Source organism: Hyaena hyaena, unplaced genomic scaffold, assembly GCF_003009895.1.
Source record: "Hyaena hyaena isolate Hyena2069 unplaced genomic scaffold, ASM300989v1 scaffold_437, whole genome shotgun sequence".
Classification (NCBI taxonomy): domain Eukaryota; kingdom Metazoa; phylum Chordata; class Mammalia; order Carnivora; family Hyaenidae; genus Hyaena; species Hyaena hyaena.
The window spans coordinates 1,192,030-1,336,208 of NW_024081070.1; the positions used below are offsets into that span (position 1 = coordinate 1,192,030).

The 144,179-nt window shown below is 35.1% G+C and overlaps 1 protein-coding gene across 1 annotated transcript; it reads left to right on the plus strand.

Annotated features, from left to right (window-relative positions):
* Positions 1-18,496: 18,496 nt before the first annotated feature.
* On the plus strand, positions 18,497-117,782 carry PCDH17 (protocadherin 17). Its single transcript, XM_039253051.1, has 4 exons — positions 18,497-21,161; positions 53,103-53,161; positions 53,295-53,467; positions 113,066-117,782. The coding sequence occupies exons 1-4, from the start codon at positions 18,570-18,572 to the stop codon at positions 113,746-113,748; spliced, it is 3,507 nt and encodes a 1,168-aa protein (XP_039108982.1). The 5' UTR covers positions 18,497-18,569; the 3' UTR covers positions 113,749-117,782.
* Positions 117,783-144,179: the final 26,397 nt, after the last annotated feature.

Consider the following 144,179-nt stretch of genomic DNA (forward strand, 5'->3'; position numbering starts at 1 on the left):
ACTGCCTAAATAACACACAGGAACAGACAGAATTTTTTAAATGGTGTAGAGTAACACAGCAAGTAGACAGGGGAACCAGGATTTGAACTGAGGAAATCTGACTTTGTAACCTTCGCTCTGAAATGCAAAGCTCGGCTGTCTTGTCAAATAGTCATGGTTTTACATTATTAATGCAGAGTAAGATAAAACAGATTCAAGGACCATGGATCCTTTGGTCATATGAACTTAGTCGTACTTACAGAATACAGTTTTAACTGCATTGAATAACCCTGTAACCCTGAGAAAGTCATTTGATTTCTCTGTTCCTCAGTTTCCTACTTAAGAAATGAGAAAGATAACTTCTGGCATATGTATTTCAGAAGGTTATTGCATAGAGTAAAATAACTATAAATGTGTTTTGTAAATTCCCAGACAGAAGTTCTAGTTACCGTTGTATTTGTCATTTTCTTCACCTCTAAATATAAATATATAAATAAAAATAAAAACTAGGCCACTGGACCCAGACAATTGCAACTTAACCCCAAATTTCTTTTTTTCTAAGTTTATTTATTTTTAGTAACCTCAACACTCAACATGGGGCTCAAACTCACCACCCCAAGATCAATAGCTGCATACTCTTCCTACTGAGCCAGCCAGTAGGTGCCCCAACTCCAAATTTTTACTGGGAAAAAAGTACTTCATTTTGGCTTTAAGAAGTAAATAAGTGCATTTAAACATATATTTAGGTCAAATTAAACAAACTATTTTTGAACTCTTTGAAATTTTCCTATTTCGTGTCTTTAAACTCAATGAATCAATTTATTTAGTTGAATAAATGTATTGGTGTATAAGTAAAGCATTCAATTTAGGCTGTTTTTCTGACTTATCAAGATATTCGGTCTTACATAGACAAACATTTTACTAAACTAAAACAAGCTTCAAGTACGTACTTTATTTTTAGGAATGTATGCATTTAATGTAAAAATATAAATTGCTAATGAAAAATTATAATTTTTCATTTGTCAGTTTGGCAAGGAAGAAAAATATTTTGTAATATCCACAAATGGGAAAATATGCAGTAATAGACAGTCAATACCTGATAAGGTTATAATTTGGTCCTGCTTTGTTTCTCTTAATTTTTACTTTGACAGTTTCAAAGGTAAAGAGTCATTGCAAGAATAGCACAAAGAGCCACCATGTACCTTCACCCAGGAAGCCCATGGTTCTCAGTAAAGCTCTATGTAGTCAAGGTCCAATCCAGAATTACCATTACACCCCATGTGTTGCTGTCATTCAATTGGGAACAGTCTGTCAGTTTCTTTGATTTTTCCAAATTCAGCATGTTTGTGCATTATATGCCAGTCAGTTTTTAGAATGCCCTTCTGTAAGTTTCTTGCTGCTGTTGCAAATTATTACAGGCTTAGTGGCTTGAAGCAGTATACATTTTACAGTTCTAGAGGTCAGAATAAATGAGTGTCACTGGGTAAAACCAAAGTGCCAACCTGACTGTTGCTTCCTAGAGAGCCAAGGAGAGAGCCTGTTTCCTTTCCTTTTTGCGCTAGAAGCCACTTTCATTCTTTGCCTTGTGTTCCCATTCCTCCATCTTTGAAATCAGCAGCCTTGCACTAAGTCTTCTCATACGGCTACCTCTCTCTTCTGACTCCTTTTTTTTTTCACTTATAATGGACACATGATTATATGGTACCACTGAAATAATCTGGGGTAATCTCTCCATGTCAGTTGATTAACAGGCTTAATTCCATTTGTAAACTTAATTTTCCTTGGCCATGTAACCACACATATCAACAGGTTCTGGGATTAGAATATGGACTTCTTTGAGAGGGATCATTGTTCTGATTACCACAGCCTCTCATTTGGGGTTTTCCTAATGTTTTCTTATGTATTTTCAACAGGAATATCATGGTGCTGTTTCTTTTTATGGCATACCAATAAGTAGCACACAATGTCTATTTGTTCCTTTATTGATGGTCATATTAACATTTGATGATTATACATCAGCCAGGTTTTTCCACTGTAATGTAACTCATTGCCATTTTGCAATTAATACCTATTTTGTGGTGAGATTCTCGAAATTATGTAAATATTCCATCCTCTTCGCTTTGATTCACTACTTTTAGAATCCATTTCTGTGTCTTGAATGAATAATCATTCAGACAATTGCCAAATGATGATCAACACCATCACTTCCTCCACATTTATTATTTGGTTTTCTAAATAACACTTTCCCTTCTCCTTATTTATATATTTGTATCAGTGAGCACTTGTAGTTTCCTATTTTATTCAATCAGTTATAATATACCTCTGTCATTATTTTGATACTCTAATGTGTCAATTTGGCCAGTGGAAACCTTCTTTAGGTTGTCTTTTTTTAATGATATCCCTATTATTTGTTGAGCATCTTTTAACTTTCTTACAAAACAAGATTTTTCAAGCTCATTTTGCTCTTGTCTTTAGCTTAACGCTAGAAGCAGCAATTTCTTCAAGGGTACCTGCTTCCTTAACTGGAGAGTGATATGTGAAATGCAAGTGGGGATGATGTGGGTTCATTGCTACTGGATTGTCACTTGTCCCAGGCACTTTCAGTGGAAACAGGCAGAGAACACATGCATGTAGATGTCTACACACACATCCCCATGTATTTCTTTATCTATGCATGTATGCTGATAACCACAAATATATGCCGGTACTTCCAGTTCCGCTGCTAAACTACAGAGTTGACGCTGCCTCTTCCAACTTCCAAATCGGTGCCTCCCTGGGGGGACTGTGAAATATCGCTCCCATCACGTCAACCCTCTTGAATGTAGCCAATCTCCTATCACTGCCAGGCTGTGACCCCACACAGGGGCCCCCTACACTGACTTAACTCTCCCCTACCCTGGGGGCAGCCTCCCTCATTTGGGTTTGCAAGATGGATTATTGACAGTGAAAGGAAGGAAAAAAGGAGAGCAGAACATAGGTGGAAGAAAGCTGTAAACACTGTTAAAAGGGAAGGTAAAAGAAAGAGGAACAAGAATAGTTAGTCCTGCTTTTGTGAGAGTAATTTGTGACTATGTATTGATTTTCATAAGTTTTTAAAAAATTATGTTTACTTATTTTTGAGTCAGAGAGGAACAGAGCATGATCTGGGAAAAGGGCAGAGAGAGAGGGAGACAGAATCTGAAGCAGGCTGTCGGCACAGAGCCTGATGTGAGGCACGGACCCACAATCAGTGAGGCTATGACATGAGCTGAAGTCAGATGCTCAACCAACTGAGTCACCCAGGTGCCCAGACTTTTATAAGTTTTTACTTGGAAATAATTTCAAACTTATCAAAAAGTTGCAACTATAACAGTAGTACAAAGAACACCTATAAATCCTTTACTAGGTTTACCTTTTATACACACTTTACCACTTTGCTTTCTCGTTCTCTCTCTGTTTTCTATATGGCATGTGTCTATATACATATGCATCTATGTAAGCGCATATGCGTACACATACAGATCTGTCGATACACACACCTTTTTCCAGAATCATTTGAAAGTAAGTTTCATATGTCATGGCCATTTACTACTAAATATTGTTGTGTATATTGCCTTAAAATCAGAGAATTGCCTTGAATAACCTCAGTACAGTTATGCCATTAAAATGTAACATTGATACTTTTTTTTTATTGTTAATCAACTCTGTGTATTTCAATTTTGTCACTTAATCAAATAACGCCCTTTAGAGCATTTTTAAAATTCAGTACAGAATTCTGTCCAGGATCAGGTATTACAATAAATTGTCACGCCTCTTCAGTCTCCTTTAATCTGAAATATTTAATTCCAAAGCCTTCCTTTGTGATGTTGACATTTATGAAGATTACAGTTCCTCTAACTTATTAGTAGAATATATCTATTTGTTACTAAAATATAGAATTCTTTTGACATACCTAATTACTTTCTCATAAGTTAATTTCATGTGAAAGATGATCCCACACATATAGAAAAATAATAATTGTCAATTTCAATATTTTGTAAAAACATCAGAAGTAATCTGTATACTTATTGAAAGGAAATTAGTTACATACATGATTATGTGTCTATACAATAAAATTCTACATGTTTATTCAAAAGCATAATGTTGTGGTACAGAAAGATATGCTTGATTTATCATTATTGAGAAAAAAATAAATTATATAAATGTGTGATTAGTACTCTTATCACCTACATGCTTACTTAAGTGGCATGTAGTATATTGCTGCTTTTATAAATACTATGACTGAACCACATTTTGAAAACATTATATTAATATTACTTTGTACTAAATATTATTTCATATCAAACACAAATTCAGAATAATATTCAAATTATATTTTAATATGAATCCAACTATTTAAACTCTCTCTTATTAAAATATTTTACAATTTTTACTCTTCAGCAAACTTCTGACATTATATATCTATAAGAATTTTAGTAAGATCTAAAATATTATTATACCTTCAAGTGTTTTATTCAGTATAGGACTTCCAATGGCAAATTCTCTTTACATATTCAGTAAAACAGTCTCCAATAGTGTTTTGGAATATGTAAGAATATTATTAATTAATTTAACTGATACTATTTTTTAATATATCTAGTATAAAGCCAAATTACACATTGAAGCTAAATGTATATGCATCAAATAATCTACCTAAATAAAGTGTAGAAGCTATCTATTGAACCAATTTAAAGACATTTAACAGAAAAAGCCCCATGTAGAAATGCCATCCATATAATCAACAAGCATGTCAATTCCACTCCACCCCCCCCCGCCCCCCGAGATCATGCAATAGGCAGCAGAATATTGCTGCTAATTGGTATATGTTTTTCTCCTGGAAGTGAAAATCCTAACCTTTTACTTGACAGATGTTTGGGTAAAATGCCATGTAACATTTTGAGAGCTTATCTGTGCTCTTTACAGTTATGTTTATACTGCCACAGGTTCAAAAGCAAACAAATGAAAAAGTAAACAAAAGTAAAAATATGACCTAGTTAGCTATTTTCAGATAAACATATAAATCAAAAGTAAGTTAATTTAAAAAATGTAACATATTTAGTAGAGTAATCAAATAAAATATCAACCTAGAAAGCACACCTCTATCTCTCAACATTTGGAACATTTGAGAACAAATGACATATTCGATGGTCAAGAAATGAGTAATTATATATACAAAATGTACAATTCCTAAAGTTTCATTATACTCACTTTTTTCATATTGTCGCTACAAAAGGGACTAGTACCATAATAACAGTAAACAGGTTTTTGAAGTTAGCAAAATCATTTACAAATGTCCTCTGGTCCCTATAAATTTGGGAGAGAGGAACATCAAATATTTTTGAGATGATAAAATTTAGTCTCTGGGAGCTTAACCAACTTGCCTACTGGATGAGATGAAACCAAAGTCTTTCGATAACGTTTTCGGCATCATGAATGACATAGGTTACTCTGAACAACCCACCCCTGTCCCATACCAAGACTGTCAGAAAATTTTACATATAATTAAGACTGCTAATGACCCTATGTTCTGTATTTTGTAATATTTTATAAACGTTTTGTTGAATACATTTATTTGTTAATGCTTATGTTGAAAATACTAAGTCCACATAAAGCAATTAGCTTTGTTCTTGTGTCATAAATATCTTAAACTCATCAGGATGAATGATGAATGGATTCAATTGGGAAGAAATGAAGGTGAACGTAAATTTCAATGAGTTAATGCACACTTTCATAAGAAAAATAGCATTTTACTACGATGGCACTAATCTCATTGAATCACTAAAGAAACCTATCAAATACTGGACCTTACATAGACAACAACACTGAAACATAGAAACTTAGTATGCTTTATTTAAAAAGTTAAGTCACATAAAAGAAGTGGGAAATACTAATAAATCTTTCCCTTTTGAAATGTAATGTCAAGGTGTACCAAGTCAAATGGGTTGTTATTTCATTTTCCTATAAATTAATTCCTCTCTTTAGTCTTGTTTGGTTTCCCAACAATGCACTAAAATAAAAAAAGAATGCTAGTCATGGACACACACTAAGGATGCTGTTATTCTACTCGGGGAATAAATTATTTATGATGAATGAAACAATGAAACACAAGAGAAAGTAGTTATAAGCAATCAATTGTTTCTTGTGAAACTTTAGCATTTTAGAAAACTGAGTCATCTCTTTGAAAAAAAAAAAGGACTTTCCTGGTGGGGAGAAGAACAGAAAACAAATCTGGAAATAAATATGGCTTATATGAGGGATCACGAAGTGATTGAAATTAATGTGAGAGGGAGGGGAAATGGCACCATTAATTTACTTATGTATTTTAACATAAATTAGTATGTATTCATAATAGAAAATCTATAAAATTGAAGATAAGAAGTCACCCACCACCCTACCACCTAAATATAAATGCATATGACATAGCCCTACAAATGCTCAATGTTTATATCCCCACTTAGTTTTTACGTACAAATGTGTATACATAAGTTTTAAGAAAATTCTAATAGGATATATACTGCTTTTATTAAATGTTGTTTAATTTCAAATTTTAAATGTGGTTCCATTTTGTTAATTTTTATTTTATTATCATTTGAAGAATGCTGTATTCTATTCTAAAGTATTTATCCACTCCTTGTGTGGTAGGCAAAATACTCCCTCCAAAGATATCTACATCCTAATCCCTGGAAATCTGCAAATATGTTACAGTACATGGAAAGATGGGCTTCGCAGATGTAAATAAGGTTACAGACTTTAATTTAGAGAGATTGTCTCAGTTATCTGAATGGACCCAGTCTAATAACATGAGCTCTTAAAGCCAGGGAATTTTCTCCAGCTGGAGTCAAAGTAGACACAGCAGAAGGGGAAGTCAAAGAGATTCAAAGTTCGAAAAGCAGCTGGCTTTTCTAGTTTGATGATGGAGAGGGCGAATGACAAGGAATGCAGACAGCCTTGTGGAGCTGAGAAAATCTCCTGGCTGACAAGCAGCAAGGAAATGGGGACCTTATTCTTACAATCACACACAACTGAATTTGACCATCAATCCTGGACCATGGACAAATGACTTTCCTGGTCTGCCTTGTTCATTATAATTCCAGAACCTACAATGTATCTCTCATTTGTCAAATCAAGAATGAATGAATTGGGCCCATGGGTGGCTCAGTCTGTTAAGTGTCCAACTATTGATTTTGGCTCAGGTCATGATCTGGAGTTTCGTGAGTTCAAGCCCTGCATCTGGCTCTGCACTGACAGTGCAAAGTCTGCTTGGGATTCTCTCCCTCCTCTCTCTTCCTGCCCTTCCCATGTGCATGCTGTCTCTCTCTCAAAATATATAAAACAAACATTAAAACAAAAAGAATAAATGAATTGTATTTCTGCTTTTGCAGATTGTTAATATCACTTTATATGTTTGTTTTTAAGTTTTGCTTGGTTTGGTCTTTGCTTGGAGATGATTCCATTTTTCTTGATTTGTAGGAGTTAGAAGCTCTGTATTAAGTTTGTAGTATTGTTAGGTGGACAAAGTTGGAAGAGGAATCTATGCACCAAAGAAAGAAATGCACCAAAGTAAGTTACTAAAAATAAAAATAATTCAATAAAATCAGGAAAATTCTATATTGTTCAGCTATCCTATGGAAAGAGAAACAAAATAAGGAGTAGAAACATGCGGAACGGTGGAAATTGCTTACATACACCAGCACCGCTGCTTCTAGGGAGTAGCGTAGAATGAGTTTGTGCAATAAATGAAGTCATGAGGGGAGAAATGTGTATTATTTCTAAAACTCTTATATTGAGCCCCAGTGTTAAAGAGCGTCAGGGGTGCGGTAACACAGTGTTTTTTTTCACCATTTAGCTACAATAATTTGCCTGCGAGGCAAGCTGTCTTGTGGGTCTTCTCATCAGCTCGCTCCCTGAAAACGTCACATGTCCTAGAAATGGTACGAGGCTCACACTACGTTGACCTGGGAGTTTGGAGCATGAGCAGACGGAGTGGGCTGCTTGTGCCCACCTTGCTCTCTCCACCCACAGGATGGAGCCCAGGTGAAGCAGCCCTGGGGAGCATAACTTGGAGGTAATCATCACTAATATTTTCTTCATTTTCCTTGAAGTTCAAAACTTAATTTATGTGTTGCTTTTTACATCTTGTCTGGTAGTCAATGAGTTTTTTAAATTAATAAATCTCAGCCTTTTTTGTTTACCCCAAAACACCTTGCCCTCATATTTTCATGGTAATAGATTTTCCTCATTTTCTCCATTCTGTTTTATTTTCTGTTTTATAATATCTGTGTTCCATTAATGGATGCCTTGCACCTGTCATTGTGTTTATTTTTCTCTGATTTAATTTATCTCCTCATTGGCCCCTTCCTCTGCGTTATAGGAAAATAGCTAAACTTTTACATGTCATTTTCCACAGCTGACACTTTTGGCTTCTTCTCTCTAAGGTACATGAGACTTACATTTTTCCAAGTTTCCTCCTTTTCCTAGAAAAATAGCTCTAGGAAGCTAAAGCTCGAGAAGTTTCCTTCAATCTAGTCCAAAGTCAACTGTATTTCTCAAACACCTTCAGTTTTTCAAATGTCATTATTGCCCTTTCCACAATTTCTGTATTTTCCTTTACTTTTCTAGTGATATTTTCTTTTCTTTTAAGTTTACTTATTTATTTTGAAAGAAAGGGAGAGAGAGAGAGCACTTGTGCACAAATGGGAGAGGGGCAGAGAGAGAGAGAGAGAGAAAGAGAGATTCCCAGGCAGGCTCCGCACAGTCAGTGCAGAGTCAGATGAGGGTTATGACCTGAGCTGAAACCAAGAATCAACGCTTCACTGACTGAGCCACCCAGGTGTCCCTCTATGATATTTTCGATGGCAATTTAGCAAGGTTTGAGGCAAGAGAGAAATTAGTGGCATCTACATAACACCAATTCATTTTGAAGCTTGGATAAGATTTTAGACTATGATTAATCATAAATATTTATGTATGTACATATTGAAAACCAAGTACTTTGGTTTTCTTCCCTTAAATGTTTTTTTTCTTAACATAAACTACTTGGAGTGATACCCTAAGCTACCCAGAGTTCTCAATACTTCTCTAATCAGGAGTCCATGGAGCACTAGGAATTACAGGAGGCTTTTTCTTTTAAAAAATGGATTTTTTAAGTTATTAAAATATATCTCACACAGTGCAGTGCATCACACAAACTCATCTCACCTCTCTTAAAACTTTAGTATCAGGGGTGCCTTCGTGGCTCAGTTGGCTGAGCGTCCAATTATGGCCCAGTTCATGGTCTCGCATTCCTGGGTTCAAGCCCCACATCAGGCTCTGTGTTGCCAGCTCAGAGCCTGGAGTCTGCTTTGAATTCTGTGTCTCCTTCACTCTCTGCCCCTCCCCTGCTTGTGCTCTGTCTCTCAAAAAATAAAACATTACAAGTGTTTAAAAAAATATTCTCAGCAGAACAAAACTGCTTTCTGATAATTTTGCAAAACAGAGTTACGTCAGTGTTTGTACAGAGTACAAAATCAAGTATATGTCATTCCTGAAAGTGTTCATGAACATATTTATACAAACTGAATTTATAGGTCACCATTGAATTTATTGGAAAGGCATTTTGTAGCATTCAGCAAATTCTTGAAAGGATCCTTGTCACAAAAGATTTCATTACCACTGTTCATTATTGATATACCTTCAAAGTATTGTTAATTTATATTTATATAAATGGCTGAGCAGTACAATAAGCTTTAAATGCTTTATTTCTAAGGCTTTTCTCTGATTCTTGCGCCCCAATCAAATCGTTTAGAAGGGGGAAAATAAATCACCCTGACACATCTAATTATTATAGCCAATATATTTCAGAATTTATTTGTGGTTTTCTAAGATGAGCTGGCCAACATTTAAATAACCACACAAGTATCTAAATTCTTTTTGTTTTCATAGTATATCCTTGATTGTCACACAACAGGCTCACCCTACAATAACTAGTTTTGTTGATAAATAAAGATACCTCACTCACTACCAAAGTTGGACTTCAGGTTGTCAATGTTTTAATTTAAAACGTTAGAAATCATTATATTTCTTTTGTATTGGGAATTGGTAAATGACCATGTCCTTTCTTCTGCATATTTTGCTATCCTCTTTTCTAGAAACAGGTGACACTGATGCAGAAACCTGGGGACTCTCTAAGAGTCCAAGGTTAGAAATGAGTTTTCATAGCTCCATGAATCAATTGAGCCATAGTAATTTTAAGGATAATTCAATCCAGTGATACCTTTTATTTAACATTTAACATGACTTTTAAAACACCTCTTGAGTAAAAACAGAAAAAAATTTATTGGGTATGCTATGCACTTGTTTATGTATGTTTTGGGGTAGGGGAGACTAAACAAAGGTGCTTTACCTAAAACAAAGATGTGCTACTTCCCGGGAGATGGATGATAGCTGTTAATAGTGCTTGGTTTTCAACTGAACTGCTCCAAATTTTTAAAAGATAAGAGGAAATAATATGCTAAGCTCACTGAAAAGAGGAATTTACATAAGTAGAACATAATTATCCAAGTAAGACCTTGTCGCTGGGACTTGGGAGGGTTAATGATTATGATGATAATTAAAATGCAGAGGATTTGCAGAGCACTTATTTGCTTTCTGAAGAGCTCAGCGTACTTCCCGTATATTCTTCTCATAGTTCTCTACGTGATAGCTACATAACAGGACATTTAAATATCTCAGAATAATAGACAGAAATGTGTGACCTGTTATAACAATAAGTGATTATAAGCTTTTGGGTTTTGCCTCACCTGAAAGGCAGGACCTCCAGTGACAAAGCTTTTTGAAACATTTCAGGTCATCGTAGCAAAACTGACTCTGAGGAAAGAGTGCCACCTACTGAATCAAATTGCCCAGGTTCCATCCAAGGGCTGGCCTTGCAGCTTTAGAAGTATCCTAACTGGCTTAACTGTAAAAACAAGGGGATGGCTGCACCATGTGCGAAATACTTACTTTCTTTGTTTCTCACTTAAGCCATTTTATTTTAACCATCCAGCATTCACAGATACAAGTTAACTATTTCATTCATAAATTTTTCATTTGTGTTAAAAAGTTGTATCCAGAGATTGAATAAGCCTAACTGTCCTGCGAAGGAAATTTTCAAAACAAATACCTTAATGGCTTTATTGTCGAAATGACCACAAGGGGGAGCTAGCATGTAACGTCTCATGGGGCAGGAGCGTTGTTTCATAATTAATTGAACCATTGTATTTCTGGTTAAGTCGGGAGAGGACATACATATGACATTTGGAATTTACAAACTGAAGATAAGTTTTCTCAGAAGTTCATTTTGCACAATGTAATCCAACTCTCCCTCTTAATTATATGTTAACTAATAACATTAGACATAACATATTCTTGTTTCAATGTGGTCTCTCTCTCTCAAGTACTCTACACACTACACCACAATTTGCTTACACCATACCAAATTTAACCTTACAAGGTTAAATTTAAATGTAAAACTAAGACTAACATTTGTCTTAGTACTTAAAAGGCAACATCCTGAAATATGTGTCATGGTTCAAATATTGATCATTGGTGACTAATTTATTAATATATCCTTCTGACTAACATAGTTAAAAATTTATGTAAAATAAATGAACACCATTTGGAAATTTGGTTCATTTCTTGTGTGAATTTCAAATTAATAAAGTTTTTGTGTTTTTGTAGGGTTAATCCTGTAACTTTGTTTTTGACTTTCAATAGGAACACACTTCATATGTGTGAGAGGAGGGCACATGTATACATATATATTATTATATCATAACAGCATATACCTATAATAAAGAAGAAAAGTAAAATATATTAAATCCTAACACATATACTTCTAATAGTAAGATTTCATAATTTTAATAAAAAATTAGAAAAAATAACATTCAATTTAAAATACTGTCTATTTATGAATATATTTTATATTTTTTCTTATTTGGTTTATAGAAGTTGAGTTCTCCTAAACTTTTTAAATTATAAAACATTTCCCCCAAAGCTTAAACATTGTAGTTAATTCACTATTTCGTTATAATTCACATTTATCATAACAGAGAAAGATATGTTTTAGTGATTATCTGATTGGTGGCATAAATGTGTCACTCCTTAAAAGAGAAAGCTTTGGTTAAAAGTCAGCAATTGGCCAATAGCTGAGTGTAAGAGGTAAAGCCACAAACATCTCTAAGAGACAATGGAAGTTAGGAGAAGCAGCTGTTAAGGAAATACTATTATTCATTTTAGGATTTAAATGTGATATGGAAACTTTTGAAACATATGTAAAACGGTTTAGTCATTAAATTATTTTTCAGGATTTTCTATTAACAAATAAAAATGAAATAATGATAATAATGATGGAGAAGGAAATAATAGAGAGGGAATTCTTCATTCATATAAACAGTGGTTGTGTTGAAAACATCAGCACCAAAATTTCTTTTAAGAACTGTATTTTCTTGAACTCAAGAATACAGCAAACACGACAAGTTTTTGTTGTGAGTTATTGCCTTTATGGCTGCGTGCATAAACTCTCAGAACTATAGCTACAACTAGTAAGTAATGAAATACAAAGAGTCTCTCAGAAACAAAATTAAATAACATAAATGACATGAGATTTCCTTAAAAAGCACCCTTAACACTATTTATTAATAATAATATTAAATTATTGAGTTAAGATAGAAGCATTAATCAGCCTTTATTTGTCTAAAAATAGACCATAATGCCTCTTTGAAGCTATTCTAACATAACAATCTATTTATTTATTTTAAAACTCACTAAGACTAGCATACCTTATTAATGAAATAATTTTATGTTTATAGTATAAGTCTTTCCAAGTACTTTTTCTCAATAAGTGTGCATACATATCATATTTTGATTAAATCAATGAAACCTTTGGATGTTCAATATATGTCTAATAAAGAAGGAATAATACAATTTCGGTTTAAGGTTGAGACTACCATCTGTAACTGTAAATTATGATTGTCAACCTGTCTCTTCTTGAGAAATGTCAGACTGTAGGTACTGTTTGTTATGCATAACACTACATTCTTCTAGACTTCTCAACTGTAGTACATATGCTCATAGCCTACTATGGAATAAAATCCAACAGAATCTTTCAACTATTTAACCACATATGTATAGATTTTCAAAAGGAGCTTAATATAAGCATAGTTAAAAAGAAATACTTAGTAATTATATATCAAACAAAATATTGGGGATAAAAAATAGAACTTATAAGATGGTAAAAAATAGTAGTGATTATAGTTTAAAAATTGTGTCCGGTTAAGGAGAAGCAAAATAATTGAAAATATCAGTTGATTCCTTTTCTTTTAAAAATTGAATTAGGGGGGCGCCTGGGTGGCTTAGTCGGTTAAGCGTCCGACTTTCGCTTAGGTCATGATCTCGCGGTTCGTGGGTTCGAGCCCCGCGTCGGGCTCTGCCAGCTCAGAGCCTGGAGCCTGTTTCAGTCTGTGACTCCCTCTCTCTCTGTCCCTCCCCTGCTCACGCTGTCTCTCTCTCTCCTAGAAATAAATAAAACATAAAAAAAAATTGAATTAGGGATGAGACATAAGGATAAAAATTAATTAGTTTGGGCACATGCCAGTCTTTAATAACTATAACTTAATACTATACTATACAATACTATAACTTAAAACATATATATGATATCTGATAAATTGTCATTTTACTCCCTTTCATAGATGCCCTGTGGCATGGTAGTTCTCTTTCTATACACTAGGGGGAAGTGTGACATAGTTACTCTGGGAGGGTGAAAGGCAAATTGCCTGTGGGAATGTGTTTCCTGTCACTCCTTTCCCCTTAGACACTGTGTTTCTTCCCTCATTTGTGTAACAGCCCATTTAATCAATTAAGGCTAATCAATAAGCCATATTACTCTTTCCCTGAAATGTTTTCATTCTCTTGTTTTTGCCTTTATGTGAACCTCAAGTTGAGATATGTTGTGAATTTCCTTGAGTTAGTATACGATGCAAAATAGCCATGGATTTGTCATATTAAAAATAATGAATAATAACTGAGTGTATAATTACTACTCTTTATTTAATTTAACTGCTGCTTTTAAAGCATCAAAGCCTTAGCTTCCAGGGACAGAGGTACAAAACCCAAAGAGATGTAAAGGTGAGGTTTCACAAAGCAGCATGGTTAGACGTCCACTCAGCAAAACAACCCAGATGTCTACAAAGCTTTAGCTTCCCTAGTGAAGATATATGCACAAACTACCTATTTAGAAAATACAAAGACATTTTGGGATTTGAAGGTCTGGCTGTAAATAGCTCCTTTTTGAATTTTTAAATTGTTAAAGATCATCTCTTAAGGGAGTGGTGAATTTTGGATCCAGAGTAGACTATAAACTCAGACTATAGGTTATTTCATTGAATCCTCCAGGAAATAAATAGCTCCTTTACTTGAATCTTTAAGCAATTATCCCAACAACAATCATCAGAACTTTCTGTAATTGTCTAGATTTGATTTTCTTTGAATCCTGAATGATTCATGTAACAGACTTGTACGTTAGTCATTCACAATTTATAAATGGCAACTTAACTTTAGTATTTATGAATTGCAATCAATACTCTAGCAATCAAAACACTCACCTTTTCTATTTCAATACTTCAATTTTCTTTTTCCTTCTTAACTCTTTCCCAGAACCGCAGGATCACAGGCAAACCAGTCTTCGCTTGAGGATATTTATGTTAACAGTTTGGGAAGAAAAAACCTCTGAGATTGGAACCTGAAGTTGATGAAGTAAATGAATCAGGAGCCTCTGTGTATGGGTGTGTGTGTGTGTGTGTGTGTGTGTGTGATGGTGGTGGTGGTAGTGTTACTTACAAAACATGAATCTTAACAGATCTCCCACTGATCTGTCTTATGGCCCAGATTTTAGGCATAGGAGTTTTGGCAAATGTGGTTATCAACATTTATTTTGTATTGAGATAAAATTCAGATTGCCATATAGAACTTCAACAATAAGATTGAGTAGAGTAACAAAACAGGAAAAGTATGGTGTGGGAAGGGAGATGTCCCCTTTACTTTAAAACTGGACTGAGCTGAGGATGACAGAAAAGGGTAGAGTCCTAAGTATTATTTAGCCAGCCTTAAGCTTTAACAAACTACAAAGCTTGAATTGACAGTGAGCCTTTCTCCTTAAAGGAAAGGAGTTTTTTCCTCTGGGGAGACATGGCCTCTCTTTCACTGGGCTCCTGCTTTTCTTCTGAAACACTTTCATAATCAAGTGACTTTCCTTGCATGGGTGCCTGGGGACAGCTGATTTTTCTCTGAGGATAAAGAAAGTTACATATTGATTGCTGTTGCTCCTCGTGTGTTTGCACCAGCTCATGGAGAAGCAGGGGAGCGAGCGCCCTCGCATTCACACACACTCGCTGAAATACACATCACACAGTCCAGAAACACGCACGAGCGCGCGCACACACACACACACACACACACACACACACAAACGCACACACACACCTCTGCACCGCATTCAGATGGATCCACACGCAGCCAGATCTGTGCGCCTCTTGGCTTTGGTGTGTGTGTGGTACCGGGATGTGTTAGTGTGTGTGGTGTGTGTGTGTGTGTGTGAGTGTGTACAGAAACCCACCAGGAAGACCGCAGCTACCTTATTTTGCAAGCACGCTGCGATTCCGGTTCCTGTGTACATGGAACAAAACAAAAAATTAAATCGGTGTCAAACTTTTTGTTCTTTTAATTCTCCTTTAAAGAAGACGTGGAAGGGCTTCTCCCAGTAGCGAAGGAGCCGGGAGACCCGGCGGCGGGGCCCTGGGCGCCGTTGCCGAGACCCAGCGCTGGGCTCACGTAGCCCAGCTGGTCTCCCATCTAACTGATCTAATCAATGACTCTGAAGAGCTGGGGCTCCTGGCTCCGCCCCCGCCTCTCTCTTCTCCGCCTTCTATTGGGCGTGGGCCGAGGAGGCGGGGCCTTGTTCCTCGCGCCCATTGGCTGGCAGGGAATCAGTATCAATGTTTAAGCGGCGGCGTGAGGTGAATAGAGGCAGTCAGCAAGAGGCGCTGGGGAGAGAGCTGGGACTGCGAGCCCGGCGGCTGCGGCAGCGGCGGAGGGCGGCTGGGGAGACGCCGCTCCAACTGTTGAATTTTCACCTTTCATTCCCTCCGATGCTTTGCTTGCGGAAATGGATTTATTGGCTTTGAAACCCGCACGTCTTTCGCAGGCTATGAGCTGATCCTGACAGGCACCAGATTAAAAGAGACCACCCGTGACAGAAAAGGAGGAAAAAAAAAAAAAAAAAAAAGAGCCCTCCACAACGGACTGCACAATTAACTATGCACACCGGTGCTGGACTTTGTGACTAGAGAACACTGAGAGGAAAATCGTGAACTGTGATGCGGGGCTGAGCTCTGAACAGTCCCTGGAATCCTGATTTTTCTCTCTCTCTCTCCCTTTTTTCCCCCCCAAGACTCTGAAAGATTTGGGAGTTCTTCACGCCCTAGCAAAAGGAAAGGTCCTTTTTTTTTTTTAATATAAATAAATAAATAAATAAATAAATAACACCTAGCAAAACAGACGTCTTGTTTTCCAGAGCCTCGGACCCCGGCAGAAAAGAGGTAGAGTAAAAGTACTGCTGGATTCAGCTACACCTTCCTCCTTCCCTCCCTCTTTTTTCTCTCGCTTTTTTTTTTTTTTTCCTCGTTTCCTCCAAAACGTGGATCTGGCTTTCCTTTCGATAGAGTGAGTCAGAGAAAGCGTGAGGAAGAAGCCGCAACTAATGTCTGTGGAGGGAGGACCAGGAGGCGAGAGTGAATACGATTCGTTCCACTGCTTCTGAGTCATCGGGCAGATCGGAACACCTGCATTTCTGGATGTGTCATTCCCGTGTGCCGAGGCGCCTCGAGAACCCGAGATAATGTGTAGACAGACCCGTGCCTAACATCCCCTCGGAGAGAGGTAGCTCTCGTGGGGGAGGCGGGCGCCCCCCGGGCTGGACCGCCGCGGCCGCAGCTCCTCACCCCTCCCCGCCGTCCTCCAGCCGCCCGGAGAGCCTGTGTGAGAGCGAGACTGCAGAATGCATCACGCCGAACCTTGATGTGTTCCTTCCATCCAGCCCACTCCTACTATTAAAAAAAAAAAAAAAAAATTGACGGGCAGAAAAAAAAAAAACTCGCACTTTATTCGCTTCAAATATTCACCACTTTTATTCCTCGCCAAGGTTTTCCTTTCTAGATGAAGAGGACTGGGAGGCAGGGCTATTGGAAGGAGATGCTGAATAGAAAGAAAAGAGAGGCACTTGACAGCCCAGCCCTGTGAATGCAGAGACTGTTTCCCTTCTAGCGGGAGAGACAGGGAGAGAGTGTGTGTGTGCGAGGACTGGGAGGGTGGCTCCCCCTTCCTTTTTATTCCGCCTCCCCCTCCCCCTTCAGATCTGCACATCCAACCATGAGTTGCCTGTTGATTTCCTTTCGCCTGGGAAGAAAAGCAAACTGGAATTAAACTGCGTCGAGAGAAGTCCTTGCTCTCGGGGAGAGAATGGGATGGTAGCGGCGGCTGCTGGCTCGGCACAGAGAAATCACACAGTGTGTGTTCCGCGGACAGAGGCGGAGAGAGAGCTTCCCTCCCCCCTCCGCCCCCCAATAGACTCACACCGCAAACGCCGATCAGGCTGTGGCTTTCCTGACTTCGGGGGAGAGCCTTTTCCGAGGAAGAGAGGGAGGAGCCTGCTGGAGGGAGGAAACTACAAATCGGGACACTAGTTCTTTGCGCTGCATTTCCTCCCCTCCCTTTGGCTGCTCGGAAAGGAGAGAGAGAGGAAAAAAAAAAAAAAATACGCTTGGCTGGGAGATGCAGTCCGCCGCCGCCTCTGCCTCCGCCAGCAATGCAAGATTAGATCTCTAAATGCAGCAAAACACTGCCTGAAACCCGGACAGCCCGCGAAGGCAGCAGACATTTCACAGGGCTCCAGCGAAGCCTGAAAATATATCCGACGCTCTCTCCGTGGCTCCTCATCCCCACCAGTTTCATCACAGGAGACGAGAAGAAACAAGTAAGGATTTCACTTTCCCATCCGCCTGAAGACACACCTCCCCGCCCCTCCCCCACCCGATGTGCAGAGCGTTCCGGCGGCTCCACGGCGGGAGTGGATTCGCAGCGCCCTAGCGGGAGCCGGGAAACCCCGCGGATTCTCCACCCTCCCTTCCAGACGCGATTTCCTTCCGATCGCCGGCCTCACCGCTCAACTTCTGGTCGCCCCAAGTCCCGGCGGCAGAGACAAAGCTCGGGGCTCGCGCCCCAGCCGCAGGGAGCCGCCGCCGCGCCCCGCGCCCCTGCAGCCCCGCCGCGCCGCCGCCGCCGCTCGCCCAGTGCGGATGCTGTAGATCAACAGGTTCAGGGAACTTGAGCGGAATCGGGAGACCGCCCGGCGCCGCAGCCCCGCAGCGGAGCGAAGGCAGGGCCCGCAGACTTGTGGCTCGTGCCGCGCGCGCACGCGGCGCCGGAGCCCCAGGCTGGCGCGCACCCCTCCGCTCGCCCCTCCAGTCCGCCTGCTCCTGCCCCCACCCTACCGGTCTGGGATGTACCTTTCCATCTGTTGCTGCTTCCTCCTCTGGGCCCCTGCCCTGACGCTCAAAAACCTCAACTACTCGGTGCCGGAGGAGCAAGGGGCCGGCACGGTGATCGGCAACATAGGCAAGGATGCTCGACTGCAGCCAGGGCTGCCGCCCGCGGAGCGCGGCGGCGGCGGCGGCGGCGGCGGCGGCGGCGGGCGAAGCAAGTCGGGGAGCTACCGGGTTCTGGAGAACTCAGCGCCGCACCTGCTGGACGTGGACGCGGACAGCGGGCTCCTCTACACCAAGCAGCGCATCGACCGCGAGTCCCTGTGCCGCCACAACGCCAAGTGCCAGCTGTCCCTCGAGGTGTTCGCCAACGACAAGGAGATCTGCATGATCAAGGTGGAGATCCAGGACATCAACGACAACGCCCCCGCCTTCCCCTCGGACCAGATCGAGATGGACATCTCGGAGAACGCCGCCCCCGGCACCCGCTTCCCCCTCACCAGCGCTCACGACCCCGACGCCGGCGAGAACGGGCTCCGCACCTACCTGCTCACGCGCGACGACCACGGGCTCTTCGCGCTGGACGTCAAGTCCCGCGGCGACGGCACCAAGTTCCCGGAGCTGGTGATCCAGAAGGCGCTGGACCGCGAGCAGCAGAGCCACCACACGCTTGTGCTGACCGCGCTGGACGGCGGCGAGCCGCCGCGCTCCGCCACCGTGCAGATCAACGTGAAGGTGATCGACTCCAACGACAACAGCCCGGTCTTCGAGGCGCCCTCCTACCTGGTGGAGCTGCCGGAGAATGCCCCGCTGGGCACCGTGGTCATCGACCTGAACGCCACCGACGCCGACGAGGGTCCCAACGGCGAAGTGCTCTACTCCTTCAGCAGCTACGTGCCTGACCGCGTGAGAGAGCTTTTCTCCATCGATCCCAAGACCGGCCTGATCCGTGTCAAGGGCAACCTGGACTACGAGGAGAATGGGATGCTGGAGATCGACGTGCAGGCCCGAGACTTGGGGCCCAACCCCATCCCAGCCCACTGCAAGGTCACGGTCAAGCTCATCGACCGCAACGACAACGCGCCGTCCATCGGTTTCGTCTCCGTGCGCCAGGGGGCGCTGAGCGAGGCCGCCCCGCCCGGCACCGTCATCGCCCTGGTGCGGGTCACCGACCGGGACTCGGGCAAGAACGGGCAGCTGCAGTGCAGGGTGCTGGGCGGAGGGGGCACGGGCGGCGGCGGCGGCGGCGGCCTGGGCGGGCCCGGAGGCTCTGTGCCCTTCAAGCTCGAGGAGAACTACGACAACTTCTACACGGTGGTGACCGACCGCCCGCTGGACCGCGAGACACAGGACGAGTACAACGTGACGATCGTGGCGCGGGACGGGGGCTCGCCTCCGCTCAACTCCACCAAGTCGTTCGCTGTCAAGATTCTGGACGAGAACGACAACCCTCCTCGTTTCACCAAGGGGCTCTACGTGCTGCAGGTGCACGAGAACAACATCCCTGGAGAGTACCTGGGCTCGGTGCTCGCGCAGGACCCTGACCTGGGCCAGAACGGCACCGTGTCTTACTCCATCCTGCCCTCGCACATCGGCGACGTGTCCATCTACACGTACGTGTCTGTGAACCCCACCAACGGGGCCATCTACGCCCTGCGCTCTTTTAACTACGAGCAGACCAAGGCTTTTGAGTTCAAGGTGCTTGCTAAGGACTCGGGGGCCCCCGCGCACTTGGAGAGCAACGCAACGGTGAGGGTGACGGTGCTGGACGTGAATGACAACGCGCCGGTGATCGTGCTGCCCACGCTGCAGAACGACACAGCCGAGCTGCAGGTGCCGCGCAACGCCGGCCTGGGCTACCTGGTGAGCACCGTGCGCGCCCTTGACAGCGACTTCGGCGAGAGCGGGCGCCTCACCTACGAGATCGTAGATGGTAATGACGACCACCTGTTTGAAATCGATCCCTCCAGCGGCGAGATCCGCACGCTGCACCCCTTCTGGGAGGACGTGACGCCAGTTGTGGAGCTGGTAGTGAAGGTGACGGACCACGGGAAGCCCACCCTGTCCGCGGTGGCCAAGCTTATCATCCGCTCGGTGAGCGGCTCCTTGCCCGAAGGGGTTCCTCGGGTGAACGGCGAGCAGCACCACTGGGACATGTCGCTGCCGCTCATCGTGACTCTAAGCACTATCTCCATCATTCTCCTAGCGGCCATGATCACCATTGCCGTCAAGTGCAAGCGCGAGAACAAGGAGATTCGCACCTACAACTGCCGCATCGCCGAGTACAGCCACCCGCAGCTGGGCGGGGGCAAGGGCAAGAAGAAAAAGATCAACAAGAAAGATATCATGCTGGTGCAGAGCGAGGTGGAAGAGAGGAATGCCATGAACGTCATGAACGTGGTGAGCAGCCCCTCCCTGGCCACCTCCCCTATGTACTTCGACTACCAGACCCGCCTGCCCCTCAGCTCGCCCCGGTCAGAGGTGATGTATCTCAAACCGGCTTCCAACAACCTGACTGTTCCTCAGGGGCACGCGGGCTGCCACACCAGCTTCACGGGACAAGGCACTAATGCAAGCGAGACCCCCGCCACTCGGATGTCCATAATCCAGGTAAGAGGCTTTTAGCATAACTGGGACTTGACTTTATGGCTGATTTTGGAGCTGTCCTGAAACGTTTCGAACAGGACAAACCACGCTGCCAGCAGCAGTGAGAGGGGAGAGTTTTTTCATGAAGATGCTTTACGCTTTTGCCACTACGTGTACAACATACCCTATACGTAAATCTCAAAGATGTGAATGTCTAACTTTTGTCGTATTTTAAAGTTTATTTTTATACGTTTCAAAATGTTAGCAGTGTTCAATATTTAGAGGTTATTTTTTATTTGTTGGTCTACATGTCTCCCCGTAACAAAAGATTCCTGGGGTAAAAACAAAAAAAAATTGGTTTCATTAAATTTACCTTTTAAATCTATTTAAAAAATCGGATGGCCAACATGAAAGAAATGTATGCTCAAATATTCAGAAGTTAACTTCTTAAAGTACAAAATAGCAACCACTCAGAATTCCAGAGCCTGAATGAATCTAAGTTTTCGCTCCTCCCCCACCAAAAGTCAGTTTTATATTTTAAAAAATGAACATGAATCATATTTATTCCTCAGTGGAAATGGCAGCATAAAGTCTTAGTATACTTTAAACTTATAATATGTGACTTTTGTTCTGAAGCTCTTTCAAAAAATTTGAATAAATGTAGGCTCTGGATCATGACCAGTAACTGTCTATGAAAGGTTTATATTTATTTCACCTGGAGTTTTCCTGATCTAGTTCATTGAGGAAGGAACAGAGTATACCCAGGAGTCACAGACTCACTTTATATGATTGAAAACAAGAGGCAAAGTTGGCATTAAAGGCACCTGATGCACCAAAAATGCATGTAGTTTGCGTACTGTGTATTTTCAGTGTTTTTAAGTGATCTTTAATATATCTTAGATAGTATAATCCAAAGTCACTGATGTATTTTTTAAAAACTCTAAATGACTGACCCATCAGAGACAGATTCTAACAGTAGCAGGTAACTGGACTTTGTCTAACTTCTTTTATCAACTAATAGGCTGTGTCAACAGAAAAAACTTAATTCTTGCTTATTACAAATGCATGTTGCTACAAATTACTCTGGATGGGCACTACTTGAAATTCAAAATTGAGTTTAACTAAAAGTGACACTTTGGGAGGAAGATTAGTTTGGGGCAAATGAAGTTAATTTGTTCATAATTTTATGCTTTGAAAAGCAAACACCCTTTAATGACACTTGACCTAGTAATGTTTTTATTATTAAAATGAATAGTAAAATATCACAACCTTATCCCTTCTAACATGATAAGTGTGATAAATGCCAGAAGTTGGCAAAACATATTTTCTTGTGATAGTTTATATCCTTGTAAAACAGATTCTTGTAATTGATGCTACTGAATACTAAAGTGTCGATTGTAGCATTAAATCCCACGTTTTACAGTGTCTACTATATACCATTAATCATGATTATTTGATGTCTATATAAGACTGAATGAAAAATATCCCCCTTGAAAAATATTGAGGTTTCCATGAAAGTCTCCTGTGACTGTGTAAGACTGTTATTTATAGATAATCTCTTTAGGGAGAAAATTTAAAAAATATATTTATACATCCTCTGCAAACATTTTATATATACACATATATTATATACCTTCTTATATTTTTATCAGTGACATTACAAAATTATCTCAGAGAGTTAATACTCAATCTTCCATTACAAGTGCTGGTAGTTCAGTTCTTATTTAGGTTCCAGTAAAAATGAAGTTGGTACGGTAGAATTATCAGCAAGTTTGATTCCTTGGTCAGATTAGTGAGAAACAAATTTGGATGGAAGTATCCAGAAGGTTTTGAGGAACAGGGGTGCCTATACTGTATTTACATCATGCTGTTCTTTAAGCTGTTCATTGCTCGAGGAATAGATGATGATGGTGATGATGATGATGATGATGATGATGATGATGATGATGATGATAATGATAATTTCTCGTAGCAGTAAAACTTAAGTCAACGCAAATCTCATACATGCAGGAAGAGAGACAGATAATTTCCAAAGAAAACAAAGGGCAAACTTCCTTGCCATTCCCTATTTCTAGAATCTTAATTCATGCCATGAAAACACAGAAAAAGTTTCGATTTTAAGTTCCTGATATTTTTTTTCCAAGATGACTCAATTTTCCATATTGTTTCCACCCTAGAAATATCCTTGATGTAAACTGTAAAACAGGCAGTCTCTCTTTCTCTTTTTTTTCTACTGAGTTTTTACAGTCTTAATAAAGAAAGCTTTGTAAGTTCCTAATATGTTAATTTCCTCCTAAACATATCAGGCTTTTCTCAATGCCTATTATAGAAAAGAGAGTAAATGAGCTATAGTGGCTTTTTCTTTCTTTTTAAACTAGTGTGCTGCAAACATTTTGTGCTGAAGTGACGTGTTTCAGTTGAAGTGTTCAGGTATCCATAATCTTGTTTCAAAGTGCATTTATTAATGTGTGCATTTAACACAGCCTGCTAAGGAAGCACACTACTAAACTCACGTGTATTTCTGAAGGTAGTATTTTAATCCACAGAGTGTACTTGGACTAGCAGCTACTAGGTCTCGTTTACCTTTATTTTCCAGCAAGTGTGTGCTGTTTAGAAGGCACACTGTGCATTTTTATTGATGGAATGAAAGTAGTTTGTAATTGTTTTGAAATACACAGGTAAAGATGGGCGATACAAAATTTAAGAATTTCAGGATGTAAACGATTCATATTACAGATTAAATTAAGGTTTATTTAAGTATCAGATGATACTGTATGAGTCATAGGGTCTAAAATTTTAAGGTTAAGATCTGTAGGTTCTTAGGCATAAGAGTATTTTTACTAAAAATGAATGCAAAACAACCAGGTAAGCTGGTTACACATGTAACCATATGTAGAAACAGTGGTTTGTGAAAAGGGATTTTATGTCAGGGTTTCTCCAAGTTTTTCAGATGAAGTAAAGTCAGTCTGTGAAGTTTTAAATAATAGACTAGAGATTAATAATAATCAATAATGTGAATCATAATACACCATTCTTGTAATGAAATCTTTTATTCATTTTAAAGCTGTAACACTGATTTTGAAAAATAGGAACACATTTTGTGGGAGGTGAGGCAAAGAGATTGTTTACACAAATGTATAAGTGCACTTTTCATAGAGGTAATTTCCATGTGAATTATTTCATAATGTAAATATGAGAATCTAAAATTAAGTAGAGATCATTTCTAATTGTCACGAGTCACTACATATCGAGGCTTATCAAGAATTATTTGTTCAGTCTCAGGGTAACTTTTCAACAGGTGTTTTTAACCAAGGCCTGGTTGAGAAGAGGCTGAGGACTTCTTCACTGTTGGGAGAATTTCCAGTTTTGTTTGAACATCTGTGTTTTCAGATTTTTATGTAGCACTACAGCAAGCATTTAATATGATCTCAAAGAAGAAAATATATTGAGCCAGCAGAATAAGATCCGCAAAACTACATTTTAAAAAATAATACCTTCCCACGTGGTGTTTTACAGTTCATTTTCAAAAGATCCACATTAGGATTGACCTTACGCTCTTTGTGCCAGGAAGAGAAAATCCTTTGGATATATGTGCATGGCCTTTTCAATAAAAAAGAATTAAACACATGGTAAATATAGTCAATCCAAATATATAAAAATGAGATTGCAGCACACAGGAGTAAAGTGGCAAAGCGTAGACAATAAACTCAGTGTTTTAGAATGAAAAGGTGAAAGAAAAAGTATATCTTTACTAGCAACATTATCCATTGTTCGCCATTAGTCTCACTTCTCTCCTACAAGGGGTTCTTGATTACAAGGACTCCAATGAGCTCCCAAGATCATGACCTGAAAACTTCATATTCTGGTATGTTAGTAATTCAGTAACATGAAAAGTGTGAACAATTTCTTTCTTCATTTATAATTCTGAGGATATTTTTCTGCAGTGTTGTTGTAAGATGGCACAGTTTGATTAGTTACATGTATTCGTTTCCATAAACTTAATATACATTTCTATTGATAAGGATAATGGTGGGCTGAATAGGAAGGAGATGTCTGTTTCCTACTGTGTGTCTCCAAGAGTGTCTTGTCCACTTGTCTTTCTTTCTGTAATTTTTAAATGATAGGTTTAATTCCCATTTTAAATTAATACGAGCACACAATCATAAAACATCTTTTCTATGTTACCATATATTAAAAATAGCATAAAATACAAAAATACGTGATTAAGAAAATCAGCCTTCAAGGTGTTTTGAGTTTTTTTGGAAAAGAGTTTAAAATTCAATTTATTATTATAATTTTTAATACATTGTCACTTTTCATCTAAGTTTTGTGTGCACCCATGAAAATCTCAGCTCCAATGTAAATCTGAGTGCTTTTCTTTATTTTATAATAAATGAACACACAACAGTATAACTTTTTTAACTATATGAACTGGGAACCTGATAATCTTATTTTTACTATTGGTTGATAAAGCTGCTCAAGAGTAATAACTTCTTCCATTAATTTTTAGTTTTCTATAAAATTTCCAAAATACCAGCCAGGTAAAATATTTCATCATTTTTACACTGAGATGATTATTCATCAGTCTTTTTAAAATGTAGGAGTAAGATAATTGAGCGTATGAGTGAGTTTATAATTTCACTTAAGTTCTGTGAGTGAGTTTTATAATTTCAATAAATATTATCATATCCAAGCCTACATGGAGGATTTTGGAATTTTGTTCTTGGCATCTTCATATTATTTAAGGCTGTGTGTGATCATGAAAGTTATCAGAGTATAAAAGAGTATGTCTTAAAATTCCAACCTCAGTAGCTTGAACATATATTTTAGTCATGAAAAAAATGTCCATTTTCTAAAACATTATCTATTACCTAGACTATACTGTTCAAGCCACATAAAAAGATTTAAGAAAATAAATCCAAAAATAATTTCCAGAAACTTTTAATAAAGTAGAAGTTATATATTATTCACTTCTTACAGTGCATATAGATGTATATATGAGGTTAAAATAAATTGGTTACCCCTTAAATAATCTCAAATATCTTTATTAAAGGACTAAGAAGTTTGCATATTTTAAAATAAAAAAAATCTAAAAATCTCCAGATAATTATTTAATACTATTTACAAATATAATATTTATGTTTTCTTATGTTTCATTATCACTGTCAGGGTTCAAATTTTTTACTATTAGTACTGCTTGTGTAATACAAAGCAATAGAAATATATCTATAGAAATAAAAGGTATAAATTAAGAAACTATTTTATGTTAAGATTAATAAAGGGTTACATGTACTTATTAAAGTGAAGGTTGGTTCTGCCTATATTTAGGAAAATGTGAACAATAAAACTTCTTGGCAAAATTAAAGTGTGTGTATACATCTATATATTTTCCATATCATGTATATAAATACTCAAGCACAAATATTAGCCCATTTTATATTTTTTTAACTCAAAGGCAGCTCTCCTCTTTTTAAGGACGAGCTCAAACCTTTATTTATTTATTTATTTATTTATTTATTTGAAAATATGTGCAAACTTGATTGTACTGTTTTCAAACTTCAGACATTTTTGAAGTTCATTAGAGCCAGCCATTCTAGAACAGAAGAGAAGCTGAGGAACGACTGGCCTTCCATGGACAATAGGTTGGAGTTTATGTAGACTAAGAGAAAAAAAATCTTCATTTAAGTTTCTGAATCTTTCGGGAGCACAGTGGGATGGCTGGAGGTATTATGGGAATATGCACGGTGAGCTCTGATAGTGAAACTACCACAGGAAAGAAGATGAAGAAACTAGAAATGGGTTCATGCCAGTTAGGAAGTAAAACTTAAATCCCTTATGCTGAGATGTCTTGCAATACACTCAATAGTGGGTAAATTCTTACAAATGCACCTGCTAATTATGATATTAGTCATTGCTTCAGAATGTATTCCCTTCAGTGATACTTCTGTTTAATAAATCCCACAGGGCATTATCTTAAAGTCATATTTTAGTAAAGTCATTAGGGAAGGCTTTTTTTTTTTTTTTTTTTGTACTGAATTCCTTTAACCAATGACTGTATATTTGTTAGAGAATGGCATGAAGTTCCTTTTACCCATCAATCTGAAGATACTGTGACTTCTGCCACCCACCTACAAAACACTTTTAAAGTTCATCAGACCTACACTAATCTATTGTCAACCTATTTTAGTAAAGGAGACATTGACAAGAATTTTCTTCAGTGGCACACAGTATTTTACAGTTAGTCATAGCTTTCACCACTAGCTTTGACAGTGATATATTGCTATCCTTTGGTCTCCTGAAATAAATTATCTATAATAAAGAAGTCCTTAATGACATCAACTTTCCCTGCTGTGACTAAGCAGAAGTATGCTTATGCTTCCTTGCTACTGCAGAAGTAGAAGTTCAATATTTTTAAGGTAAAGGGGGAAAAAAAGACACAAATACAGATACAAAACTGTGACTGTGTGGGTGGTATCTTTCACTTGTATGCACAAAGTTCTTCCAGTGATAGACTGTAAAATTGGTTTCAGATAGTGTTTGAGAGAATCTATTGATATACATGTGACACACTTCTATCTGTTCTGGTCCTAGTGACATTCTGATTACTGGTATTTGTCAGCCTTGCCCTGGATCTATTCCAGGCAGTTTTATTGTAGTGAAATGGCTCTTACAGTTCATTGAGCATCTAGCATAACTGTGCTGAATATGATTGGCACGTTTGCATATATTTATTCAAAAAATAAGGCAGTTAAACAGCATAATTATGGGAAAATGAATCATAACAATAAAAAACCATTTAAGTTAACAAGCTTTGTGATCAAAGGATAAATACAGGTTGGATAAATGAGACTTCAGATGTAACTAATCTACATAAATAGACTTTGGTTTGATTAGAGGAATGGAATATATTAAAATAATTTAATGGTATTAAAATGCATTTTTAGTCATTTTGAAATATTTAAACACTTATGTTCTTTTCTTTATGTTTCTATTCAGTAGTATAGTCCAGAACCATATTTATGTTAGATGCAAAACGGGCAAGGTACAGATAAAAATACTCATGTAAGCCTGTCTGAACAATATTTATTGTTTTTTAAACTTGTAATGGTTTTGATTGATTTTTAAATAGTGGAACACATTAAACGGACTATATAAAGGACAACTTCTTGTTTACTCTCTTTATCAGCTAAAAGCAGCCTTTGTAGAATTTGAAAGTGAGAGCATTGAAACTCTATTTCAAGTTTTCAAAGGTATACCTTTGGAAATGTTTTGTAGATATATACTGTTTTTAAGAGACATTGGTTACATGTTTGTAAATTATATTAATACATAATGTAGATAATGAATTTATATACATCAAAAGTTTTGATGACATATATATGTATATTTTTTACATAACAGATTCAACTTACAATGTGACTATTTTGTAAAGTTTTTATTTATTTATTTTGAGAGAGAGAGAGAGAAAGAAAGAGAGAGAGAGAAAGAGAGAGAACAAGTTGGGGAGGGGTAGAGAGGGAGAGAGATGATCTCAAGCAAGCCCAAAGCTATCAGCATGGAGCCCAACGCTGGGCTTAATATCACAAACGCAGCCATGAGGTAATGACCTGAGCCAAAATCAAGAGTCAGACGCTTAACCCAGGCACCCCTAAAGAAATTCTTTGTAATAAGTATTATTCTTTAGATACATTTTTCTTCAGCTTTGTTTGGCGATGACTTTTAAAAATGTAATTTACACATAAGTCATCAATTGATATACCTCTTTACAGTATTTCTTTCTGAATCTCTAATAATTACTGCTGAGTGATGATTAGATTACAATTATACCTAGACTTTCCATGCCCTCAAATTGAATAAAGTCAAGTTGAAATATCCACATGTTTCCTAAATTCCAAAGCTTGCTTTTATAAAATAGAAATGCAACAGGTATTTTATCGTGGGCAGAAATGGTTACAGTGGTTTAATGTCCTTCTTATTTCTATAGCCCAGTTTTACACTATCAATGTCTTAGGTACATTCTTAAATATTTATTTGCAGTATGAACACTAACATCAGTTTTGAAATGATAGTTTTTACCTTCAAGATATTCTTCGTTTCAATTCACTGGCCCCTGTATAAATGCCTTTGCTTAAAGCCGTTCATTTTATTTTTCACACAGTATATTTTACAAGAATATACTGAGATTGTTTTATGATTGACTATTCAATAGTTTTTTGCTGTTTAACCAGAGCAATTCCATATGCAAAACTGATACTTATACAAAAAATTCACCTATGATTACCATGCAAAGCATTATCTTACCAGAGTGTAAAGTGGCCAGTATGTGCTTCTTGCCAATATCTCCATTTCAGTAGATGGGATGCCAATAAGAAATTAGAATGTTTGAGACATAAAATACTTAAAATCTTAGCAAAATTTACTAAGAGAAAAAAAACATTATCTTTTAGTATTTGGGGGGAAAAGGGAGTTAGCTCCAAAAGGGGATATTTTTCAGTTCAAACCTGATAATTGCTTAATGATACATCTTTATAGAAATATTTGTCATAAAAACTTTCCACACAACCTTAAAAATAATTTGCTTTGATTTCCATGGTTCTGTCAAGAGAAACCAGGATATTGTCTAAATATTGGTGAATTTTATTGTGATTTCAATTCGGGGCACAAAGCCTTGCTTTCTGTTTCAGTTTTGCAGTTTTGCATTTCTTTCAAAATGGTTTATCCCAAATCAACTTATTGCATTAAGAAGGTGAATAACAGGAGTTATAAGTCATGAAAAATAAATGAGAAATCATTTATCTTTATTATCATTAACATAGAATTAAAGATTACATAGGAACTTACCTTTATATAATTTCAAGGCAAGATGCTTGATTACTTTATTTTTATTATTATTTTAAGCTTTGCGTGACTTCCTGCTACATTAATGAATTTTGTTTTGTTTTGTTTTAAGCCAGTGCTAATCTTATTTTAATCTTGGTTGATTAAATCAGACTTTTCTGGTTAAGAAAGTTTGGTGATACACTTGACAATTGACTCTTACAAGGTATTCCTGGTGTGCAATTTTAAATAACGATGATAATATGTTGTTGCTAATGCATGAAGTGGTGTTGAGTAAGATAGAAGATTATTGAGTGTGTATGTGTGGATATGTATGTCAAAAAATAGCAAACATTTTAATACAACACATAGATTGAAATAAAAAGTCTATAGCCTTGCACTTTTAGCATTGGAAGATGCATGATAAAATAGTAATTATTAGCTATGTTTCCAGATCCTGACCTTCTAGGAAAGATACTATTTATCTCTAGGTGATAATAAGCCAGGAAATAAGTGAACTATCCTATTAAACAAATCCCACTCAGAGGAATTTGTAAGGGTTATTGGCAAAAGCCTATTCTACAGCGTGGCCCTGATATCAGATGTGCCAATACCAACAAATGAATCTATATGCCTTAGTGGAGAGAAATTAAAAGAACTAAAAGACAGTGAATGCATTTAAGGAGAATTTTTTTTTTTCTGATTTTGAGCAATAGACTTTTTACGATTTTTTTTATAATCAAGACAATTACATAGTAATTTGGGTTAGAATGCATGCCCAGTTCCCCGTCTCAAAACCCAATTTGTTACCACCTGTGGCTATTTCTATTAAAAAAAAAAAAAGAAACATAATTACTAGGAGTGTCAGCAGTCTTAGAGTAAATTTTTGCAATTACAATACCTCCCTCGGGCAGATGTGTGAAAATGGCAGATTAATTCCTGCCAGGATCTTTCTGTTCCTCCTGCATTTTTAGGTTTGGTGTTGCCTGCTTATTAGAGTGGCTCTGTTTGCTCTGGTTAAAGGTTATGTCAGTGTTTCCATAGTAAATCTCCAGAAATAAAGATCCACAAGTCAGCCGTTAAATTTTGCCTTAGGTGAAAAGCTGATATGTAATGTTTAAGCAAAGGGGTAGATAGTATTTTCCATCACACTCCTCTGTTGGCTGGTTAAGTTGGAAGTAAATGGTAGTAAGTCCATTTGGCCGTGTTGGAGAAAGCAGGACAGATTGGGAAGTAAAAAGAGAGGCACAGTCTTTTGAACTATAAAGTAATATGTAATCAGCAGAAGTCAATGAAAATTTTTTTCTTCTATGCTTGATCCTAAAGCTACTTAAAGTATAAGAGAAACTGGAAGACTAACAGGAGATTTAATACCCTACCTATTTCTATTCATTCCCTCTTTGGTTGTGGTATGTAAACTTTGTTCCTATAAAGATCTAATTGATCTACACACAAAATGATGAATATTAGTAAGTCTCGACGGTTTTAAAACTCTGGATCAGTGTTATAACTCTCTATTAGCAGAGGTGATTTATCACAGAGCAGCTTAAATAGCAAAATATTGGAGGACAGAGACCATATACATTTTGCTTGTCTCTGTACTTGGGAGAACCTAACATGGTTTCTAATACATGGTAAGCACTTAAAAATATGCAGTCTTTGTAATCCTATAATCACTAGTCAGTTATGAGCTGGAGTTTAGATTCACACCTAGAAATTAGGTAGATCAAAGTTTAAGATATTATATAAACATGCTGGGAAACAATTTATTTGAAGCTGGCATGTTTTAGATAATTTTTATTTATACTTGTTACCTTTTTAATAAGTACAATGAAAACTCTTAAACAATTCTATTGATAGTGTTACAAGTTCATGGAAAAAAACAGATGGTCTAGGTTCACAATTATGAGCATCAAGTTTTCACTGAATTTGTTTATATCTATCTATCTATCTATCTAAGACACACATATATATAAATGCATTTATATTCTGTATATCAAGAGCAAATACTGTTGGTAGGGCCATATCTTTGATCTTTTGTCCTATTCCTTGAAGTGCCTAAAAAGTATTAAAACCACATAATTCCAATTTTATGTCTCTTTGTTAAGGCTCTAAGAATCACACAGGTCTAGGAAATTATTAAGGAACTAATGTAATTCTTTTTTCTACATGACATTTTTAATGAAATGAAATTATAGATAAACCATAAATAGTAATTTGGAGATTACATGTATTTGTATTTGTTTATATATGATTTTAATACTTAATCATTTTAGTACACACCATTTGACATCTGATATTGCAAAAAGAAAATCACCATAGTCAATTATCAATGTATATAAAAATAATAACACAACTCCAAACTTTTTCTCAAAAATCTCAGAATCTATTTCATGTAGGTGGTATGAAATCCTTATGCACATATTGAGGAAACATAAGCTAAGCATTCATGTAAACAGTATGCTACCCATGTCAGTATGGTCATTTAAAATACATCTGGAACCTGCAGAGTTGTTCAATCCACCATCATCAACTCAGTTAATAAATAACAAAATAATTTTAAAAGCTCTTAATTAAAATAATTTACTACTTTTAATCTGTTCTAGGACTTAATTGCTATTTATCTGAATTTTAAACTTTAATTGCAAAATCTTTATCAAACAATAAGGAGGTTTGATAGAATAAAGCCTTCAAGCAGAATGAGCTTTCAAACCATATTAAAAGTTTAATTATCTCCACATGCCATGAAGTTGGGATACAAAATGAAAGAAAAAAAAATAATAGAAAGGAAATTTAAAAAGTTTAAATTGATTGTTGATTACCATTCAAAAACAAGAGAAAGACTTTCTGAGAAATTATAGTGTTATATATCATTTAAGATACACCAACAAATAATAAGTTCTCAAGGGGGACATTTATATCCACAATTATCCAAACATTATAGTTTTAGCCCATCTGTAAATTTACTCTGGAATATTGGGCATGTTGGGGAAAGAAGGTGTAGCGACAGTGTGTGCTGCTCTCTCCTGATTGGATGCCAGTCTGGGTCTTGCTGTCTTGACCCTAAAAGAAGTCTGAGTACTAGGGGCAGATATTCTCTCAGTAGATGGGAAACTGGGCCTGTCATAGTCCATAATTTCTGTTAATTTCACTTGTTTCTTTTGTTTCTTTGCATTTTTTCTTGAACCATCATACATGCTTTCTTTTAAAGAACACAGCTTAGAAACTACTAGAAATGTGACTTCTACACAATGTTGGTAAAATGTGAATGTGCTACAGATATACCATGTTTCAACTGTTTATGTTAGTCTTCACACAAAACCATATAATCTGAAAACATATATCGTTTGTTTAAAAATTTCAAACAGTTGATTGAATATTTAGAAAGTATCATCAAAACATATAATTTGAAATAAAAAGAAGGGAATTATTACATATGTCATACACTGACTTGTTCAGATTCTCTTCTTATTATTCTTGCCATCTGGTCTCTTTTCTAAGATATCCATTCTGAAAATATGTTTTTACAGGGATACCTTAAGAACCTTGTATATTTACCACGAATGTAAATATTTTTAAAGAACTGGGATATATGTATTCAGACCTGAGGTGCCTATAGTTGATTCCTACAGTGGAGCAATATAGGAATGGGTTGAATTTGAAAGGGATTGGATTCAATACTATTATGTTTAGCATTATTAAAATCCTTTTAATAAATGAGAAACTTTTATTAAAATAAAAAGCTTCTTGGATTGCCTTTATTCTGGATTTTAAAAAATAAAATATTGGAGGCACCTGAGTGACTCAGTGCATTGAGTGCCAGACTCTTGATTTCTGCTCAGGTCATGATCTCACAGTTTGGGGGTTTGAGCCCCAGATCAGGCTCTGCTGATGGCACGGAGCCTGCTTGGAATTCTCTCATTCTCTTTCTCTCTGTTCCTCTCCTGTTCACTCTATCTCTCTCTCATGCAAATTAAATAAATAAACATGAAAAAGTATTTAAGATAAAATAATGGTTTTCTTTTTTATAAAAATAATAAAGTAAACCTTTCCATATTCCTTCTTTTTGGTCTTTGTGAAAAAAATGTGCTCTCTTGAGATATAGCAGATACAAAATCCTCCATTTACCATTCCTGAAAATAAAACATTTATTTGTTTTTAAAGTAAACTCTGCCTGACGTGGGGCTTCAATTCATGACCCCAAGATCAAGAATAGAATGCTCTACAATTTCAGAGTCTGTATCTCCCTCTCTCTCTGACCCTCCCCTGCTCACGCTGTCTCTCTCTCTCTCTCCTAGAAATAAATAAAAAATATTAAAAAAAAAAAAAAAAGAATAGAATGCTCTACCGACTGAGCCAGGCAGGTGCTCCTAGACCGTTTAATGTTTTAACCTCTTGATAAACCTTCTTTTTATATTTATGCTTATGCAGGTCAGAGAAATAGACTAATGTATCTGTTCATAACATAAGAAAAGGAAATTTATAGTTAAACTTATTCAACAAAAAACCTTATAATTATTTTCATTACAAATTTCTCATTGAGCCTCAGTGAACTTGGGCTTCATTTTAAGCACTTATCATTTAACTGGAGAAATCAAATCTCCCAGGACACATCTGTTATTTAATGACATTAGAGTTTGGATTTTGTTTGGTATAAGTGTAGGATTGTGATGGAAAGGCACTAAGGGTGGGAAAGGAAAGGAGCTCTGATTCAATATCCCCAGGTAATATGATATAAATAATTGGAAAATGGAGATATCATTTCAGTTGGTTAATTGTAATAAACCTATTATCTTGTTAGAGCATTAAGGTAGAATCAACATGTTGGGAAACAGATAAAAGGTGCATGAAAGCATTTAAAATTCAATCATTAGGTTTCATTGCACCCATCTGCTCCCAGGAAATATAATTGGAAATTTGATTCATTGACCTTTAGCTGCCATTTTGGACCACAGTTTCAAAATCTATGTTTTTAAGTTGGACATTTGACGTTAATTTGATAAGAGCCATATTTGGTACATTTTTAACCCAATTATGTATTTGAACAAAATTTAGAAAAAAATAAAATCAGGTCTAATGGCTGGTGTATATATGACAAAGAGTCAGCATAGTTATTTAATCCTCGATCTAGTTAAAATAACTGTTGTTCAAATTCATTAAGATTTCAATTAACTGGAGGGACTGCTGAACTTTTTACTGTTATTTTATGCACGATCTCCTGCCTGTCATCAATTATTCTCTGGGTCCAAATTATACTACATTTATACTTACAACATCCAATTATGCTAAAATTACATACCATGGCATAAGAAAAAAAGCAATATATAGTATTTCAGGTGGTTATCCTGAATTTAAAAAATTTTGCTCCCCTTCACTCTCTCTTGGCAACGTAAGTGTGCTACCACAGAATCTTCCCCAAATATTTCTTATGTCCTCACTCAGAAGGGTAATATATGACAAAATTAAATGTCTAACACAAGAAATACAGTATGTAAATCAATCATCATTTCATGTCAGCCTTTGTGTACTGCTCTGCTCACCAGGGTTCATGTAACTTGGAAAAGAGTCATGATTAGACAGGTGTTTCTTCAGCCTATGAGATCAAGTTTCTGAAATATTTATATGGTGGCGAGCCAGATGTACACAGCTTAACCTTATAATCCCATTTCACAGCTTTTCCAAATACTTGGAAACTTGTTAAGTATGAAGCTGATTATTTTGGCAGTGTAACTCCATTAATAGGATTCAGATCTTCCTTGTTTACAAGCCAGTGCTGCTAATATAATCTAGTATATTAAATCAAAAGGGAAACAGAAAAAGTAGAATCCGTCCAAGGGCTAATTGACAGGGAAGTCTTTTCTAAAGCTTTTTAATGTGTGTTTTATTGACTTCATAATAGTAAAGCACACATAGAGCAGGTGAATGATGTAACTGGGCTCCCATGCTACTATCATGTTGAATGAAGTAGTTGTTTCTCAGATTCTTCATGCTTCTACTGTAATCTTGATATAAGTCACATAAGACCATGCCTCTGCCCTTTATGAATATTCCTTTCAACATCATCTCAATTGGAAGGCTTACTGTCATTTGACATATGAAATTATTTTATTTTATTTATTTATTTTTTTTACAAATAGTTTATTGTCAAATTAGTTTCTACATAACACTCAGTGCTTATCCCCAAAGTGCCCTCCTCCATGCCCATCCCCCCCCCCCCCCCCCCCCCCCCGTCCTCAGTTTTTGTCAGCATTCAAGAGTCTCTCATGGTTTGCCTCTCTCCCTTTCCCCCACCATTTCCGCCCTTCTTCTCCCCCTTGTTCCTCCGTCAAGTTCCTCCTAATCCTCCTATACGTGCAAACATATGATATTTGTCCTTCTCTGCCTGACTTAATTCGCTAAGCATAACACCCTCAAGGTCCATCCATGTTGCTACACATGGCCAGATTTCATATGAAATTATTTTAAATGCACTCATCTTTTTTTTTTAATGAATAGAGGCAACACAGAGTAATGTAATAATGTGTCATGATTTTCATTATGCTTATTTATTGGTTCTGCAAAAATAGACGGAGACTTTATTGTTACACTTTCAGCTTGAGCTATTTATGCACTGTGCTACTAGGTGCACCATTTCATATTGTTATGTTCTGTCCTCTCAAAAAAAAAAGGGGGGTATCAGAAACCTTAAATCATATTAGACTACAGGAAGAGTTTTATACTTTGTCTTTTTTATATTAAATCTATGCTTTTATAAATTACCTAACTCTGCTTGAATAAACTCATGCTCCTTCACAGAGAGGAAAAACCTATTTTTCAAACTATGTATGACAACCTGATTCCATTTTTCAAAAGAAGGAAGGAGAAAGCAGGCTCTCAGCAACGAGAAGATTTCTTCCACTTTTTCACTTCTTTTGGGGACAAATGATCTACTTTATGTTTCATATTCATACAAAAATCTGTGTAATGCACATATAAGAAGGACGTTTAATATTTTTTTAAACCTAGAATTAAGTGATGCTTAAAGAAGAGTTTTTCAAGGACAATTGAAATGTAAATATATGAGATTTTTGGACTCTTGAATTTTTGGCTCCATGACAGATATCCTAAAGATAAAGCTACTCCACTGAGACTGTGCCTCTGGACCTGTGAAGCTGAGAGTCAGGCACTGCTAGTCTATTGCCTTTTGGATTTCAACTACTCTAACATTGAACTGGGAATTTGTAGTCAGCCTCCAGGGATGAAATGGCTACATTTGACTGCAGGGCCAGTTACTCCTTTCCTATTTGATTTTTACCAAGTCAATAGTTTCCCTATAAGAGATTTTACTCTCAGGAATAGCAGCAACTATTATAAAACTCTTCAATGCAAGAAGATCCACGTTTTTGCATTTAAAATAACTTCAGGTTTTCAGTCCCGAATATGTGTCTTTGAGTTTTTTTTCTGTCCTGTTTTTTTCCAAAGCTAAATGACTATATTTTTTCCTAATTTTAAGAGGATTTTTACTGCAAAACTTCTACTAAAAAACCATACCTAAAACAGCACCTGGTGTATAGTAAGAACTCATTACATGTTTATGGACTGAAAATAGAGAAGGTTGCATTTAAAAACTTAAAATTGCCTATAATTTAGTATTCAGAGATAGTTATTGCTAATCTTTTGTTGTTCAGATCCACAATCCCTTGTCTAAATACAAATTCAAAGAACTCAGACTTGAACTGATTTAAGATTATTTTTAATCTTTACTTGTTCCACTTAGTGTTAATATCAACATTTTTTTTTAACTGAGGAAATACTAATATGTTTAAATTTGAGGTATTGTACCAGTCTCTGCCGGGATGGGTAATATAGAACATGTACAACAAAATGTCATTCTGAAATATGAAAGACTTAGGGATTACAAAACATGCCTGAATGCAAGGGTTTAGAATAAGGGATTGTAAACTTGTCTATTTTCCCATGCTGTAATGGGCAAACACATGCAGGACATACAACTAGATTTTTGCCTAAAAACATAAATATATCATAGATAGACATCATTCCATGTCAGCAGTGTAGTTTCATATTATCTTAACAATGATGGAATTCTAGGCCAATTAATGGATAATTCATTTAATCAGATCCCCCCTGATTCACAGTTTGATTCTTTACATTGAGATTCAATTCCCAGGGTTCTTCGTTGTTTTTGTTTTGTTTTTTTAATACTTTCCTGTCCAGAGAAAGATGCTTAGCCTTATTTTTTTTCTGTTTTCTTATTATGTGTAATAATATTTGCTGTTCATAAAGTTGTCATAAGAATTAAAGATGAAATATGATTATGCATATAAAGGATATGATCAATTCTAAATTTTGAATAAATATCAACATATGATTATCATTGTTAACAGCAAATTAAGTAAAACATGGAAGCAGTTAGGATATTGATATGCAGACATATTTTCCATAAAAACAATATTATATGTTAGCAATTATTCAAGAGTATAACTTTATTCCAGATACTTATGATTATAAAAAAGTAATTTTACTAGAATGCTAATTTATTTTATTCCAAATTTCAATTTTGACCTCTCTAAACCAGGATTGGTCACTTTGTTCTAAATGTTTTTTCTTAAAGGTTATTTATTTATTTTGAGTTGAGGAGAGAGAGAGAGAGAGAATAAATGCAGGGAAGAGGCAGAAAGAGTGAATCCCAACCAGGCTCTGCATTAATAGCGTGCAGTCTGATTTGGGGCTCGAAATCGCAAACGCTGAGATCATGATCTGAGCTGAAATGAAGAGTCAGACTCCCAACTGACTGAGCCACCCTGGAGCCCTAGTTTTAAATGTTAAATAGACATTTTTAAAAGTGACCAATTTTTGATAGAGTGTCTTGCATAAAAATAATTTCCAGATATTTTAAACTTCTTAAACTATCAAAGTAAACTCTGAAGTGGAAAGATATTAAGTCTTACTTAAGAACCATGCTTTTTATTCAGAAAGAACTTGTGGAAGTAAAGCTCACCCCAGGTAGAAACTGAAGAGAAGTTTCCAGAAAAGAACCGTTACAGGCCAATGAATACCAGAAAGTTAGAGACATATGATAACATCTGATTTCATTTACACTTCTTTTCATGTGAGAAAATTGAAGCACAGAAATATTACTCACATATATACAGCTAGCTAGGAATAGAAAATTAATGTCATCTGACTCGGAGTTTAGGGTCTTTGTTCCTATACCAGTTGGGATATCATGTTTGGCATGTATTCGTATGGAGGTATTGATGGAGTATGAAAACATCTTATAGCATGAATAATTACTACTTTGAGTTAGTGCAGTTTAGTTCCTAGAATGCAAGTCAATTTGGAAAAGAATTCTTTAAGGCCTCCATATATTAAGCTTCACGTCTCTCCTGGGACCTATGTACATATCACACATTACCACAAGGTCTTTCAAATTGATAGCCAGTAAGTAGCTTCAAGAGGTTCTGTCAGCTGGTCCTATAGAGTGATAATATTTCCAGATTTCGGAAACTCCAGAAGCAATACCAGGATTCTCGGAACTGATCATAGGTCGGGCTTTGGTTCTTTTATTTGAATCAAAGCTGTCCAGTAGACCACATTGCTTTCATCTGTGTTTAATATGATTCAGAGCTGAACAATTGCAGGAACAAAGCCATTGAGAGGGGTGTGACCTGGTATCAGAACTCTGTAGGGAGCATTGATTAACAAGCATTATTAGAATGAAAGTAATAAATCTGTAAAATACATCAGACAGTGATAAATAGTCTAGAAAGCAAAGCACAATACTCTCAAAAGGGACATGGATCATACAGTACTTTCAGGTTTTTTATTTGAAAGAGTGCAAAATTTTGAGTCAGAAGAAACTTGTTCCTATTGCTTACTCATATAGGAACCTCCAGCTAGCATTTCATAAATTCCACAGGCCTCAGTTTCTCCACCCATAAAATAAAAATAATTATAACAGTTCCAGCTGGTAAAGTTGAAAGGAAGTTTAGATTTGGGGAGGTTGAGGAACAGTGACGAATCACCCTGTAACATATGTAAGGAAGAACAGGAGACAAAGGACCAAGAATGTAATAATTCTTTTCTCTGGGAAAGAACAGTTTACTTACTCTTACTCTAAGTACACTCGAGAAGAACTTGCAATACACTTCAGGAAACTTAATGTGTCTAAGTACATTTTGTTTTCAGGTGTTCCCATGATGGTACTGTTTCCACAGTTTTAAGTAGTTTGGAATTGAATATAAACATGCTACAAATCACCTAACACTGAAATCCACTTAAAAAATATGAACAGGTTTTCAATCAGGCATCTTCCAAATGCATACTCTGGGAGAGAAGTGCGTCCCACAGAAGATGAAAATGACTTGTGTTTTTTTCCCCCCTAAACTATGACCTAATTAAACATAGTGTATATGTGAAAATACCTCAAATACCTCATTAGTATTTTATCTACAGGAGTAAGTAGACTAAAAATTTTAATTGTAACATTAAGAATTGAGACTTAGTTTTCATAAGCCAGGAGCCTGTAACTTTTTCTATTAAGGGTCAGATAATAAATATTTTAGGGTTTGTGGGCCATATAGTTTCTGTCACAACAACTCAGCTCTGTCATTGAAGCATGAAAACAGCAATCGACAACATATAAATGAAAGGACATGGCTGAGTTCCTATAGAACTTGATTTCCAAAAACAGATAGTGGGCCAGGGTTCACTAACCATTTTGTTAGCCGTTATTAACCATTAACATTTCTTAATTTCTTTCCATTTGTGTATTTGTAAAAGAAAACAAAACAAAACCTGTACCATGTAAATTATAAATATCCTCTAACAAGAACAAGATATTTGTCTGTTATTTCAGAACTAGATATGGAAGAATGCAGGCTTATTATCTCATGAAATGTTTGTCTGAGTAAGCCTGCTGCTTTTACCAGAGGAGAAAAATTCTTAGAATGGAAGTCTCCAAGCAAAGAAAGCTGGGGATACTTGAATTAGGTATTAAGTGTCAGTCTGATAAAGAGTAGAGATATTTCATTTCATTTTGTGCTAATGTTTAATTAAAAATCTGTTAACGTTAGTAAAGACACTTAGCTTTATTTTAATTTCAGGTATGAACGCCAACCTAAAATAGACTCTTTCCATTGAATCATACATTTTGAATGTGATACTTATTCCTGTATTTCAGAGGGAAAAATGATAAATATTCTACTAATCTAATACTCATGAATTTGATTAATAGTTAATTTTTTTCTTCAAATTTAGGAATGCCTTTTACTTTGTAATAGTCATTTCTGAGGGCAGATCATCCAAATTCCCTTTATATTATCTCCTAAATTTTCATAATTGTACTCTCACCCTACTCTTTTTGTTTTTTGAATACAGTTTATTTATTTTTTATAGTAATAATATTTTATTTTATTTTATTTTATTTTATTTATATATATATATATTTTACAAATAGTTTATTGTCAAATTAGTTTCCACATAACACTCAGTGCTCATCCCCATAAGTGTCCTCCTCTATGGCCATCCCCCCCTGAATACAGTTTATTTTTTTTGAAAATTTAAAGCTTATTTATTTATTTTGAGGAGCAAGGGAGAGAGAGAATCCCATGCAGTCTCCTGTCGACACAGGGCTTAATCTCCCAAATCCTGAGGTCATGACCTGAGCCAAAATCAAGAGTCAGATGTTTAACCAACCCAGTGGCCCCCCTGAAAATTTACATTTGTATATAACTTTTGTTGTTTTGGAAGGGGTTAGCGAATTACCTTTGAAACCCTGGAGAAAGACCAGGGTCACAGACTTCCCCCAAAGTATTTACTATTATTGTAAAATAAATTAATTCGTTGACTGGTTGCATGAATTGTTTCTTCTAAAGAGTTAAAAATTCTCAGGGCACCTGGGTGGCTCAGTTGATTACATCAGACTTCGGCTCAGGTCATGATCTCGCAGTCTGTGAGTTCCAGTCCTGTGTTGGGCTCTGTGCTAACCGTGCAGGGCCTGGAGTGTACTGTGAATTCTGTGTTCTCCCTCTCTTTCTGCCCCTCCCCTGCTTATAATGCGTGCTCTCTTTCTCTCTCTCAAAAATAAATAAATAAACTTAAAAAACCTTCCTTTTATAAAGAGTTAAAAATTCTCTATTAAAGTGTTAGGGGAAAGAAAAAATGAGAAAAGTATTGCATCATTCAATTTCACCTTGAATTCCTCCGATTTTTTTTTTTTTTTTATACTATTAGGAACTGGAATGCACCTGTACAGGTGATGACTTGAAAGGGAGATGCAAAATCAGACAGAAACCTGATCTTGCTGATATTTTTTTTTCTTTCTTTGCAAAATGTAACCTACTATTTGACTAATAATTGGCTTAATCTTCTGATCAACAATGTAATATTTGGAGGAGGAAGACTGGTGAACTGTGTAAACCAAAATCATTGTATCCATAATGTTTTAAATTTTAGCGTACTTTGGAAAAAATAAACTGATGAAACGGGTAACAGACATACAGTTTGATTTTTAAGTTAGTTATTTAAATTATTTATACCTTTTAAATTAGTTATTTGTTTCTTTGGGAAATTTTCTGGAATGATTGGCTAAATGTAATACCTTGAATTTCTTTTGCACTTTAAAAGGTAAGTGTTCAGAAGTGCCTATTTTGACAATTTATATGACTATCACGATGGTAAGTAATCATACAGTTAAGCCTACTGCATGCATTAGACTATTTGATAATACATGGCCATTATTAACTTTTAATGTTATTGGGCAAAGGAAAAAAAAATCTAGTTATTGGAGTTATGTATAATGTTCAGCATATTCAAATAATTTAACACACAATATAGAAAGGTAAAAGTGCCTACTCTTTAAGCGAGTTGTCTTCTTGGTAAGGGCGGTAGTAGTACTATTTTTGCTTCGGGAGTAATGGTAATTTTTAAAAGCATTTCAAGTCAAGTTACATTAATTTATCATTAATTTATTTCTGAAAATTTGGGGATGGATCCTGATTTTTCTCTATTTCTTGGAGAGATAGTACAGATACTGACTGGTCCTGGCAGTTTCCAGTAAGTACATTGTTGTGCAGTGAGTTGTGTATATGAAGGGTAACTTTATGAAAGTTAGTTAGCTGTCAGTTTTCTCTGTTAAAAAAGAATGTAGACTGTAATATTACTATGTGTCCTAGAGCAACTGAGAAGAAAGAATAACAAATATCAATAACTGTTTCGTGGATCCTAAAATGGGACAGCATACTCCAAGCCTCCAAACACAGAAAGTACACATTGATACTATTTCCATAAACTTAGATTCAGTGCAGTATGGTTTGAGAACATGTCCATATTAGCTAAATAAACTAGACTGAAAACTGGCTTGAATCTAAATAAATTAATTTATAAAAAAATTCCTTTTACTTATTAGCAAGTTCTTTAACATGAATAAAATAAAAGTTTAAGGATATGTATCTTGCATTCATAGTGATAATAAATAAAATACTGAGTCACCAATTTGTCTCCCTCCCTTTTCTCTTTTTCTCTTCATATGTCAGAGTTCTAGAAGTTCAGACTTCTAATGAATTTTCATTGGCTACATATACCTTTGAGTTCTTAGTTTGGAGACCCAATTGCAAAGAATCCAGTTTTAGGTATTCCCTCCAGTGGAATAAACCTTCCATATTCTTGATAGAGAGAGAAGAAGAGCACTATAGGAGGAAGAAGAGGAGAGTCTTCTAAACAACATATCTGGCTAAGAGATAGCCAAAATCAGCCAACCAAGCCACCAACCAACCAACCAACCAACCAATCAGAAAAGAATAGAACTCCCAACTCTCCCCACTCCTACCCCCACTGGAAGAAAACAAAAAGATTGGTATAAGCTAGGGTTGAGATAGAGGGACTGACCTTACAGAAGAGAGTGGATTAGCTGGAGGTGTGAAAGTCAGCAACTCAAAGTTTCAATTTTTTCCCCTAAGACTCTATGAGATTGCCAGAGAGAAAGCACACCTAGCACTCAGTGGCACCTAGGTGTCCTCTGGACTCCAACCTTCAGCAAGTATAAAAAGAGAATGTGTAGCATTTTCTATTTTGTGTGCTTTTATAGATAACAAATAGCACTCCTCTTACCTTTTGATTATCTCAATATTCCTCTTTCTTATCAAAGCTGATTTTCTTTAAGATTCATAAATTACATAATTAAACTCTGGCACACAAGTTATTATGAAAATTATAAGTGTTGTTTATGAAAGAGTTAACATGAACAAGAGGTTTTAATATACAACCTCATTACTTTAAAAAACAAAATCATCTAAGTCATCCTAATTGAGCAGTAGACTCAAAATGCTTGCTTACAGGATGTGGCTGTTTATGCTCTCTCATTTTTAATTTAAAGTAATGCTAGCTTTTGCTAAATGTGGTACGAATTCCTCATGTTTTTATTATGCCTTTAGTAGCAAAACACGAATGTCGACCACACTATACTTGTATAAAATGTATTATTTTGAAAATCATTGATAAATACAGTTATTGCCATACCTCATGCACTTTGAAAATTCCAAAGCCATAGATGCTGTCAGATAACTTTATAAGTGGTGGATTAAAATGCTGTTGCCTACTTCAGCAATGTAGAAAGAACCACACCATATATTCTGTTGAAGGCAAAGCTATCAGAAGCAATGTCGGTATGAAAAGGCTTAAAGTGAATTATTCACCTCTTAACACTCCCTTGTGTTCAGTCTGCTGCAAAGAGAATGCTTACTATCAATGTGAAAAGCAGTGCCTTTGAATTAAGGGAAAAGTTCAACTTGTCTGGCTTTGTTTTCAACCCAATAGCATCAATGTATGCACTCAAACGTATGTCCCTAATTTAAAAAAAGTTTCAAAGTTCCACTCCCCTGAGCCCCTGCATGAGGAAAACATTATCATCTTATTATACCTGAAGCTGTAACGAAATGATTCAATACCATAACTACAACCCCAACCCCAGATTTGTATGTGAGAAGTTCTCTCTTAATAATGCCTTCAAAGAGTCAAAGTATGGTTTTCTTTAACAATTCCTATTCTAAATCAATACCTCTAGAATTAAAAGCTTCTTCATATTTGTATTGCAATCTTTGGGAGAGTATGCTTGTATTCAACATACATGTACTTACTAGTATATTACAAATTTATAAAGACAGTGTTGACACAAATATGTAAAACTTATACAGATAAACACAAAGTATAAATTTAGTAATATATATAATATTACATATAATACATATTATCAAGTATATAATAATATATTATATATAATATGTATAATTATTGAGTCAAATGCTTTTATTTTTTTATTTTTAAAAAGATTTTAAATGTTTTATTTATTTTTTGAGAGAGAGAGAGAGAGAGCACGAGCAGGGGAGGGTCAGAAAGAGAGGGAGATACAGAATCTTAGGACAGGCTCCAGGATCTGAGCTGGCTTTCAGCACAGAGCCTGCACGCAGGGCTCAAACCCATGAACTGTGAGATCATGACCTGAGGTGAAGTTGGACGCTTAACCGACTAAGCCACCCAAGCACCCCGAGGCAAATGCTTTTACAACCTGGTACAAAATGCTGCATGTTTTTGGGGCACCTGGGTGGCTCAGTCCGTTAAGCATCTGACTTCAGCTCTGGTCATGATCTCATGGTTTGTGAGTTCGAGCCCCGCGTCCAGCTCTGTGCTGACAGCTCGGAGCCTGGAGCCTGCTTTGGATTCTGTCTCCTCTCTGCCCTCCCCTGCTCTCTCTTTCTCTCTCTCTCAAAATAAATAAACACTAAAAAAATTATTTTTAATGCTGTGTCTTTTCTTCCTCAATGTCTAATCTGCTGTCATTCGTATTCAGTGTATTTTTAATTTCAAATGTTGTAGTTTTCACTTTTTAGAAGTCCCAATTGGGTCTTTCTATATCATCTACTTCTCTCCTTCAGGCCCAAGATGAGACAATACAAGGGAGGTACTTAGGGCTCAAATTTTAAGGAACACTTACTCTCAGAGTCCTGCTTTTATGTTCTTGACCATATTTTTAATATTCTAATATTTAAAATTCTTGTTGGTGAATTCCATCATCTTTTTCATAATTGATTTTTCTCCTAGCCATGGATTATATTTTCTTAACTTGTTGCAGACCTTATAATTCTTGATTGGATCTCAGATACTATGAATTTTATATTGTTGAATGCTGGATTTTTTTTTTTTTTATATTGCCGAAGGTCTGAGCTAAACATATGTTTGTGGAATGAATTTACCTGCTGAGCCTCTGTCTCAAAGGTCTCCTTTCTGATAAAGAAACAGACATAGAAAGGTAAAAGGATAGCAAGGATGCCAGCAGTTTATAAAGCACTGCCTCCTATGTTTCCACACCACTGATTCTGGAAATGCGAGAGCTGTTTGTTTTGTCAAAAATTGCTCTCTCCATAGGAAATTTCCTGACTGCCCCATGAGTTTATAATGGGAAATATAAGAGAATACTGGCAAATTAGCACCAAGGTATTCTGTATATATTTATCAAGTAGCGATTGAATTAATCACAGATTGAATTCCAGCATTTACTGAAATAGCATCTATGATGGGGAAGACTAACTGTACAATCCACGTTCCTAATGTTTGAATTATTTTTCTCTTTCCTTTTGCAGGGTTACTTTTGAAAAATAGTATTCTGATATTTTCTTTCTTAGAAATTAGAAGTGAGACTCAAAATGATGACATCTTTATTTTTCTCATCCATAGTTATCTCATTTTCTAGAAATCCAAATATTGTTTTAAAATTGCTCGGACTTTTCTCCAGTTATCATTATTTCATGATTATTACAGTGCTGCACTCAGGACTTAAAACATGTAAATTTATAATGGGAATTGTATTAGATAACTAAGAAATTTCCATATATTATCTCATGTAAGATATAAAACTACACCTTTTAAATAGTGCATCCTGATTTTACCACCAAAGTTGTAAAATTATTTTGAAGATATTTTGCGTACACTTTGGTACATCTTAGATGCTAATCATTTCATATTAAATGTGTTTAGAGTCTTTATGAAGATATTCTGTTCACTTCCAAATATAGAATCAATATACAAGGTATTTTCTAAAAAAAAACCCACAAAAACAAAACTCACCATTTCGGAGGATGAATCCCTATTCTTCACAATATACCATGTTTGTTTTCTGCATTGAAATAAAAAGTCATTCCTTTGTTGGGGGCCCTAGCTGGCTTAGTAGGTAGATGCAACTCTTGATCTCAAGGTCATGAGTTCAAGCTCCATGCTGGGTGTGGGGCCTACTTAAAAAAAAAAAAAAAAAAAAAAGGCTGTTCCTTTGCAATAAAGGCTGTCTGCAAACTTCATTTAAAGTATTTATGTTATGGCTGGGTAACTGGGAACTGCACACAAGAAAAACATATTTGAAAGAAATGAAAATTTAGCTAAATAATTCATATTAAGGTGACTGTCTTATAGAGCTGTTGCTTGGGTTTGCTAGTGTGGCCAAATAGATCTTTATATCCTGAATCCATTTGTAGCCTGTCCAAATGAATATGGAATTTCTACATAGGTTTTAAAAGTTGGCTCTGTATAATTTTAAAAGACAAAATTCAGAAACACTCTATTGAAGATACTTAATAAAAGAGCTGGTAGTTTTATAATTCTGTGTGAGGTGGAAGGATCTTCAGCATATATGATAGGCAGATATCACCTTAGATTTAATTTTAGAATTACTTTTTGTTAGTATATAGTAATGAACCTTTTTTTTTTTTTGAGTGTAGAGTTCCATGTATTTTTAATCATGTACATATAAATGCTTCATGAAACCACCACCACAATCAGGATACTAAACAGTTCTGAAGCTGAAAAGCTTCTTTATGCTATAGCTCCATAGTCAGTTTTAAACCTTGCCATCCACTGATCTCTTCTTTGTCATCATGGTTTTTCCTTTTTGCTTTTTTGAGAAGTTTTATAAATGGAATCATACAGTGTGCAATTTTTTGAGACTGCCTTCTTTCACTCACCAAAATGCTTTTGAGGTGCATCTAAGTTGTTACATCATTAGCGTGTTGTTTTTTTAATCACTAAATAGTTTTCCATTGTATGCATGCACCACAGCCTGCTTATCTCCTCCCCTATTGAAAGATATATGGGCTGGTTCCAGTTTTGTAAAGAGAGCTCCTGTAAATATTTATGTACAAATCTTTCCAATCTTTGTGTGAATATAGTTTACATTTCTTTAAAGGAAATCCCAAATGGCTGCATCAGTCTGGCTTTTTTTTTTTTTTTACTATGGATTATGCTTTTGGTATATCATGTCTACAAACTCAGCCTAATGCCAAGTCACAAAGGTTTCCTGCTAGGTTTTCTTATACAGTTTTACAGTTTTACATTTACATTTAGATGTGTGATCCATTTTGACTATATATATACACATACATACGTATATGTATATGTATAAGTATATGTATATGTATATATAGAGAGAGATGTGTAGTTTAAGGTTCATTTCTATTGAATTATCTATCAAATTGCCTTTTGCAACTTTGTCAAAAATCAATTGGCCATATTTCTTTGGGCTACTTATGGACAGTCTTCTCTGTTCTATTGATCTATGTGTCTTTTCTGTCTACAGTACTACACTGTCTTGATTAGTGCAGCTTCATAATAACTCTTAAAATAGATAGCATGATCTCCTCAACTTTATTCTTCTTTTTCAAAATGATTTTGGCTATTATAGTCCCCTTGCTTTTCATTATATATTTTAGAATCTTTGTCTATATTTACGGAAAATCATGCAGTAAATGCGAACATTATAATATCACATGTATAGATTATTTAAGGAACATTGACATCTTTACCATGTTGAGTCTTCCACTCCATAAGCACAATATACTTCTTCATCTAATTAGACCTTCTTTGATTTATTTCATCAATTTTTGTAATTTTCAGGATATATATTCTGAATTTGTCATTTAAAATATTTATTGCTAAGCATTTGTTTCTTAGGGAACTATGATAAATATATTCCTTTTGAACATTAGGTTTTCAATAGCTTGTTGCTAGAATATTGAAACATAATTGATTCTTGTGTGATGACCTTGAATATGGCAACCTTAACTTACTTACTGGTTCTAAGAAGTTTTGTTTCCAGTTTGTTTTTTTATTCCTTTTTATTTTCCTAAAAAGTAATATTTTCTGTGAATATAGTACCTGAGAAATTTCCCCTTCCTTTTAAATTTGTCTTATTTATTTTGCCTTATTGAACTTAATGAGTCTTTCAGCATAGTAGTGAATAAAAGTGGTGAAAGTGAAGGTGAAAATTGTCAATCTTTCACTGGTGAATATAACATTAGTTATACATGCTTTTTTGTAGATGCTGTTCGTACAGTTGAAGAAGTTTCCTTCTATTCTGATTTGCTGATAATTTTTATCATTAATATATGTTGACTTTTCTCAAATGATTGATGTATATTAAAAATTGTTATTTTTACTATATTAGTAATAAAAAAATAATCTATTTGACTCCTTTTACTATCCACTTTCAACTCAACTCAACTTCTTTAGGCACAAGTAAGTGGTCATAGCAAGTTAATCTACTTCAACAAATAAAAACCTTACCCAAATTAAGCCAACATGGTTCAGTTTCAGTAGGAGCTTTTTTTTTGGTTTTTCTCAAGGATGCTTACATTTAAATCATGATTTGTTTTCTTGAGTTATAATAGAAGGAGCAAATTATGGAATGTATAAATATATCTTCTGATATATTTCAGAAATAGTTTATTATTGAATACTCTTGACAAAAATTCTGATTTTGAATGTCATTTATAAATTGACTACAATTTGCTGAGTACTCTTGGAGAAATGCATAAAGGCAAATAATCAAAGAAACCTTCATATCACACAGACTTATCTGCTTTGTGTGTTTGTTTAATTGATTACTTGCTTATTTGTGTTTTCAGTACAAAGAACAGTTAAGAATCGTCAATTTTCATGTTCATCAAACAAAAAAACAAGAAACAAAAAAATCAAACTAGGAGAATGGACTCAGTTTTATAAGATAGTTTAGATCTGTTTTGTTATGAGCAAATAATCAGTACAAAATGGCCAAAATTTTGTATTTGTATTCCTGACTGAAATAAATTAAAAAGATGATCACATTCTAAAGTTTTTAAAGTGCCATTTTTGGAATTTTTCTGTAACTACCCACCAAATCCAAGTACTTTTACAAAATAATAAACAAATTATATGTTTTAAAAGTAATAGTTCAAAGTCCCTGCATTCCAGTTGAATTTGAAGGGAAAACATTAAGTGTGTATGATTAGTTTGTATGTAAGGTTTTCAAAGATATAAATATTTATGTTTAATAACTCAGCTGAGACCTACAAAGCTACAAGTATCTGACCTCAAATTTTACTTTCTTCTTAGACTTAAAAGTTAAGATTTATAGATGTGCACAGTAGAACTAAATTTTTAGAGTTCATTATCAGGAATTATCCTAAAGCCCTTCTATTTCTAAATTAAATGATGCTGTGGTACATATGGCTTTTGTTTTGGGTCTATTTTCATTTTCCTATGCAAATATAGTTATTTTACATTCAGATTATTTTAAATGAGTTTTCTGACACCCTTGGAGCCTAGATAATGAAAATGTTATTTTCTATATTAAAACCAGTGTGGTTTTTATAGTGAGTTAGTTATATGTTTGTTAAAGGCCAAATGGCTATTTCATTATGGTAATTATAAACACACACATACAATCTTTCAAGCTTCTACCTATTTAATGGATAGATGCAGGCATTATTAGTACACCTCTGATACTCTGCTGCTGCTAAGGTTGCAGATTTTTAACAATTGTATTTTGTGAAATTCTACCATAATAAACCAAGCTTCTTTCTCTTTTTCTTTTTTATATTCTTTTTTACCTCTCTCCACCCTCATTCCTCCTCCGGCATATATATATCTTTTTGTTTCGCTCTTTCTCCTTTCTATTTTTCGTTCACCTTTCTCCGTCATTTTGTTTTTCTCTTCTTTCTTTCCCTCCTACGATCCCTTCTCTTATGACTTCCTCTCGTTGTTCTGTTTTCATCAGAATAACATTTGGTAGCAACACCATCGCTCAGTGTTCATCAAACACTCTGATGCATACATGCAAACAGACATACATGTAAACAGACATGCACACGTGTGCCCGTGAACACACAGAATTTAAAAATAGCTCTTCATTCAGTGGGAAAATATATTCTATTTCTTAGTCTTAGTCTTTTATTTTATTAGAGCTGTTTAGAACTTTAACAATAAGCAAACACTTTTAGAGACTGTCCCTATTAGAACAATGGAAAGAAAGTTTCCCAGTGTGTTTCCTTGTTTCACTGAATAGGGATCTATAGCCTGTGATGCTCCACGTAATTAAATGCAGTAAGCTCACAAGGTTACTTACAATAGCACTTCTATTTTCTAACTAGAGTTTCTACTTTGATTTTACATTTTACTCTCTCCTTAATATCCAGTATTCTGGTTTTCTGAAGTGTTCCAATATACTCATGGTTTAGTCTTTAACTGACACTGATAAAGGGTTGCATACATGTTTTTCACTAATGCAAAAGACGAACTTGATTTTATTAAGTTAAAATGTGGAGTTTCTAAGTCATTGTAGTTTTACAAATTGGTAAAACTCTGTTGCAAACAGTTTTGCCCTGGTTGTTTTCTACTATTATTTCTACTAGAAGATCGTCACCCTTCAAAACTGATAGTTTGCCATCATGGAAACCAAAATTCACGTGCTTCACAGAACCAAAAAACTAATAAAACATGTTAATGAAAAGCGTCTGCTACCAACTACTAGTTAAAGCGGACTAGGAATGAGGAATCCTTTGATCTGGTTTATCTTCATCTTTGCATTTTGATAAAGCACATTTGAGCCACAATGACAAAAGATTATGGATTCCGAAATTTATGAGGGTATTTTCTGTCCCCAAGCTTTAACAGACAGTGAAACTTAGTACTTTAAGCTATTACTCTTAAAGTATCCTTTTTTCCCCAATAATAACTAGTTCCAAAAAGCTGCATAATTACAATTATTTCATGGGAAGAAAAAAGAAAAAAGAGTACTGTTAATTTAATTTAGCTTTATTTATATGGAAAACACATTGCACAACATCAAGCCTTACCTTGGGCCCTCCGCTTCATGAATCCCATGCTCCTGTGTCACCGATACTTGCCTGCTGGGTGATCTTGTACGAATCCATAGCTGCTTCAGGGCACAATGGCGTGATATGAAGTGATGCTGAAAACAGGAGAGCCTTTGTCGCTGAGTCAGCTGCAAGAAGAAGTGATGTGTATGAATGTACAGTATAGGGAGATCCATGAAAGATCTAGTCTCTTTCTCCCAAAAGACTCTGTTCCATGATACAAGGAGAATTCAGTTCTTTTTGGCAGGCCTCCACATCAGTTTGGAAGCAGTAAAAACAACCACAAACACAAGCCTGGTCTCTCAATGTCTTTTCTCTCCATATTTTAAGTGACGTTTTATTTCTTATTTTATTTCACTTTGCTTTCAATAACCAGCAGTAATACCCCTTTCCCCTGTATAGCTTGAGCTCAATGCCATAATAGGAATGTAGATGAGAATGAATTATAGAGATGAGCTCCGCCATATGTGCCATGCTTGTAATGGTTATTGGCAAAATTTGAAGGAAAGTCCCTGTATCTCTTGAGGAGTGGATGACTTTCTGTGATACTACATCAAGGAGGGCGTAGAATCCCAGCAGATGATGTAATTATGTTTAAAAATGAGTATTCTTAAATAATTCACACTTTTAATATGGAGAAATTAGGTCATTTTTCCGCTCCTCCCACAAATGTTCAATCTTAATATCTAGGTAATGAAACAACACAGGCAGGGCTATCCATCCTGGCAGTAACAGAGAATGCCAGTTATGACAGGCTCATTGTTTACTTTAACAGGTAATTTGTGGACCGGAATCATTTAATTGTTCTGAGTACATAATTACATGTCAGCAATTTCCAATTTAATTAAAATGTACAAATCTGAAGATTAAGGGAATTTTTGAATTATTAATCATTTTTCCACTAGGAAATCTTGTTGCTCTGCAGGAGATTTGTCCAGTGTACAACTATACGTATTTTTTTCCTTCTCTTTCGCAGACAGACAATTTTCCCGCAGAGCCCAATTACATGGGCAGCAGGCAGCAGTTTGTTCAAAGGTAAGGCCTATTAAATAACTTTCTCGGCTTCCCCATTTGCATTCGTGTCAAAATTGCTTTGCAAGAGACTACACTTCAGATTCAGACTCGTAGAGACAACACTTTCTCTTCTTTTTCTTTATATGTATTTCAGTAGCTCCACGTTTAAGGACCCAGAAAGAGCCAGCCTGAGAGACAGTGGGCACGGGGACAGTGATCAGGCTGACAGTGACCAAGACACTAACAAAGGCTCCTGCTGTGACATGTCTGTTAGGGAGGCACTCAAGATGAAAACTACTTCAACTAAAAGCCAACCACTTGAACAAGGTGAGTGAAGCCTTCCAATGCTTAAGAAGTGTAAAGCTTAAGCAATCATTATAAACCTATTAGTACTAGAGTTGCAGTTTATCACGGTGGAATGGACCATTGATAATATATCAAAAGAAACAGCAAATCCTAAGCTTGTCCCAGACAGAAGGCAACTATTCAATACCTCAGTAACAACAGAAAAAGGAAGACCATGGGTATTAGTCTGTAACCTTCTTAAAAGAATTTGACCAAAGTCATCAGATCGTTCTTATCTTTACAGACATTTCCCAACCATTCCCATTTTGTGTTTTATTAGCAAAGAGAATAGGGTATATGTTAGCTAGATATGCACATCCTAATATACTAACGTACAAGATCAAATTTAGTAAATTCCCCACGTTTAGGTAAAATGAAAACCTGATTGAAATTTTATAGCTCTTAGCAGCATTTGTTTATTTTTAGTGTGCATTGTAGCCTCAAACTAGGTTTTTCAAGAGTTAAATTAGAGCAAAGCCAGATTTTGACTCCTTTTTTTGATTTACATCTAAATCTGCATGGGTGTAGAATAAACATGTACTTGTTTACCGCAATAGAGATAAAAAAGAAACACTTCTTAATAAATGCCAATGTTTTCTAAGAGTCTATCTTCAATTTATTAATTTGATATGCCTTTTTATTAGTTTTGATGTTTTAGTTGTTTCAAGCACAATGAAATATTTGCGAATGATTCACCCAAAGAGAATTAAGCTAGTCTGATGTAGAAAACTTAGACACTGTGAACAGGTTTTTATGTGTAATTATAAAAAATGAAAAGAACTGTTGTATAAATCAGATTTCAGAATTGCAAATATATGTTATATTAGTTAGTACTAGTTTACAAACTAATACTATTTAAATATATCTAATATTTATTTTTTCAGTTTTTTAGGGAGAAACTACATTTAAACTATGTGAACACAGTCATTTATTCTTCTAATCACTTATTGCTTATTGATTCATAGAAAGTGAGCTTTTGCCTGACACGTGAAGACTGACACATCACATATACATCAATAGATAGAATGCTCATTAATTTCTATAAAATTAAAATGAATTTTAATATAAACACATTCACACACAGGTAAATTCAATACAGAAATAAATACGTATGTTCAGTATAACATGTATTTATATTTCTGCACTGAATATAATTATGCTGAATTTATTTTAAGGTTGGGCTCCCCAAAAGCCTTCTTTTGATAAGTAATAACTGCCACATACACCATAGCAACTTTCCGTCTAATAATGCAATATTGTGTTTTAAATTATTTACAACAAAAGGTATTTTAATATTTATAACTTTTTCATAGTTCCTACAAATTTGAATGTTTACTTAAATGAGCTTGATGTGTGTGGACCATGTCATATTATAATATTTGAATTTCTTAGGCAAATTTTAATAGTAGGTTGTTGGATCCTGATATGTGAATACAGAACCTAACATAGACTCATCTATGTGTGTAATAAAGTAATTGATGGATAATACATTGGCTAATTCTTGTAAAGCTGCATAAAGAGTTTGCATTTATTATCATACCTTCATGAGAAACTTTGTTAATCAAAAAAGTTTATATGCTGTTCACATTAACTCTTTAAATTCTTTTCATCCACCAACTAAGCAATATATTTGATGGGAAAAAGCAAGAACCCCTACAGAAAAAGGAAGTGGTTTTATTTACCCCTAAAGATACAATTTATACTGAAAATCTGTTTTTTCACCCTTGATATTAGAAGATAATACCCTAGAAAAGTGACTATTCTTGGAAGGACATATATTTGGTATATATTGTAAATAATATTACACATAAAATAATTGCTAGTCTAAGATTGAGAATGCTAATACAAATGTCTCCTGGAAAACAAGTAGTTTCCTCATATCCTTCTTAATAAATATGGGAAAATTGTTATGAATCTTTATATTAGACTTAGCTAATCTATTAATTATAGATGATATACTAACTCTACTTTAAAACATGATTTTGGAGGATTAGATAAAATAGTATTTCATTGACTGGTTGACTGATTAATGTATTAGTTCATGTATTTAATAAAGATCAATTAAATCCTGTCAATACATGAGAAAAGTTAGATTCATCAGGAACTAACATCAAAAATAAATTTGACTTGGAGCCTGCCTTCAAGAAACTGTATGTAACTGGTAGAGATGGGGGAATCTCTCTCTCTCTCTCTCTCCCTATCTCCCTCTCTCTCATCTATCTCCATCTGTCATCTTCTCCCTATTTATTTCCATCATCTATATCATCTTTTTTGTTTTCCTTCCTTCCTTCTTTCCTTCTTTCCTCTCTCCCTCCCTCCTTTCTCCCTCCCTTCCTCCTTCCTTTCCTTCCTTCCTCCCTTCCTTCTTCCTTTTCTCCCTTCCTTCCTTTCTCCCTTCTTTTTCTTTCTTTCTTTCTTTCTTTCTTTCTTTCTTTCTTTCTTTCTTTCTTTCACTCTCTCTCTTTCATGTATCTATGTTTACACTTACCTCTGTACCTATGTAGATTCAAAGGAGGAGACTAGCATTGACTGAGTTCTTATTATTCACTATAAACTGTGTTAGCTCCATTTCATTGTTAGCTTATTTAACCTGCAAAGTCTGAAATACTTATCATTTTATCTTACAAGAAAACTGAACTTATGGGAAAAAAATTAATCTGCTCAGCAGGTTGGAATTTTATCCTAGGTCTAGATATAGCTAAAACTTGTGCCTTTTCTACACAACTTTGCCTCCAAATGGGAGAATTTGCTCCCACATTCTAATTCACTGCTTGACTAGATATCAAATAAACATTGAAGAATAAGTTAAAACCTGAGTTCATGTATGCAAACCTTAGGGGAGAATATCAGAATAGCTCATATGCATTGAATGAATTATTCAGTACTTAAAACTTATTATCCTATTTAGTTTTCATTGCATTTATAGATAAGTAAGTACTGTTACTCTCACATTTAACAGATATTAAGAAACGTTCTCAGTGTTCTGCATTTATAAGTAGTGTCAGCATTAGAAATAAAATGACATGCCTTCAGAGTCCGCCCTCTTACTCAATGCTTTATACTATTCACGTAATGAACAGTTTACTCAGAAATAATTTTAAAATGTTTGAAGAAGCAATCAGCCATTGTCTTGGTCAATGTACTCTGTTAATTTATTTGAAAAGCATCAAGAGAAGCAATGCCAAATTAATTCAATGCACACGCATAAAGAATAATTTTCTTTACAGATGAAAGATGATGACAGCCGTATTTAAGCAATTATCTCATGTCAGATTTCAAATATTAAACCCTAATCTTTAATACCTTCAAAAATCTCCTAAGAATCAAAAGTAAATTTTCTCTTAGGAAAAAGAAACCAAACACGAAACAGAAAGAATTCCGTTTATGAGTCTTTTTTTCTTCCTAAAAATTTGTAGTAGTGCCTTAACACATTTCAATTAGAACAATCAGTAGCATATTATAGTTTACATTGTATTAGATTTGTTTGCTTCTTTCCTTGTCTAAATTTTCTTTATTAAGAAAAATAATATTCTATTTCTAAATCAAAATATTTCTCTAACATAGAAATATGTTTTGGAATTAATTCCAAAAAAAAATCTTCACATTTTCAATGGAACTTTCTACTAATAATGATTTTCTTTGCAAATGTTTTAAGCCTTTGAGATTTTCTATTAGTTCAAATATCACTTTTTTCTTCTCTTTTCTGCATATTTTTTCATTTGTTCTACTACTGGTAATTGTGTTTTTTGCTACCATTGGTTTAATCGTCCCAAATACACAGCAGTAGTACATGTTGCTCATTATTTTAGCAAAAATATTTGAAAGGTTTCAGTAGTTAATTGAAGGGGTGATGGACAGCACTACAGCTGGGGATAGCCTTAAGGATTTTATGTTAAATCCTCTAATAGAATGAGGTGTCTCTTAGTGGGATTTAAAAAATTCTCAAAGAATGTACTTAGTTTCTTTCTATTTGATTGCATTTTTGTGCCCTGCCTCTCTATTTGTCACTTAGATTTTCTAAATACTCCCTTTGTCAAATATTATAGGTAGGTAGGTATATATATAGGTAGGCAGGTAGGTAGGTATAGATATAGATATAGATATTATATATACTATATATATAGTATTATAGGTATATAGATACATATATATGTAAAATATTATAGGTAGATAGTTAGGTAGATAAAGCAATCCACTTTGAGTTCTTTAAGAAAGTACCTGTACTTTGGAGTTTCTGTCCATCACAGAAGTCTGCTAAAGTATTTTATTGTTAGCAGTAATTTTTTCTTTAAAAAGATTTAGTAAGCTTTCCCTAAAATTCAGTAGTCTCTATTGATTCCCAAATAATAAATGTGGAGTTTTCATAAATGCTGTCTGGCGATTTCTTTGAGCTCCTTATTGATAACTCAGTGACTGTTCTCAATTTTTCAAGGGTAATCGATCTTCTGCTATCTGTATAGTTGACTGAAACCAAGGTCTTGAATTGAAGCCAGAAGCTTGTGGAACAGCATGGCACACTCGAAGTGTTGACCACCTTTGCTAGGGATGCAGTGGAAACATCACCGTCAGGGAAGCTGATGCCTTGTTAGGTGGCCAGCTGTCCATCCCTTCCTCTGTCACTGGATTCCAGGGCTTTTCTGATCCTTAGACGTTGCTTCATTCAAGTTCTTTCTCATTTTTCCTTTTATTTAATTGCCTTATAATTTCTTTCTTTTCTCCTATTCAGTTCTTTGCCTCCTCTGTCCTCTCTCTTCGGCTAGAAACTCTGACTTCTTAAATTACATTCTGGGTTTAAAACATTTCACAATGGATTTCCTGATTAAAATCTAATAAAAATAAAATCAGTAGAAAGTTGAGAATAATACAAATACAAAGTAAGCTAGGTTGTTTCAGTGAATTCAGTTTTAAAACTAAATTACATTCTTAAGGGTTACCTTCTTCCCTCTTCCCAGAGGGCATTCTGGAAAACTACAAAAACTAAAGCTAATGGATTTTTTTGTTGTCGTTTCTTTTTCTTTTTCTTTCTTTCTTTCTTTTTTTTAAGTCACTTTTGAATTTTGCTTGTGGGCCCCATATTTAAAACAGGATTAGGCTAGTTTAAAGCCTGCAGTATTTGTTATATGATTTCAGAGTTTGGCGAGGCTCTAAGCCCCACTCTTTCACATCGCCCTCCCTAATTTACTGCATAATGACTGCAATTTCACCATATTTCTAATTATGTCTGGAAAGGAAACAGATTAAGGTTTCTACAACCTATACTTTACCATGAACGAATAATTTAAGGAAGAAATAGTAGGGAAATGGGAGAATACAAGGTGAAGCTCTTGTCTTCCAATTTGGGAGGGGGTTATGGAGACAGGATTAGGACACTGGACACAAACTTGACCTACTTTGCAATTTCCCTTAGAACTGACCAGCAATAGGAACGTACTTGTATAGTACTTTTATAATCTCAAGCTTCCGTTCTACTTTCTATTCTGCACCTCTGATTACTGCAGCTCTGACCCTTCCAATCAGTTTATGTCTCTTCCTGGACCTTCCTGTAACAAGCACCAGCAAATAGCTTCTACACAAGTAAGGACACAGAGGTGATGACGACGTTCATCCTCACAATCTCTGAAAATAGTTTTTAATAAGTATTTTCAGAGAAGCCATCTTGCAATCTTTGAAAATACTTTTAAAAAGAAATGCTGCTGTAAACTTATTAATAGTCAATTTGTCTTAAGAAGGAAATGGAAAATTACTGCCATATATGGGGGCGGGGAGGCTTGCAAGAAGGAATGGGTAACTAGTACCAGGAAGAAATCATTTACAAATTTTTAAAGGCACTGCTGCTTTATGATTCAAATATGTGGCATTTAAGAAATTCTATTATTTGCTAAGAATTCTTATTATTTCAAGCCCTCTAAGTTTGTATTCGTCTGCATTTATTTAAGAGCACCTTCATGTCAACTTTTTCACCCTATTGTGCTGTCTTAGGGCTTTCAGAATTCATCTGGCTTTAGATTTTACTGGATAAAATATGTAGTAGTTCCCCAAACTATGAGCAGCTTCAGTTCATTTTTTATTACAAAACTTTGCAAATGTCTCATAGTTCACCTAACTTTAAAAGTTTCAATGACATCTCTGTTTCTTGTCATTACAAACATCTGTTTGTAGAATCCAGCAGCTGGTATCATGAAAATAGAGAGATTTTATCACCCTCACATTTGTTCTCATCATAAAGCCTCCCTCACAAGTGTTGCATGATTTACTATAGACTCCGTGTGATTGTGATGTTCTCTTGCTTTTAGTGATGACTTTTGCTAAAATACTCCAAATTGGGAATGTTGGGACAGTATTTCCCAAACTTTTAAAATCTCATTTTGCCTTGGGGTAGAGGCACCCTTCCTAGCCTTAGAATTATTGTTTCTTTCAAACACTCTGATAAAACTAGAGTATTTTTTTTGTGTTTTTTTTAATAAGGACATTTCTTTTTCATTTTTACAAATAAAATGATCTATTAATATTATGTACAGTTCTATGAAAATAGGCATATGGCATAAAGTATAACAATCTAGAATGGTTATTAGTACATCTGTTAATTAAAAATTGTGAAAAATTGTTAATAGGTCTTAAGGTTCTTCCAGAAATTTTCCATTATTTCACTTTAAACCCATATTCTGGTATTGAGGTTCTCTGTTCTTTTGAAAACCAAATGAGGAAATATTTGGTAGGAAGATTCCTTGAATCCTTAAAGTATAATTCCCCTGTTTTATAAGCAAGAAAACAGACAGATTCAAGGAATCTTCAAGTTAGAGGCAGAGATAGTATTAGTCCAGGTTTATCATTTGCTGGTCTTGAGCTCTCTGTATTCTTCATGCCATTCCTGGAACTCATGATAGAGAGACCTCAGTGTCTCTGGAAAGTACCTCTGGATACCTCTGGAAGGTACCTCAGATTTGTCATGACACTTCATTTCCCTTAAATCTGAAGATGTAAGCAGTTATACCTGAGAGCTTACTTCTTGTTCTTTCATACATATCGAATAAATATTTAATGTATAAATATATATTATATACATTGAATGAATGAATAGAAGCCCCCAAAAGTCAAAAAAATGTATCATACCAGATGTAGACATTCCAATACTGTGTTATTTGTCACCAAACATGAGGGTGTATATATTTCTCATCTGGGCACAATATCTACACTTGTAACTGTGGCTCCCTGACATTTTCTCAGTGCACCAAAGGCAAGGAGAGATTTATTTAACCACTTTTTTTTTTCTTTCAATGAACAATTGTGTCAGGGATGCAGAGATGAACTAATGCACAGGCTGGATTCTGCAGGAGCTCACACTCTAGTAAGAGAATTGCACATATAGGGTCTGAGGTTAGTGTAGTGAGAGACATGTCCTGAGTATGCATGGAGTAATGAGAAAAAACCCAGCCAAGGGTTGAGGGGGATCAAGGAAAATTCCCAGGAAAGGAGACATTTGAGCTGACTGGTTCATTCAGAAAATGCTTATCTGTATGGGGAGGGAGGGTAACAGGCCACTCTCCCAAACACAGATGAAGCGAAGTGATGTATGGCAAGTTGCTGTTAGATGCACGTGAGTAGGGACTTGTGAGATGAAAAACGGTGTGAATGAGACTGAGGGATTATGAGAAGCCCGGTGATGGGACAAGGAGCCATTGGAGGTTCAGGAGATAAAAGTTCTAAGTCTCATTTTATTTTTATTTTATTTTTAATTTTTTTAGAAAGAGAGAGAGCATGAGCAGGGAAAAGGGCAGAGGAAGAGGCAAGGCCCAGAAAAGGCAGATTAGGCCCAGAGTAGTAAAGAGGTACCAGGAATGGAATTAAGTGAAAGACTAAAAAACTTTTTAGTATATGACACTACTTTTATGATTATAATAAATTGCTTATCATTCATTTGAAATTGATTTGGGGATAATGGTTTCTAAAGGAAAAAAATCATTTGATACCCAAATAAATGTACTATAACTTGAATTATTTAAGTCTGTTTTTGTGTAATCTATACTGTACATATTTAATTAACACAGAAATATTTGAAACTTTCAGCATTTTCTCTAAATCAACAATATTTCTTTGTACGCTGAAAACAACTTACTAAAGAAACTTCACCATTTAAAAGATGCTAGGAATAAACAATAACAAAGCAAAAAAATTTCAGTTAACCAGAGAACTTTTAGAAAACGGTGATGCAGGATAGAACGTGGTGTCATAATGAATCCGAGGATCATGACTTGGGTGACTAAGTTCAGTTTAGTAAAGTGGAAAACACAGGGTGAAGTCACCACGGGAAAATATTTTGGAAGTAGAAAGAGTTTAGATGAATATCAGAACAGGCAACTGGAAATTATAATCTGGCAATCAGAGTAGAAGTTAGGAGGTATAAACTTGGACAATCCTCCTGATGTGGGATTATACTATGAGTGTGTAAATTGATGAAAAAAGTCATTGGGAGAAAAGAATCCTGGAGATTGGAATACAGGATTATTGGGGGGAAAAGGATCCAGGAAAGAATCCTGCAGAATTTAGAAGTTGAAAGGGGAGAAAGCTCGGTAAAGGTTCAAACTGCCAAGAAACACGTTCAGTATGTTCTGTTACAATCCAAAATCTGGAGACTTCATGGATGAGTTTTATGACTAAAACCTAGAGTTTTTACATTTCTTTTCCAAGCAAATATAGTTGAGAGCTAAATTAAATCAATACATTAAGTAAAGTTGGATAATACTATTTTTGTTAAAAACAAGATGATACTGAGAAAGTTCTGTTTTATGATTCAACAAACCAGCTAAGAGTAGAGTCCCAAATAGGGACTACTGGCATAAACGTAAAACTTCCAAGCTCATTTGCTTTGAAAGAAGGAATATTCACTTGGAATAAAATGTTTTGAATTTTTAAAGTAATTCAGTAACACTTTCTATAGTATCATTATGTATATGGCACTATCTTAGTTGCTATGTTGTATATTTACTCAAAAAATATTCGTTGGTTTTCTGGTATGTGCCAAGCACTTCCCCAGGTGTTGAGAATGGAATAGTAAGCAAAACAAACATTCCTGTTCACATTGAGCCTACTTTCGAATGACGATGAAATTGTCAAGTGAACTCTCTCAAGACTCACAAAATCCACTTTCACAGAACTGATATCTAGTAGTGGAAGTGAAACATGTACTAAAAATATAATAAAATGTAGAAAATAATATGCTATTGATTAGGTGTAAATAAAAGGATCTGAGAATTTCAAAAGGAGGATAGAATATTGTCAATTATTCAATGAGGACTTCATACTAGAGATGAAATCTGATCTAAGACTTGAGGGATGAACAACGTATTTACTTTGAGAGATAGAAGAAAGACAACAAATACATAAACACAATCATGGGATATGGAGAGTATATTTAATATTTGGGGGATAATGAATAGTTCAATGTGTCCCAGAGAAGAGACAGAAGGAAAAAAATGCTGAAGAAAACAAAAATGGTGGTCAGTGAGGAAGGGAGGAAGTAGGAAAGCCATAGTGTCACGGTAGCCAGAGATGGATAAGAACAAACATTTTGATTCTTTAGAGAAATCCAAGAAAGTGAGGCTCAAGGAATGGCTATGCAATCTGATAACTGACAGATAACTCTTGATTTCCACGAGAGGAGTTAAAATGGAGTAATGAAAAAGAAAAGGGATTTCACAAAGATAGACTATGAAGTAAGGTCAGGAATTGAAGATAGCAATTTCTCTTTCAAGAAGACCAGTGAATATAATGGAATAAGGAAAGAAAGGGAAAATAGTAGCTAAGGAAGATGGTATTATGAATGGAAAATGCTTTAATCATTTAAGGTAACCGATTATTAATATACTGAGGCAGAAGATCCGATTTGAAGGAAATATTGAAGGACTGGACTAGATAGAGGATATTCATTGGAGTGTAATGGAGATGCTAACTTTAAAGTAAAGATCAACTCTTTTTCTGTAAAGGAAAGAAAGGAGAAAAAAAGTTAAAAAGATCAATGTAAAGGTGAAAGGAAAATACATATAGGGAGCTCATAATAGGTGGGTCTAATCTTCTCTATAAGGTGCAAGGCAAAGGTCATCAATCTCATTATTTCACATAAGCATTTATATTAAAAAACAAAAACGAACAAACAAGCAAAAAGACCTCAGATTTGTGAAAAGCCAGAGGATATCAGGAAATTACCAAAATATTCTACTCCAAGGTGCATAAGTGTCAAAAACAGATATGGATGGCTGTTATTTTATATTTATGATTGTTAGAAAATAAGAAATACAAACATATCATAATGCAAACTAAATATATATATTTATATATGTTAACATTTGCTCCTCTGGTACTTTCCAATTTCATAGCTTGAATAAATTTTTGAAACTTGATGTTTTGATATGTATGCTTCTAATTCTTAGAACAATATATTTTCCAGAATTAAGGATTTTTCAAATTTTAGAAAGGTGATATAATATGTACATCATATATTATGTAATATCCTCACTGGAATCTGTGGCCATACTCACAATCAAACACATTAAATTTTGTAGAAAAAAATCTGAATATTTGTAGTAAATGGACCATAATAAATACTGTAAATAGCTTATTTCAGTTCAAGTCAGTGTTTACCACTAGATGAATAACAAAATAATTTCCAGATCTGAAATATTTTTGGATTTCAAAATTATAGACAAGGAATTGTAGACTTGTACTTAATTTGCATGTCGGAGCTTTTGCTTCCTTAAATTCTTGACAACCAGTTATACTGATGATGACTCAAGTGGTAACATAATGAAAAAATTTTTATGTACCACCGAAAGAAATTATTTAATCCCATTTCCTATTAAATCATAATGTAATTGTGCAGTTGGGGTCTTGCTTCAAGTAGAAAAAAAGAGTCTTTCATCCCTGTAATAGTTTTAATGTGATAAATATTTACTTTAGGAAGCTAAAAAGTAATCTTGGAGAGTTTAAATGTTTAATCATTTCATAAGATTCTTTTGAGTAGTACTTTTAGAATTTGCAGACTGATAACACATACACCCCCACCTCTGATGGAGGGTATATTTTTTAAACAGAATTCATGTTTCATGGAGATTGATCGGTCTGCCCTGGATTTTATTTTCCTTGAGATTTTTTTAAAAGTTTATTTTATTTATCTTGAGAATGAGAGTGAGAGTACATGAATAGGGAGGAGCAGAGAGAGAAGGAGAGAGAGAGAATCCTAAGCAGGCTCTGTGCTGACTAAGGGGCTCAATCTCACAAATCGTGAGATGATGATGGGAATGGAAGTTGAGCAGGGGCTTAACTGACTGAGCCACCCAGGGACCCCTTATTTTATTTGAGGTTTTGAAAATTCATATTGAAAGATGAAATGATTTTGTTTTGTTTTGTTTTTGTTCTGAATAATTTCCTTCTTAATTTTAATTACTCCGTTTATTACATGATATCCTTTATATAGGCATATGATCTTTTCCCCCTACAAAGTAACATTTTAAAAACATTTTAAATATTTAAGAGAATGATGGCAAGAAAACATTAGAAAATTTTAATACATGTGATGTGCATATTATTGTGATGTACATAAGCATTATTCTACACCTTTGGGAAACAATAAACAATAGGTTGCATCTTGAGTAAATATATCTGATAACTTTTTTTTTTTTACTCATGGCATTGTATTGTGATTTAGAAGTAGATATAACAACCATTAATTAAAACATCAATAAATATCATTTTAGTACCCATGTATATGACTCTCTGCCTTCAAGTTGTTTAGTCTTTGAAGATGTCAGTCTTCTATCCATCTAACTGTAATTTCGTTAATTAAAAACTATGATGGGTATAAACAAGATTAATTCTGCTGAGAAATGAATAGGGAATAACTTCACATATTAGATGTGCTTTTTATCCCATTATACTTTTTTATTTTAGAGAGAGAGAAAGTGCAAGCTGGGGAGAGGGGCAGAGGAGGAGAGAGAGAAAGAGAGAGAGGAGAGATTCTCAGGCAGGTTCCATGCTCAGCTAAGAACCCTACTTGAGACTCCATCACACGACCCCAGAATCATGACCTGAAGCGAAATCATGAGTTGATACTCAACCCACTGAGCTACTCAGGCATCTTCGATGTACTTTTAATAGGATCTTGAAAGTGGAGTAGATCTATAAGATACAGGGTGAATTAAATATTTGAAACTGGGATAATAATATGATGATGATCAAAGATTTAGAGATGTGGCAAGCTAATAGTATAATCCCAGAGTGGCAAAAAAAGTAGAAATATTTGTATTTGAATAGCAGTGTAGAGTTATAATGGAGAGAAACTGAGCCAGATGAATGGGTTAGAGTTAGATTATGATAGACCTCGAATTCCTTACTAATGAGTTTTTGAAAACTATTAGCAATTGAAAACTATTTTGAGTGGTGTTATCTGATCAATTAATAATAGATCAGAGGAGAGTTGGAAATGAAAAAAACCTATGGCCAAACTGATCCATCATCAAAATTCAAACAGGCAGAAGCATGTTTAAATGTTTTCATTTTTATATAACATGTCATGCAATTTAATTGCATGTACCCAAGAAATTTTACTGAAATCATTCTGAGCACTAAATACAATTAATTCAAAAGAAAGAGTACTCAATTCAAAGTACTATTACTTATATTTGTTAATAAGAAAAATTTTGTTTGTTATGTTTAATAATAAGCAAAGTTGATCTTTTCCCCTTCCCGTTTTATTTTATAGCAGAGCTGGCAACCCTATCTTAAATATAAATCTTAGTGAACCCATTAAAAGATGATCTATATTTGAAAAACTGTGTGAACTTATTCAGCTAGAAAAATATCAGCTAATAGTAATAAGGAATTTAAAAAATAACATTTACTGAACATCTATTACAGGACAAGCACTGCACCGATCACTTTTTTTTTTTTTAATTTATTTATTTTGAGAGAGAGGAAAAGAGAGAAGTAGGCTCTGCACTGTCAGCACAGAGACTGATGTAGGGCTTGAACTCATGAACTGTGAGATCATGATCTGAGTTGAAACCAAGCTCAACCAACTGGATCACCCAGGTGCCCCTGCAGCAAACACTTTTAAAAAGATTTTGTCCTAATGGCAAGCCAGTGAGATGCTGTTATCTCCTGTAATGAATGAAAAGCTTGTGCATCACAAAACTGAAGCATCTTGCCCATGGATGAGAATATGATAGACTAGTCAAAGATATCAAAGTCATGTAAACAAATTTAATCCCACTTTATAGATGATCTACAATTTGTAAGACACTGTACTCCATATGTATTCTTTTTTTTTTTTAATTTTTTTTTAAATATTTTTATTTATTTCTAGGAGAGAGAGAGAGACAGCGTGAGCAGGGGAGGGTCAGAGAGAGAGGGAGTCACAGACTGAAACAGGCTCCAGGCTCTGAGCTGGCAGTCAGCACAGAGCCCGATGCGGGGCTCGAACCCACGAACCGCGAGATAATGACCTAAGCGAAAGTCGGACGCTTAACCGACTAAGCCACCCAGGTGCCCCTGTACTCCATATGTATTCTTAAGACATTTCATAGTTCTCTGGGTATTTGATCAAAGGTTTTGCACAATTAAAACAGAGCAAAACAGCTTGAAAATTTCATTTACCTCATTTTCCCCTCATCCCAATCCTACCAATATTTTCCCTCTACTTTAACAAGCTCATCCCAGCCAGCTCCCTTCTAATCCCAGTAAGTGGCATCACCATCTACTTACCAAGCCACTCTAATTAGAAACAAGGAAAGGAACTCCTTTTCTTTCTTTCTCTTCAGCAGCACAGTATGTGTTATTAAGTCCCGTTGTCACACTACTCAATTCTACTTGAAATGTTTTCGGTTTACTTCTTCCAGTATATTTCCCCTATCCAGGCTGCCTCCATTTCTCAGAACACCCTCCTAGGCAGGTGCCCACCTGCTTCCTTCAATGCCCTGTTAGTTAACTACCATCCATTAGCAAGACAGTGATCTCCTTGAGAGGTAGATTTGATCATTTCACCCCTCCAAGTATAAACCTTCAGTGGTTTCCACAGAGTAATCTGGGGGAAAACATCTACCTATAAGCCTTGTCCTGTGTCACTCTCCTGCTAGTTTACTGTTCCCGAGCCAGGGAGGTCTTCTTTCAGTGTCTTCTTTCCTATTCAAGAAAAAGGCTGCTGGTGCTTAGAACTTTTTTGCACTAATTTGTCTCCTCAAGTAGCCTGCAAGCTGCATTTTGTGAAGGAGATACTTCTCTTATGCTCCCTGTATTCTCAATATATTCCTAGCATTTATTTACCAAAAAAAAGGAAAAAAAAAAGAAAAAAGAAAACAAAAGGTTATCAAGTATTAAAAATACAAATCAAGGAGAAATCTTGATATGCAAAGAAAGCAAACGGTGCAATAGGAATGAGTAAAAGAAAAATAGGGTAATGCGAAAAGTAAGTACAATTTATTTGAAATATATGATATTCTACTTGAAATATCTGACTGCAGACTTTCAGGTAATTCTGTAATATGGAGGAAAAGATGGATAAAGTTGGGTTATCTTTTGAGTGTCCATTACTCATATTGGACTATGAAGTGTATACAAAAATTAGAGTGAGTGGATAAACTGGCATATTCAGGAAAAGAGCAAAGCAAGTGAAACAGAGGAGACAGCTTAGTAAAACGAAAGCTTACCTTGACCCTCAGGTGAGGCAGGAAAAGATTCCACAAAGCTCAGAAGTGATCCTTCTTACTACTAGACCGAGAAGCCATATTTGCAATAAAATCATTAGATTTGAATACCCAGAAAAGTGGTATTCATTTATTTCTATGAAATACTGATACAGTTAATCATATCCATGTAACTGATTTAAAAAGCCATCAATAATTAAATAAGTCTATTTAGAGTGAAAGCAGAGTGGTGAAAGTGAAAGATTTATCAGAAGGAATAATAGACAACATTAAGAAAAAGAAGAGTAGTAAGGTACTCAAATATTAAAGAATTTCCAAAGAAAAGGGTAAGTGTACCTCTTCAGAGCATGATGTGAAATCTTCTTGAGTTTATACTTTAAAAAGAACATATATTTCAAATATTAAAGATTAGAAAAACAACCCTCTAGAGCCCAAGGTTTTCCAGATTTCTTCCTTGCATTTTATGGAGGATACCAATACTCTATCTTCTCCCTCTTTCCTTCTATAAAACACTGAAATTTTTAAAAACCTAGGCTACATCAAACTCCAGAGTTTATTAAATACATTTCCTTCTAGAATTGTTTTATTAAATATAACTTTGATTTTAATTGAAAAATTGTTTGATTTTAGAGAAAGAGACAGGGTGCATGTGTGAGTGCAAATACATGCATGGGGGATGGGTACAGGAAGAGAGAGAATCTTAAGCACTCCATGCTTAGCTTGGAGCCTGCCGCAGTGTTTGATCCCACAAACCTGGGATCCTGACCTGAGCTGAAATCAAGAGTTGGATGCTCAACCAACTGAGCCACCAAGGTGCTCCAACTTTCATTTGCTTATTTTCTGTTTTCTGCCAACACACATATGAATGAAAACATGTATGAGTTTACATATATACATACATTTATCTCCAAAATTTGAATGGCAAAAGCATCAAAAAATATATTTAATTACACATAGCCTACATCCATCAGAATATCATTAACTTTTTTTTTAATTTTTAAATTTTTTTAATTTATTTCTGAGAGAGAGAGAGAGACAGTGTGAGCAGGGGAGAGGCAGAGAGAGAGGGAGACACAGAATCCGAAGCAGGCTCCAGGCTCCGAGCTGTCAGCACAGAGCCTGACGTGGGGCTTGAGCCCATAAACCGTGAGATCATGACCTGAGCCAAAGTCGGAGGCTTAACCGACTGGGCCATCCAGACGCCCCAGAATATCATTAACTTTTGAAGTGTTTGTGACTGTGCCTGCAAATTCTACCAGGTTATTAGACACTTGTCCTTGAAATTACAAAATGTTTCAACAATACATAATAATGCATTTTCACATAGATTTATTAGCACAAGAGTATTCAAAACTCATTAACAGTCTAATTATTTCCATGTTCACATGACAGTATTTTATTAACCACCATTTAAAAATTTTTTGAATGTTGACAACAGGGAAAGAAGCAGTTTTGTAAAAGCTATAGGGAAAATTAGTTGTTTTAGGTTATGAGAAATAATGTTTTATAAGTAGAGGTTACACATTTTGTCTAATATGGTTTTTTGGAACCATGGTGTTATAAATATAAATATGTACATTCATTTCAGTATACTTATTAGTGACATGTCATCAGTTCATTTTAACACTCTGATGCATTTGTTAATATTATCAATGTTCGAGTGATATTGTATCATTTTATTCAGATGTACATAGTCTTTCTCTGATATCAGTTCAATAATGTTAAACTGCTCAAATTCACTTTAATAATACAGCATAGTCATTAATTATAGCTGGGGGAACCTATCAACATCATAAATTAGTTTAAAAGAGAAGTCAGATTTCTATTTTGCTTTGATTCAAAGATAACTGAAATTCAAATTGAGTCAGTAGTATATTGCCATATAAATCCTTATTGAAATCTTCAATGATAGATATGATAGATAGCAATTAGTATGTTATCTATAGTTTGTTTCTAATTTATTCAAGGGAGACTAAAAGTAGTTTGTTCCCTTAGTACTGTAAGTATCCCCTTATAATTGTGTTTGTGTTCTTAATGTGCAATATCTGTTAAGATTATTAAGGAAGGTAAAAAATCTGCCTAGTAATAATTATACTGATGTGTAAAGTATTACTAATGTTTCACAGTGGTATACATTATCTTTTACCTTCTCAAATAAATGAGTCAACATTTATTTGTGCTAGACATTGTATAAGCCACTAAGGAAAAAAATTATGCACAAAACAAACGTAAGTTCTGATCTCTAGTAGCTTACCCCAGTAACTATTTATGTCATTCAGACTCTTGGAACAACATCCATTTTGACTTTTTGTTATTAAAGTGTATCTGTAACAACACACCTTACATCTACCATGTGAAATCAACATATACATGAGAGTTGACTTTAAAAATTGGGTAGAGTAAAATTTATCGTATCTGCAGCTGTGAAAGTTGCAGGATGGAATTTTCATCCCTCTCCTATAAATAAAAATATTGAAAAACTATATCCTGCATGGAATAAGGAAGGACATAAAGTGAAAACTAAGGGGATTTGAATATAGTATGAACTGTAGTTAACAATAATATATTCGTATCAGTTCATTAATTGTGACAAATGAACTATAGGAATATAAGATGTTAATAATAGGGCCAGTTGGGTGTGAGGTACATGGAGCTCTCTTTAGTATCAGTTTTTCTGTAAATTTAAAATTATTCTCAGGCACCTGAATGGCTCAGTTAGTTAAACGTCCAACTCTCGATTTCAGCTCAGGTCACGAACCCATGGCTTCTGAGTTCAAACTCTGCCTTGGGCTCTACTCTGACAGCCAGAGCCTGCTTGGGATTCTTTCTCTCCCTCTCTCTGCCCCTTGCTCCACTTATGAATGCATACCTATGCATGCTCTCGCTCACTCTCAAAATAAATAAATAAACACTAAAACAATTATTCTAAGTTTAAAAACCTATTTAAAACATTGTTAACTGTCATAGAAAAAAAAGACTGAGACAAAATTGTGCAGAATATTTGATGTTAAACAAGAATTGGGCATTTTTAATCAGTAGAAGTCATTAAAAATGTGTGGGTAGGAGCATAATCAAAGAAATACAGCTACTTAGGGAACTTTATCTGTGACTGCACACATTGTAGAAAGGGAAAGATGGCATCAAGGAGACCAATCTGGTTCAGTAACTTTCATACAAAGTGAGAAGGACCAGAAATCGTGTAGTGGTCAGTGTGAACAGAAAGGTAAAGATTTGACACAGTACAAATAATGTAACTAACAGTACTGGGCAATTTGTTGGATGTGAAATCTATCAGAGAAATACAGTGTGGGTGATTCAGAAAAGAGATTTATAGCATAATAAAATGGATATAGGATAGGAAAGTGACATAACTTTAGACTTAGAAACTATGGGTGCTGATGGTATTAGGTATGGTAAAAGAAGATATGTTTGATTTCAAACGCCTAATGAAAGTTTAATCATTTCTTCCAGGAATGTCCTATGCTTAAAAAATTTGAAGCATCTTGAACAGTGAACAAGGTGTTTGGAATTTTTGAGCCTAGAATGTCACTGTGGTCTGTTTCATAATTTTTGTTATGATGACTGTACCCTTATTTTAAATATTAATATTTTTTCATAAGTGCCCAGTGAGTCATACTCTCAATGTACAAACTAAGACTCGGGAGTAAAATAGGAAAATTTCTAGCTGCCAGACTATCACTTAATCAGTAATCTCTAATATGTATTCAGAATATTAATTAATGGTTTTAATAGAATTCTAAAAATGGCACATGGCTACAATTCCAAATTCACTTGATAGAATGAAATTTTAGGTAGTTAACTTTTATTTTAATCTCATTTACATTTCTACTCTTGCTTATTAAAAGTAATTTTATGTTCCATATCTCACAAGTGCAAAATAAATTACTTCTGAAACTTTTAAAGAAGGGTAAATGGTTGGAATGATCAAATTTGAAAGTGACCCACAAAACACCAGTAATGAGAGAAAGAGAACTGAATTTGTTCCCATTGTGCAGAACAGTTACCCTGGAAGTCAGTGGAGGTTCCAAAGAATGTTTTTATAGGCATTTTGAAGTGTTCAAATTAGAAATAACTATTAGCTTAAACACAATCTCAATTGGATTTAAATTTTCATTTTATAATTGTGACTGGCTCTTTAGGGTCATTCTTATTAAAGAAACCACTTCTTCATTAAAAAAAAAAAAAACTAACATTGCATCATCAAAAGAATAGTTATGAAATAGTTCTCTGTGGTCGGAGAGGGGAAACTCACATTCATTGTTGATCCATACAGTGCGTTTCACTGGATTCAGTAAAGTGTTATCTATAATTCTGTTATTAAAATAGATAGAGATGTATATACATTTGACCACCAAGCTGACCATGGATACCAGAGAATGATAATGGGATTTTTGTCACACACACCAGGGCAATTACCGCAAAGTCTCCTGTGATGAACTGTTCTCTCACATCTCACTGTCATTGTTGTCTAAAGCTGAGAAGAGGAGGGAGCTTCCTCAGGGGAGTGAAGTCCTGGAACATGGTAGATTTATTTTTTTCCCATGAGGTACAATATTTTCAGGATGGTTAGAATCCTGTGAGAGTATTTTGATCAGGATAAACCATGGAGAGGGTGACTGTTCACTGAGATTACCCTTACTGCAATGAGGTACAAACATCTTTGGAAATTTTTTCTTTGCTGAAAAAAGCTTAATACAGCCATCCCCGTATCTCCAATCCATTTTCTCTGAAGTCTTTAGAAGTCATGAGCTTTTCTCTTTGGATCGTTAGATACTACATTTAAACATTTTTTATAAGGAAAAATTGGGTTTGTGTATAGCGAGTATAATACAATTTCTATTTTATACTAATCAGCACATACTAATACAGTTTTCATTTTGTTTTATTTATTGGTCAGAAAAAAAACCAAGGTTAGTGACTATTATATCTGAAGCTGATCTCTCCCTTTAAACAAGATTTGTTTTTGTTTCTGATTTTTCTCAAATGCCCACTGACAATTTAAGTATCATCCATGGTTGCATGAATATTTGTAGAAATACTATATATTATATACTGTTGCTTTAATGTAGCATCAAATATACAGAAGACTTGAAATTTTTAAGTCTTCTTAAAATTTTTATATCATTATAATGAATGTTAGATCTAGAATTAGTACATTCATTTCTGGTGTTGGCTCAGTAATAATACCAATTACATATCTTTGTCTTTTACTATGACTTTAACTTGATGGGTCTTTTTAATGCCTACCTGTATATGAAAGGACCAAGCCAGATTATCTCTAATATGCCTTGCCACTTTATAATGCTGTATAGATTAGATAGATAAATAGATAGATACATAGATAGACGATAGATAGACTGAAAGTTCTGACATTCTAAGACTGATTTTGCAGCCTCTATTCAAATTCCACCAATTATTTTCTCAGTATAGAAATAAGATTCATTCTATATCTGTAATATCAATAACTAAAATTTCATTGAGAGGGAATTCATTGGTGAAGTCCCAAATTTTCAGCAGTCCTTTTGTTGTTAATAATAAAGATGATGCTGGTATATAATAATTAATATTTCTGGGCAATAATGTTCATTTACTTAATAATTTTTCATGAAGTATCTACGCGAAGCCAGATATATTGTAGAAGGGAAAGACAGTAGACTTCATTGTGAATATGCATCCTAGTCAACATATAAAAGTCATGAGGGAGGGGAGCCATGAAGCTAGTGAGGAAGTACAGCCAGATCACTCTCTGGAAAAGAGAGTTCCAAGCAGTGAATGACCAGAACAGTCCCTGATTATCTGGCATATTGAATAAAAACACAAAGTCCAGCATGGCATTCAACTCAATATTCAAAACTGTGGTTGAACAGTTCTTTACTGAAGCATGCCTCTATTTGGGGAAAATTAATTATAATACACATATACCTGCACTTCGTAATTACTTTTATAGATAATGGACTATATTAATTACTCTTACAAGTAATTGTACTTTTAAATTTATAGTAATACATATTATTATTTGTTTAAGAATTTATCCTAGAAGCGGAATTACTAATGTTTCAAAGAACATGAATTTTTTTTAAGGTTCTTCATAAAAACTAAAATTCAGACTTTGGATACTAGCCCTTTATCTGATATGTCATTTGCAACTATCTTTTCCCATTCCATTGGTTACCTATTAGTTTTAATGATTGTTTCCTTTGCTGTGCAGAAGCTTTTAATCTTGATGAGGTCCCAATCGTTTATTTTTGCTCTTGATTCCCTTGCTTTTGGGGATGTGTCAAGTAAGAAGTTGCTGCGGTGGAGGTCAAGGAGGTTGTTTCCTGCTTTCTCCTCTAGGGTTTTGATGGTTTCCTGTCTCACATTCAGGTCCTTTATCCATTTTGAGTTGATTTTTGTGCATGGTGTGAGAAAATGATCTAGTTTCATTCTTCTGCATGTTGCTGTCCAATTCTCCCAACACCATCTGTTAAAAAGGCTGTCTTTTTTCCATTGGATATTCTTTCCTGCTTTGTCAAAGATTAGTTGGCTGTATACTTTTGGGTCCACTTCTGAGTTCTCAATTCTGTTCCATTGGTCTATGTGTCTGTTTTTGTGCCAATACCATACTGTCTTGATGATGACAGCTTTGTAGTAGAGGCTAAAGTCTGGGATGGTGATGCCTCCCGTTTTGGTTTACTTCTTCAATATTACTTGGGCTATTCGGGGTCTTTTGTGGTTCTATACAAATTTAGGATAGTTTGTTCTAGTTTTGAGAAGAATGCTGGTGCAATTTGGATTGGGATTGCATTGAATGTGTAGATTGCTTTGGGTAGTAATGACATTTTAACAATATTTATTCTTCCGATCCCTGAGCATGGAATGTTTTTCCCATTTCTTTGTGTCTTCTTCTATTTCCTTCATAAGTTTTCTATAGTTTTCATCATACAGATCTCTTAGATCTTTGGTTAGGTTTATTCCTAGGTATTTTATGGTTTTTTTGTGCAATTGTGAATGGGATCACTTTCTTGATTCCTCTTTTTGCTGCTTCATTATATGAAAAACCAACTTAACAATAAACTATTTTTAAAAAAAACTAAAATTCATTGCAAATCTTATTTTTTGAAACTGTTAGTTAAATTTCAGTTAGTTAACATACACTGTAATATTAGTTTCAGGTGTACAATATACTGATTCAACTCTTCATACAATACTTGATACTCATCACCAGTACACCCCTTAATCCCCATCATCTATTTACCCCATCACCACATCCTCCTCCCCTGTAGTAACCATCATTTTTTTCTCTGTAGTTAAGAGTCTCTTTCTTGGGGCGTGCCTCCTTGGCTCAGTTGGTAGAGCATGCAACTCTTGATCTCAGGGTCATGAGGTTCAAGCCCCACATTCGGTGTAGAGCTTACTTTAAAAAAGTCTGTTTCTTGGTTCCTCTCTTTTTTCCCCTTTACTTGTTTTGTTTCCTAATTTCCACATATGAGTGAAGTCATATGGTATTTGTCTTTCTCTGACTTATTCACTTAGCTTAATACTCTGTAGCTCCATCTACAAATGTTGCAAGTAGATTTTTTTTTTCAAAGAAGACATACAGATCCCATATGAATTTAAGAAAATTGACAGGATATATATTCCTCAAATTTTTCACATAAATAAGTAGCATAAACTATCCATAAAGGGAATATTCTTAAAAAGGAAATATAATTAGTTTTGCATGTTTCATACTTAATTAGGTTTTAGAAATCATATATGAAAAATAATTTTAATTTTCAGACCAGCACTCTAACCATATTCATGCTTGGTTTTTATTATATTATTGGCATTATTTGTGCAAAAATGTTTTCACAAATAGGCTTAAGAAATACTATAATATAAGTTTAATGCAATAAAGACATTATGAGACTGTGCTCAAAGGTATTTTATCCAATTAGAATATAAAGATATCATTTAACGGAGTAAGAGAGTTCAGGTTTTAGATACAGTGATTTAGAAAACCTAAAATTATTACCATAAAACTCACACAGGAATATACCTTGTTTTATCAAATTATGCAACATCAACTGAATTGAAAAAACAGAAATGAGGAAAATCATGAATTTTGAATAGGTGAAATAATATATTTACTATGTAGCTAGGATCAGAGAATATGACTTCTGAATAAAACTGAAAATTCTCACAGGTAAAAAAGAAACGATTCAATGCATGAGTCATATTACAAATCCTTTATAGTATCATTAGGTTTGATGATGTGTAATGTGTAAACTGTATGGTCTTTACTTTGTGCCAGGTACAATTTTAAAAATAATCTAATCACAGCATGTTCACTAATTGCATTATTCTCTAACTAGCTATATTGTATGCCCTTCATTTGACAGTATAACTATATAACCTTTGAAAATGGTATCCCTTGTGATTTTTAAATGCAGCGTCAACATTTTGGTAGAATCACTTTGCAGCCTTTTAGGTTACATGCATTTGAGTTAAAAATTATGTCTTCTTAAAAGTGTCTGCAGTATACTTTTTTCTTTCATCTGTGCCTGTTCATTGGAAACATAAGAAGTTACTAATTCTTTGATAACTGTTTACCAACTCATTAGTCAAAAGTGTTTCCCAAAATTGATTATGAAGATATTATAGACAAACATTTAATTATTTTAGCCAAAATTCTATTAAATAAAAAATAGAGAGAGAGAGAAATAAGACAAACATTTTGCTCATTTTAAGTTAACTTCATTCACTCATTAACTCATAACCATCTTACCACTTATTGACAGAATTTAGTAGGATGATCCTATAGTTTATTATCGAAAATGGCTCTTTTTTTAGGGTAAAGGGAACACGTTTAATATTTTCTTGGAGACTGATTTTTTGAACCAAATAGCCTATGGTTCTCTTACTATATAGAAGTTTTTAATAAAATAAGATAAACAGTGATTGTGCAGGAAAACTGAAATATAGAACAATGGAGAAATTAAAAAGTGAAACATAAAAATTAATATTGGTCTATTTGGCTCCTGTGTGATTATTGTTTAATGTTAAAGCTTTTAACATTTGCATTTTAATTTTTAAAAAGAATACAAGCTATTTTTGTTTCTCATAGTTGTAGTGTGTACACATATCAATTAAAAGTTTAATAACTTTACAAATCACTTTACTCATCTCCCTTGTGTATTTACAAGTGAAAATGTTTAGTTTGAAAGAGAATTCATGAGAAAGAAAATCATTTAAAATTTAATCCATAGATAAAACAGCTTATCTAGAATAATTTTAGTTGTTACCACAGTGAAAGTGTTTTGTCCTTACATATTTTACCATTCCCTAAATCAATAAACATATTAATATTATGCCAACCAACAAAGGTATTTATTTTTAAATTAAAGGCATATAAGACTATGACTTTCTATTTTGAATGTATACTGGAGCTTGTTAAATTTTAATACAAGTAAACCAATTTAGGGTGATTTATGGTTTAATAAATGCCACTGAGAACAGGAAGTTAAAAGGCTTATAAAATTTGGGAAGATAATTTCAACTTGATAATATTTCATGGTGCAGACTGATAAAAATTTCTGTTACTATTTCTTTTCATCCTCTATTTTCTGGTATCCAGACATTGATATTTAGCATTTTCATGCTTTGAATAACAGTTCTATGCTTATTATTAAATTGTCTGCAATTTTATGGATAAATAAATGAGAAATTCTCCATTTCTCAGCCATGCCCAGGAACCATGCTGGCAACTTTCATTTCTATACAAGGATTGAATGTTACTTTAACTAGCTGCTCTCTTCAATTGCCAACAGTTAATTTTATCTGGATTAGTTTACTTTTACTTTTCACTTTTGTAATATCTTTAGTATGTTTTGAATTTAACTAGCCTGATATTTGGCAATCTTATTTATGATGAAATAAAACTTTGAAAGCCTTTTATTAAAATGAAATAAGATGTGCTATAGACTAGTTTGGCTGGTTTGTTCTGTAGAAATTCAATATTTTATTTAATATAAAAGTTACATCCGGGAAATCTGAAATGCTGTACGCATTTCATATCCATTTATAGGAATGAAGCTTTAAAAGTGGTAATGCTCAATGAACTAATATAATCTGGAGCAGAAGGGAAGAACACAAATTAACTTGTATTTTCAATTCACTTATTCTAGATTAGTACTTTTCTTGCTTTCTTTGTTTCTCTTTATCTCTTGTTCATGCTGTTCCTTTCAAAGAGGAGGAAAAAAAAATGCTTATTTAGCTTTTCCAGCTCATTTTATAAAAGTACATCTCATTTTCCAAATTACCATTCCACTTAGAAAAGCAAACATATATGTAGGAGTATTCATATTCAGCAGTAAGATAATCTATACGATATAATATCTGATCTTATAGTTATTTGAACTTGATTTATAATCAAAGCATCATGTCAACTTCTCTAATAAACTCTTAAGAGGTTTAAGGATTTCTTCAATTAAAGAAATAGAAACAATGGAATTTCTCAGCTTTCCCATAGACAGAAAGAAATCCATGGCACTGCTTGGATTGGAGGTTACAGCTCCTGGCTCTTCATACAAGGGATGTGACTATTGTCAGTACTTCTACTTTATGATATTTCCATACTTTTCAACTTCCAAGGAACCTTCTGCTATTAAATAAGGAAAAGTGAACAGTTGAGCACAGATGAACTTTTTTTTATGCTTCAATGTGATAAACTCATTGTGAATTAAAATAGTACCTGAAAAAAAATTTTTTAAGGAACTGATATGTTCACTTATTTTCATTAAGTATATGAAGCAGTTAGGACACAGAATATATTTTCTCAAATAATACTCAAATTTTCAAATTTAGGTCTACTAAATTTTTTTTTTGCATTGCCCCTTTATATGTTATATTTTTAAGTTTGAGCATCTTAGAGGAATTGCAGGTTGATCAGAGTGGGGGTGGGTCCTACACATTTTATTTGGCAGTGGTGAATTAAATTGCTTAAAATCATTTGGATCTTATTATTTCAAATATTATGGTGCCGATGCAATGATTTAACATTGATTACTGTTTATTCTTTAATTTTGGACTGCTCGGACATATCTTTTATAAGAAGATTAAATTATTTCACAGCACTTCACATTAGTCAAACAATTTTCTTAATTTTATAAGAATTTTTATGCTACTTTTCTCGCCTTTTATAATCTTTTATTGTTTTTGGGTAGTATACTATTGCAAAATAAAAAAGAACATAGTTCTATAAATCTCTGATATAAGGGGAAAATTTAAAAACCTATTAGTTTTTACAGTTTCATATTCTATATTCTTTTATACCAATTTAAACCCTATCTTCGGAGACCAATTAAAGTCAAAATAGTTTGTAAGAATCTTCCAATTTATAAACTGTAGCTATATAAAGTGAATTATATTTTTTAGTTGTGCTACATAAAGAACAGCATATCAGATCCAGATAATTGATAGTAACACCTCTTGGATATTTCATTGTCAAGTTTTATATATATATATTTTTTTTCTGGGTCAAGTTAGATACAGATGAAATCAGTCCTGCCTTGCTGTTTCTAAAGTTGAATCTTGACTCGGTTATTAAGATGTAAAAGCTAGAAGTAGGTAAACCAGTGAAAGTGTATGACACTTTATATTTTCTCAGCCAAAGGTGTTCATTCTTAAAAAGGACTGTTGGGGAAGGGTTCTCTCTGCAATAGTTTTGGGGCACAATGTAACTCCTACATTATAATACCTACTTTTTTTAATCTATAAAATTATGTCAGCAAGCCTTACATACTTACCATCATAGAAAGCAATTGTAAGAATCCAAAAAGTGATGAGTATGACAAGGTTTCAAGGAGAATGAAGGAAGGACTAAGCTGGTGTTTGTCTTCCTCTTACATGCAGGGATTTCCTGCGGAACTGAATATGCTGCATTAAGAAAAGTGTCACGAAGCATTAGCTAATTCAGAAGTTAGAGGCAAATTTTCAACCTTCAAAATGAAATCTGTGTGAATTTCTTTATTGCTGAGTAAACACACTAAGCAGTACTTTTAGTCTCTAAAAGAAACGATACAAAGGTAAATTTTATCTTCTTTTTATGTTATCCTGAAGTCTCCTGAGATCATCATTTGGTTATTTTAAAAATTTTAACCTTTTTTTAAAATTTGGTTTTGCTGAAAATTGAAACACACAGTATAGGGTAGTATAATTGTTCCATTTTAATAGAGTCTATTTTTTCCCTAGTCCTCAGAGAGATCCTATGTAGGCCATTGCCAGATGTATCATTCTAGAGTATATTAATCAAGGATCTGAATCAGGATGGCAACTCCTGTGTGTCCAGAGAGCTGGGTCAGGATGTTTCTATAATTCCCTGATGAGGAGTAGAAAGATATTGGCCTCTGTGCTATATAGACTTTAGTGTTTTGTATGTTATTAACCAGTTGATTACTGCTCAGCATACCTGCTAAGTAGGACACACTTTTGTTCCAGGAAGTGAAAGCCTCAATTATCCAATTGAATATAGTTTTTAAAAGAGTTTTTTAATGCCTGCAAGGAATGAAATCAACTATGTTTTTCGGCTCTAAATAAGTTAAAATTGCATATATGGAGAAGGAAAAATTGAGTTGTCTTTTCTCTGCTGTGTGGTATCTGGTGTAAAACAATGGCTCCAAGTATGTTGATAATTTCATCTTACAAAATTAAGTAATTCTCAAAAGAAAGGGCATGATCACGTTTAGTTTGTAAATTTTTGTCTGTCACTATAAACACTAGCTTAACAACTTGGTTTTGGGATGCTGCCAGAAACAAGTTTGTCATATAAGGAACATACAAGATAAAAGCAACATTTCAAATGAGAAAGAAGGAAAGAGACAGAGAGAGAGAGAGAGAGAGAGAGAGAGAGGAGGAAGGGAGGGGAAGGAAGGGAAGGAAAAGAAGAGAAAGAAAGGGTGAAAAGGAAGGAAAGGAAGGAAGGAAAGAAAGAGGAAAGAGGGAGGGCAAGAAAGAAGGGGAAAGACTGATTTCTAAAGATAAATTATGTCTTTAAGGGGGAATTGTATTTACTCCAAACATTTTACTCAAAATCAACCCATTTTTAAGTTATGGCCTACTGATTATCATTCCCTTCCTTAAAACTATACTTCTCTGAAGTAAAGTTAATTTTGGATAAGAAAATTGGGCAAACTTTAAGAATTATGGGTCACTACAGTGGAATACCTCTTTGCCATTTATCACATTTCTGCTTTGTATTAAACTCTTTACATATATCATCACTGTCTTCACAGATAAAAAAAAGACTGTAATTCTGCAATTTGGATATTATTTCCATGTTACTAAAAAAGGGATTATGGCTCTGCAATTATTCTTATACTTTAAGTCTGCTCAGGATATCTTTTTTCATGCAGCAGTAAATAGTAGAGGAGAGCACCTAGATTATGATTTAATTTTGCCACTTGTTCTTTTAATTCTGAAATTCAGGATCCTCTTGAAAAAATAACAATGGCCTGTCTTCTTTAGAGATGAATTTCAAATGTATTGATAAATGTGAATAGAGTTTGTAAACTCTATACAGTTTACAGATATTATAACAGTTCTTCTTAGGAATAAGAATAGATGGTTGATATTTGTATTGATTTGTAACTATTACCTTAATCTTCTAAACCAGTTACTTTTAACTTTCAACAGACAGCATTTTATTAAAATATTATTTCATTCTAGAATGCACAAAGAAAACTACAGATGGTATAATATTATTTAAATCCTCAGTTTTAGACAACTAAATTCTTCTTATTTTGTTAATTTTTAAGAGCAGATTTACAATTTCATATAAACTAATTTATTTAATCCTGATACTTTAAGAAAGAAAATCATATTATATGAGTAGAATAACATGTTAAAAATAGAATATCATTACAAAATGTCAATGTTACTTAAAATAGATTATTTTAACAAAGGACATAATTTTTTGCAAACAAAAAATAAAGAAAATAATTGGACTGTTTTAAATGTCGTAGAATCAATTCTTTGCACTGTCTTAAACTGTATCCAGTAAAATATATTTCATTTTTCAAGACATTAATAGTGAGATTTAAATTTATTTTTATCATTTACTTTAGGTAAAAAAAGTTAGTGGTTTTCTTTTTATAAGCAAGGTATAAAATTTTACACATTTTGAGCATTAACAATAGAGACTAGAAAAGAATTATAAATTGAAATTCACAATGAGGAAAAAACCATTTTCCTTCTAAATGGCAGTGAAACTGTTGAAGTTTTTATGTGTGTAAGTAGAAGAAAGGAGTCAAATATGAAGGGTGGCAGTGCTTTCGTCTGCTTAAATTCCTCCCACGTCCATAATTGATTGACACACTCTCAACAAACTGATAATTGCCTACTTGATTTGTTTTAAATAATTCTCATTTTTAAAAAGTAGACTTAAATCATTAGGACATACTTATATCAAATCGAATAATTTGTGGGGATTTTTTTGTCTTTTATCCTTTATTTATTCATTATTAAAACTCTACTTTTTTAGAGAAATCATTTGCTTTTTTTTCTTCTTTTTATTTATTTTTTTTCAGAGGAGGATCCATTTTTTGTGAAGGCAATCTTCTATTCATTTAGGCACCTGCTCACATTTTCAAATACCCCCCCACACACACACTCCATTGAGCTTGTTTTCATTAAGCTGAAAACCCATGAATTCAGGTTGTTTTCCCACTCTTTCTAAACTTTCATGGCTATGCAGAATATTTCCTTTTTATGGAGAGGAGCCATGTTGGAGAACAGCAATTTAGCAATTTTTGCATGAGTATTTCATGCTAGAAATCTAAGATGACTTTTCCTTATTCCTGATGAGATATTAGTCCTGTAAGCTATCATCTGATTTATGTTAATATAACATGTACTATATACAACTCATATAGGAAAAAAAATGCAAAACTTTGCCAAGAAAGCAAAATTGGGAAAATATTGTTAAGAAGCCAACTTTCTCTTACATGTAACATGAATAGCTCCATCACCATATCATCTGCTATTTAAGTTTATTATAAACACATTTCTACCAAAAGTGAACTATGAAGCACTTGTTACCAAATCGTGCTGCTTGGATGAAAATGACTGTCTTTATATATTCTCCATATAGAATCAAAGGTCAAATATTCTCGAATATTTTTTTTTAAAGCATAGAATACTAATAATGAAGTAAACACAGAGTCCATTTGTTTGGCATTCACATCCCACAATTCAAATAAAAGTGAAGTTTTTTAAGGCTACCAAGAAAGTTGGAAACAAAATGGAACCAATACTATAAGTCTGTTGTATTGCACATTAAATGATTTATCTTTATTATATGAAATCAAATAGATCATAATTCTACTTGCCTTTCCATCATTCTTCCAAATATATTAAAACATACTTCACCATTCCAGATATTCTTCATTTCTTCCATGCATTATCAAGTCATACCAGTGGAGCATGGAAATTCTATAATGGTGATTTAGATATAGATATATTTAAAGTTTATGTAATATATATATTTAAAGTTTATATATATATATACTATATATACTATACACACACACACACACACACACACACACACACACATACCTGTAGCTTTTGTATTTTGAAATAGAGAGACAGAGAACACTGAAGAAGGCAGAGAGAGAGGTAGAGAGAGAGGGAGGAGAGAGAATCCCAAGTGGGCTCCGCACTGTCAGAATGGAGCCTGAGGTGGGACTTCAACTCACAAACTGGGAGATGGTGACCTGAGCCTAAATCAAGAGTCAGTCACTTAACTGACTGAGCCATCTCAGGCACCCAAGTAAATGTATATTTTGTATATTTTGACGTTAACAGTGTACACAGAGTTTTCATCAGGTGGATTTTTACTTTGATCTGAAGTATCTTCTGGCATCATTGGCCTATAAAATGTTCTGAATTGATTGCATTTTTGTGTACATATATGCAAAGAATATATAAAATAATACATATAGAAAGAGGATAGGTTTTTAGTATTTTTTTGTTTGTTGTGCTTATTTTTTATATAATATGTGATCATTCATATGCTTATTTTAAGTACCATTACTGGGAGATACTCTTAGGGACAAACTTTTCATATTGACCTGATAGAGAAATAGAGGTTATAGAATATTTACACGCACAGAGTCACAGTGTTGAAGGAAAATCAGGATCCTAACATTGATCTTTGTTGTTTTATAAATATCACACTGCTTTCTCTTAATCTTCCAGAGAAACAGCAAGCAATTATGTCTGCTTATGTCACTGAAAACCCCAAAGGGCACTCTATTGTGTTTTGAACAATTTACTCCAGTTCCTAATTCTGAGTACTATGTGGTGAAACGAATTCACCTGTTTTACAGATACCATTAAAAAGTGTGACCCTTTAGAAAAATATTCCAATGTATTGTCTTTCACTCTGAGGCTGATTCATTCAGGTCACAGAGATATAATAATCAGTAATGTTGCCTTGTAGAATGGCCTTGAACACTGCCAAAGCCAGTTTTTAGAAGTGAAGGACTCAAATGAGCAGTCACCTTCACGTTATGTAGCATATATTTATAAGGGGGAAAAGTGATCTTTGGCACCTTGAGGAAAGTCAGAATAAAATGTACCAGCTAATCATTTCATGTCAGCAACTGAAAGGAAAAAAAAAAAAGAAGAAAATCCTTGACATCTTTATTTCCGCACTCAGATTCAGTTCTATGTAAACAGAGCTCCGTTTTGACAACTGTTTAGCTCAAGGCACAGATCTGAAGTATTAAAGATAATGGCAGATTTATTAGATTAACTTTTGCCAGGATCTTTTAATGTCCTAGATAATTACTAGCCATGGTACATGAATGGTTTCGGCATGTATTATTGTAATGTGTGCATTCCCTTGTAGGCATTGATGTTGTGTCAAAAGAGATATCAGAGACTCTATATTTAGTTATGTTACATTGAGTTGTATTTTTAAAGTTCGTATGTGTGTGTCTGTGTGTGTGTGTGAAATAATTCATACCTTTGATTTATTTCTTCCCCAAATTAAAAAAGAGGTCAAGTTTGCTTTCTATCAATTTCCTGAATTTTAAAGAAACTATTCCTTCAGTTATCTTTCTAATTTTAATTATTGATCTGTCATTCCTTGATTACTCAAGTGAGCACCACCAGAAATACTTCATCAAATTTGCACATTACATTTTTCTCTTCTGTTTTGTATGACTAAATCATACAGTCTCTTGGCATACTTGCATTTTCATTCTGGGTAAAATGAAAGTATATACAAGAAAATGTATATACTTGTAGAATGCAATTACATAAAAAGGATCTAATGCCTTTTCATCCTTCTTTAATTTTTGTATGTTGCTTTTTACTAGCTGCTATATTTATTAGACTTTTTCACAAGGCATATTTTTATTACTACTTTTTATGGCTCTTAATTTGGTTTGAAGGTTTTTGATTAAGTGAATATTTCATATGGAATTCCCTAACATTCCCTTATTTTTGTTTGTGGTGGTGCCGATTTTTGTCACAAAAGCAGTAAAGATTTCCTACTGCATTTTTCTATGTATATAGATGAAACATCTTTTAATCTAGTCAGTAAATATATGATTGTTTTCCAGTTTTGAAAAAAATTTCATATTAGTTTCTAGAAAAAATGTTAAGATTGTTGATCTCAAATAAAATTTGTATGTCTTTTATTTCTTAAATGACCTTTTCAGAAACAAATCTTAGGATGCTAAACTTGACCTCTCTGGGTGGATTATCATTTGTCATGGTTTACTCAGGAAAAATCTCTGTCTACACCTGTTGTGCAGACATAATCATTAATAGTGGTCCTTATCACTTTCAAAAATACCCTTCCTTGGGCCATATGTTATGTGGTCACCTGTTATTAGTGGGTGGCTACTGCAGAAAAACAACAGAAAAATAAAAATATATGGATACAGAGCATGTGGGAAAAGAACTGTACTTGGGATTTTTTTTTTTTTTTTTTTTTTTTTTTGCTACTAGCTCTTTGGAACTTCAGTTTTCTTACCTAGAAAATAAAGACATGTTATTGCATGATTTCTAAACCTCTCATCCTTAAAATTTAAATTATCACACATAATTACACTTCCTTTGAGATTTAAACTACACAAAGACTGTGTACGCATGTAAACAATAGTTGCAAGGAAAGGAGTTTGGGTGCGTATGATAGATTTAAGAGATGGCGGGATTGTGGGAGTGAAACATGCTTTCTTTTGTTTTGAGTTATGTTGATATTATTTAAATACCTTTGGAAAAATATAAAATAACTGTATCAATGTAGCTATTATTCTGTATGTGAGCAGACAGTCATACACATGGAAACCTGAGATGGATTTAGAAAAGTTCAGACCAAGTAATTCTGAAAATGAGATTCTTTCCACAATGTTTAATTAAGAATAAAATAAGATGTAGTTTTTGAGTCATCATTTCTTTGAATGTTAATAAACCATATGTAAATATTGAATAGAAGGCCAAACAGGGTTCCTGGTTGGCTCAGTTGGTAGTGCGTGTGACTCTTGATCTCGGGGTTGTGAGTTCAAACTCCATGTTGGGTGTAGTAGAGATTACTTAAAAATAAAATCTTAAAAACAAAAGACCCAACAAAAAATAAATATTTCTCATTATTTTCTCCCAAGATTAAGATATGGAAGAAAAAAGAATTCTTAATTTACAAAGTTGAAGAAAAACAAAAGCTACAATGCTTTTCAAATTACCTTGTCATTGTATTACTCCATCTCTTTTGACTTCCTGATTTTGTTACATAAATTCTAGAATAGAGTGTGAAAAAACACCAGTATGTTAGATGTGGGACATGCATGCTGACCTTCAATCTGGTTCTAGTTTGTGTGTGGCCCACATCAAATTTTTTACCGTTCTGGCATTTCTCAAATTTTTCTACTGAAATAGCCCTAAAGGCAGAGGACAATAAATGCATTCTCACAAGTGCTAGAGTTATTGGATTCTCATGTTCTAATTGTAAAATATGCATAATTTTGCTTTCTGTTTTATAGTATTTGTTTTAACAGGGAAGTCATGATTCAAATTGTTTTCCATCTAGTCATTTTTATCCTTCAGGAAATGTGTCTCATCTATTTTTGTGAATCTTGAATATACAGTGTAGAGATAGAACATCAGTGTTTCTGGAGTTCTGATTCCTTTCATTCCAAAAATGCCCTCGAGGAAAACAATCATATACTCTTCCACTGCAACAGTGTAAATTAATACCACCCCTAAAAGGTTACGTATATTACTCACTATATGCTAGAATTTGGGGTGAGAAGTATCCTATTGAGCATATTGAAAATGAAAGCAAAAGCAGTAATGACACGTTTCGCTTTGGAATGCTAAACCAATGACTCCCAGGATGAGTGGCTTTCACTTCCAACAGGCTCCACATTCACACTCAGTTTGTGAACAAGTTGTATTGTACTTTCTTGGACTTGCCAGCACCTCCCTGGCACTATAACTTCGTGGCAGCGTTCCCTGAGTGGCCTCTGTGAACTGTTCTAAGTGCTTTGCATGCATGTGCTCATTTAACCTTCACAATAGCCCCATGAGGATATCCCCATTTTGCAGATGAGGAAGTGACAGAATGTGGAAGTTCAGTGGTTCCAGAACAGATATAGTGAGATGTCAGATCCAGCCATGCGGTTTGCCAAACTCCGACTCTGCCCTTCTTCATTATTTTTATGTGGAAGACAAATATGATTATTATTTGTAAGCCAAATATTATTTACATTTGTAAGAATGCAGTTTTAAAGATTGAAATTTTCATCTACCCACCCAGAGCGGAGAGCTAGAGTCAAAGACGGCATGGCCGCCCTCTCATCGCGGGCACTGTGCTCTAGGAGCACTGAGAGGCCTCGGCACTGTGATACGCAGCTGCGTGTCGCAAGACAAGTAGTGTCTGATTTATAAATGACCCACATACACAGAAGAACACTCTCCCTTCCTCATTGTCTTTGCCACATTCGGAACCCCTGCTGCTGGCTGTGCCTTCAGAAAGTGGGAAAAGGAAATAGCTCTTAGAAGCAGGCCGAGCTAGGGAGGCTGGCAGCCTTCCATGTGACACTGGCCTTTCTGTCTCTCTGTACAAGTGTGTGTGCATTTGTGTGTACGCAGGTGCCCATGTGCATTTGTGTGTGCTGCCCCGATTGTGTTTGTATGTCACCAGTTGACTTTGATCAGTTTTCACAGATGAGACAGTTACCTAGTCTTGTAAATGTTACCATTTCTGTAAGAACATGGACGCTTTGGTGGACAAATCCATTAAAAAGTTCATAAGAGGTGTGAAATTTTCCTTTAAATTTTGAGGGAATTAGGGGGTTATTAAATCCCATGAATCTGGATAAATTTAATCAGCTTTGTTTGTATGCACAACGTACACCAGATATGAACTGCTTGATGTGAAGGAGCGATTTCTTGAGCGCAGAAAAGCCTTTAGGTAATTTGGGCACAGAGCAAACTTATTGAGAGAGTCAGTAAGACAATGTGATATTCCTCGATTGGGAAAGCAAGGGAAGTCTAATAAATCGAAGGGTGGAAGAAAGAGTGTTCAGTGGAGGAAATATCCAGAAGAGAGATCAACGGAGATTAGAAGAAAACAAACTCTTACTCATTTATCCCCATGGACTCCCTCCGGTTTCTGGGATGAAGGGAATCAGCCCTTTCTTCCTCCGCTTCCTCTTACGTTTTATTGTTCCTTGTTGCTAGGACTTCCAAATAAAGCCAGAATTAGTATTCTTAGTACTATAGTCGGCCACCCTACGGGTTAAGCAGGTTTTTGTAAACTAAACTAAGAATCTATTTTACTATGGCTTTTTATGTTATAAAATGCATTTTGAATTCCAAAGCAAGAGCAAGGAATAAACTTTCAGAATATAATTCATTTGTACTTGTGGAATATATATAAGCTCAGTATTTTTGCCTGTACAACCCTCAACTGATGTTTGCTGTCTGTCGTAATAAGAATGTTGACTTATCTTTTTTCTTTTTACTGCCACTGTTATTGTTGAATGAAGGAAATTCACAGAGAAATTTTCAGATAAGATTTTCTTCTGACTTAGTTGGATGTTTTAATATTGTTAGATACCTGTCCTCTGATATCAAGACTAAAATGAATGAGAATTCGGCTGCATAGGTTTTTGTAATCTCCGAAATTTAATCATAACCTGGCCTGTACCTGTCAGTGTGCCGTTTTGTTTTGACATCAGAATAACATGGATTAAATGATTTCCCTCTTCTCTGTAGCTGTCGTCAAAGATAATGATGATTACATGGCCTATAATGCCTTCGTGGCTTTTTGGTAAGCATTACAGATGATAAAATCTGCTTACTAAAGCAACCTGGTAGTCAGCTGAACTTTTGTAGAAAACCCAAAGTGTATCAAGTATTGTTTCCCTTTGATTATAGTTCCTATAATATAAATCAGTTTTAAAAATTTAATTTTGCATTCTTTTTCTGGGTCAGCATAATGATTGAGAGCCAAATAGCAAGGAAAAATTAATTTAATAGCTCTTTGCTATTGTAAAGCCCAGCTCAATGGCTCAAATCCCCACCAAGAACCCACCGAAACCTGAGATGGAGGCATGGTATTTAGAAGACATTATTTGGAACGGAGTGACAGGGGACAATTTTCTATGCTGCAACAAAGCATGCATTGATTTTTCATTTAAAGAAAGTGAAATAACATGGCAGATATATTCTACTGTGAACAATATAACAAAACAGTAAGAGATACATTTCTTGCATTTATGTGTAAGAGACTAATGTCAGTTTTTACACACCATTAGATTCAATCACTTTGAGAGATGCATAACTTGGATCGATTTTTAGGCTCTACACTTGCAAAAAGCATATGAATACTCAATAACTAACATATACTGATATATATAATGCTTTGTTTTGTCTTTTTTTTTTTTAATGTTTTATTTATTTCTAGGGGAGAGAGAGAGAGAGACAGCGTGAGCAGGGGAGGGTCAGAGAGAGAGGGAGTCACAGACTGAAACAGGCTTCAGGCTCTGAGCTGGCAGTCAGCACAGAGCCCGACGCGGGGCTCGAATCCACGAACCGCGAGATCATGACCTAAGCGAAAGTCGGACGCTTAACCGACTAAGCCACCCAGGTGCCCCTGTTTTGTTTTGTTTTTCATTTTTAGGTAGTTGTGAGACCAGTTGTGAGATCTGGTTCCATTCTTTGTAGAGTTATTTGACATGTAGTCTTCTCTTCTCCCACGGCACTGTTTCCTGCAGTGGAGTGCTGCTATTGACTGTAGTTTTGTTTCCTCTCAAAATTCAGAGGCTGAAACCTATTCTTCAGTGTGATGGTTTTGGGAGAAGATTAGGACATAAGGATAGAGCTCTTTAAAGTGGGATTCATGAGGGCGACTGGGTGGCTCAGTCAGTTAAGGATCTTGACTCTTGGTTTCAGCCCAAGTCATGATCTGACAGTTTGTGGGATCGAGCCTTACATTGGGCTCTGCACTGTCTCTACAGAGCCTGTTTAGGATTCTCTGTCTCCCTCTCTCTTTCCCTGCACCTCCCTGCTCATGCTCTCTAAGTCTCTTTCTCAAAAATAAATAAACATTAAAAAATATGATATGATACTAAATTTCAGCAAAATATACTGTATATTAGCAGTAGTTATATGAATTATTAGCAAGAGTATTTTTGAAGTTAATTTTTAAGTTAACACACACACACACACATTGTGTTTCTTTTGGGTTTCATGTTCCAGTGTATTAATATTAAATAATCTTTTTTCTGTAAGTGCTTACCTTAGTCCTTTTAGTCTTTTTGGGCTATTATAACAAACTACCATAGACTCTGTGTTTATAAACAACAGAAATTTATTTTTCACAGTTCTGGAGGCTGAGAATAAGTCCAAACTCCAGCAGCCTACAGATTTAGTGTTTGGAAAGAGAGAGAGAGAGAGGAGAGAGAGAGAGAAAGAGAGAGAGAGAGAGAGAGAGAGAGAATCCGAAGCAATCTCCATGCTCAGCACAGACCCTGATGCAGGTTTAGATCCCATGACACTGGCGTCATGACTTGAGCTGAAATCAGGAGTCAGACATTCAACTGACTGAGCCACTTAGGTGTCCCTGGTATCATGTTTCTTACAGGAAATATATTTCTGCCTTATTTTTTCCACTAAAATGAAAATCAAGTCAAAAAACAAGTATAAGACTATTTTAAGGTTTATGCACTCATTTTCCAAAAAGAAGTGGAAATTTATTTATTAATACATTTATTAATACATGCCTTCAAAGAGGAAGTTTCTAACTGAAAACATGCATGTATTTGAAGCCATATTTATATATATGGAGATGTTTAATCCTTACTAGGGACTATCTTTCTTTGTTAATCCAAACACTTAAGCATGTATGTGTACAGATGAGCATTTTGTTTAAGCTGTAGGTCACATTTTGTTCATGAACCCACTAGTATACATGGAAATGTTAAGCAAACCTTGCAATATATATGGTACTGAAGATGTGATTAGTAGACATAAAAATCAAAGTAATAGAGACTGAAGAGAAAAGTCTTAGCAATCTTAGAAAATTACAAAATAAGCATAGGGAGTTATTAATTTGCATGTATTTTAAGAAAATACTCTATTTGAAAGTATTTGGTAAGATTTGGATTGTCTTACACACACACATGCACACATATTTTTCCTGGGTGATTTCAGTTTGGCCTCTACTAAGTGGCATCAGTTTTACTGTCATACAAACCCATCACATACACCAAATTTAGTTTATTTATGAACCATAATACAGAAGACAACATTTTAATTCATTCATAACAATCTTGTCTTACTTTTCTGGAATCTACTTTTTATTTGCCCCATTGTCATTCTCCATAACATTTATTTGGCCATCTGGGTATTTTACATTTTATATTTTGCATTTGTTTTTGTTTTGTTTTGTTGACAATCTATATTTGCTCCCTAGGTCTGCTGTACCAAAATACTACTAATTGGGTCACTTCAAAAAAAAAAAAAAAAAGAAAAAGAAAAGAAACAGAAATTTATTCTCTCACAATTCTAGATACTAGAAGTCCAAAACTAACGTATTAGCAAGACAATTGTCTCATAGCTCTAGGTGAAGATTCTTCTTTGCCTGTTCTTTTCTTTTGGTGGTCCAGCAATTCTAGACACATCACTGCCATTTCTACTTCCATGACCATGTGGTATCCTCCTTGTATGGCCGTCTCTGTGTCTTGTTTCTCTTCTTATAAAGAAGGAAGTCATGGGAATTAGACCCACCTTAATATTAACTTACCTGACTTCATCTGAAGTGATTATGTCTGCAAAGAACTTATTTTCAAATAAGGTCACATTCTGACTTTCCATGTGGACATGAATTGTGGAGGAGCAGTACTCAACCCAGTCTACCCTCTGAACCACCAAATTCACATCCACCCAATTTACAAAATCTATCTACTCCTCTCAATATCATCCAACATCTCAACCCTTTCTAGCACGACTCTAAGTTCCAAAGTGAACCTAAATATGAACTCAGAAAGTCTCACATCTCAGCATCTAAATCAGGTGTAGGGGAGACTATGGGTATGGTCCCTTCTGGGCAGCATTCCTCTTCTTTCATATACCTATCAAACTAGAAAAGAAGTTACCTGTTTCCAAAATACAGTGGTGGATGGAACAAGCACAGGGTAGACATTCTCATTCTTAAAGGGTGAAAATGGAAGGAACAAAGAGGTTAGTAGTCTAAAGGAATCTGGCAATGCAGCAGGGCAAATTCCATTAGGTTTCAAGAACTGAAAGTAATTGTGTGCTCTCTCCTTGAAGCTTTTTTGACCCTCTGGGGCAGTAACCCACTCTTCCTAGTCCTGTATCTGTGGCTGTACTTCATTTTGTCTCTGTCCCTTTTGGTCCACATTAGCAGTGGGATGTAAAATTCTCAATAACTTTGTCTTCTGTGGATGTTGAGGGCATCTACACCATTAGATAAGAGTGTTCTCCACAGATCCTTCCTCAATAAACATATCTCTACTCCTGACTTCTCTTTGATGGTTGATTGGATCCATAAGCACCCTAATCATTACAGCAAATGACTGGCCAGCCACACCTTTGTCCTTGTTTCCAGAGCATGCTATCTGATAAGTAGTGAATTTTCCAAATCAGATGTTGGTTTCTTTTTGCTTAAAAGTTCATTCCTTAATTGATCTCTTTGCTCTTACATTTTACTATATCCAGAAAAGAGAAACCAGGTCACACGTACTACACTTTGCTGGAAAGCTCTTCAGCTAAATATACAAATTCATCAAGGACAAGCTATATTTTTTAGCCAACAATTTGGCCAAGTTTCCTGCCACTTTATAACAAACATTGTCTTCCAGTGCCCAATAACATTTGCATCTGAAACCTTATGAGAAGCACCTTCAACATTCATATTTCTATCTATATTCCACTCTTGATGAGAAAGCCACACGTATATCCTCAAAGATGATAGAAACCTCCTCTATAGTTCACCTCACTTCTTACTGAGCTCGGAGGAGAATCATTAAATTAAGTTTCTTAATGTCTATATTTCTTCCAATAGTCTCTTCAAGGCAATCCAGACTTTTAAAAATCATACATCTTAAAACTCTTCCAGCTTATTCTCATTACCCAGTTCCAAAGTCCCTTCTACATATTTCGGTATTTGTTTCAACAGCACATCACATCTGAATACCAAAATCAGGATCGGAGGGCTGCTATAACAAGATAAATACTAGGTGGCCTAAAATAACAGGAACTTATTCTTTCCCACTTCTGGAGGCTAAAAGTCCAAAATCAAGGTATCAGCAGGGCTCTGCTCCCTAATCAGTCTTGAGGAGGATCCTTCTTTGCCTCTAGCTACCTCTGGTGGTTGTCAGCAATCCTAGCCACAACTCTCCAATCTCTCCTTCCACCTTCACATGGCATTTTCTCTACATGACTGTCGCTGTGTCTCAGTTTTCTTACAAGAACATCATACATTGGATAGGGGCCCACTGTAATCCACTATGACTTCATCTGAAGTAATTACATTTGCAAGGACCTTCTTTCCAAATAAAGTCATATTCTGATCTTCCAGGTGGACATGTGGGGGTCAATACCCAACCCAGTGCACAGTCTATACGTTTTTTTTTTTTTTCTTCTTCGATCTCAATTAAATATATTTTTCTGAACAAAAGAGTTCTATACCTTATATGACTCTGGTAATATTATTTAAAAATATATAATGTACTTTGAATATATCTAAAATATGTTAGATAGTGATTGTTGAGTTTGAATTATTATCAACTGAATGTAGAGTGCCTTTTACATAGTAAAATGGTCAGTGGAAAGAAAAAAACAGTGCTATTTCTGGTAGGAATGAAAATTTAAGAGAACTGTGCCAAATGCAAAAAAGACAAATGAGCCTGGTAACAAAATAAGAATAAATGAAGGTTGTGGACTATAAACTTTCCCTCCAATGTCTTTGGCAAAAACTAGATCGTCTCTTCAGAATTTTAAATTGAACACAGTAACAAGGTGACTTACAGATTAATTACTTTTTTCTGTAAACCAATATTCTGTATTCTCTTTTCTGTGTTAAATATCACAATAGGCATCATTTAAACATGTGCATGAGGCAGACTTATTTTCAGGTGTTTCCATCTGTTGTGGGAATATACTTTAAGAAGAGGAGAGAAACATACACAAATTAAACACAAAGCCAGGGGAGAAAAGAAAAAAAAAATGAGAGAAAACATCTGTAGAGAAACAGTGTGGAAAAATGTTTGAGCTGCCTGTTATTAACTACTCAACCTGTTTTACATTGGAATCCTGCATAATTACATTCCAGGGGAGGGGCAAACAACAGATGTTGAATAAAGGTTGAAAATAAGAAAATGAGACTATTTAAAAAATAAAGCTACTTTGCTCACCAATTGGCTTTTTATTTTTTTGGCAGGACTTTTGGATAGCAATCGATTTCATATATTCACTATGCATTTAGATGCAAACAAAGCATTCTATTTTTTGTCTAAGAAACTGATCAATTATACACATGCATATATGCCCAAGTTAGAGCTGCTTAAAAAGCAAAACAAAAATAAAAACAAAATGCAATATTTCTTTAGAACAATAACATTTATTGTTATATGTTGGATTAGAAAAGAGTTGACATTGTTTCAGAAATATATATATTTCTCTACTAAAATCAATATGCTTTTAACAATTGAAGGTTTCTAGGGCACTGAGTAAAGAGCTAAGTTTCAAATAGTCTGTTGTTTCAAGTTCCGGACAACACATATCGAAATTTCACTAGCAGTGAAAACTTTATTAAAGCCTTGTTCTATGGGGTATTAAAGAATAGACAGTCTGCAACTTTGATTTTGGTGGCCTGCTTATTTACATCTTCTACCCACTATTACAGAAAAGTTTTTATTTGATTTAATATAAATGAATCCATCATCACAGGAATATTTTTCTCATTGACCTAGGCATTCATATAGTTATTCTGCATTGTTTCTATCTCCTCTAAACAGAAATACGCCCCCAAAGTAATTTTCTTCAAATAACGCTAAGTTTTACGCATCTGGGGAAATACAAATGACTGTATCGTTTAGAGACTGATCAGTCTAAAGAATTTTAATATAACAATTTCAATCAATAGAGAAGGATTCATGATTCAAGGGGCCCTTTTTTCCCACTTGGCTTTTCTATTTGTTAACTAAAAATATTTTATTTTTCAAGCATTCCCGACTTTGCTTTCCTTTGCTATCCTCACCCTACACACCATCACAACTAGACTTCAGTCTGTTGATCTGCTTCCTCCAGGTGAGCAATTTCTTCATCTGCTAGCTTTCTTCTCTGTGGTCCGAATTTTACTTGCTAGATGATGACACTCATAAGACTATACACACATAAATGCAGAACTTGTAGACTTTATTTCTTTAAAGGAAAATAGAATAGTAAATAAGTGATTTATTCTGTTTTATTTGCATCACTACTTTCAATATTTCAAGAAACGCTGTGGGAGGTTAAGGGTTGAAAAGAGAATCTACGTATTATTCATTTATATCAGGGATTTCGCATTTATTGTTCTTAAATGAGTTTAAATGGTCCAATTCGTAATTGTTTAATGGAAAAAATCACTGGTTGTACAAATTTCACTTCAGAGTTAGTGTAGGAAATGCTAGGGAAGAAATTGGTGGAATGAAGAGAGGGCTGGTATAGGAGAGGGGATTGATTATTTTCCTTGAATGCTAGTTGTGGGTATAGAGCAAGCTATATCGCTATTGCATTCTGTAGAAGAAACTGTTTCACCTGAGAAATTAGGTCCACAAATTCTTCTTTCACTTTGGACAGGCAAATACATTTCATATTAGATGTGTCATTTTATAGAAATACATTAAAGGCTTTTTTACACATTACTTTGTAAAATCTGTACACATCACCCTAATACAGTTTCCTAAGGACAGGGCGGAACCAAGTTGATATCAATTGCAACAGCTAGTGAAGCTCAAAATGAAAATCCCCTGCAGTCAATAAATTTTGTCAATATATTTTAATTTTGAATATGCTCTAGATGTGACTCAGATAATCTGGTAAAACACATTGAAATTTGAAATAACTGGATGGATTAAGTGAAAGACAGAAAGAAGTATCTATCTCAGGTGAAATTTTAGCTCATCTTATGATATTTTTCTAAGTCTGGATTGTACATAGTCCAAGTCTGAGTTGTTTGAGTGCTTTTGAGAGATTTGATTGGTTTCTGGGTAGTTTAATCTCTACATGAGGGAAACAAGCCAGTGGAGAAAATTATTATATCAAGTTGTTGCTGTGGTTGAAAAATACACATGTATGTTACAGTAATCTAACAATTACTGTTCAATTTATTTGTGTTGCTTACTCAAGCCAGAAAAAAAGAAGAGGTTGCATTATTTCTAGATGGAAATGAATGGAAATCCTAGAGAAAATAAAAGTAAAAGCCTGAAACAGATAGTGTTACAGTGAATAAAGTATTACTTATTTCCAATTTTGGGGAGTAAGGTGGGAAGTTTGACAATATGAGTGCATGTACATACACATATACTGACACATTTATATAAAATCACCCTTGTCATCCTTAAATAGTTGTGATTACACATTCACTAAATTATAATAAATTGGGAAAAAGAATTTTATTTCTCAATTCCTATTTTCAACTTCAATGTAAAAATTGAATTTAAGGATAACATTTATACCAAAAAAGCATTTTGGCCTTTAGAGTGTAAATGTCTGCACATTAATTCATGTGTCCTTAAAGATCTCCGTCTCTTAAGCTGACGCTGACACTGTGCTCATGTCCGCATGCGTGCTTTGGATGCATGTACATGTGTGTGCATGTACACAGCCGTGCTTCACCATGACTGTCTACTAACTTGAAACACTCAGTGCTCTGGGAGCTATGACTGACATTCGGGAAACCCACAAGTTGTTGTGAGGTGGATTAGGTCTTTATTTTTACTTCCACTAAATAGTTCCAGAAGATTTTTGTCCTTAGACTAGGCTCCTTCCATTCATTTCCATTTGGAATGGGAAAGTATTTTTTCCATCATGTGTACAAAGGGTGCATATATAAGGAAATGCATGTGTGCCTTTTCAGATGTATTCTTTTGTTGATAGTTATCTGATGTATTGGAAGGTGTCGTTTTAAAACGTATATTGCCTTCACTTCAAGTATTAAGATAGTGACTCTTTTGAATATTTTCCATCAGCAAATATGCTACAATACAACTCTTCAATTTAAAACTCAATTACTGGAGCTTATTGAATATAATATTTTCTTATTTTTGTACATATATATTTCTTTGCTTTTTAAAATACTAGGATGATTATAATATATCATAATATATTTATTATAATAATAACTTTTTCATAATAACTTAATCTTTTGGTTGAAATCACTGTTATCTCTCAACTATTTGGTTCTTATAGATACAACTTTTATGTTTATGGACAATAAGTAGATCAATGAGTTATATATGTTAGACTATGAGCTTTTAAAATAAATGGTTAATCTTACAATGAATTGTTTATATTGGAATATTATGCAGAATTATGTGCAGATATATATGTTTTTAATTATAAAAACATCATTCCCAATAGATAAGAAGTTTTTATTTGCCAAGTACTTCTAACTTAATTTTTCTATTTTGCAATACTTTCCACAATGATCTTATTTATAATAATAATTAACTAGATAATTTTCTGTTGTGATCGTGCATGTTTTTTATTAATTCAGTGAAGAACACAAATACAAATTTTATTAGAAATTTGCCAAATCAAATATTTATATTTCATTCCATTTCAGATGTTGGGTTTTAATATTAGATCATTTTAGATCAAGGAACATACTCATCAAGTCACCTAAAAAATAAGGTTAGGGTGACACTTTCTCAAATTCAAGTTGTTCTCTCTTTTGAGCACACATGTTGTGATCCCAACAATGTGTCCACTAGCAGGTTCCACATCCTCCAATTGACTTAGGTAATTACAGCCTTCTAAAGGAATTTTAGGGTTCAGTTAGATTACAGAAATGCTTACTGGAAAAGAAAGTATACAAATTCGACTTGTTAGAATCTAAGCTTGTTGGTTTTTTAATGACAGAATTGCCTAATTCATTTATTTGGGCCAGGTTATGGAGGATTTTGATCACTAGGGTTAGTAGTTCAGATTACAGCATTCCCCTTATACACAGTATTATTTTCCACGGTTTCAGTTACCTGAAGTGAACTGCATAGTCCAGAAACAGATGACTTTCCTCTGACATCTTATCAGATGGTCAATAGTAGCCTATGTCACATTATAGTGCTTACATCATTCACCTTACTTCATCTAATCATATAGGTATTCTATCACTTCACATTATCCAAGAATGGTACACACAATACAATTTTTATCACAGTATATTGTTATAATTGGATTCTTTATTGTTAGATAGTATTGTTAATCTCTTAGTGCTCCTTATTTATAAAATAAACTTTTTAAAAATAAACTTAATTGTAGGTATGTATGTATAGGAAAAATCATAGTATATATAGGGTTTGGTGCTGTCATAGTTTTAGGCACCCACGGGGGGTCTTGGACCATAAAGGGAGGACTACTGTATAACCTTTCAGTAGTGACCATGGAAATTGTTAGGCAGCTCTTCAAAAATAGCTTCAACAGCACAAAGGATCACTTCTTCTGAAATTGAGCATACATATTTTTAGGGGAGAAAATATAGCACGCCTGAATTAAAAAAAAAAAAAAAAGACTGTCTCAACGAATTCAACAAATTCTCCTTGTGATGTCAATATGAATTTCCAATTAGATTAGATTTAGATTACAAGCCTGAAAATAAAATAAGTTTTCATATATTTATATTTATTTTCCTATTAATATCACTCATGGGGAATACATTTCACTTTTATCATCTGTTCTTTGCCCCAGGTATGACTGATTATCAATTAAATCACAGAAAGTACTCTCCAAGATAAGAAAGTATTTAAACATCGTTGTAGCCACCTTTTGATGTTAATATTGCATATGAATGGATAAGCTTTCTTATCCTTTAAAAACACATTTTTATCTTCGCTCTTATTCAAAGATAGCCTCTCCAATCGCTTTTTGACTCTGATTACATAGCAGGGTGATACAGAGGTATACATCTCCTATATTTCTATATATGAATTTCCAGACCTCTTTTCCCAATTTCTCCATTGCTTCAGTGTGCTTTAATGATTACAAAATATTAAAGCTGTTACAGAAAAATGGCTTGTCATTGCCAGTAAAATCCGTTACAAGGAACATTTCTGTATATTTACTCTAGAACATGGTATTGAGTGTATTGATTTTGCTTAAATTTTCATTTCTGGGATGACCCAATCATACAGGATAAAACATCAGCTTCCAATAAACTTACAGCACAGTAAAGGTAAAAAGAACAGGATGGTTTCAGAGAAGTAATTCCAAGAAGAGGCCTTATTTTAATTGTCAATTATCTTTTTTTCCTACTCTTTATGTATTTTAGAACTATCTATAATAATAGTAGCAATAATTGTGGTAGCATTAGCATCTTGGTGGTAGGAGTTGTTTTAGTGAGATCAAGGCCACATTGTTTAGGTTCAAATTATTGGTGTGTGTGTGTGTGTGTGTGTGTATAAAGTTTATATATATGTATATGTATATATATATATATATATAAAGTTTATTTTTTAGAAAGAGAGTGTGATCAGGGAGGGGCAGAGAGAGAGAGAGAGAGAAAGAGAGAGAGAGAGAATCCCAAGCAGGCTCTGCACTGTCAGCAAGGAACTCCATGAGAGACTTGAACTCACTAACCATGAGATCACGGCCTGAGCTGAAACCAAGAGTTGGGTGCTTATCCGACTGAGCCACCCAGGCACCCCTTGGTATATTTTCCTAAAGTTAATTTTGGGACACTTATTAATTTGAATAGTACTTTCAGACAATGCCTTCACAGAAGGCATTTTTGGTGAAAATACATATTTATTACCATTTATGTGTGTGTATGCATGCACATCAAGAACATTTAGCTTTGGTTCATTTTTAAGTTGTAATATAAGTAATATTTGTAGGAATCATTTATGGAGAAGTATAGTTTCATATATATTTCCCATTCATATATGTCCATAAATATATTTTGTTTTGCATTTTTCTTTAAAAACATTACATTTTTAAAAGTACTTAATTCATCTGTGCTTCTGGAACCATGTCCATCTAATTTAAGGTAACTGAATCGAAACTTTGGATCTATCTCTAGAGTAGAACCTTACTAATTTTATGAGACTAGAATGAGACTCGAAAATATAAAAATAGAAAAATCTCTCTTAAAAAATCTATCTTTTGGGACTCCCAAATCCTATTGGCAGGTGTTGATCACTAAATAATAAGCTAGAGAGGATTAGTTGCATCTGAATTAACTCTATTTTCTGAGGATGTTAAAAATGACACCCAATTCTGTGTACTTGTCTCTAGCAATTGAAAACAATCAAGTGCTAGTAATAAGATGAACAACGGGATTTAAACTAGTAAACAGATATATATCCCAATAGAAATCAGATAGCAATCCTGAGAGAAAAACGCTAATAAGACTATCATGCTTGCTTCTTGAGAAGAGTTCAGCTTAATAGGCATGTTTTCATTGACCTCACAGGATTACCACTTTGCTGGGAAGACGCCTTGAATTTTAGATGTATTCATCCATGTCATCAAAAATGGTGTCATTATCTGAGATGGGGTTAGCTAACAAAAGCAATAAAAGCATAGGAAAACATCCTCTTTAAAGATGAAGAATAGTAGCATATTTAAATAGTGTTGGGGCTGAAATTTGGAGTAGGTTTTAAGTTGCTGTAATCTTAAATTTGTCCTTGTAAACCAAACAGCTTTTACGAACTATTGCATGTCAGAGCTAGGTTTATCACTGCTTATAAATCAAGTTCTTTTGGAAGCTGCGTTAACCCTTTCAAGACTCAAAATTACAAGGACTAATTAATTAATTCATATGTAATGATAGCTGTCAGATAAAGTATAAGATATAGAGGCAGCTAACATAAACTACAACAGAGAAACTGTCACATTTGACACAACAATGCAGAGGAATCTAAGAAAGACAAAAGGAGAACCCTGGGAGTGAAGCAAGAAACCTATAGATGCTGAGGTGTGGGTTTTTAGGATACTCACTACTTTCTGTAATTTAAAAATATAAAGAGGTGATTATTTAAATCTAGACTTAATTTCAATAAAGGTGTCACTGATCTTGAAAAATCCATAAGGGGAAAATATTCTGACTTCTATGTTTCAGTATATATTCCAGGCAGATTTATTAACCTTATTTTAAGTTATAATAAATAAATAATAAATACAGAAATCTATAGTTTCTCAATAATAAATAGAGAACTTTAGATTTTTATATAAACATGGTATTTAACAGATAAGTCTGATGTTACTTCATTTTTTTTTAAAGTAAGCTCTAGGCCCAACGTGGGGCTTGAGGTCATAATCATGAGATCAAGAGTCAGTCACATGCTCTACTGACTGGGCCAACCAGGTGTCCCAGATCTGATGTAACTCTAAATCCTGTATATCTCATAGTGAAAGACAGCCTTTTTGCATAGCTTTGTTTAGGTTCTGGGATCATTTTGAAAGTTAACCTCATAGCATCATAAATGAATGGGTTATTTTGTTTGTTTCAATTTTTAAATTAAATTCTAGTTTGAATGATTTTGAAATAAGTGTATTATAAAAAGTAGTCTCCCCTGTTGTAGATTACCAATAGTATTAGATATCTTTTAAATTTACTCTTTCTTTAAACCAGTGACAGCATTCACGTGCAAATATTGAGTGTGTTCTGTGTACTCAAGGAATAGAGCATGTAAGAATAAAAGAATGGAACATGTATTCCATATCTTGATCCTCAAGCGATATGAGGATCTCATTGAGGCAAATGGAGTAAAAAATAATAAGAGTTAGAGAACAATGCTAATATATATAATTCAGTGGGAAAATGGTGGCATTATCTTTATCCTAAAAAGAAATGAGTATTTTGGAAATTTTCAGGAATTTCCTGTAGAAATTTATTCTTCATGGTATCCAGAACCAACTTTGGAAAGTGTCTGAGATTCCGTATCTAAATTATTTGTGGCAATTCTCCTTGCCTTGTAAGAGTATTTATTACCTCTCTCCTAGACACCAAACAGATCTTTCTTCCAAACCTTTCCTCTTCTGGCCTTCTCAAAGAATCCTTTAGTCTTTCAGATATGTGATCATGTGCAATTCTATGACTGAGTAATAATAATGGGAAATTAGAGAAAGAGTGAAGAGAGATAAAGCAGAGGTAAGAAGAAGAGATATTTTGCTAATGCAGAACTATAAAGTTCAGGATTTGTACTGTTAATATAAAATATCAGTTGAGTCAACATGCATTAAGACTCTCTAGTTTATAAGGAGTAGGATGAGGTGTTAGCAGAATGGGGTCACAATGGGGTCTGAATGCCTATGCCAGTTAATCATGCCGTGCCCTATTGTGCTCTGCTGGAGATACCCTGGTTGGGGCCTAAAGTCTATATATCTGTTTTCAGAAATAATGCTGATTTGAATGCTGCATGCCCTGTGGCTCATCTCAGTTTTGTATGTTAATAAATGCTAATAACTTTTTGATCAAGTGCCTAAATATTTTAAGAATCATTTGAAAATACTCAAATACTTATAATAGTGTTACATTGTCTGCTTTTTAAATTTTGTGTGTTTTTTGTTTAAATTCAGAGCTTTTCCATTCTCCTTTAAGTCCTAGTCAATTTTCTGTACATTAATAATTTATTTTTGGCATTGCAATATAAGTCCTGTGACTTATAAAATGGTCTTTTACTATCTTGTGAAATGCACAATTCTGTGTGGTGACTCTTTCACTTTCTAGTCCTTTCTTCTGGATCATCCTCTTCCTGCTCTCCATTTTTTGTTGAAACTCTGATCATCCTTTGAATTTTAGATCAAGCCCTATTTCTTATACAAAGCTTTTCACAATGTAATAGGACTTTCTCTGTATTTCTGTTGCTTGACACTCATATAACATAGTTCAAAATGTAATTGATTGTGAGTTATTTCCCCTAGCTGATGTTAAATCTAGTTTCTCATTTCTAGTCAAAATGTTAAGTGCCTTAGGGGCACCTGGGTGGCTCAGTCAGTTAAGTGTCCAACTGCGGCTCTGGTCATGATCTCACAGTTTGTGGGTTCGAGCCCCACATCGGGCTCTGTGCTGACAGCTCAGAGCCTGGAGCCTGCTTAAGATTCTGTGTTTCCTTCTCTCTCCGACCCTCCCCTGCTCATGCTGTCTCTCTCTCAGAAATAAATAGAAAACATTAAAAAAATTAAAAAAAAAAAAACAAAAACAAAATGTAAGTGCCTAGTGAAGAGATAAACTCTTAACAGACTGGAGAATTTTAGAAATGAATAGACATAGGTTTATTTATGACAAATTTTTATTTGATACATTATTGTTCTACAGCATTCTATTCAAGATGACTTTACTTGGAAACCTCCAATGCCTAAGCACAAAGTTGGTGTTTTATTCATTCTTACTTAGTGAATTCTTGAGTATAGCTTCTTCAAACTAACCACCGAACTGTACACATCTAATGCTGTCACTGATTTTGAGCTGTCTTTACTTTGCTGGTGCATTTGGGCTGTATTTTTTTTTTTCTTTGAGAATCTCTGTCAGAGTCCTTTACTAAAAAAAAAAAAAAAAAAAAAAAAAATGCAAACTTTATATCATTAGTATAATATCAAGCTTCAGAGTCAGTTCTTAGCTTACCAGTTAAGAAAGAGATGGCCTGGGGTGCCTGAGTGGTTAAGTGCCCGAACTTTTGGCTTTTGGGACATTGTCTCAGGTCATGACCTCAGGGTTCCTGAGTTCAAGCCCCACATTGGGCTCTCTGCTGTCAGCCTGCTTGGAATCCTATCTCCCTCTCTCTCTGCTCCTCCCTCACTTGTGTTCAAGCTCTCTCTCTCTCTCTCTCAAAAATAAATAAACATTAAAAAAAAGAAAGAAAGAAAAAAGAAAAAGAGAGAAAGGAAGGAAGGAAGGAAGGAAGGAAGGAAGGAAGGAAGGAAAGAAGGAAGAAAGGAGATGGCCCCATTTATCTGTGCCTTCACTTTAAAGCATCTGCTGCCCCAGGTGATGGCTGCCCCAGGTGATGGGGGTGGGCAGGGGGAGCTAAAATTTGAATGTTAATCTCAGAGCAGTGTACCGTGGGAGACACAATTATATATGTGCTATAGATTCCCAATGCATGGTTTAGATTCTCACTTATACAATACTTTTGATACTTCCATATCGAATTTCCTTAGTCCTTTTGCTTCCGTTCTTTAACTTAAGTTTCCATTTAATTTAAGTTTTCTTCATCTTTGTGAATTATCTATATGTGGACAATAGATATGCCAGAAAACTCACTTTGGTAGACATGTTATTATGTCCAAAGGGTCACAAACACTTAAACCCATCCGTGAAGGCATGCAGGTGCGCTGAATAATAAGTGCAAACGCTCCAAGTGCCCTGAATACCCAGCTGCAGTTGGATTCCATTGACTATGACATTGGCCATTGGTTTCCGGGCTGTGAATGCAACCATGCCCATACCTTCAGAAGCCTTGTGCAATGCAGGTGTGCACCAGAGGACCGTGGCTTCAGAGCTGCCATGGTCTGACTCTTTGATAGTATTATAATAACTTCTACTTCGAAATGTGCTTCCCACCTATCCAAAGCAGATAGAGTGGTATTTCACAACTGGCGTGAAACCTGGAAGCCCTGTTGGCAGTGGATGAACCTAAAAATATATGTGTTTCTCTCACAGGTTTTTTTATTATGTGAACTATGTTTTCTATCCTGCTTCCTGAGGGCCAGTTGTTAGGAAATAATGCAAGTTTCTGGACTTGTAACCGCATTTGTGGTATCATTGCCAACATGTAAACATTCATCCTCATGAAATGAGCACATCAGCATATTGTAACAAGATTCACGGCCCCACTGTCATTATCAAAACAACAAAAGAAGCTGTCTCTCTCTTTCTCAAAATAATAAATAAACATTTTTTTAAAAAAAGAAGCAACAACACATCCCACAGGTGTGTTTGTGTGTTAGTTCCTTGATCAGTAAAACATCAGATCCCTGTGCACAAGAAACACGGGAAATACAATGCAATAGATGAAAGATTACTTAGCTAAGGAAAAGTGGTTGGTTTTCTGATCCCACATTTTCCCTAACCTCTTCCTTTTCTTTCCTGCACAAGGGATGCACCAACCTTATTAAAAATTGTGCTAAAATTAAGCCTGGCAGTCATGTGAACGCTGGCAGAATAAAAAAGCGTGTGATAAAATTGTAATATATTTTTTTCTTTCTTATTCTGACACAGAAAAAAAAAGTTTTGAGACAAGTTTCCAACACTGTCTCAAGAAATAATATCGAGAGTGAAATTTTTACCCCTCTCATAGACTGAAATCAGAAGGTTTATTTTTAACTAATAGGCTAGTAAATGGGACATAGAAATCATAAATGGAAATAATTTGAATGAATATAGATTAAGGTGCCATTTACACAGAATGATTCACCCTATCATCATAAGAAGTGTAAGGGATTTATAGGATGGTAAAGGAAAGTAAGCGAATAATCATCAACCGCCAAAAAAAGAAAGAACTGTTTATGTTAGAAAAGTGTCAGTTCACAGGATCTTGTGAATTATGTCAACTCACTGAAAGGAAAATTTAATCACAGATTTGTTGGGCTGTATTCTGATGAGATTTCTATTTTAGCATTGATCCTTTTTATCTGATATGTTAGAATATATTTGGATTAAATCATAATCTGTTGTGCTCATAAGGAAGTGTGTGTGCATGTGCAAAATTGAGTGTGTGTGCTGAAGAACAGAAAAAGACAGAGAAAACAAGCTGTTCTCATACCAGCAAAACCTTTCAGTAGGAAACGGATACACAGAAACTGCCAGTCGAAGGTCTTGGTTTGTCATTGCTTCCTGGTGAATAATCTGTGATGGGTACCTAGTTTAGATTCCGTAGAGTTATCCCAAACACGAGTGCCAGCCATAAATAGAGGTGGGTGCCTGCTTTCTGCTTTTTCCAGACAGCTAATTAGGTGTTATGAAAGCTTGCGTTGGTGAAAAGGTAAATTAGAAATAAAAAAGAAAAACGAGAATAAAAAATGGACTTCCATTTATAGAGTTGTCTACTTGGAAACAACTCTAATTTTAAGATGCTGTTAGAAACAGTATCAACCACCACTCTAAGAGAAGAAAACTATGCCTATTTAAAGCTGTTTACAAAGCAGAAATAAAGCCATTTTGTTGACAGTCAAAAAGCAGAGAAAACTCTCTCTCAAATGCCCTTCCCCCATGGCCACCGCATTTTAGAGCTTCCTCATTGATTTGGTTTTCGGATTTCTATGACACCTTTATTTCTTCATTATAAAAAAATTAAATCTGCTGCATATCTGAAATTCTTATGCTAGGAGCGATATGCATGTTTTTGTACATATGGGCTCTGGAGGACACAGTCACATGGAAAATAAGGGGAGAAAATCCTTGTATGTTTTCTAATAGTTTCCTAAGTAGTTATAAAAAAATTAGTTGCCAGTTGTGTGGTATAGTGCTTTGAAGACAGGGACGATAAGCTTAATTTCTGGTTTGTGAGAAAGTCCTGCCTGAGTGAGAGAGACTAGAATAAAGAGGTAGGCTAACTCAAAGTAAGAAATTTTATGGGGGCTGGCTCCTTGGCACGTTCCCTTCGCAATGAACACAACGGAGTCTTGATACATAAGGATCGTTTCCCCAGACTCCTCCCAAAGTAATCAGATTTAGTGAAAACTCCCTTAATCTTTATTAGTCCTTACTGGTTTAAATAGTGCTTCGGCTTCAAATTATAATCTAATACATAGTAATCTTTGGCACCTTTTACAAATCCTTGCAAAGGATCAGTACCCTTACTGATATAGTGATATTACAATGTTAAAGTCACATTGTAAACATGAAGTTATGGAAACCTTTGTGGAATATGGCTAAAACCCAATAATCTAAGGGCAGGTAGTTTGACATTTTACCTGAATTTTTTTTTTCTCGCAGAGATGTAACTTCCACAATGACAGCTCCTAAGAAGGTATATTTTGGCACCAAAGATTGCTTGCCTACTATCGCTAAGATTAAGTTATTAAACTGCTTTGTCTAGGTTAAAAAGAGAGCTTTCAGATATGTCAGCCACTATGAATATGCAGATTTCAGACATCTTTATGTCTAAATCTATTTGAATTATATAAAATTCTAAAATCAGAGGTAGTCAAGTTGTTGATCCAATCACAGATTTCACACCGACGGTTGTAGGGCAAAGGGCAAAGGGAAAGATTGAATTGTTGTTGGAGATTGATTTCTACCTACAAATGTACATTGTGTATGTAGTGCTGTATATATGTAAATGTGTATATATATGTGATTTTATATGTATTTATGTTATCTCCTAAATTATGAATATAGAACATTCCTGTGCATTTCATTTTTTTCATCTGTATTTCTCTTGTGGCAATAACTGCTAGTAAATTTTCAGGAATACGTTGATTATACATTTCATTTTTAAAATTTTATTTGTACTATATCCTGGAGAAAGTTCAAATTTTACACACACACACACACACACACACACACACGCAAAGATCTCCACGTGTATGTGTGCATGTGTGGTTTATTGTACAGCTGAATTGCAAGTACTATAATCATTTGTGTGACTTTACATAGTTTGCAAAAATACATAAATTAAGATGGAAAATTAAAATAATCAAGATGACTATGCTTAGATTCCTCTTTTTTTTTTTTTAATTTTTTAATGTTTTTATTTCTAGGAGAGAGAGAGACAGTGTGAGTAGGGGAGGGTCAGAGAGAGAGGGAGTCACAGACTGAAACAGGCTCCAGGCTCTGAGCTGGCAGTCAGCACAGAGCCCGACGCGGGGCTCAAATCCACGAACCGCGAGATCATGACCTAAGCGAAAGTCGGACGCTTAACCGACTAAGCCACCCAGGCGCCCCAGAAAATAATTGTTTTAAACTTCATACTGCTTGTGTATTTGTTCTGGAAATACATGAAAATGGTGAAATGCCTCACTGCATTTAGTCTCAGCATATTTCAGTGAAATTAGAGAACAGAGAATCGTGTTCTGCATATGGTGAAATTCAGGGCAGTGCATTCGCATCTTGTGTAACTTTTGTANAAGACAATAACAAAATGTCCATTTTCACTTAGGAACTTTGTCAATATTTTATAAATTTTTTTAATGTTTTTTATTTATTTCTGGGAGAGAGAGAGAGAGACAGCGTGAGCAGGGGAGGGTCAGAGAGAGAGGGAGTCACAGACTGAAACAGGCTCCAGGCTCTGAGCTGGCAGTCAGCACAGAGCCCGACACGGGGCTTGAACCCACGAACCGCGAGATCATGACCTAAGCGAAAGTCAGACACTTAACCGACTAAGCCACCCAGGCGCCCCTTAGATCCCTCTTTTTGAGACCTTGTGTAATACTCAGATATGGCTATAGGAGTATAGAAAATAATTCTTAATACTAAACAAGCACTTAAATTTATCAGGCTGTCACATCGTCCTTCAAGGAATCATACATTTTAAAAATGTGACACTGTAAACTTTCCCTACTGGTAGAATTGCCCAGAGTTCCAGCTGTTGGACTTCAGAATAGTTTTCTCTTTGTAATATAAGGATGCTTATCTGTCAGTTTCTCATCTACATGCCATTTGGATTATGACATCTTACTTGGCAAAGGGTGCGTTCTGTGAAAGGGTAATCATGTTATATTGAGGAAAGGGTGAAAATGAGGGTAAATAATTTCTTTGTAATATCACATTAGTCCAGAAGAAAAAAGTGGATCTTAGACTTGGATCAATTATTTTTACTTCTTTCCAGGGTCTCTGAGTTTGTTTTCTGAAACAAATATCAAATCCATGCAAATAGCGGCTGTCTATATAATTTGCTTCTTTTTCATTTCTGTTGTATATAATTGGACATATCTATTGTGGGATCCATTTTCCCTACGGGACAGGAAGAAGTTTCATTATTTACCTTTGTAGCTCTAGGTCTTGAGAAAATACTCCACACTATTATTTTTATTATACATTCTTAGCTTATTGAGGGGATCTTAAAAATATATAGGAAAAGGTATACATGACAAATCTTCCCGCACAGCTCCCCTTCCCTCTTTTCTCCCTCCTCCCGCTTAGCTTTCCTTCTGCTTTCTTTTTCTCTTCTATGCTTTGCATTTTGTCTACTTTTAAGTCTAGGCGGTCATTCGATATAGACTACCTGTGTCTCTTTTTTGTACCTACCTATTCATCTATTTACTTATGTTCCTTCAGAAATAATTTCACTTTCTCATAAATTTTTATTTGACCCTTGGCAGTTATAGTCCACCTTTTGCTCATGGTTTCTGCTGTGTGTCCATTAGATTTTCTTCACTGTCCAGGAACTGCTGCAGTCAAAATTACAGTCTAATCAGAAGGTGAACAGCTTATAATGTATCATAATCAATACTTAGAATTTGCTCCCTAGGTTGGGACCTAAAGGAGTGGAGTAAAAACCTGCAGATTTTTCAGCTGTGAAGTGCAAACAATCATTTCATGTTGATGGTTTCAAATTCAAGGTCGATTTATACTCTCATACATCTGCATTATTCTGTCTCTTTTACTCTCTTCTTAAATTCATATTGAATTCATTCAGTGCTAGGCCATCCACATTGCTGAAATTGAAGGCTAGTCAATATTGGAATATAAAACTATGTTAGCATTTTCAAAGAGAGTGTATGGGTTGTAAATGAATTTTTTTAAAGTCATGGTAGGGCACCTGCGTGGCTCAGTTGGTTGGGCATCCCACTTCGGCTCAGGTCATGATCTCACGTTGGTATGTTCGAGCCCCGTGTTGGGCTCTGTGCTGACAGAGCCTGAAGCCTGCTTTGGATTCTGTGTCTCCCTCTCTCTCTGCCTCTCCCCAGCTCACACTCTGTCTCTCAAAAATTAATAAAAATACTAAAAAACAATAAAAATAAAAGTCATGGCTTTAAAAGCTACAAAAATATTACCCAATGAAATAGACAGTAAAGTCTACTGTATTTGTGGAGGATAAAATTGGTTGACTAAAACGATACACATTTTTTCCTAACACAAATGGACACAGATGTAGAGATAATTTTTATAATTCCCATGCAACATAGGTAGAGAACACAGATACCTGATATGAAAATTTTCTGATATCCATTTAAAATGTAAAATTTTAAAACATTTAAAACATTGTTCATTGTTTTTAAATTTCTATTCAACTTTATATACATACAGGAAGGCTTAAAATTTATAATGTTAGATTTTTCTCCTGCTGTTTGTGTCCATCCAACCATCTTCCAAGACACAGATAGTATTTGAGCCTATAGGTATGAGTATTTGAGTTCACCATTTTCCCTTGCATTACATAATAAACTTAATATATTTCCTTTGTTCATATGAAAATATATTTTTGAAAACATGACAAAATTTAAATAGAGGCAAGCTACCTGAATACATTTTTAACATTTCACAAATGTGAATGACACATGCTATGAAATACCACAATGTTTTTATTCTGTCAGAAAACTATTCTAACTTCTTTGGAAAAAAAATAATCTCATAAGAAATCATTTTCTCTTAAAGCGCTTTGAGATAAGTCAAGTCGTAGTTTATGTTTTCTTTTTTATTTTTTTTATTTTATTTTTTTTTTAAAGGTAGCCCATACAGATACTGTTTGACTCTTTTTTTTTAATGTTTTTATTTATTTCTGAGAAAGAGACAGGCAGCATGAGCAGGGGAGGGTCAGAGAGAGAGAGAGAGACACACAGAATCAGAAACAGGCTCCAGGCTCTGAGCTGGCAGTCAGCACAGAGCCTGACGCGGGGCTCGAACCCACGAACCATGAGATCATGACCTGAGCCGAAGTCGGACACTTAACCGACTGAGCCACCCAGGCGCCCCTATGTTTTCTTTTTTAGATAAGGAATTATTTATATGCTTTAAATATGAACTCAAATTTCACATATGACTTTGAAAAGTGACGGTATAAATGTGTCAGTGCTTTCTATTTTAATAGAAATACGGTGCTTTCTATTTTAAGTATCTTCCATGTGGCTTTTTTTCTCTTGCACAGGACACTGAATTTGTAGTGATCCTCTCACATCAATTAAATGGCTGTCCCAAGGGTTTCTAAGTGTGTAGGGAATTCTATTCCCATCACGCAGAGGTAAAGTGTAAATATCCTCTCCTGGAAAAAGAAAAAAAAAAAGGCCTTTATTTAAAAGGAACCATTAAACATAATGGGAAACAATCATTTGTAGACAAAAGGGGCAGCTGGGAAGGTGTAGCTCAAAGTTATAGTTCAAAATAATGGAGGTGGTAGAATTATGCCGCTATTGTCATAATGAAGGAATTTTCTTTCATATTTTCTGTTCAGCATCTTTGAAATAGAGATCATTAAAGAATGCTTTATTTAGATTCTCTGTATGCCTGTTGGACAAGGAGAGAAGGAAACATTGTCACAGAAGACATTATCATTGAAAACAGGAAATCATGAGTTGTCATTCATCTGAACTCTGTTGACTAAATCCATTTTCACCTACTTATGCCCAAAACTAAAAGCTGAAGTGAAGGAAACTGATTGCATGATCCATACCCAAATTTAATAAAACAGGAATGTGCAATTTTTAACAATTTTACTCGTAACATATTCTGATAGAAAATTCCATTTGCTCCTCTCAGTAGGAAAGGTAGGCTTTTAAAGGAAACCTTTTATTTCATGACCGTCACCAAAATAACAATTACAAGCAAAATAAGGATAAAACATGGGGGAAAAAGCAGCTTAGGACTTGTTATGGAAGTATGTGGTCTAGTTTTTGCCCCATTATTTGATTTGAAAAATTAATCCTGGTAATCCTTTTTGAAGTTCACTGTTTCCAGGATGGGTTATACGGAACAAAGACTAACTGAAAACTCCAGGAGGTTAGTTTACAGTGATGTTCTATTCTACTGAGAATGATTCTCCAATGGCCACTTTTTACTTCTTCCCAGGCTATGGGAATTCATTAATATCTAGAGGATAGACTTAAATAAAACCATTGTCTCAACCAGCAGGTTTATGCAACCATCCTGAAATGTTTTAATTATTGTTTTCTTTTCCTTTTTAATTAAGAGACCAGAGGTCAAACAAGCCCACTGAGAGCTGATCGCAGCCTCAGTAGAAATTTAAAAGCAACCCTAATGATTGGATTTGCTGTTTTCTCTTTTGTTTTGCAGAACCAGAAGAGTGCGTTAATTGCACAGATGAATGCCGAGTGCTTGGTCATTCTGACAGGTGTTGGATGCCACAGTTCCCTGCAGCCAATCAGGCTGAAAATGCAGATTACCGCACAAATCTCTTTGTACCCACAGTTGAAGCTAATGTTGAGACTGAGACTTACGAAACTGTGAATCCCACTGGGAAAAAGACTTTTTGTACATTTGGAAAAGACAAGCGAGAGCACACTATTCTCATTGCCAATGTTAAACCTTATTTAAAAGCCAAACGTGCCCTGAGCCCTCTCCTCCAAGAGGTCCCCTCAGCAACAAGCAGCCCAACCAAGGCATGCATCGAGCCTTGCACCTCAACGAAAGGCTCTCTGGATGGTTGTGAAGCAAAGCCAGGAGCCCTGGCCGAAGCAAGCAGCCAGTACTTGCCCACTGACAGTCAGTATCTGTCACCCAGTAAGCAACCGAGAGACCCTCCGTTCATGGCTCCCGATCAGATGGCGAGGGTCTTTGCAGATGTGCATTCTAGAGCCAGCCGGGATTCCAGCGAGATGGGTGCTGTTCTTGAGCAGCTTGACCACCCCAGTAGGGATCTGGGCAGAGAATCAGTGGATGCAGAGGAAGTCGTGAGAGAGATTGATAAGCTTTTGCAGGACTGCCGGGGAAATGACCCTGTGGCTGTGAGAAAGTGAGAAAAAAAAAAAAAGCATTGGCATTTTCTTGTCTCTTCTGTTGATTTAAAAATGATCCCTCCTGGTGACAACCTTTTTCACAAGGATGAAGGGATGAAGAAAGACCAATGCTGCTTTAAGGCTTTTAGTGAACATCTGAAGTGCCCACAAGTATGTTCTTTTCACTGCTGTTTCTTTTTCAGAGATAACAATGGTTTTGTTTTGACCAAACTTATATTAGGACAGAGTTAATGATGCCGAAAGAGAAAAAGAAAAAGAGAGAAGAAAAAGGGAAGAAGACCAAGGAGGATGAGGAGACGCGTTACCTTTTGACAATCTGTTAGGAAGGTATGCAGCATGAGAGCTGAAGTATTTCTGATCACTCTGAGACTGTCCTCCGTGATTTATGCTGACTTAACTGTTTACCTATAAACCCCATACAAAGCAGGGTCGTAATTTGTGATCTGTGGTGGATTTCTAGCCGTCATCACAGGCTTCTACTTAACGTCCCGGAAAGACCTTGCAGTAGTCCAAGCTACACCAAACATTAACACATATTTGTGGTAAACATTTCTGTATAAAGTTACCTGCCACACATATAAACACAAAGAACATTCCATATCATCAGTCAAAAAAAATTAAAAAAAAAAAAAAACTTGGTCATTTGTAAGACACTTCATGTCGTATAAAAGTTAAATGTAAAAAGATAGAGTCCATTTTGTCCTGCACACACATAGACTACTTCACTTCATTAAAGGAGAAGAAATTTTTAAAAAGTTTAAAATGCCTCTTCAGCATTTTAGTGTCCAACAAACATATAAGTAATGATGGGTATGTTTTAAATTTGATCTGAAAAATAGTTACCTTTGAGTGATAATATTCAGAGGAAATGAACACTATCAATATGTTTTATTCGTTTCTGGACACTAAAATAGCTCAGGAAAGTGAAAATGTCTTAGACATCACAAATCACGTGACCATTTAAATGTGCAAATGTAAGAAGATTCAATGTGTTTACATCAAATGACATATTTTTATTGATTTATTGCAGATTCAGTGCATATGAGCCAAATTGTTGAGTGTATAAGAGCTATATTGTGTATTTTATTAAATTAATATATAGTTGTGTTGCAAAAATATTTGGGCTTATATTGTAAATGGCGAGTGTTGCCTCGGTAGCTGTCGAACTCTATGAGTTTTGTTTTTTCCTGCTTCCTTTTCCCCATGGAGTGTGGGAAGCAGTGCCTCAGAGCAAAGTCTCTTGTTTAATGTATAGTCTACCAAGTACTACAGTACATAATCTGTTCAAAATGTGTTTGAGTGAGCGGATGGAGCTAACTGAAAGGTCAAAAAATACATCCGTCAGTCATGGTTATGTGCAAGTCCTTGTAGAAGCTTTTATTAAAGTCGCGCTAAATCACAAGAATCATATGTGTACCAATACCTGAAACTTGTTCACGTTTTTTCAGTAACATACAGCTTCTGCCTATGTAGATATCATAATGTTGATTGGTTCTCAGAAGTATCTTAAGGCGTTCAAGATGTGTGTTCCCATTATATTTCAAACCATGAAAAATGCTTTAATGCATGTATGGTACCAGCACTGGTTATTTGCATTGTGTTGTGTTTTTCAACAGGTCTGGGTCTTAGCAAAATGTTTTTCCTTTTTCTCAGTGCTCTTCCACCTCCTTTTATTGGTGTCCTTCAAGAACAGTACACCTTCTATTCCTTCATTTGGTTACACCTTTTCTTGTGACATTTAGCAAGTTTCAAACTTAACTTCCATATGAGGCTAGGAAACCTCAAATTTCAGGAATTGGGAAAAACAAAATTAGCACTTGCAGAAGTAGCAGCAGATGGGAAAATGCCTTGATTGACATTTTCCTTCAGTGTTGAAAATTTTTGGCATTTTACGGCTTCATGACAAACAGTTTCCAGCCCATACCTTACAAAATGTGGTGCTGAGTTAAATAAAGGCTGTTTGTGCACTGGAGCAGAAAAATGTGTTATTTGCAAACTGGTGGAGAATTCTGTGCCTTCTTTTCTGGCCACCAAGCCAGTGTAGAAACAGCATAAATGTCATAAAACCATTATATTAAAAACAAAACAAAAGCAAACACAAACACCGAACTGAATTAAGTTTTGTAATTTTAAACCTCAAAAAATTCAACTGAAAATATTTCCGTCAAATGCCGTCAAGATGTTAGACTGTACCTCGTTTGCAAAACCACTTTGAAAGGGAAGAGCAGACAACTCCCATCGGCCTTATTCTCTCGAGAACGAGATTTGGTTCCTAGTAACAGCCTTTCCAAAGCTCTACTTTTGGTTTTTATTATTCATAAATGTTTAAATTAGAAAAGAAGGGATCTTGTACATGTGAAACCTAATTGACCCTCTATATTTTGGACAATTTATGTATCTGAAATGTGTTGTCTCTGTTATGATGTTATTTTTTGCCAGGAGACTACAGGTTGATTTAGCTTGATAGCTGAAATTTGATGGAAACTAATTTCCATTTAGTCTTACCAAGTGTCGCTTCTCTCTGACTAAACAGATAGCCGCGTAGTTCAATCTAAGGCAGTATATAAATGAGATCAACAAAGAGAGTAGGGTTTATTTTTAAAACATTCTTAACGCTGAGTAACCAGTTGTTCAATTTATTATATGTGTCTGAAGACATTAAAACACTATAAGATTTTAAGAATGGGTTGTGCCAATGTGTGAGGGATTTACCTTTAGGCTCTCTGTCACCAGTGACTTACTAGTGTTAGCTGTTTAACACATTATCTGTATTTAGTAGTGATTATATATTTACACGTTGGTGGTAATTTCAGCAGTCAGGACGCGAGGCTTTTATAGTTGAGTTGAGGGAATCTCGCCTTTATTCATCTGGCTGGCGACTGCCTTTATCACAGACCTCTGGTGCTCGGCTTCCAAGGAAGTCTATGAGATGCCAAAATCACCCCTCCATGAAGCAACGTGCTCTAAGGGGTGATGCTTGATCCAACAGTGATATTTCAAGGGGTTTCAGCATCATTCAGAATGGGGAAAATTGTCTTAATTCACATGCTCCAAATAACCAACCCCTCAAAAAAATCCCACACATTCAAAAAGAATAATTTGATAATACTTTGTCTTTTACGTCCTTAAATACCTGAAGTAAAGCACAGACTAAGAATTTATAGAAATTTTTGTAAGAAAGTCAGAAACTTCTGAAGATTGTTTACTGATAAACTAAAAAAAGTCAGTAACAAAACAACCTTTTCATTAAATGTTAATGATGAAAGATCTTTTCATCAAAGTTCTAAGTAGTGAGAATCAGTGTTAGTTATACCTATACCAAAGTAAACATGAAAGAGACATATCATGCAATTTTAAAGAATGCTTTCATATTATTCCCTAACCTTACATACTTATCTTTATTGCAGGCAGTATACAAAGATTGGCTCACTACTCCATGAATTCATTGAATTCCTAGTTGGGAGATGGACTCTGTTTCATTTTCCTGGGATCTTGTAAAACATGACTTCCCTTTAAAAGATCTAGGCAGTGCTCAATTTAAAGAATGACACCATAAAAAAAAAAAAAGTAATGTAGTAATAGACCAGTATGCTTTATTAGAACTAGGTTAAAAGCTGTTTGTTGCCTAATGGAGTAGAAGTTGCTGAGGTCAACAAGTAGACTGAGGTCTGGCATAATATATGCCCACTCATTATTGTCTAATTATATTCTTTTGACAACAGACAGCATTTATCACAGCATTAATTCAAATGAGAGTTTTGGCTATCAAGATGTGTTGATTTGAAACATAATTGAATGAGACCTGATTAAAGTCTGACTTTCCTGGCCCCAGTGTTTTGCAGGTTGGCTATTCCCATTTATCAGCCCCATCACTCCATAAGGTTCTTAGCTGCACCAAGCGATTGGTGAACAAGGACAACAACAACAAAGCAGCATACATTGTATGGATTTATCTCAACGCTATTGTTTAATGGCTGTGTTTAATGTGACCTATCTGGAAAATGAGGACTCCGAATAAAAAGCTATTACTAATAGTGGTGTTGCCTTCCCTTGAATTCATTAACATAGAGGGGATGTGTTGTACACCGTGTACCACAGGGACCCTGACCATAATTATTTTGGAAACCAACTGTGGCGTCACAGCTGTTTTTGCTCGTTATTTGCTTGCCAGTAAAGTAAGATTTTTTTGAAAAACTTCTTGAACAGTAATATCACGGGGCTCCCAACAAGAATGGGTTGATAGTCTTTCGGATAACTGATAATTTGGCTGGTCAAATGGTTACTGTGGAGTCATAGCCTAGATACTGTGGCTTTTAATTTTTACAGTTGGTTTGAAAATAATTTGGGACAAGAACCAAAAGGACTTCAGATAAAGTCCCTTTTTAAAACCTTCTCATAATCTACATGATTGATGAAAACACATACTTATACTGCCTTTTAAAGTTAATATATACTTACCATGGTACTTAAAATAATAACCCTCTCTTTCTACTTATTCAACAAACATCTACTGAGTTCCTATAGTGTATTTGCCCTGGGCTCCTATGGCCCAGAAATAGATAAACAGTAATCAAAGGAGTGGCCCAAGGGTCACAGTCCTGTGGGTTAAAACTAATAGGTAAGTTCTAATGCACCTTGCTCTCTATAACTTGAATTCAGTTGTTTGCATTTTTTCCCTGGTTTCTCCACATATCCCTATTTCTACCGTCTCACTCCCAATGAATGACATCTCCTAAATTAAAAACAAAAACATAATACTCTGCCCAATTGGATTTTTCTTTTATTTTAATTTTCTTCTGACAGCATAATATATATCACGAAGGGTGCACAGCTTGTCCACATTTCAGAAGATCTGTATGGCTTAGGCTTATTGGGATAGACTAAATGGCTTACATGTTCTTTTTTTTGCTCATTTATTTGTTGAATTTTTTGTTTATTGAGCACCACTTAGGTGTTATACAAGGATCCTCAGTTACAAAGAACTAAGCCAATTTCAATATGTTGCCGTCAGAGTACTTGTTGGCTGTGCCTAGGTGATATAACCTAAAATAGGAATTGACCTTATGTTGCCTTGACACTATTATCTTTTCATAATGAAAATAATGTCTTTTTTAAAGAATAACAAAAACCTGATGCCTACCATGCCATTCATTGCTTTCAAGTATGAGAGCAGAACAGGCTGTTAATTGGCTTACCAGTCTAACCAGGGCTGAGGGACCAGAGTCATTCAAATGCAGAATCCTATCCGACTATGCTGCAATTAGAAGGGAGTCAGGAATGGGACATATATTACATGTGTATTCTGTGTCACTAAACTATCAAGTCCCTCAAATTATGCTTTTTAAAGTAAATATGCCCACAACATACAATTACTTGACAATTGTTGAGAACAATGCTTTGTATGATATGGAGGGAATGAATTCTTAAAGGTCACTATAGCACCAATAGAGCACACAGATATTGATCAGTGAGTTAATGGACCATCCTCAAACTCCTTATTACATGCTTTTTGAGATGGTTGCACATGGTTCACCAAGGAAGTATATCCTTTCCTGTTCATTTTAGACACTAATAGTACTGAGCAACCCATTGTATGTTAGGGATTATATTTTCAGTATATATACATATATATACTGAACATATATACATCTCAAAAGAGGGTATGGCTTCTTTAGCTGTTTCAGAAAGAATAATCAAGTATTTGAGAAAGAGTTATCAAAGATAACTTTAGGGGCACCTAGATGGCTCAGTCAGTTAAACATCCGACTCTTGGTTTTGACTCAAGTCATGCTCTCGCAGTTTGTGGTTCAAGTCCCACATTGTGCTCTGCGCTGAGTGTAGAGCCTGCTTGGGATTCTCTCTCACTATCTCTCTGTCCCTTATGTGCTTTCTCTATCTCTCTTTCTCTCTCAAAATAAATAAATAAACCATGAAAAAAACTTCATTTTCTGAAACTACTTTAAATGGTAATGGGTATCTTAAAAGGACTAATTAAGAGAGGGAAGACTTCAGTGATGTTTTACAAATTTTGTAGCAAGAGTTTGACTTACCACTCATTAGGTCAAGATAGGTATTCCCCCTTTTTGTCTTACAAGTGAAACATCACTTTGAGAGGAAAGTTTCCCTCGAACATTCCTCCTTCAAACATTCGCTCCCTTTTTTCCTTATACATATTACATTATCTATAGCATTTTTATCAACTAAATTGTGATTATGACTTATATTTTAAAATCAATTTTCCTGACATTACTTTACTCAGTTAAATTATTTCATCATATTTTCAAAGATTCCTAAAAACAAACAAAACCAAGTTTGAAACTCTTGTTGTTTACCTTATACATATTATCATTATGTTTTTCTTAAAATATTAGTTTTCAGCACTACTTATATGAAAAATCATGCTTGCTTTCTTAAGAGTTTACAGGGTTAGGTTAAACAAATAAAAAAATAATTACACAAGGCTAAATTAATGCTGATAAATTCTGTTTCCAATTCACAGAGCACTTTCACAAATTTATAGGACATTAATATTTAAGAATTCTGAATCTGTCACAACAGATTTTGTGCCTCCTGCAATCTTGCCCTATTTAATATCTTTCCTCTTTAGTGTTTTAAGTTTATTATCTAAAAACATTAAACTATGCCAGTAATATACCTTCTCCTTCAAAGTGACAGTCATGTAATTTAGATAGTCTCTATATTAATAGTTCATAATAGTATTAAATAATTTGAAAAGTAGGGAATAGGGATTATAGTCTCCTAGAAAGTGAAAAGACATAAAAAAAAATCATTTCTCTCTTAAGATTTCTCTCAAGTTTTTGTTGCTGTATATAAAAATGTTTCACAACATTGGTGGTATGTTCCCCAAAATATTCCAAAGGAATATTATGAAATATTCATTTTTCTGTGAACTTGGTATATTCTCACCTAGAAACAGTCATAGTGGCTTTTTTCCTTATGTCATGAAGTTTTGCATATACTAAATGAATAATATTACTGATTGGTTTCTTATAAATAACTACATAAACTCTAGTAATATTGAAGTGACATTTATAATATTACACCCATATATATGGACTAATATACATGTATAAAGATATCAGAGTCAACTAACTTTAAAAACCAGTGTCACAAAATAAAGGTGGAAAGGAATTTAAGCAGTAGCAATATGGCTAAGGAATGAGCACATTTTTTTTTTTTTTTTTTTTACGATTTGCAGCATCCACGTTCAATAAAATATTGTATCATTGGCTTCTTCAATGACGAGATGAAAAAGAAAGATTGCAATTGCTAAAGGAGTCATGTTCAGGCTGGTTAATCAAAAGTGAAGTTGTTCTGATTCTGCCTGGATTTAACTTATCAAAATATTTAAAGCCTTTCTTTACAATTACAGAAAATCAACTTTATTTTCAAGAGGTCCAGAAATAAATTTTATTTTTCTTATTTTATTTTTTAATGTTTATTATTTTTGAGAGGGGGGGAGGTAGAGAGAGAGAGAGGGACAGGGGATCCGAAGCCGACTGTGTTGACAGCAGAGATCCCAGTGTGGGACTTGAACTCAGGAACCATGAGATCAGGACCTGAGCTGAAGTCAGATGCTCAACTGACTGAGCCACCCACACACCTGCAGAAATAAATTTTAATATCCCTTTAACACTAATCAGCTATTTTATGTTTTGAAAATCTAAATTCAAATACATGGGATGTAATATTCATTCATTTTATTAATCTGCTGAATATCTCAATATTGCTTCTTTAGTGATATTAAAACACATTTTCATACTATTCTTTCTTGCATTGCAGTTGAGAGACTACATCTTTAATATAATAATTTGCTTTGAGATAAGATTTTTAAGCTTTCATCCTCTCCTTTTTAAAATTAGATTTTTGTATTCATAGTATCAAGCATTCAATATTAACCTGCTGTCTTACATATGACTATTCATTTATTTTCATTGTTATTTCATAATTTCCTCTCAAAATAATCTATTATTTAATCTTTTTCATCTATTTTCCCATTAAATATGTTCATATATATATATACACATATATTTACATCTTCATGTAATATATACCTACATCAGTTATGAACGTAGTGATGTCTCTCCCAATAATTACTTCAAGTAAAATATGTCCAAGCTACTTTTATTAACCTATAAGAAAACTGACAATATTTTTTTTTACATAACCTACATGGAGTGTTAAAATTGACAAAATGCATACTAAAATATAACACAAGTATGTAAAATAATAAATAGGATGCAGGATCTTAGTTAAAAAACTTTATGTGAGACTACCTAGCTATTTCATTGAAATGTTGAAAAAGGGATAGAAAGTGAATAATCATATTCCACTATTATTAATTCCTATATGTTAAGAAATCCTCATTTTAATGTCTCATGTGAAATGTTTGGCTTTGATTGAAGATAAGACCCTTACTTTTGAGATTACATGCCTATAATGTCTCAATCTGCATTGATTCCCCAATACCTCTGAAATTTAACTATTATACATATTTCATCATTTCTTTCATTTTGGATAAGTACTAGAATTTACTTTCTGTTCAATGTCCAGAGGAGGAAAGGAAATAAATGAATTGGTCAAATGTGGCTTCTCTGGTGATTTTCTGCCTTAGAATGTAACATCCCAATTCAATTCAACACTGATTTGCTGAGCATGTGTTGTGTTTTTGAATACAATGGAGCATACAGATATTAACACAGGATAGTCTCTGTCCCTATGAAATTTAAGATATACTGGAGAATGAAGATATTTACACAATTTTTACAAGATATTACACAGATTTTAGTTGGTAAATGAGTAGGATCAGGAGAGGGAATAGAAGAAGCTTCTTGGAGAAAGCAGCATTGGAATTGAATAATTAAGAGGCACCTGGATGGCTCAGTTGGTTGAACATCCGACTTCAGTTCAAGTCATGATCTCACTGCTCATGAGTTCAAGCTCCACATCGGGCTCTCTGCTGACAGCCCAAAGTCCAGAGCCTACTTCAGATTCTGTAATTCCGTCTCTCTCTCTGCCCTTCCCCTGCTAGCATTCTGTCTCTCTCTCTCTCTCTCTAAAAAGTAAATAAATATTTAAAAAAGTTAAAAGAAAAGTGAAATTTGAATTGAGTATTTAAGGTGAGACAAGATTTTGGCAATGGAGATGTAAAGGAAATGCATTCTGGAAGAAGAAAGAGTCAGTGTGTGCAAAAACACATGTAATAAAGTCTGAATATTTTCTGATTATAAAGTCAGAAAGTGTTGAGAAGGTGGGTTAGGTTGCACTGAGAATTGTAGTGATGCTGAATTTAGATGACACATGTATGCCTAGTCCAAAGAAGAAGAGGCTGGAAAACACCTGAATTAGGTTCACCAGCTGGGAGAGTTCTGTGAAAGGCTTGCCAAGTGGAATGTGAATTTAGGAAAATAACACTAAGACAGCTTGCTGCTGCCTGGTGATCCATTCTTTATAAGATGCTGCCTAATAGCACCTTGTACTTGGGGCAGATCCAACTATATAGTGGCAATGCCAACTTTGCTGAATCTTGCAATTCTCAGCTTCAAGCCCTCAGCAGAGTATTTATGTGTATATTTCCAACTTCCCAGAAATAATTATTCCTTTGAAATCTGTAATCATGTTTGAAGCTTTGGGAAGCAAAGAAAGTCAGAAGAGAAAGACGAAGATCAAGAGCATGCATGATATCATCCCCCGGAAAAGTGTTTTTTTTTTTAACATTTCCAAATTCTCCAGGCATCTCCTGGTTATCTGCGGTATGAATTCTGTGAGGCAGAATAATTCTAGTCCTAAGAAATTTTGTCTATGTCTGTTGTTCTGGGAACCCCCAGGCTGATCTAAGTATCCTATCTTATTGCTTCCATAATGTTTTATGCATATCAGTAGAGAAGCTTATAATTATTGATTATTTAGACACTGAAATAGGAAATATGACTGAGATTAGTGCTTCCCACCTGGGGACAGTTTTGTCCCCCAGGTACATTTGGCAATGTCTAGATACGGTTTTGGTTGTCAGGAGGTAAGGGTGTAGGTTTGCTGTGGTTGCCTACCAGCCACCAACATCCTGTTTTGCACACAGACCTCCACAACAAAGATTTACCCCATACCCCATAAAATATTACTTACAATAGCCCAGGTTGAGAAATCCTGCCTTAGAGAGAAAGGATGTAGTTAAGAAAAGAGGAATGAGCAACACTGGGCTTTGGATAATGGGTATTGAAGACTAAATGGATTGACATGTCTCCTTCCATAGTTTTGAGAAAAATCCTGGGAAGTCTTCTAAGTTACTTAGCATAAGGACTTATGTTCAACGTTTTGTGGGTCTAGTCTGCTGTGGAGAGTGGCAGTGGTAGCATCTTTTTCCAGTTGAAAGTATTATCTCAGGTTCTGATCAATATCAGTAACACATATATTGGGAGAATTTCCATGGAATGAAAAGGAAAGATGTTGCTTGGATGACTGTTTACTTTACTCCTCCTGAAGCAGCCTGAGGCTGATTTCCTAAGGAGGGCAGGCAAAACAAAATCCCCCAGCTGTAAAGGGAGATAAGAGTCTGCCTCTGGGACCATGTTGGGGGTCTAGTCTACTGCTGCCTTACAGGTCCATCGGCATGATCAACTTATCCTCTAGCCTCAAGTCATCTATCCTTAATGTGCAGAATCTGTCTCTACCATGGCACTGGGGGTTTGGGGGAGCCCAGTTCTAGAAAAGATGATGATGGGGGGGTGGCAGGTCAAGGGTTCAAGAAACTGAGTGACCATAAATAAGCTTGGATGCTGTAGAATGAATGTCTCTATTGATCTCTTAGGCATCTTCCTGCCATAAATACTGATTTTAATTCTTTCAAAGTAATATGTGGAATGCCAAAAATTGTCAGATTGACTTTCTAAATGAGGTGAGGGGAAGGTTAGAGCAAATGGTTTCTTAAAAGTTTTATTTCTCTTGACACCTTCTGTTTTACCCATCTGTAATGCAAGGTGGGCGGTTCCAATGCACATTTTATGAATTTGAACTTGAAATGACTCTGGTTTAAAAATAATAATGATAATGTGTTGAGAGGGTGACAGGAACTCCAGTGGCAAAGTTGAAAGTCTGCACATTGACAGGCCAATTAATGTAAATAGTAATTACCACAGCCAATCCACATTTGAGATTTTATTTGGTATAACTTGCCTAGATGTGCGTTACGTGTGTTGAAAATAAAGTTATTAGGGGCGTCTGGGTGGCTCAGTCAGTTAAACGTCCAACTCTTGATTTCAGCTCAGGTCATGATCTCAAGGTTCGTGAGATCAAGCACTGCATCTGACTCTGCTTGGACAGCCCAGTGCCTGCTTAGGATTCTCTCTCTCTCTGCCTCTCCTTTCTTCCCTGTCTCCCTCAAAATAAAGAAATAAACATTAAGCATAAATAAAGTTATTATACGCTGTAGTGAGTGCTGGTGCTACCAACAGACCAGGAACATTTTGGAAACCACTCGAGAGACTGAAGAGAAAACCACAGCCCCCGCCTGGGAGGGCTTCCTTCCAGTAGAGACTCAGTCACCGACTCAGCTCATATACAAACTTGCTGGGTTTTATTTATGCTGGAATCTCTCCATATTAAAAAGCAATATAATTGCTGAAATACCACTACTGTTCAAGCTAATTTACTTCCTAATGGTCTATTTGCATAGTGGAATTTGCATTTTATTTCACAGCAAATGTTATAACTCCACCTGCCCTATTTTAGATAAAACACCAAAACTAAGAGAGAAAATAGAAACAGTTGAAAGAAGAGAATGAATATAAGAGCCGTCTCACTCATCCATCCTGACTTGGCAATACTGAACCCAGCAGCCAGAAGAGGACATGAAAAATCCCGATATTTTCTAACCTCACAGCTAGTGCACTGGCTTTCTGTTTCAACCTTCTCCCGCCGTGCCTTTGCCGTTGCAGTTCAATAATGGTAATTTCCACAAGTGACACTGAGCCGTACAGAGTTCATTGCGAGGGTATATTCATTTTGAGAAATGTTAAAGACAAGTGAAGAGTTACATGCAGACGTCGAATGTCTTTCCAAACTTCGACATTGCTTCTGGTTACTTGACTTTTATCGGCCTCACACACGGGGGATGCAAACTGTACACCACAGCTTAATATAACAAAGCACAGCTTTCTGACCCCCTTCTGTGATCCAGAGCATGAAGTTTGGGAATATATTTGCCTTTCTTCACTGAAGCACTTGCATCTTTAAGTATATAAATATATATTCTTTTTTCATGCTTCAAGGTTCATATCCTAGGGTGACAGCTGCCATTTTAAAGGTGACTCATTACAGTCATTTAGAGAGTCCCCTAACAGATGGATAGGACTTTGTTTCCCAGGGAACACTGACAGGTTACAATTCTCAACAGCTTTTAATCATTTCAACAAACTATACACATCTGTCAATTACCCTATTTGGTAACGTTAATAATACAGCAATCTGAGGGTGACAAAGTGCTGGGTTTAAAAAAGAAATTATTCCACAACATTTTTACATAAAGAAAAAAATGTGGGTCAAAATATATTCAACAGCTTATTTTTTTAATCCGTAGGAAAAGACTCCTTTTATTTTTCCATAACAAATTTTATATCTATGTTATTATTCAGAAGGATCCTTAAGTGCTTCATAAATAAAAGCGTTAGGGAGAAAACAAAAAACATATAAAGAATAAAACAGAAAAAAATTTTAAACCACATAATTAAGCAAAGTCATTTTTCTCTTTGAAAACTTTAATCATTGCATAATAAAGGTTCCCAGATGAATGGAAATGGAACTACTTCCAGTTACAAATTTACAGAAAGGAATAGAGGATGATAGTTAAAGTCATAGGCTGAGCAGATGAAGTGCCTCAATTAGAGCCATAACTCTCTTCTGCCACTCTAGCTATGTGCCCTTGTATCACCAATGGACAAACAATAGCCTTTGGGCCAAATCCATCCCTCCAGCTTATTTTTGTAAATAAAGATTTATTGGGAGTCAGGCACACTAATTTATTTCCATGTCGTCTGTGGCCGTTTTCCAGTACAACAGCAGAGGTGAGTGGTTAGGACAAAACCTTATGTCCCACAAAACAGAAAATCTTTACTATCCGGCTCCTCGTGGAGGATATTTGCCACCTTCTGAATTACGTAACTACTATATGTTTCAGTTTCTCCATCTGTAAAATGGAAATAAATGAGGCAGTTGTAAAGAAATAAGTGGGTTGTTACATAGAAAGTTTAGAAGCACTTTGGACACATGGTAAACTCTCAATGAATGCCATCCGTTGTTGCAATGGACTCTTCTCGGTAATAGAAATCTATCCACACATAACCACAATACAGAGTCTTGAAATCTTTGTGAAGGTCTTTGTCAAACAAATTATTCTAAAACAAAACACAACAACAATAATAACAAAGCAGTTCAAGAGTTCACTGTTTCTTGTAGTTTCCCAGCCATTACTGGCAACTAGATTTCTCACACATGAATGGCAAATAAGCCACTTAACCACTCACCACTACTCCACCAGAACCCTGGACTCCTATACCTTGTTTGCTATGAGCTTTTAGAAGTATGTAGTCCATGGTCAAATGCTTCTCAGTAAAGTTAAACAAGTGGCAGCTGGCACCATACAGCTCTCTTATAATGAAAACATGAGGTGGCTGCCATTACACAGTCCTGCACTAATGAGAACAGTGGGACGCGAGCATTACAATGGTCTAATGAAAACAGGAAATGGCTGGCATTAAATTGGAATAATAAAATCAGGAGGTGGCGAGCATTACTCTGGTGGAATAAATAAATTAAGAGATGTCAGGCCTCCCCAGTCTCATCTCCGTTATGTACGACCATGGTACCCACAATTTAGACCAGATCCACTTCAAGTCAAACTAGCGTTGGATGAAAATCAGATTTTTTCACACTGTGCTTCAAAAGTTTCTTCCGTTTCAATTTGTGTTTCCCTTAGGCTAACGCAAGCATGTTGTAAAATAACGATATAATTTACATTGAAATCTTTTTTCCTCTTAATTCCAAAAAAAAAGTCACATTATTTCTGACTCAGATGAAGATGGCTAGAATAAAAGCCAACAATTCAAAAGGAGTTTCTAATTTAGTCCTTGCCTTTTCCTCTCCTTTCTCTCCTAAGTATCCAATGGTGACTAAAGACTCAGAGTTGCATAAAACACACTAAAAGGAAGCACAGGAATGAAAATCAAATGCAGCAGAGGAAAAAAAAAAAAAAGCGCAAAATAAACCATTTAACTAAGGGACTTTTCCCCTAGAACAAAAGGTCGGGATTTCTAATATATGGGGTGACTTAAGAAATTACTAGTATAGGGGCGCTTGGGTGGCTTAGTCGGTTAAGCGTCCGACTTTCGCTTAGGTCATGATCTTGTGGTTCGTGGGTTCGAGCCCCGCGTCGGGCTCTGAGCTGGCAGTCAGCACAGCCTGTTTCAGTCTGTGACTCCCTCTCTCTCTGACCCTCCCCTGCTCATGCTGTCTCTCTCTCCTAGAAATAAATAAAACATTAAAAAAAAAAAGAAATTACTAGTATAGATAGAGGACTCATGTATATCTCTCACACAATAGATTTACAAGAACCGTATGTTTTATTGTAACTCACAGAGCTAGCTGTAGCTGATTCATCGTGGTCTGTTTAATCTGGGCTGAAAACAGAGCAAGTTGGCACATTCAAGGTCAGCACATTAAGGCAGTATGTCTATCCTCCATCACTCAGTGGCTCCAACGCCCTTGAAAAAAGCCACCTCTGGTACTAACTTTAAAAAAATGTTTTGGATGCCCGGGTGGCTCAGTCAGTTAAGCGTCTGACTTGGCTTAGGTCATGATCTGATGGTTTGTGAGTTCCAGTGTCTCACTGAGCTCTGTGCTGACAGCACGTATGTGGACAGGAGCCCACTTCAGATTCTCTATCCCTCTCTCTCTGCCCCTTCCCACTTCTCTCTTTAAAATAAATAAAGGTTAAAAATTTTTAAAGATAAAATAGAAAATTATTTCATTTTAAAAACATATATAAATAAATGTATATATTTATATATACTTACCTATATACTTACTATGATTTCAAATGGGAACAATACCAGATGTACTTCTATGCAAAGGATGGTATTTCTGCAGTTCACCTACACTGAAAGTTTTAGCTTCCCTGTGTAGAAAACAAAGGGAAACATTCTGGTGAGGTAGCCAGGTGATAAAATCACAGTATGATTCAAATAAAGTGAAAATAGTGATAATAAAATAAAAGCTTTTAATCTAGTTTTATACATTGACATTTAGTTTTCTTTCCTCCATAATTTTTATTCATTTTCTCGAAGACTTCTGAATTAGCTTAATGAACAAATCCAAATTCATGATCTAATATATACTGAGGAAGCAAACAAGTGTAAGGACAAAATAATCCTATGCTATTGCTACCATATTTTTGCATTTATGTAAGATTAGTTTTTTCTTCTTGAATATGCCCTTATAAGAAATTACCAAAATTGCTATTATTAACTTTAAAAGATTCATGGACAAAAATGTCAATTAACCTTCTTTATTAATTGTTTTCAAAGAGGTTGAATTTATAATGTAAAAGAAGTAATTTCTGTGACATGTTTAAAGCCAGACTTAAACGTATGATGTGCTGAACACTAATACATGCGTTGCATAAAATCTGTTGCTGGGCTTGCATGGGATTCACAGACATGGCTTAATCGAGACACAAAGTGATGTGTGCCATGCATTCAAAATAAGCACCTGGCCCAGGGCCACTAAATTTGGCATCCCAAGAACTGATTCTATCCTCTGCCAAGTTTCTGCAGAGACTAGACTCACTGAATTCTGAATCACTGCCTCTAATTTCCCCTTCAACAGACTCTCTTTGAATTGTGGGATGGGAGAAACTTGCAAGTGAACATAAAAATTGAATGTGAAATATAGAACTCTCCAAAGAAGAACATTCTAGATAAAAGATGGATGCAGAAGATGAAATATTTCCAATTAATCAATTGTAATGTGGGCAGCTTACTAGCCAGCTCACCCCCCCATTCAATTTGTTTGCTTCTTACACAGAGAACACACTATAGGCTGCCCGCACTGCCAAGCTCCAAAGAAATACTTGAGAGCTTATGAATTTTGCATACCATAAATTTCCTTGACAGGTCTCGTCACATTGTAAGCAATATTTTTTATTAGCCAACTTTGTGGAAGAAATGGCATTTTGCCCTAATATCAAACTAACCAATTCTGTCATGGTTGGCATCTTTATTACATTACTAAGTACATCAGTCAATACCACCTGGTGCGATTGAGTCTGCCTATGTAACTCACATGGTTGTTAAAAACTATACAGTTGTTGTGGCTGTTGTTGTTGTGTTAAGTCAAATCAACAGGCAGAAAACATTTTATTGAAATTTCAGAAAAATATGTGTCACCACTGCAGCTATTTTTGATTCAAAATAATGAATTGGCCTTTTCTCAGATTATGCTCAAAATCATTTATAAGTGTGTTGCAGTGAAAGTATGATGTGAAGCCTTTGATTATGCACGATTTCAGCTTTGCTTAGCATACTGCAACCCAAGAAACTGAGCACCTGGGAATTTCAAGGGGATCACATATGAATGAGGTGGCAAATGTGAGAACTTGAAAAGGCCTGCTATGAACTGAGAAGGGGGAGGGTAAAAACACCTAAGGAAGAGACAATCTAATAGAAGAAAAAGGAATCATTCTTTATTTTTTTTTTTTATGAAAGAGCTTTGTAACTTTTCTCAGAGGTCAATAAACTAATTTTTAAATAAGGAGAAATAATGCTAAGGGAGAGAAAATTCAAAGAAAAAAAATTGCAAGTGTTTAGCTCCCTTTTCTTTTAAAGCTCATTAGCTTTAAAAGCCAAATAAAGGGTCGCCTGGGTGGCTCAGTTGGTTGAGCACCCAATTTTGGTTCCTGTCATGATCTGGCAGATCGTGGGTTGAAGCTCTGAATCAGGTTCTGTGCTGAAAGATCAGAGCCTGGAGCCTGCTTCAGATTCTGTGTCTCCCTCTCTCTCTGCCCCTCCCCAATTCGTGAGATCTCTCTCTCTCTCTTAAAAATAAACATTAAAACTTTTTAATGTAAATGCCTAATAAAACAAAGGCATAGGATTAAGTTAAATTTCCACAGGTAAAGTAAGCATTTTTTAAAAAACAAATCAGCATTTAATCTGGAAAAAGCAATTTAATTTCTGATTTCCCCCAAATCCTGAAACCTAACGTCTATTCCATTGTTATTCCAAGCAAAGTAAAATGTTATTATACTCTTATCCAGAAAGGGCAAAACTTCCATGAGTAATTTCTTGTATTGTTGGTACACCTGAACTTTTAAAATTCCACAAGAAGAAATCTTCGTAATAGAACACATTGGAGCAATTTATATGTGACTCGCTTTAAAAATGAAAAGTTAGTGGAAGAGTCTTTAATCCAAACAGACCATGACTATAACCATGCACTTTCAATAGTATTTTGTACAAGTATATCAAGTGTAAAAAAAATCTTCTGAAAAGGTAAAATATTTAGATTTATGAGCTACACATATTTTAATACTTTTACTTAATAAAAATAGTTCTTCTAATTTATTTTAAGATCAAATTATCTCTAAAAAATAAATAAGAAAGCTAATATCCTAGAAATATTCCCCTTTAATTCTTACAACACTCTCATGTCTGCCAACAGAAAACCGTTGCTGAACATTGACAGAGGGGAAGCGGGAGTTGTGTCACAAAGTAAAATCAGAGCTCCCACAAAAATTGCACATTTAAATATCACCAATAAACTCTACTGAATACTTTGGTAACGTAAGAGTCATTTACTGGAAAACTCATATACTATATCTTACTAAAAGTTAGACTTCTGTTATTTTTCTTCATCCCATTTCAGTTTCTCGGCTTGGGCTTTTCTCAGGAAACTAATCCTGTTCAGTTCTCATTACTCTTTTATCTGTCAGTGATCTCAGATTTGACAAACAGTTCACAATTTAATAGTAAGTACTTGAGAACTTACTGACTCCACATTTGGGAGATGGGTTGAAGGTGTGAATGGTACAACTCAGTGTTGGATCTCCCAGTAACTAGACTATGTTTATGTTAAGAACACAGTAAAAAAAGATTTCAAAGTGAAGTGTTAAAGTGATTTTAATGTTTGATATTTTAAAGGGTCAAATTAATTATGAGGAGAATAAAATAATTATTGGATCTTCTCACAGATATATTTTATGTTCATAATATTTTTATTTTGAATGATATACAAAGGAGTACAATATTCAATTTTATGTGTCAATTCCAAGTGATAGCTATATATCTACCATCTCTCCATCATCTATCTATATCTTATTTGTTCTCTAGTGAACCCTAACTAATGTAAGTGGTTATCAGTGCTTAGGACCAATTTGTTTAATAGTAGTTTGGTTTGGGACAGTTGAGGACCACATTGGGGAATGTAACCCAAATTAATTTTGTGTCCAAGGCATGTATAAAGTTGATTCTCCCAAACATCTTCATCAAAAGAGTTCCCATGGAAAGTAACTACCTAGATGTTTTCAAGTTTAAGTAGAAGTCTGTAAGTAAATGGAGGGATAGAGGAATTGGTGTTAAGAAGGGAATTCTAGAAAAGGGAAGGAGTACACAGGAAACCAAGACGACTGAAAGATTGTGACTTGTTTAAAAATTTATATTAGTAGGAAACTTTATGCTACAATGATTGATTGTTGTCAAAACGTACCAGCTCATTGAATGATTTTTTGGCAAGTACAGTGTAGACGAAGATTTCTCAGTATTCCTTGCAATATCTCTCCTTCCTTCAATTAGAACATACCCAAAAGTCTTCAGTTGTTAACAAATTATTGGCATTATTGTATTAGTTAATTGTGTCCAAGAACCAATGCAAAACTAAATATGAATTTCATACATTGCTAGTTCTTGACTGGAAAAAAGAGGATCTACAAATCATATACAAGCAGGAATACAAATCAAATAAAACTCAAATTAATCACAATTAATTTAAGATGGTGAATAATTGTGTTTTGTGGAAACTAAATTGCTATTTGAAATGTGTATAAGAATATGGCGCAATGCTCCGTTTAGGAGCTGACTACAGATGGTTTCAAGTTAGGCATTGCTAAACTATTGTGCATCTTATAACGACACAAATCTCCTACCATGTTCCTCTTTCAGACCTATTGTAAAACATTAGTACACATATCCCGATGTCTTTTTACCGAATTCCTTGTTTACATATTTATTGTCTCTATTCGTTTCTCTTTAGCATACTGTAATATAGCATTGTATAGGTCTTAACTACATAACTAAAATTTTCTATGATTTAAGAAATGAAAAACTACACTTTGAAAGCTCTGGTAGAGAATATTCTGACTTTCAAGGATATATCTGCATATCGCAAAGAACATATGGGCCCTGAGTAAGAGAAACTACTACTATAGAAAGATTTTTTATTGTGCTCATTTATTGTCCTAAGACTTTTTAGTCGAAATTCTTTTTGTTTTCCTTATCCTGCTCCTCATATTTTTTTCCCAGGATATAAGCATTCTATTGTGAAATGGCAAAAAGATGTGCCATACAAACATGATGAAATACATGGCCCAAATTTTTAATTGTATTTGACTTCATAAATATAAGTAGAGTTTACGCCCTTATCCGCAACTCAGTTGTAAACAGCTAATCATTGCCATCCAGGGAATCTTCACAGTGTGGCAACAAGTTTAGGTGAACCGATAATCTTCCAGATGAAGAAAGGTCAATGAGATAAGGCATTGCTTAACAAATCTTTAAATTTCTCCATTTTGGCAAAGTTCTTAACAAGGAGGCAAGAAGTGGCATTGAAGTGTCTCATTCTCACCTTGATGAGTCCTTAAAATGTAATTTACTGTTGCTCTCAATTACTATATATTCTGCAAGTGTTGACTATTTCTGGCTTACAGCAGCCTCACAATCAAATGATGGAGAATAAATGTAATGATCTGTTCTTTTTTAACAGAAATCTAGTGTTAAGGCAAAATAAGATATTTAGACTAATCCGTATGACTCCCACTTGGAGTTTTAATAAACTGCCAAACAATGTGCTAAAACCAGAGGAAAAGAGTTATTCCAAAAAGACAGATATTTTTCCCAAGAAAAATAAGTGATTTCCTTCAAAAGGAAGTGGTAATTTGGTATGTTTCCCAATGTGTTATTTGTATTAATTATCTAGATTCTAGAAGCTCTTACTTCACATTGCTAAGAAACTTTGTAACTAGCAATGAATTCCAGTGTTCTGAGTATGGCAATCACTTGCTAATATACTCTGATTGAAAGCAGGTTTTCTGAAGTTATATCATATGTGCCATATCTATCTCATGATATATATGTGTGTGTACATATATTGGTTGTTTAGGGTCTACGTGGTGGCCAAAAGAAAAACAACAAAACAAAGCAAAACTAACTAAAAAACATTGGCAGGAAAGATGATACATATGGATGTGGGTGGCAGTGTTTGAACAACAGATCTGGTCGTCCCTAAGGGAATATTTTAGGGGAAAAAAATATTTATACCAAACTAGTGCATTGTGTTACATTGAGTGAGAGTTTCTACCAAATATTTATATGGTATCAAAATTATAACCTTTGCCATTTTTGGCTTGGTGCTCTTGGATCTCAATTATGAGACAGACTTTTAGATGTTGCCTTGTTCTCTCTTTGTCCTACACATTTAAAATTTTGTTTCTCTTTTACACAGTTGGTTTCAAAAATGTTGAGTTTGTATTATTTGTATATATTGAACCACATGAATAACTCTCCATATTTATTTACCAGGTCCATCATTTGGGCTAGAAGCAAACAAGCAGAACAAAATATATTTGAGATTCACTATGTAATAATATTAATTTTCTTAACTTTTAAAACTAAAACTCAAAGAGAGAATATGATACAATTTCTAAAGAGTCTCAGTGTTTACTTGCTTAAAATTAAAATACTAATTAGGCAGAAAATTCTGAGGAACAATTGTGCTCTACTTTTGTTTCTTGTAGGCCCCTGTTTTGGCCTTTCCTCATCTCAGTTTTTCAACTCTTTGTCCAATTGTGGAGAGTTCCTCATTCAGAAGGTCATGCATTTATTCAATCATTGCTTACATTAGACCTACTAATTATCAGACACTGTTTTAAGTCTCTGGGATAAAACTGTGAACAACACGGACAAAACCCTTCTTTCTGCATATTAGATTGTAACATGCCTCAGATTAAATAATCAAGTACACAGTGAAGATACTTTCAGATGGTGATATATGCCATGAAGATAATAAAATGGGGTTGTAATGGAGAATCTTGGGGGATGGGGTTACTATATTGGACAACTGAGTCATGCATCTCAGAGAAGGCAGTATTTGAGCTATAACCAAAGAAAAGAGAAAGAAAAACAGAGATAGTCCAGGACAAGAATGTTTCTTTTGAAATGAGAACAAGATTGACAAAGTTAGATAAAACAAAATAAATTAACGAATGGAGCAAGGAGGCAACTGATAAAAGACATAATCTTCGAAATAGTAACCAGGGGTCAAATCCTTAATAATGATTTTAATTTAGTTTAGTTAAAATTATAAAAAGGTCATCCTTGTATTAGGTGAATGATTGTTTGGCATTGAGAATATAAGTAGAGACATTGCTCAGTAGATTATTGGAGATCCATGAAAGAAATAAATGATCATGGTCCAGATTAGAGGAATGTTGGATAGACTGAGAGACATAGACAAATTTGAAATCTATTATGAATATAACTGATTGGCAGATGGATGAAAGGAAGAGAAAATCACGAAGCAAAGAAAATTAAAAGATTCAAAGATAATTTCCAGCTTTTCAGTGAATAACAGTAGACTGCTGTATTTTCTGCAGTGGGGAAAATAAAGAGAGATGGGATTAAGTCATGTGTAGTAAGAGTTTTCAACATGTTACCTTTGAATTCCATGTTGAATTATTAAATTTAGCCGAATACAGACAGTTTAAACAGACCAATTTTCAATAATGAAGTAGAGAATGTTATCAAAGTACTACCCTCCCCCAAAACAGCATCATATTTAGGTGGAATGATAACATGAAATTTCCCATTGCCATTTAAATTACACAAAACGTTACACTTCTGAATGTTATTTAACATTTTCTGAAACATTGAAAAAGTATCTAATTTTAACTGATCCCTAAATTCCCCACCCCTAAAAGCCTATAGTTTTTAAAAAAAATTTTAACGTTTATTTTATTTTTGAGACACAGAGAGACAGCGCTTGAGTTGGGGAGGGGCAGAGAGAGAAGAAATCACAGAATCCAAAGCACGCTCCAAGCTCCGAGCTGACAGCACACAGCCCAACGCGGGGCTCGAACCCAGGGACCAGACCGTGAGATCATGGCCTGAGCCGAAGTCGGCCGCCCAACCGACTGAGCCACCCAGGTGCCCCTGAAAGCCTGTAGTTTTACTCAGAAATATCTGTGTAAAGAAGAAATTCCAAAGAAAATCTTGAGAAGCAATAAAATAAAATATAATGACATGCTAAAATGGTTTTTATTCAGGGATTGAGAGGATAATTCAACATGCGGAAATCATATAATATAAGCTTTTTTGTTTTAAATGTTTATTTATTTTGGGAGAGAGAGCATGTGAGCACACATGCAAGCAAGAGAGTTGCAGAGAGAAACAGGGAGAATCCCAATCAGTCTCTACATACAGCACAGAGCCCGACATGAAGCTCCATCTCATGACCATGAGATCATGACCTCAGCCAAAATCAAGAGTCTGACACTTAACCAACTGAGCTATCCAGGCACCTCATAATGTAATCTACCTTCATAATGGATATGGAGAAGAAACAGTATCATCTCCTCAAAAACTGTAAATATGTTCAAATATATTCAACAAAATTCAGTATCCATCCTAATTTTAAAATGTTAATGTGATTGATGGATAATCCTTAATAATCTAAAATTGAGCCATGAAAGCTCTCTTACTAAAGTCAACAAAACAGAATCCAAGTATGTCCATTCCTACTTAAAATTATATTTGATATGTGATCATATGCAATCATAAAAATAATAAGCTAGACCTATAAGAATTAAAAGGAAAAAGGTAAGTTATTTGTGTTTGCAAAGGGCATGTAATACCTAACCCAGAGATACTAAAAGAGAAAGTAAAACATTAGAAAAACAAAATTAATATACAAAATAAAATCATTTATCAAATATGCATAAAATAAAATAAATGAAAATTAAGAAACATAACAGGACAACTAATATATAAATGTAAAAAGAAAGGATTGAATACTTCAAAATAAACAGAAATGTAGGAAAACTCTAGGAGCAAAAATACTTAGAATACTTGGAATATCTCTAAACGATATAAAAATACTTGGAGTACCAGAAATACTTCTGAAAGATATAAAAGAAGACTTGAACGAAGGGAAAGAATATCCCATGTTCTTTGATGGGACAACTCAGCTTCATAAAAATTTCCATTCTACCAAGGTAATTTGCAATACCAATGAACACAGTACCTGAATTTAATGGATTACCAATACTTTTTTTTCTTTTAACATGTAGGCCATTCATTCCATAGCCCAAATGGAATAACAAATATTTCATAACCAACCTTAAGAACTGAAAGAGTTTGGATGATGTGCTATACAAGGTGCACTGAGATCGCTAGATCCTAGATCTTAGTTTCAAAACACCATTCTTAACTGAAGGAATCAGGACTTCTTGATGAAGGATGTAGATCCCCTTAAAGTCATTCCTCTTGACTAACTTCAGGACAATTTAACTTTCCATTTGCACTCTCTTGTCTCTCAAAATAAATAGATAAACCTTAAAAAATAAAAATAAAATATATGTCTACAATGAAAAATGCCATCTCTCATATTAGTTGCTATTTGAAAAGGGGGAAAATATATTCTCAATGGTGATCTTCTGGTCACAACCTTAAAAAAGTGATCAAACTTAGCACCACTTAGTGAGACAATCTGATGTCATGTGACTCCTGACAAATATAATATAAGGGGTCCAGACTTTTGTATGATATATTCTTACTCCAATTCTTTATTTGGATTTAAAATAAGATCTTAGAACAAACATCCACTTTACAGAAAATGCCAAGAAGGTAAAATGAAGAAGGATATAAAAACAGATTCAATGAAACCATAAAAAAAATCAGATAAATTCGTCATACGGGATATTTAAAGGTAAGTGGTTTGGTCTTTTTAAAACCCAGTAGCCTGCTTAAAAAAATTTAGCAAGGATTTCTGTCAAAGAGAGGCCAAAAATACATAATAATCAAATTCAGTGTGATTATGTTTTGGATTTCATATATATTTAGAATTAAATGTTAAGATATCTATAATTTATTTTTTAAAGATTCAAGATAGATGATAGACAGTAGATAGTTGATATATATTAATGAAATAATGTAAAATGTTAATTACTAAGTATAAGGACATGGTGTTTTATATACTATAATTTAATTTTTTTTCTATTTCAAAAATTTTAGGATTAGAAGTGGAAGGAAAGAGAACAGACATTGAGGCTAGAGATGAGAGAGAAGTATGACCAAGCAATATCAGCTAGTCATGACTGGGAGTTATGAACACAGTACCTGAATTCCCATGCATTATGAAGGCTCCTCTTGTATTCATTTCACAAGTAAACAATATTTCTCCTTTTTCTTTATAGAAACCAGTAACCTTGGGAACTTTCAAACGAAGACAAAAAAGGCTATAATTTCTCCTTCAAAAGTGAATTTTAGAGAAATAGTGCATTGAGTAAGACAACAACTTGGTAAATAAAAATAGTTAATGATTGAACAAAATACCTATATTACTCACTTTCCCTAAAAATATAAATCTTTTGAAGGAATATGGAACAACATGAAGGAGGTCTGTTTATGCCACTAAAGTGGTAACTTAAAAATGAACATTAGGTGTTAATGCTTTCCAGGGTATTGAAAATAATTGGCGTTTTTGAATAAACTTTTATAGCATTTAAAGTTTATAAAACGGTTTTGCACAAACATATTTCTTGGAATAGAAAGAATAGACATGGCGATGTGTGTGCTTAATGCCTAATATTCTTATAATAAGAATCTTTGTCCTCATAACCCTTCAGCTGTCCTGAATCTGTTTTCTAAACACTCTATTTCTCTATTATTATGCTATGAAACAGTAAATGCTAAATAAAGGTTTATATTTATTGGGCACTTTTATAAGTGCTTTATTATTTTTTCAGCTATTTATCTCTTATAATATCCTTATGTATTTATGTACGATTATTACCTTAACTGTATCGATGAATAAAATGGAAGTTTAGAGCTTCTATAACTTGCTCAAGGATACATAAATAGTAACGCAAAAGCACAATTTGAATCTAAGTAGTGAAACCAAGGAGGTCACACTCTTGAACCACTGTTTTAGCACCTCTATGGAAGGAGAGACAATAAAGGATTAGCTTTATGATAACCAGGTTAGACTAACAGGGCAAGAAAAGGAGAAATAAATAAGATGGCAAGTTTGGGTTTGGAACAGATTCGGATCAGATTCTCTGCAAAGGAACGAAAGTGGAGAATTGAAGAGAAGAACCACAGGCGGCATCACAGAACCCTCTGAACTCAACTTGGAGGGCTGCGGTGGCCAGTGCCGTTTTCCTACTGTCTAATGTGATGGGCCAATGTGTCCTGTACAAAAAGAGGAGATTGTGGTCCCTCCTCATCAGAAGACTGAATTTGTCCAACCTCCAACCTCGGAGGCCTGAGGACCTTGGTAACAGTCTTTAAAGTAACCAGAGGAGTCCGTAGCCATCTTGCTTCATGTAGGTTTTAGAAAATAGGAGTTCACAGTTCAGGGGAGACTTCCAAAAATTTTTATTCCTCACAAAACCTGTATTTTGCATTTGCATTTGAGATTTAGAGTTGTGGTATTCCTTTAAAATTAGTTGTAAAGTAGGGTCAGAAATACTCTTTGAGAAGGAGCATTGGAAATACTCTTCACTTTCTCCTCTTTTCTTTTGCTGAGATAAGTATAATATGTAATAAAGGTTGTAAAGGGTCCATTAACATTTCCCTGTCTTTTAATATTGTGTTCCGATTGTAGAAAAAAAATCTGAAGAGTTCAGGATTATCAGGCTTCCTTTCTTCAATAACAGAATGTGTGTTTACTACTTTTGCAATACGGTTTTGCAATCATCACTTCATCTCCACTTTGCCTGTGTAGACACAGCCAGCATTAACTTTTATGGGGTGTGAAATCAAGCAAACTGGAACTAATTGGAGTGTTAGTCAACACTGTACTCAAATTGAATAAAGTAAGATTAATATGGCTCAGGTAATAATTGAAATACACATCTCATTCCAGATAATCTCCTCTTCAAAGTAATCAGAGTATTCTATGTCAAAAGACATGGGGAGAAAATATGTTTATGTATGTATATATGAATGTATGGCTCACCTATCTCTCTATAGCTATGCATACTTATGTGTATAAATATGTTATCTGAGAATCTGACTACACCAAAAGCATATGGTACTATGGAAGAATACTATAGCCTTATGTTGAATATGGCTTTTGAGCCAGATAGATTTGGGTTCAAGCCTAACTGTGTGACTTTTGGCAATTCATTGTCTACAAAATAAAGTTAGTGATATCTATTTCAGAGCTTAAATAATTACTATAAAGCACTTAATATAATGTTCAAAGAGGCAATGAACTCAATATATGGTGTGACATGAAGAAAACAAAGCAGTGACTCAGTCAAATAAAACATGTAAACTAGTATCTATAAAATTGTGTTCAGTTACTCTACCTACATACCTCATTTCCTCATTTCCTTATCTGGGCGTGGTCAGGCCAATTGTCAATGGGGGACAATTTTGCCTCTCAAGGAACACTTGGTAATGACATTTGGGGTTGTTGTGATGTGAGGAAAAGGGTTGTTACTTCCATCTAGTGTCTAGAAGCCAGAGATAACGCTAAATGTGCTCCAATACACAGGACATTTGCATATAACAAATAATTACAGGGTCCAAAATGCCCATAGCACAGACATGGAGAAATCCTGAGCCAATCTCGTGTATTTAGAAATTTATAATGATCATATTTATCATTAGTCAATAATTCCATATTTACTGAGTGTCTACTACATGTCAGATGAGTGTTGACAATACAGTGTTTACGAGAAGGTGGGGCTCGTTTCCTCATGGTGATTATAGTTTAGTTTCTCTGTTATTTTTTTTCTGTCTCTTTCATTCTCAATTGTTCTTTCAAATTCGATCCATCCTTTCTGAACTTGCAGGAAGCCATTTGTCACCTCCCCAGTCTTCACTGATATTCTCTCCTCCTGATGTCCACAGTACTGGTGGTTTGTGTCACTTCAGTACCTACTTCTCTACCACCAGGGATTGTTCTCACTACTTGTCTTAAGTACACATATTTTATCTCCACAAAAAATCTTAAATAGGAATCACAGCTCTTTCCTAAAAGCCTCATTTACTGATTCATTTATATACTATGTATAAATTCTCCATTCATGCACTTAGATGTGCAAAAACGTTTTTTTCCCTCAAACTGAAGTAAATTTTTGTAATTAGCCATTTTATCTGGTAATGAAAAAATCTGTGTCACCAATACCAGATAATTTCAACTGCTTAGGAATTTCCCGAGTTGTTTCAGGATAAATTTGATCAACAACAGCCCCACCTCTTTTGAGCCAGTCCTTAGGAAGTGGTCTAGATTCTGGGATATGTATGTGACTTGGGGGGTAGATATCTGGATACTTCATCGTTTCCTTATCTCAGCCAAAAAGACAGTGCCCTAGTTTAGGAAACATTCAGCCATAAAAAGAGAGAGGTCTCCTTGTTCCCCATCAAGGAGCAGAAAGATTCCATGAGGCTGTGCTGTGCCCACCTTCTCTTAAACTGTACTCTTCTGTGTCATGGTTGTCCCTTATCCACGCATGGGTGGGTCCATGATCTCTTCTCAGGGACACTCCCCAGTACCTACCGATGTTATTTTACTTTCCCTTCCAATTCTCTTTCTACTTGAAATGATTTTCAAATGACCTAGATGTGTCTTATATGTGTGTGGGAGGGGATAGAGGATCGATAGCAAATACTTGTTCTGCCTCTTTCTAGTCTTTTTCTACATCTGACATGCAACTTTTTAAGTCTACAGCCCAAAAATATATATATTTACTTCAGGGTCTGCTTTGACAGACTGCCTCTAAGCAATGGATAGAACCCAGAGTAATAGAAGCACGGGAAAAATCCGATCTTCAAATATTCCACAATGCCCTTTGCAGCACAATATAACAACTTTATTATAGCTATGTCCTCCACTCTTCCTCCTCCCCAGTTATTCATGCCGTAGTTGCTGTGTTTTATCTTTGGAGCTTTTAGTATACCTGGGATTATCAGTTTGTCTTTCTACCTTCAAAACTGACTTTAATATACATTCTTCTATGCAGGACATTGCACATGAATTCTTTCACATCTAATGAAAGCCATTGATAATTTTCATTTAAAGTGAAAGTCTCCTGGGGTGCCTGGGTTGCTCAGTCAGTTAAGCACCCAACTTCAGCTCAGGACATGGTCTCACAGCTCCTTAGTTTGAACCCCACATGTAGCTCTGTGCTGACAGATCAGAGCCTGGAGGCTGCTACAGATTCTATGTCTCCCTCTCTCTCTCTACCCCTACCCCTCTCTCTCTCTCCCCAAAATAAATAAACATTAAAAAATTTAATGTGAAAGTCCTTTCGTTTCTTTGTTTTTTCCAGATTGTAAATATCTAAAACCAGAGCTGTTATCTAACTACACAGTAGCAGTTAGCACACTGTGAGAATACAATAATCAGTTGATGTTTATGTGTATAATATATACAAGCATTTATACTTCTAATATCGTCTGTTTTGTGAAAGAAGAAAATGCTTGAATTCATTTAATATGCAAATTTAACACAGCTTAGGAAATGTTGTAGTTTCTTTGTAAATGTCCAGGACTGAAGATGAAGATGAAGCTGAATATGAAGAAGACATGATGGGGCGCCTGGGTGGCTCAGTCAGTTGAGTGCCCAACTTCCGGCTCAGGTCATGATCTCATGGTTCTGTGGGTTTGAGCCCCACAATTGGGCTCTGTGCTGACAGATCGGAGCCTGTAGCTTGCTTCAGATTCTGTGTCTCCCTCTCTCTCTGCTCCTCTCCTGCTTGCCCTCTGTCTCTCAAAAATAAATAAACATTAAAAAAGATTAAAAAGAAAGAAATGATGACCACAGTTCTCTTATTTGCATACATGCTTTATGGGCATTCCGCATTCAGCATCCTTACTATACCCATTTGAGGGTGTCATAAATATTTGAGTACTATTCTGAATTCTTCATCCTTTTGTACAATCAATTTCATTTTCCTTTGCTTCCTGGAATAGTACCAATTGTCCACCTCTGCACCTCCAAACAAACCAATCCAATCTCTCACAATTTTTCACCTGATGCTAGTCATAAAGAAGCCAGAAAAATGAAATCTTCCTGTTAATGTCATCATTTGCATAGCTGTTAGTATTCCGGTGCATCATTGCATCAGAGAATGAGAGGAAAAGTAACATCATATTTTATTCAATCAAGAAACAATCAGTGTCAAAAGCCTGATGTCCAAACCTAACCTTTTAATTATAGCTTCCTTCCATATGGGATTGTACTGTGAGGTATAAAGGCTTTTCCTTCAATAAAAACAAAGAAAGCTTGCACTATACAGGAGAAATCCACAACAGAACCACCTTTGAATACAAGAATGGAAATTATGTGAGTGTTTCTCCAGGGAAACTTTGGTCCTGCACACACTCCGGAAATCAAATATTTCTATGAGTGTTCAGTGAGGATGTGATTGCCTGTTTTACTGCTAGATTAGGTCAATGTTGCCATTGCAATCTGGTATCACTTTACCAGCAAGGCAATTTCACACAATTAATTTCTTTCTTTAAAGGAAGCAATAAAGGACAGGCAATTGGAAACCTTACAACTTATAACTAACATCCTTTACTAACTGGTGCACACATCTGCAAATGCAAATATTCTCCTTTTTGTGTGCTTACACACATTTGTTCATTCATTCAGTTTTTAAATGACAATGAGTTTTCACAGATTCATTGTGAACTTCCTGTAAAATAAACAAACAGACAGACAGACAACAGCAACAATAAAATAGTGCTGGGAAAGCAGTGAGCTCAGACTGACTCACAGATTTCAAATTCCTCTTAAGGTACTTGTGCATTCTTTGGGGATTTAAGAGTGGATTGTAATATATGAAGGAGGAAAAAAAGTAAAGCACCAGAAAGTAACATAGTGTGAAGACAGAATCTCATATCTAATTAATGGTTTGG

Excerpts from the sequence above, each read along its gene's own strand:
- PCDH17 (XM_039253051.1), top strand. The coding sequence starts at position 18,570 with ATGTACCTTTCCATCTGTTGCTGCTTCCTCCTCTGGGCCCCTGCCCTG. Across the intron at positions 21,162-53,102 it reads CTCGGATGTCCATAATCCAG|ACAGACAATTTTCCCGCAGA; the intron begins GTAAGAGGCTTT and ends TCTCTTTCGCAG. Across the intron at positions 53,468-113,065 it reads AAGCCAACCACTTGAACAAG|AACCAGAAGAGTGCGTTAAT; the intron begins GTGAGTGAAGCC and ends TTTGTTTTGCAG.